The sequence below is a fragment of the Polypterus senegalus genome, chromosome 8 (assembly GCF_016835505.1).
Source record: "Polypterus senegalus isolate Bchr_013 chromosome 8, ASM1683550v1, whole genome shotgun sequence".
NCBI lineage: Eukaryota > Metazoa > Chordata > Cladistia > Polypteriformes > Polypteridae > Polypterus > Polypterus senegalus.
The window spans coordinates 119,024,663-119,168,841 of NC_053161.1; the positions used below are offsets into that span (position 1 = coordinate 119,024,663).

At 36.8% G+C, this 144,179-nt stretch overlaps 3 protein-coding genes across 3 annotated transcripts; 1 reads left to right on the forward strand and 2 right to left on the reverse strand.

Annotated features, from left to right (window-relative positions):
- Window positions 1–21,298: 21,298 nt before the first annotated feature.
- th2 (tyrosine hydroxylase 2) lies at window positions 21,299–36,173 on the reverse strand. The gene is made up of 12 exons (XM_039761714.1): window positions 35,775–36,173; window positions 34,931–35,105; window positions 34,603–34,691; window positions 34,270–34,337; window positions 33,638–33,688; window positions 33,388–33,533; window positions 33,018–33,153; window positions 32,738–32,807; window positions 30,832–30,888; window positions 29,114–29,209; window positions 27,724–27,857; window positions 21,299–22,088 (listed from the first exon to the last, which is right to left on the reverse strand). The coding sequence occupies exons 1-12, from the start codon at window positions 36,000–36,002 to the stop codon at window positions 21,929–21,931; spliced, it is 1,410 nt and encodes a 469-aa protein (XP_039617648.1). The 5' UTR covers window positions 36,003–36,173; the 3' UTR covers window positions 21,299–21,928.
- A 10,703-nt stretch (window positions 36,174–46,876) lies between these two features.
- Window positions 46,877–93,087, reverse strand: pah (phenylalanine hydroxylase). Its single transcript, XM_039761716.1, has 13 exons — window positions 92,925–93,087; window positions 91,686–91,793; window positions 71,683–71,866; window positions 69,022–69,110; window positions 62,690–62,757; window positions 61,078–61,274; window positions 54,992–55,127; window positions 53,986–54,055; window positions 53,587–53,643; window positions 53,380–53,475; window positions 52,380–52,513; window positions 51,546–51,661; window positions 46,877–47,476 (listed from the first exon to the last, which is right to left on the reverse strand). Exons 1-13 carry the CDS (start codon window positions 92,970–92,972, stop codon window positions 47,433–47,435), a joined length of 1,347 nt encoding a protein of 448 aa, XP_039617650.1. The 5' UTR covers window positions 92,973–93,087; the 3' UTR covers window positions 46,877–47,432.
- A 31,569-nt stretch (window positions 93,088–124,656) lies between these two features.
- Window positions 124,657–126,749, forward strand: ascl1a (achaete-scute family bHLH transcription factor 1a). The gene is made up of 2 exons (XM_039760544.1): window positions 124,657–125,636; window positions 125,779–126,749. The coding sequence occupies exon 1, from the start codon at window positions 124,997–124,999 to the stop codon at window positions 125,621–125,623; it is 627 nt and encodes a 208-aa protein (XP_039616478.1). The 5' UTR covers window positions 124,657–124,996; the 3' UTR covers window positions 125,624–125,636; window positions 125,779–126,749.
- Window positions 126,750–144,179: the final 17,430 nt, after the last annotated feature.

Here is a 144,179-nt window from a genome sequence, read left to right on the forward strand (position 1 = left end):
GAGAAAATTCTGCAAAGACAAAGGAAGTACATGCAGTTATCCGGGTCAGGATTCCAATCCCCGACTCAACAGAGGTGAGGCTACAGTGCTGACCACTACACTTCTTTGTCACCCAATGAATTTTTTTAGTTGGTTTTAGATCCATCAGTTCATTTTCTGGCCTTACTTTTTCCAGGGCAGGATTTCTTGGAGTAAAAATGAATGTGAAATGTTTACTATTACTTGCTTGGTGCCCTGATCCAATTCTTTGAGAAATACGATTGGTCACATTTTCAAGCGGAGCACATGCTATTAAAGTGACCTGCTCATTGTCAGTACCCAGATTTGAACCTACAACCTTAGGGCTTGAACTTCAGAGCCTTAAAAATTAGGCCACACTACTACTAAAGAGTAGAGAATGTCAGAATCAGCGTGGAATGTAGGATACTAGAGTGTCTGAACACAACCCACTTGGACACTAGCAAATGTGCCAAATTAACACAGACTGGACTGTGAAACACTGGGCAACAATAGCAACATTAATTCTAAATATCCACTCATTTTTTAAACCTGCCTCAATCCATCCGATGCAAAGTAGAAATCAAACCTGAATGTGATGCGAATCTATTCGTAGGACATATTCTTGCAAACACCCACACTCACTAATTCAGAGACAAATTAGGACGTTTGTCTTGAAACAGACATATGATATAAGTTTCTAAGTAGTGTGGTGGAGAGGAGGACTTTAGGGACCCTCACAACTAGACTTCATGTTTTTTACAGGAAATAAATAAATTTTACTTGTGAGCTTTGTTGGATTGAATGGTCTGTTCTTGCTTAGATTTTTCAAATGTTTTAATGTTCTAAAAACAAAGAAACCAATCAACTTAGCCTGAAGGTCTTTGAGATGTAGGAGGAAAGTCCAAGAGGAAAAAAACTCATGCAGGTATAGGGAAAATGTGCCAATGCTACTCAGATAGTGAATGAGCTGAAAATTTAAACCAAGGCTCTAGAGCTGTGAAAGAGCAACAGAAATCACTTTTTAACATACTCTCAAACTCATTTAAGAAAATTCTACATTGTGGGTTGCCAGAGCTTTTTTTTGGCAACACTGGGCACAGGATAAGAAATTACCACTATTAAGTCTACAAGTGATAACTGTTATTTTGAAGATACTGTGAACTAGGCCCCGGACACAGGCAGACGGACAACATAGTTCCACCACACACCGTTTATTATACAATATTTACAGTTTGTGCTCACGTGCACCCCCAGTGCCTCTTGCACCGTTCCCCCAAATGTCCAGGCCACACAAGTCCTATGCCTTTCTCCTGGCCGCCTCCCTCCAGTCAGCAGTGGATGTCGGGTTTTTTTATGGGAACCCGGATGGGCTCCAGCTGCTTCCCGGCAATCAGTCATAGCCACACCCCAGTGTGGCGGAAGTGCCGGCTGCGCACCCGGAAGCCGTCCGGGTGTCCCCTGTCATCTTCCCCCCAGCACTTCCTGGTGTGGCGGAAGTGCTGGGCTCCAGGGATATGCAGGCATTGGGGCACCGCCTGGTGGTGGCCACGGGTCCCTACAGGGCTGGGCTTCCAAGCCCTTTACCCGAGGCCCCCTACATAACCAGAACGGATGCCCCCTCACGGTCTGGAGGAGGCACAAGCTTCCACAATACATATATACAATGTAGGGCGGACAATGGCAGCGTACTAACCTTTCTCAGCAAGAATGAGGAGCCGCCACCATAATACCGCCCGGACGATCCAAAAGCCACAACACTTCCGGGTTCCTTTCTTCCCTCTGGTCCCCGTGTGATGACATCAACCACCCAGAACCATGATTTTCCCAGCATCTCACTGTTTAATTTCCGGTCCGACCCCATAAGTTGTCCGTCCTCCCATCCTTTTATGTCTTTTGAGTTTTGTAAAACAATTGACCTATTTTTGCTACAATATACAGGGCTAAAAACCCCAAACCTTCATGCTGTGTCTGTCTATCTTTACTACATATATATATATATATATAAATATTAAATAATAATTAAATTAAATTTAATGCTCTGGAAAATGTTCTGCTGGGAAATCTTGGGTTCTGCCATTAATGTGGATGTTACTTTAACACAAACCACCTATCTAAAGATTGATGCAGACCACATACTTCCCTTCATGGCAATAGTATTTCTTGAAGGCAGTGGTTTCTTTCAGCAAGATAAGTATACTGCCCAAGGAGAGTCAGAGTGTCAGATGACACACCTTTACCAGAGCTTTATTCTGCCATCATCTAGCCCAATGTGTAATGTCTATCCATCCATCCATCCATCCCCTTCCGCTTATCCAAGATCGGGTTGCGGTGGCAGCAGCTTGAGCAGAGATGCCCAGACTTCCCTCTCCTCGGCCACTTCTTCTAGCTCTTCCGGGGGAATCAATCAATCAATCAATCAACATTTATTTATATAGCACATATTCATACAAAAAAATGTAGCTCAAAGTGCTTTACAAAATGAATAGAGAAACAGAAGACACAATAAAAAATAAACATAAGTCAACATTAATTAACATAGAATAAGAGTAAGGTCCAATGGCCAGGGTGGACAGAAAAACAAAAAAAAAAACTCCAAAGGCTGGAGAAAAAATAAAATCTGTAGGGGTTCCAGACCAAGAGACCGCCCAGTCCCCTCTGGGCAATCTACCTAACATAAATCAAACAGTCCTCTTTGTATTTAGGGTTTTCATGGAAGGACCTGATGATGATGGTCACGTAGACTTCTGGCTTTCAGTCCATCAATGTTGGTGCATCATGATGCTTTGAGTAGGTGAAACCGGAAAAAGAAACAGAAGAGAGAGTTGGGGTCAGTATGGATTTTGGAGCCACTGTGAATAGTTAGTATGAAGAATTGAACATACAGAGTATCAGTATTAAGTTAAAGTGAAGTTATAAAAAGGCCATGTTAAAGTAATGTGTTTTCAGCAGTGTTTTAAAGTGCTCTACTGTATTTGCCTGGCGAATTCCTATTGGCAGGCTATTCCAGATTTTAGGTGCATAACAGCAGAAGGCCGCCTCACCACTTCTTTTAAGTTTAGCTTTTGGAATTATAAGGAGACACTCATTTGAAGATCTAAGGTTACGATTTGGAATATAACGTGTCAGACATTTCGATATATAAGATGGAGCGAATCCGAAGGCGTTCCCAGGCCAGCCAGGAGACATAGTCCCTTCAGCATGTCTTGGGTCTTCCCCGTGGCCTCCTCCTGGTTGGACGCGCCCAGAACACCTCACCAGGGAGGCATCCAGGACGCATCCTGATCAGATGCCTAAGCCACCTCATCTGACTCCTCTCGATGTGGAGGAGCAGCAGCTCTACTCTGAGCCCCTCCTGGATGACTGAGCTTCTTACCTTATCTTTAAGGGAAAGCCCAGACACCCTGCGGAGGAAAGTAATTTTAGCCGCTTGTATTCGCAATCTCGTTCTTTCGGTCACTACCCATAGCTCATGACCATAGGTGAGGGCAGGAACATAGATTGACTGGTAAATTGAGAACTTTGCCTTATGGCTCAGCTCCTTTTTCACCACGCATCACTGAGGACCGATCTGCCTGTCGATCTCATGCTCCATTCTTCCCTCACTCATGAACAAGACCCCGAGATCTTGAACTTCTCCACTTGGGGCAGGATCTCGCTCCCAACTCTGAGAGGGCACCCTTTTTCGGCTGAGGACCATGGTCTCGGATTTGGAGGTTCTGATTCCCATCCCAGCCACTTCACACTCGGCTGCAAACCGATCCAGAGAGAGCTGAAGATCATGGCCTGATGAAGCAAACAGGACAACATCATCTGCAAAAAGCAGTGACCCAATCCTGAGTCCACCAAACCGGACCCCCTCAACACCCTGGATGCGCCTAGAAATTCTGTCCATAATGTATTCTGTGTAATGTATTTTGAATTATTAAGTGCTGCATACTATAACCTAATCTCAAACTAGCATCTAGGTCAAATATTTTACATTTTGTGTATGTTTTTACATATTGAAAGACAGGCTTGATGCATGCAATAGGGGGCCATCTGCATCATCAGTTATGTTTATGGATTTACGACACCCTGAAGTGGCATCATTTTGACCATTTGGGTGGTTGTAAGTGTATAATCGTACTAGCTCCAAACAGAAAGTGTTTAACCTTGAATAACTTTTACATTTGACTTCTTACTCTGACACTATGTTTTGTTTTGGAACTTTGGTTTTGGTATGTCAAGATTTGAGTAAGACCTAGGACTACTAAAAACCAAAATGTTTAATAATACATTTAATAATATATAATAATAATGAAGAACCTCTCCAAACCACAGTAACGTTCTATGATTAAACCTACTGATTAATTTTCCTTCAAAATTTGAATCACGATGAAGCATTTCTTTTACTCTCCCTCATTGCCATCTGGCCTTGCAATGGATTATTTAGGTCTGCTCTTTACTATTTCTATGCAAAGTTATTTTTTCTGAGGTTAATTGATAATCAAATGCTTTATTTTTTCAGTGTGGTATTGTGGTTTATAGACCAAGGGCCTTAAACCTCAAGGCTGTTTATTCATTTTAACCTGATAGACATTAGCCAACATGAACACTGTATTGGCTCAGTATGTTTAGATAATCTGGCCATTTCTGATTTGGCTTGAGTCTCTCCAGACCCCACTGTAGACATTTCATGCCACCAGTACAATTTCAGCTGCAGGGTGATTAGGTAACAGCGGGTCTAAGAAGACAAAATGTAGTCCTTTAGTACACAGGCCACCAATTCCTACCCAGAACCATTGAGTCAAACTTCAAAGCATGGCTGTTGATGCTGACAATAAGAATAAATTAATAACTGTTGATTCTTTAGACAAGAATACAAGAATACCAAACTATCTACTGTAAATCCTGTAGTTACAGTAAAATGATCCCAGAGGCCAAAGTTTCTGATGAGACAAAACTGAACTCTATGGTTGACGATGAAGTATCCATTTTATTGCTATATGTCATAATAAAATCCATTTACGTCAATCTGAAGTATTAAAGAGGAACTTCATATTATTGTGCACCAAAGCCAAAAGAAACTGTACAAACCTAATTACAGTAATCCCTCCTCGATTGTGGGGGTTGCGTTCCAGAACCCCCTGTGATAGGTGAAAATCCGTGAAGTAGAAACCATATGTTTGTATGGTTATTTTTAGATATTTTAAGCCCTTATAAACTCTTCCACACTGTTAACATTATTAGAGCCCTCTAGACATGAAATAACACCCTTTAGTCAAAAGTTTAAACCGTGCTCCATGACAAGACAGAGATGACAGTTCTTTCTCACAATTAAAAGAATGCAAACATATCTTCCTCTTCAAATAATGTGTGTCAGGAGCAGAGAATGTCATAGAGAGAGAGAGAGAAAGAGAGAGCGAGAGAAAAGCAAACAATCAAAAAATCAATACGTGCTTTTGGGCTTTTAAGTATGCAGAAGCACCGTGATAAAGCTTAGAGTAGCGTCCTTATCCTCTAGGCAAACAACCTCTGTGCAAACAGCCCCTCTGCTCACACCCCCTCTGTCAGGCATAGACAGTGAGAGAGACAGAGAAAAGCAAGCAATCAAGCATCGCGCGGGAAGCATATCGTATATCATTGAGGAGTTTTATTTAATACGTAATACATGCTCTGACTAGGTAGCTTCTAAGCCATCTGCCAATAGCGTCCCTTGTATGAAATCAACTGGGCAAACAAACTGAGGAAGCATGTACCATAAATTAAAAGACCAATTGTCCGCATAAATCCACGAACCAGCGAAAAATCTGTGATATATATTTAGATATGCTTACATTTAAAATCCGCGAAAATGAAGTGCGATATAGCGAGGGATCACTGTACGTCTGAAATGAATGTTTTTAAATTCATTGGCTGATGAGGATGGCCTTCGAATGATTTTAGGCATTGAATGGCATTTAGATTCCGAAAATATATGTGAATTCACATCCTTTGAGATATTAAAACAGAATATAACACAATTAGATTATTATTTTATAGACCACCTGGGCTACATCATTTTTCTGGACTGAATTTATCTGACATAACTATAAGTTAAGAACATGTAGTGTTAATAAGTGCACACATTCTTCTGTATAAAAAAGACATGCTTTTATATTCATATAGCTGTGGAAATAGACACCTTTAACAAATGTACACACCTCCTGAACTCATTTTTTGACAAATTGTTAAATGTTCAACTCATTACCATAGTCTAGTCCTATTAGTTACTTAAAATGTTAAGGTGTGAGAATTATCATCACTAGAATAGAATGTATTCATCACTGTAATATAATTAAATGATCTCTGATCACTAAATGTGTTTAACTTGTTCCTACCTACACCAATTAAATCTCACCTTAAAGCAAGAACATTGTAACATTTACACTCTACATCACTTTTTTGTGGCCAATGTAAAATACTCATATATATACATATCTTTTTATATAATATGCTTCCTTGGCTGTCTGTTTGTCTGTCCAGAATTTGAAATCACTTGTAGCTCGCAAACCGTTTGAACGATTGACCTGAAATTTAGTACACATATACTACGTGACAGCTACTATTCGCTTTCGGTGAGATGATTGACCTCCAAAGTTATTCTTCTTTTTCTTTTTATTTTATTTTATTGTAGAATCAGCTCTCGGCAGCAGCCAGCAGGGCAGCCGTGTGGTGCATGCGTATGGGCGCCGTTCTCATTCCCTACCACTCTCGCCGTCACTTCCCCTACCTCTTCATATGTTTAATCATTCTTGAGGCAGATTGAAGACTTAAGTGCTTGCTTAAGTGAAAAATTCAGGAAAACATACTAAGTAATTACAACACAAACACTGACTTAATCAGTTTTAACTCGAAAAGATGCAGGCAAAGTAATGAAGAGGCAGGCTGCTAGGGTGGAGAAAAGAAGAGCTGCACTGGAAGCAGCAAGAGCATCAACCTCTGAGCAAATGAATGATAAACATACAGAGAAAGAGTATGAAAACTATGAACGATCAAATCACGTGTATTCATTCACATTATCGTGCAGTGTGCCATTACTGGTATGATATATATATATTTCCTACTACTTCATACTGTGTATATATATATATATATATATATATATATATATATATATATATATATATATATATATATATATACACAGTATGAAGTAGTAGGAAACCTTTTGTCCAGTGTCAGTGCCCTTACCCAGGTAATGTCAGTGGTGTCCACAAGAGACTGGGAATATCAAATAAACAAATGCAAGTGGCCAGTGTAAGATAGTAAACTGTGCAGTTTATGTTAATTTTGCTCTGCTTGTGCAATTATAATCTGTCTCTGAAGGAGACCTTAGACACAATAGCCTCTCAGTTGAAAAGTGATTACAGCAGAGAGATTCACCTCAGTTAAATAATGTACATGGAGAGCATCAGACTTTTTAATTGCGCAGAGAAACTTTTTTCACTGGCCTGTTCTCAAAGCCATTCTAGCATTAAAAAAGAATTAGCCCTCATGTAACTGTTTTATTTGACAAATTGTAAATCTGATCTGCCATAAAAAAAGCCTTACAAACATTGGTGGCATAGATTGTATGAATGTCTTTAATGGCAAAATTGCTAATATAAGATCCCAGATTTCAAAGTCATCTCACAAACCTACTAATGTGGTGTTAACCAATATCTCTCCTTGTGCATATTGACTTTATAATTTCAGCTTTATTACAAAAACAAAATTCAATATGTATATCTGCTACCATTATCTTTTAAAAAGCTCCACTGCTGTTCTGGCTGCACCCATTCTTAGTACTGTTATTAGATCTTTAATGACTAGCAGTTTCTAATGCACTAAAAGTGTGAGTTGTCAGAGCATTATTGAAAAATCATTATTGAGTTGTTTCAAATTTATCTTTTTTTTCAAAAGTACTTGAAAAAGTAGTCATCGCACAGCTTCTGTATCATCTTTTACATACTGTACATCAAACTGAATTTTGCAGTGGTTTAAGTAATGAAATGGAATTCATTTGTATTGTCAATGATATTTTTTGTAAATGTCCTTTGATGACAGAAACACTACAACTGTTCTTAGATTTAGGTCTAACACTTGACCCCAACAACCACTCTGCTCTGTTACTGTACATGGGTTTGAAAATTACACTTGTTTCAGTGGGGTTTATGTAATATAGTACTTCCCAAATTGATTTTAGTATATGCTGAAATGTGAAGATCATACTCGGTCACTTGGAAGGAGAATTTCCCAGTGTTGCAAGTGCCCAAAAAGAGACCACCAAAAGAAAATCCCTCTTTGAGATCCACATGTTGGATCCTTAAGTGAAATCAAATAAGGAGTAGTGTGGAGGGTCCCCCTGCCTGATGGGGAGGGGGGTGGGGGGCAGAGGTTTGGAGAAGTTTTTTGGTTCCCCTAGGCCGGTGCTTACTTGGACCATTCCCGGAGCTGTCCCTGCATTTGGACATTGGGAGATATTGCTATAAAATATAGAATCTGGTCTAACTTGTACTCTGATCAAGCTTAGTTATATATCTTTCTTCAGGCCAAAAAATGTTGCTGTTTATTAATGAATTTTATAAAGAATTTAAAAGACTGGGTGAGAGGTAAACTACGTATTATTAACTGGTGAAAATGATACAGACTGCAACCAGACTATCACGTTTTAATTTGGCAGGTATAAACATTAGTTCTACTGAGTCAGCACAAAAGTCTTCCACTACTCACATTACTACACTATCTACAACCTGCTTTTTCCAGCTAAAATATAGAAGAATTGAGATGTTTTCTAAGAAATTAATTGTAAAGAAATAAATGAATGGATGAATGATGAATGATAAAGAAAATTTAATTCATGCATTTATTTCTAGTAGTCCTGATCTCTGCTATCTCATCAAACAATTGTTTAAGTCTTTACACTGACTTCATACTCATTTTAGAGTTTTATTATCCATCTTCTTACTTGTACATTTTAAATGGTTTACTCCTTACCTATTTATCTGAGCCTATCAATACATCCATACTCAAGCATATGTTATCATCTCAAGACCCCAGGCTATTGAAGATGCCAAGGACTGAAAAAACTTAGTGGGCAGCCAAGCATTTAGTTGAAGGGCTCTAAATCTGCGGAATGATCTGACTGCTTGTATGTGAGATGTTTAATTTATTTTGGCATTTAAATACAGAGTGAAGGCTCATTACTATAGCTTAGCATACCCTGATTAGAACTGCTTATAAGGTTTTTTTTATATATACTGTATTTTAAATCTTTTTGTAATATAAAAAAATAACACTTGTGCTGAATGGATACTGTATTCTGTTCTCTTCTCTCTATGGTAGGACAAAGTGCTATTGCCTAATTTTTCTAGACTTTTAATGGCACACAATATGACAAAAATAACAGACCTGATAGAAATGCAGAAACCCAATTGCTCCTTTATAGCTTGATGATTAATTGAGTGGCTAAACATTTGTTCAGCTTTACTGTTAGCCGGCATTTGGTCATCTTGATTTCTGAACTTCATTCGGTGGTCATTCACCTTAAACTATTAACCATAAAATAAATTCTTGCATTCTCTAATGGACACTCATGTACCTACTGTATAAGCAGCCCTGTATCTACTGTATAACAAGAAGTGGACTCTGATCCAATCAGTAAAGACTGCACCTTCAAATAAAAACTATCTGCATGTATCGCTGAACCATGCTTTTTTAGCACTACCTTTGGGCCTGGGAGCTACTTTCCTCAGAATATTTAAAGGGTCTGGACATTATGGACTTCCTCTGAAATTTCTATGGTAAGTCACTAACTCTAAGGTCTGATCTTCTAAGCTTAAGATCTGTGCCAGCTACTGAACTTAATCTGGTGGATTACTTTAAGAAGGAAATCTTAGCACCTAAAGTGTTGCGCCAGAAAGAGTCACATTTTTTCCTATAAGGTTGCAGAGAACATGGCAAAGATTGTAACACTCAAAGTGAGCAGAGGAAGACAACACTACACCACAGACAAAGAAGACAAACAATGTAGCCAAAATGAGTGCACACCACGACAAGAAAAGTTCACCAGAGCCACAACACAGCACTCCATGCAGTATAGAGCATTGTCTTTAAAGAATAGTTTGATATTTTTCAAGTTCAAGTTATTTCTTCAGAATCATATATATATATATATATATTTGCCATTTAAAATTGTGTTCTAAAGTGAATCTTTTTTTTTATAAATTTTAAAAATGCCTTATCTGTGATGTACAAAGGTTACATGGGTTCAAAACGAAAAAAGGCATATTCTTGCCAAATATGTCCATTGTTTAAGGCAAGAATGTTATCAAATATTAATCTGCATTTTCAGATTGCACCAATATTGTAAAACTGTGTATCCATTTCGCCGATTGCCTGTCCTTTCATGCAGCCTTTTGCACAACTAGGGGTGCGGTTTCCTCTAGCTCATTTGGTGAATGAATGATTTATCTTAGAAATTTAGACAAATAAGCTATCATTTTAAATAGACAATATGTCTCAAATTCAAGACAAGGGTAAATTTTGAGCAATTACTGAACTGTATTTGTATGAGCCGGAATATACTGATTTGGAGGTCCAACAAATCAAAGAGAAAAGAACAAAGAAGAGAGCAGAACTGGAGAAGCAAATGGAGCAAAATATGAAAATGGAAGCGATGGCAATGTAAATGAACATGTGAAAACTGGTGAATAATCTGTGGAAAATGTGAAGTGATGGCTACTGAGGAAGAGTGCCTCTGTTTCAGGAAATAGGACATGCTGCTTCCACCACTGGAAATTGTAGACATTTTGGAAAAATGAACCTGCTTTACTATGTGAGGCTGCAGTATGTGTTACTCATGATGAAGAATATTCAGCTATCATCAGTCATGGAGTTCTACCAAAATTTTTCCGTTTTCCAAAAGTAAACTGGAGGAAACAACCAAAACCTAAAGGAGCAAATGGGAACCTTTCAACCGAGTAAGTTTGTTTATTGGTCTTATTTTTGGCACGTTTACTTAGCTTTGATGTGTGAGAGATCCATGTGACTGTATTGAGATTGGAGATTGTTATTAATATTTACAAATGAAACAGGCAGGCATTTAATAAAAAGATTTTGTGTTGATCACCTTCCTTATTTTCATTTAAACTCCACTCATGTTGACAGCTATAAGCAGACAGGAGAAGAGGATGTGTATTTCTATCTCAAGAAAAATATGTGATAAAATACTTATTTCTATCTTTATTTTAGTTACAAGAATGCCTTAAAAATGAAGAAGTCATGTTTTCTTAAATCAATACCTCTGCTAATTCAAAGTGGACATATTTGATAAGTTTTAAGGCTTTTTCTATCACCTATAGACTTGTGTATTGTTCAGACCAATTATAAGCCATAAGTTATAAAGAATGCTTCACTTTAGGACTCAGTTTTAAGTGGCAAATTAATATATACCATGACTGGGAAGAAGTAACTTTAACTTGAAAAATATTGAACTTAACCTTTAAAGAGCTGGCAATATTAAACTACTTTTCCTGTGCCAAGGTAAATTAGAAATCTAAGTACCTGGGGAACAGCCATTTAATAACTTGCTTCATCATCTTCAGTGGTAATTGTATAATGACTTCATGATTGAAGAGCTTCTATAAGCTTTTTACTGATTTGAAAATGAAAAGGTGTTAAACTGGTGCCTAATGTTTATCTATCTATTTCAATATGAAAGTCAGTGAAAATATCTCATGTGGTGCATAAACCAAACTACCTGCTGGTTCACCTTTCTAGTGTTTCAGTGCTGGTCAGGTGTCATTTTAGACTTTTCTGTTATCATATGTATAGGCAGTACAACACCCTAGTACAGTACTTTAGATTTGCCAAAGAAAGAAATATAGGGCAAAGGGTGCCATCTTCTGGACAAGATCAGCTACTTCAATTACATTTGAAAGGTTACCTGCCAGTGTAAAAATCCAAGGATGTCTTCGATGAAATTAATAAATGTGCAACAAAAAAGTCTGTAATTTACACAAAATATTTTTTATGCTCAAAATGTTATCTTAGCAGCATATACATGAATAGTTTTGGTCCATAACTTTAAAAAAACAATGATGACTGGCCTGATATTGGAGGAACTTTTCTCATTTAGAAAAACCACCAACAAGATCACAAGAACAAATGTACACAGAGCCAAATAAACCACATAGCCACCAGCAGGACATGGACATGCTTATTATAGGATGTGATACAACAGCAAAGAGAATATGTCCTTAGTGATTATTACCTTTTTCTTGGTGCTATGAACATGTTTGACTCCTGTCTGATTTCTTTAGTTTAATTTAGTATTTATTCAAGCACAGTATTTACAGTGAAACTAACAAGAATAAATATAAGCACACACAGAAAAAATATACTGTATTATCAATATATTAAAACAAGTTAACACAAAAGCAATTCAACAAGGAAAACTTGGAGCCAGGTTAAAAGCTTAGCTAAGAACCTTTCCAGATGGAAGCATTTATTGCAGCCCTTTGTGCCACATAAGACTCCATATATACTAAGTGTTAGACAGGCTATGAGGAACTGGAGAATTCCTGATTGATATTTTAGTGTGCTTGCAACCACCTCAGGTGCTCGGCCAGTTAATTTGAAGCAGGGAATGCAGACATCCCAAGGGAAGCTAAAGGAAACTCAGGTCAGACGATCCATGAAATTCAAACAACATTTCTGACCTCAAAACTAGCCCTAGACACTGTCTGAAACAACATCTCCATGCCATTACTTGTCTCTGGTCAACTGGACCCCGATGAACTGACACAATGGTTCAGCTGGATGAGAGGTAATGTGAAATACTGAAGTATAAGGGTCATACAAAAAGAGTAACAAATGGCTTAAAATGGTATGCATTAAAATATCTAAAAAAAAAAAAGAAAAGTTGGAATGAAGGCTCACTAGAAAGCTAGAGAAAAAGAAAGACAGAGGTCAGGTACATGAGAGGAAGGGAAATTAGAGTACTTGATGTCGAAATGTTTATGAAGTTCATCTCAGTCACTCTTCTCTGGCCTTCCCTTCCCCACTCCTGCCAGCTGAGTCCTTTTTCTAACTGCTATCTCCAACTCTAAGCTCACCAGTGTACTGTTTGTTGGAGCTTTTAAGCCTGGGGCCAGAAACACTTTCAGATAATCCTCCAGAAATCTTTTCTGGGGTAAATCAACAACCATTAAAGAGAATGTTGGTGCCCATAAGGTTCTCTCTCCTATTGGCATCAGGTTTCAATACAAGCTCCCCACACCACAGATCTGAAATGAGTTTTGATTACTCTTACTAACCTAAACCACACTACCACTTAGTGACTTGGAGGATATTTCCATTACTGCAAAATTAATAATCCCCTTATCACTTATTTTTTCATGTCACCAGTCTATGCTGATATACATATTAGTCAAGGTACCCAGCATTGTTTGAGTATAAATGGTTAAGGTAAGAAAGCAAGTATTTATGTGTTTTCTAAATGTTGATCCTTTTGTCTTTTTGAAATGGAACTGTCCTATCTGTAATCTACACTACATCTCGGATAACTCTCAATTTTTTGCTCTCATGAGTCAAGCATTTGTTTTTGTTGTGCATGATTGGATTCCATGATCACAGTAACTCTTTAATGGGTTGGAAACATGACTGCTACTTCTTGGTTTACTGTATTTTCACAAATAGATGTTTAATCTCACATTAATAAATTGGATGGCTTGTTGAATAATTGATATGATGTGCAAGGTGGGAAAGTTTCCATTTTTTGTGGTGTTCCCTCTATTGAATCCCATTTCATGATGAGACCTCTGAAAATAAACACTGTATGTTAAATTCAGTTAACTATAATATAAATGCAAGATTTTATGAACATCCACTCAGCTATTTGGAGTAATGCATGCTTTTCTAGTGTTGTCCCTCCCATTAAGACTCTCCAATCAATCGTTGAAACTCCTTGAAACCTATATTTTAAATAGCATGAACAATAATGTAAATGCAAAAATTCCATGAAAGTAGGCAGAGACATTTTTGAGTGATGCATGCTTTTTTGTGTTGGTCTCCCATAACACCACACCCATTCCTGTTGCTATTTCCATCGAATCAATAATGTGTAATGTACCCTGCAGCATAAGTACAGCCAATCGTAAACAATTTGCCAGACTGATTACCACCATTTGAACCATTTTAACAGTTTTGGTTTTGTGCCTCCTAAGCCATATTAAAACCCCATTTCGCAGTGAAATGTTTGAAAGGACGTAAAGTCTGATATGCAAGCAAAATTTCATTTTGACTCAATTTAGAGTAATGCATGTAATTACAACCAATAAAATGTAAATTAAATTTTTGAAATGCAGTATAGCCTAGATTTCAATTTTCATTATACATGCAAAATTTCATTAAGATCAACAGCCATTTAGAAATTAGCAGAGTTTTTGGGTCTCCCCATTAGAACTGCCCTCCCAGATGAAATCTGTGAAGCACCACATAGCTTATATTTTTAGTTCCACCAGCTGCAATCTACATGCACAATTTTGCGAGTATAAATTCAGCCGTTTTTATTTGACTGGCAAACAAACAAATAAACAAACAAACAAACAGAAAACACAGTTTGAGGGTTGAAATTAGTTCCTTGTGTGCAAAATATATAAATAAAATGAAGCAAAGCTGAAAATTTCAAAAGATACACAGACTTAATTGTGAATTGCGATATGAATGTGTATGTGTGTGTGTGTGTTTTCAAGGTATGTTTTGTCAGAGTTTAACTGAGATGCCAGGTCTAACTTTAGATTTCTTAGGTATTTTCAGTTTGCTTTTTTTTCATATGGTAATTTTCTTTTCTTCCTCTATTCTTAGTTTTAGTTTTCGTAATGGCTTCCCGTTCACTCCTGTGTTATCTGTTACCTGTTAGTGTTTTTTTTATTCCTTCGATTAGAGCAGGGGTACCCAAGACGTCAATCACGATCGACCGGTAGATCTCAAAGGTAGTGCAGGTAGATCGCGTTGCATTCAAAAAAATTTTTTTAAATGTTAGTCTATATATCCTCCCTATGGCATTTGCTTCTTGATTGACATACAGGACGGCCAGTCTGAGATCTCTTTTCTTCTAACACACTGGTCATCCCGCACACACGATCAAACACGCAAGCTACTGCAAAACTCCTGCTGTGATCTAGTTAGCCTTCCAATTTATATCAACTAAAGAAGGGATTTAAAAAAAATTGTTTGGGGAGGGTATGGACTGGATGTGGAATTGGAAGAGGATTTTTTTTCTCACAATGTCACAATCGAAGTGCGTTTGTCTGATCTGTCAATCTATCATTGCTATTTCAGAGAAGGAAAATGTGGAAAGCCACTTTTGAACTGTTAAAAAAACTACGAAACTGACTTTCTTCCGAAAAGCGATCTGAGAAAGAGAAAGGAGAGGGAACTAAAATCGCAGTTAATAAGAGAGCAGTCATTTTTCACTAGGCTGAATTCAAAAGCAAAGGCAGACACACCGAAGCGTCGTTCCGGGTGAGTCACTCGATCATTAAGCATAAGAAGTCCTTCCAAGAGCTACTGTACCTCCTTGACTGCATTACTCGGCTCTACTTATTTATGTGAGTCAGCCTTTTCCCACATGAAGATTATTAAATCCAAATACTGTAGTGACCATAAGTGTATTGAATTGTTAATGTGCCATAAAGGTTATTCAGTTATGCAAGGTACGACAACATACAGTGCATCCGGAAAGTATTCACAACGCATCACTTTTTCCACATTTTGTTATGTTACAGCCTTATTCCAAAATGGATTTAATTCATGTTTTCCTCAGAATTACACACACAAAACCCCATAAAGACAACATGAAAAAAGTTTACTTGAGGTTTTTGCAAATTTATTTAAAAAAAAAACCTGAGACAGCACATGTACATAAGTATTCACAGCCTTTGCCATGAAGCTCAAAATTGAACTCAGGTGCATCCTGTTTCCCCTGATCATCCTTGAGATGTTTCTGCAGCTTAATTGGAGTCCACCTGTGGTAAATTCAGTTAATTGGACATGATTTGAAAAGGCACACACCTGTCTATACAATGTCCCACAGTTGACAGTTCATGTCAGAGCACAAACCAAGCATGAAGTCAAAGGAATTGTCTGTAGACCTCCGAGACAGGATTGTCTCGAGGCACAAATCTGGGGAAGGTTACAGAAAACTTTCTGCTGCTTTGAAGGTCCCAATGAGCACAGTGGCCTCCACTCCATCATCCGTAAGTGAAAGAAGTTCAAAACCACCAGGACTCTTCCTAGAGCTGGCCGGCCATCTAAACTGAATGATCGGGGGAGAAGGGCCTTAGTCAGGGAGGTGACCAAGAACCCAATGGTCACTCTGTCAGAGCTCCAGAGGTCCTTTGTGGAGAGAGGAGAACCTTCCAGAAGGACAACCATCTCTGCAGCAATCCACCAATCAGGCCTGTATGGTAAAGTGGCCAGACGGAAGTCACTCCTTAGTAAAAGACACATGGCAGCCCACCTGGAGTTTGCCAAAAGGCACCTGAAGGACTCTCAGACCATGAGAAACAAAATTCTCTGGTCTGATGAGACAAAGATTGAACTCTTTGGTGTGAATGCCAGGCGTCACGTTTGAAGGAAGCCAGGCACCGCTCATCACCAGGCCAATACCATCCCTACCGTGAAGCACGGTGGAGGCAGCATCACGCTGTAGGGATGTTTTTCAGCGGCAGGAACTGGGAGACTAGTCAAGATAAAGGGAAAGATGACTGCAGCAACGTACAGAGACATCCTGGATGAAAACCTGCTCCAGAGCGCTCTTGACCTTAGATTGGGGTGATGGTTCATCTTTAAGCAGGACAACGACCCTAAGCACACAGCCAAGATATCAAAGGAGTGGCTTCAGGACAACTCTGTGAATGTCCTTGAGTGGCCCAGCCAGAGCCCAGACTTGAATCCGATTGAACATCTCTGGAGAGATCTTTAAATGGCTGTGCACCGATGCTTCCCATCCAACCTGATGGAGCTTGAGAGGTGCTGCAAAGAGGAATGGGCGAAACTGGCCAAGGATGGGTGTGCCAAGCTTGTGGCATCATATTCAAAAAGACTTGAGGCTGTAATTGCTGCCAAAGGTGCATCGACAAAGTATTGAGCAAAGGCTGTGAATACTTATGTACATGTGATTTCTCAGTTTTTTTATTTTTAATATATTTGCAAAAACATCAAGTAAACTTTTTTTCATGTTGTCATTATGGGGTGTTGTGTGTAGAATTCTGAGGAAAAAAATGAATTTAATCCATTTTGGAATAAGGCTGCAACATAACAAAATGTGGAAAAAGTGATGCGCTGTGAATACTTTCTGGATGCACTGTATATTTTATGTAGTATATATATATACTGTGGTCGGACGCCAGGAGGACCAGAGGAGGGCTTGTGCCTCCTCCAGATCGCGAGGGGGCGTCCATCCTGGTTATGTTGGGGGCCTCGGGTACAGGGCTTGGAAGCCCAGCCCTGTAGGGACCCGTGGCCACCGCCAGGCGGCGCCCAGGTGTCTGAGGAACCATGAAGCCCAGCACTTCTGCCACACCAAGAAGTGCTGGGGGGAAGAGAACAGGAGACACCCGGACGGCTTCCGGGTGCACAGCCGGCACTTCCGCCACACAGGGTGCCGGGAAGCAGCTGGAGCCCATCCAGGTTCCCATTTAAGGGGTCGCCTCCCTCCAGTCATTTGTGGATTTTGGGTGGAAGAGGACAGAGCTGGAGAGAGGACGGGAGGCGGCCAAGAGAAAGGCACAGTGACGGAGAGGCCTGGACTTTGGAGAATCGGTGCAAGAGGCACTGGGGTTCGTGCATTGTAAAATATTGTAAAAATAAATGTGTGTTGGGTGAACTATGTTGTCTCTGCCTTGCGCCCTATGCTGGCTGGGATTGGCTCCAGCAGACCCCCGTGACCCTGTGTTAGGATATAGCGGGTTGGATAATGGATGGATAGTTCTGGATCTCTGACTTTATTATATTTTAGACCGTTCCTTTTGGATCATGTTTCCAATATTGGATATTAGGATTTATTATTTTTTAATATGTACTTATTAGTTTATATGTGATAATTTTTGGCAAGATTATTCAGTTTATTTTTTGTTTGTATTTTCTTCATTCAAGATGTTGTAATTTTATGATGTTACCCTTTCCTTATTAATTCTTGGTATTAAATTTGATTTTGCAAAATACTGTCCTAATTCAACCCTAACAGTGTTATATTTCAATTATTTTTTCAGTCCCCTCATCATTTTTATCTTTAGCAAATTTTGTTAATTAATACTATATAATTAACCTCCTTGATGTTAACCCTGAGCCTCTGTCAGGCTTGGAATTCCATATACTGTAAAATCAGTTAATTCTGAGTGTCACTCATGTTAAGCTGTTGTGATGCAATGTATAGTGGTAAGCCCAAATAACTCTTGTGACAGTATTCTTCCACAATATAGTGGAAAAAATAAAAACAGGCTATAAATGAATGAATATTTCTTTGTGTTTTGTCACTCTGTGGTCTGGAGATTTCAACTGAAACACACAATGGTATGTAAACGAGAAGCTGTAAAGCCAATTTTAGAACAAACTGAACATGAACCACTAGTTCCAATCAAGAGATAGTGATAAGAATATGAATTGGTTAACAGGTGTTGATGTAGATAGTGAAACTGATGCATACAGCACTGTACAGCTGAACCACCATGATATACCTGCTGTCTCCAGTGGCATAAAGCTGTATCTACAGTCGTGGCCAAAGGTTTTGAGAATGACACAAGTATTGGTGTTCACAAAGTTTGCTGCTCCAGTGTTTTTAGATCTTTTTGTCAGATGTTTCTATGGTATACTGAAGTATAATTACAAGCATTTCATAAGTTTCAAATGCATTTATTGACAATTACATTATGTTTATGCAAATAGTCATTATTTGCAGTGTTGTCCCTTCTTTTTCAAGATATTTGCAATTCACCCTGGCATGCTGTCAATCAATTGTGGCATCAGACTGTGCATTAGTGACTGTTTCAAAACATATCACACAAAGGACGTGTACTAAATCTGCATCAGTTCAGCAGTGAACACTATAGACATACCTCTCCTACTGTATTTATGTTGACATTTTGGTATTTACATGTTTATGTAATACATAAAAACATTTTTATATTGAAAAAACTCTAAGTTTTTAGGTCAACACAACACTGAGGAGGCTATATAATTGGTGATGTTAGGCATTCCAAAACTTCTTTCAAGGTTAGTTCTTTCAACCTACTGAAATCACAGCAGCAACATATGCAGTATGTAGGAAAAAAATGTGATTGTTTGTTCTTGTGTTTTATTCTTAATTGTATGAGCAGCATTGAGAGCTGGACCTGTGCTAGCCATCTTGTTACCTCCATGGGCCTGACCAAATAGTAATATCTATCTTTGTTGGGTGGTTCACACTTTCTCTACCTACTCTGTTAGAGAGCATTGACAGTTCCTGCTTTCATTTCTTGTTTTCACTCTCTCTCTCTTTGAAAATAAGTCCAGGCATTTCTACCAACTAGTGGGTAGTAGTCTTTTCAGGCATTTAGGAAGAGCAGTGTATGTTCCACTCAGACCACCTCTCTTACCCTTCTGCTACTGTCAAGAGTAGCCTGATTCACTTAAAAGAGCAAATAGAGCAGCCTATATTCCTAAACTGGTACAGGTAATACAGCTCAAATTATCACAGTGTTTTAAATGTTCCCCTAATGTGAAATTGAACCATGCTAGGAACTCTGAAAAACAAAAAGCATAATAAATTATCTGATTGATTTGACTTTTCTGAAATATTTATAATTGAGAAGCTTGGATGTTGGGGGTTTGTGAACAAAGAATTTCTTAAAATTTAATTTAGTTTTTATTTCTCCACATATATATTTGACTCTTTCTTAAGAGCTTAAAATAAGAATGATTTTAAAAACATTTTAAGAGAAACGAACCTATATACAGTATTTACCAACAAACTATTCAGACGTTTATGTGTTTATCTTGGCTAGCTTCATTAGTAAGAATAAGCTGTCTTAAAATATACACTTTTATTAAACCTTCCATATTGTTATATTAATCACATAAGATGATTACTTTGATGCTCCACATGAGCTCTCATTCATCCTCTGTGTGTGGAGTGTGTTGGAGGCTCTGCACAAGAGAACACAATGGGGACGGGTTATTCTGAAACACTTGTACTAATCTCTCTCTCTCTCTCTTTCTCTCTCTTCCAGCCCAAGAATGAAGGAGAAGCCCATTTCTGGATCACCCTGGAAGTCTCTCCCCTTCTGGTCCAGTATCTATAAACACTGAGACAGTTGAATGCAGGTTTTCAATGTTGGATCCATGATTGTTGGAGCCATAGCAGCCTTTGTCTCAGGAAGAACCAGAAACTACATTCAATTCTGACCTTATTTTTGCTGTGTTTTACTGTATGTTGTTCAAATGTTATTAGCATTGCTTTCCTGAAGCCGGTATGAACCATACACCATCTTAAGCCAAGCAAGAGCTTATGCATGAATGAAATACTCTTTGCCAGTTTGTGTTTATGTGTGTGCTTGGAATTGTTACTACAATAACATTTAAACATTACAAAGTAGATTGGAAGGATGTCTATAGAATTGTGCCACACTTTCTATATTTCAGTGAAAACTAATAGGAAATATCTGCATCCTATATTGCAATTTGAAATGTCCTGCCAGCTACTGCATAAGCACAAAACAGTAGTTGTTTTCTAATGCATACACATGTGTCTTGCAGGAATATACATTTTAAATAACTGACTGTAACTGATTTTTGTTTTTAAAATATCAACTCTATAGCCACGATTTCCACCTTTTAGAAAAGGCTGTACACTTTTGCTGTTTCACAAGCACAATGCTGTTAAAGTTGACAGCAAACATGACCAATAGAGAAAGCAAATTTAGTTATCCTATGTAAAAGTTCAAACAAGTCTATAATAAAGTAGTAGCAATAAAAAAGATATATTTCAGAATTTTCTAAACAGACCTCTATGTTTATTGAAGAAACAGACATACAGTAAACTACTTACGACCCTTGAGATATGTCCTTGGAAATGATATAGAAAAACACAGGATATAATAACCATAATTAACATCCTAAGTAGAAATAATATATTTATTAAGTGACAATCAAAATCATTTAAAAATAAGTAATACAAACAACAATAAATATACTATATTTAAAGATAAATACACAAATATAAAATGAGCAAGACAGTAATAATAAAAAATGGACATATCAATTCATAAAGATAAAAACAGAACAGAGCGAAATAACTTAAATATAGCAGTGAAGTGATTGGAACGATGCCTATGTATCAATAATTTCATACAGACCAAAAAGGTGTATAAAGTTGTTTTCAAAGCAAATTATTTTCTAAAACCTGCATTTTAGTATTGCAAATAGGCTCATGTGCACAATGATGTCTCTTTAGCTAGGTAGGCTACAGGTTAGCATTTGCACTTGTTCAGGAGTTGAGATTGTGACAACAATGCAGACAGAGTGTGGCAGAGGTGCCATCCATCAGAAATGATCCCTTCCAAATTCGGTTGTGTGACCCGCTGACTAACATGAAAAGATTAGTGATTAATGGGTAGCTCATTGCCAGGTAATCCTTTACCAGGAAAAGTGAAGTTTAGCTAGGGAGAGCATCAAAGGCCTGATCTTAATGATTCTAGGGTACAGGACAGCGTTGTTTGTAATTCAGAGCAATATGGAATAACTCCTGACAACGATTGCAATATTTGGCAGTAGGAAAAAAAACACATCCACAATACACTGTATGTAACACTGCACATTCATATGAAAGTTAAAGACAATAATTGAATAAGACAATACTTAAAATACTTCACATCCTCGTAATGACTTAGCTCAGCTTTTCAAGAGCAAAACAAAGATTCTTCAGTTCCTCTCTGATTTGATAGAGTGTATTCTTTATTTTTTGGGGTTTATCAAGGACCTCAATGCTGCAGGTGAAAGGATCATAATAAATTGAGAATGGCTTCTTGATCTTTGAGCAGTAATACCTATATATAAAGGCAGAAACAGAATTAATATAGTGTACTGGATATACAGTAAGCTCTTCTGTACTTCACTTGAATATTAATATGTCATTTCTCTTTTCTGTGATCTATGACACTGAATAATCAGAACTGTACATACAGTATTAAGATTAGTCTAATGATAGGATTTGTCTGTGTGCCAAAAATATAAAAAAAAAAAACAAATTGTGAAAAATGTAATAAGCTTTGCAAACACTTAATAAACAGAAGGATTGTCTTAAATCAAAGTCCAACAAACCCAGTAGAAAGAGCCTATTTTAAATTAGTTGTGCTGGTACTGCTTCGTGTAAATTTCTTCCTTATGTTACTGAAGCATGTGGTGTGACTTCAGGTATGTTCTGTGAGCTATAGCAACCCAGGATACATTTCATTTTCATTTTTGGAATTTTTAGTTATATGTTTAAGAATCTTAATTTATTTGTTTTAATAAGGCAGTGAAGTCACCTTGAAACTATGACATGGAGACAAAAATGTATGTTAAAATATGGTGGTGCACAGCTTTTGGTGTCTTAATGTTGGAACGATTCTAAATAAAAACAAACTTATATAGTGTGAGTTTTGGGAAATTAAAGTTAGTATTCGGATTTCTGGCTGTTGATCTTCTTTGTTTTCACCATGATGTAGCCTTCTGTTTTGGTTACTCAGTTTCCTTGGCTCTTTCTGAAAATTGACCTCTTCACTTGCCCCTTACTGCATTTCTGCCTGCCCCATATGTGTATGTTTCCATTCACTGATACAGTTCCTAAAATTATAAGAGTAATTTTACATTTTTGTTTTGGTATGTAGAATCTCTTTGAGATTGTTACATATTCTTCCTAGTGTTTAGCATGTACTTTTGTCTTTTTTCCAGTACGTTTCCCAGTATCTTTGTGTGCTCCATTATAGTACATTTTGATAATTAGCTAGTGGACACTGTCTGACCATTGTCTTGATTAATAATCTTTCTAATACAACATTAAAAACTATTAATCTTCCTCTTTCAGGAAATCCTTGCATACTCAGGTGTAATATAGCTGAAACATTTTTTTATTGAAAATAAGTAGGTTGAATAAGCTTTTTTTTTTGCACATAGCATGTGTTAAGACCATCACAGTCTTTCTAACACTACTTAATTTTAACCCCGGCATTCAGTCATACTAGGCCAACATAGAACTGTCATTTAACGAAATATACAAAATTTTGGGACAATAGTGAAAAACTGGAGTCATCAGAAAAACCCACCAAGACAAAGTCAAAAAGTGCAAAAGAGCTGGAATAGGATTAACACCTTGTCTTCTATAAGGCAGAATAAATTAAAAAAGAATTAAGGTATTCATCATTTCATTTAGAAGTACATAAACAAATCAAAGAATATGCAAGAGACTTGCACATACACTTAGCGGTCAATTCCGTAGGTCCCCTTTTGTAACTGAATGCTCAATCATATTTGGAATTAAAGCTCTTTAAAGCCAGAAGGCTTCTGAGAATGGCTTGTGCAATTCTGGGGGAAAATGGGCAAACGACTTTGAATGGGGATTGTATGTAGTAGGCACCAGAAAGGCTAGCAATATTAGGAACAGCATCCATGCTGGGAGTTTAACTTGTGACAGTGTAATGCATGTATTAGGAGTAGACTGCAATCTAAAACATCCACACTTCTGTTTGCAAGCCTTAAAAACTCTCACCATTTTTACCTAACCTCTGTGTCAGATCTACTAAAAATGCAGCAAGCATTTTGTCTCTTTTCAATGTCACCCCATGTTTTTTTTTTCCCCTAAGGCTGCTTTAAGCTATGAAAAACAAGACTTTTATTTGCTTTCCAGTTTCTCCAATATAATGTACTGGTGTCCAACTATGAGCTTATTTGGAAGAATACCTCTGGTATATGGAGAATACCCCTGTAATGCTAAGTGGTATGTCAAGTAGGTGGTAGATGGGGTTGTGGGTGGTATTATTCAAAGAAGGAACGTTTAGACTAATAATGACCTAGCACTTGGGGTATAGCTTTGTCACCGTATCCCCCATGAGGGATGCAAGTATTTGGGCCAGTGGTCCTGAGGTAACATGGCCCTCATCATTGGGCCAATCATCTACTCAGAGTACAAAAGTCAAAATGTAAGCCTTGGAAATGGGTGGATTCAAGACAGACATACAGGTTTGAAAAAGGAATTATGATTTGTCACATGTCATATAAGAATTTTAAATATAAAGGTTAGAGGTGTGGAGGAAGTGATCAAACACAATATTGTGAGGAATTAGTGAAATTAAGAAGAAAAAGATGGGAGAACGAGAAAGGAATAAAGAATTCATTTTGAGGTATTCAGGAGTACCAATAAGAAGATGAGCAAAGGAACGACTGGCGTTACTGTAGCTACAGAAGCTGAATCTAAAATGACAATATGGGAAGTACTGAGCTACAGAAGCATAGTGGTAAATTTGGACTTAGAAAAGGACTAAACTATTGTGTAGATGTATACCTCACTGAGGATTCAGATAAACTACAAAAACAGACTTTAGGAAGATCTAGCAACAGTTGGTATCTCCCCTAAAAACAGAAATAGAAATATTATGATCATTGTAAACTTGAGTTGGGGAAGATGATGGAAAAAACTTGGATTTTTTATCCAGATTGTCTCTAGCATATGCAGTGTTTAATGTGAAAGTAATAAGATAACGCAATTTATCAGCTGATCATAAATTGTTAATCAAAGGTTTTTCAGAGGAACAAGAGAAAGAAAGAAAACACATCATAGAACAGAACAAGACAACTGTGAGATATGCTGAAGAGAAGTGAATATGAAGAGAAAGACTGACTACCAGAAATACTGGATGAGCTATTGAAGATCGGAAGAAAAGAAAGAAATGGAAGTAAATGGAATGTGGATAGGTAATAAAGAGTGTTTTGCTAATAATCCAGAAGAGATCTCTGGTTAAACAGAATAAGGAAAGAAAATAAAAAGAAAACAAAAAGTGAAAAAAGTATGTTAAGATCAGAAGAAAGGAACTTAGAATCTATTATGCAGAGGTAGACATTTTAAGATAAAAGTGAAAGACAAAGAAGACCATAGAGGAAGAATCTAGCAGAGATAGGTATACAGGAGAAATTCTAGAAAGTTGATTCTGTGAGCTACACCGTCTGTATGGTTTACCTTAAGATACATAAACAGGATGCACCATTAAGACCCATTGTCTGCATGATCAATTTGGTTACATATAAAATCTCAAAGTTCCTGGCCGCTGTCCTCAACCTGTTGGTAGGCAGGCCAAAACACCATATTCAGAACACTGGATTTTGTGGAGAAAGTGAGAGATGTCATTATGGAGGCAGATGACACTATGGTCTCGTATGATGTTACATCTCTATTCACTTGCATTTCAGTTACAGAAGCAGTGGAGGTGATCCGTAAGAGATTACAGGATGACCCCACACTCAGAAAAAGGACCACTCTCAGCACTGACCAAGTATGTCTGCTCTTGAAACTGTGTCTTCAATCCACAATTTTCATATACAAAGGCCAGTACTACAGGCAGAAACATGGGTGCGCCATGGGTTCCTCAGTTTCCCCTATTGTGCCCAATCTGTATATGGAAGAAGTGAAAAAGAGGGTGCTATTATCCTATCCTGGAACACCACCGAGCCATTGATTCAGGTATGTGGACGACACCTGGGTGAAAATCAAATCTCAGGAGGTACCACAATTCACAGATCACATCAACTCAGTGGACAAACACATCCAGTTCACCAGGGAGGACATGAAACATGACAGGCTAGCTTTCTTAGATTGTGAAATTTCCATCAGCAATGGTGGACATTTGAGAGTTGATGTGTACCGTAAACCAAAGCATACGGATCAGTATTTAAGGTTTGACTCTCACCATCCGCTAAAGTACAAAATAGATGTCATCAGGACTCTACAACACAGAGCAAACACCATACCCACAGACACAGTGGCCAGGGAAGCAGAAGAACATCATATGAAAAAGGCCCTGAGTAAATCTGGTTATCCCAGCTGGACTTTTGTCAAAACAGGGAAGACACCTAAAAAATGCTCTAAGCAATCCAGGGGAGAGGAAGGACAACTGCTGCCTAAGCGAAAACCTTTGGTGATCTCTTATGTGTCAGAAGTATCAGAACAGCTGAGACACATTTTTTTCAAAACACCAGGTCTCAGTGGCTTTCAAACCCCAAAACACGATACGGCAAAAATTGGTTCACCCCAAGGGTCGGGTGCCCCGGCAAAGACAGAGTAATATAGTTTACGCAGTTAAGTGCCAAGAGGATTCATGAATCATACATCGGGGAAACCAAACAACCACTAGTGAAGCGGATGGCACAACACAGAAGAGCTACCTTGTCAGGCCAGAAAACCGCAGTCTATTTATATCTACAGAACAGTGGTCACTCTTTCAGTGATGAAGATGTGCACATCCTGGACGGGGAGGAACGCTGATTTGAGCGAGGAGTCAAAGAGGCCATTTATGCGATAAAGGAACAACCATCTCTGAACCGAGGAGGGGGCCTAAGGGTACATCTTTCACCATCTTACAATGTGGTGATTGCAGCCATTCCCCAACTCTCTGTGAATGGTACTCATGGCCATTGATCAATGGACAATTTGCATATCATTGATCACACGGCCCATTGTTAGTCAATGGTGCTAGTTCGGTCATTAGGCCAAGGTACTGTTTATAAGGTTGAAGAAACTGGCAGTCAACTGAGACTGAGGAAGTCACTTGGATGAGTGATGAAATGTATCGGAATAAAACTATGTCCAGATGGACAGAATCAGCTTTCTAGAATTTCCTTACCAGGATTATTGAGCATGCATCAAGACATACAGGAGAAATAACAGTGCAAAAATATGAAGATGTTTTATTAAGAAGTTGATAGAAAAATTTGTTAAACAAGTGAAAAGTATAAAATGAAAGAAAGGATAGGGAGATGACAAAAAACATAACAAGGGTTAGGAATGAGGAGAGGAGAAGAAGGGGAGGAAGAGAGAAAGGAATGGAAGGAGGGGGTAAAAACAGAGGTAGACATTAGAAAAGAAGGGGTGGGAAAGATTATTAACTATATGAAGACTGAAAAGGCAGCCAGATATAATGAAATTACTCCTGAACTTCTTTATTTTATTTTAATACAAACCTTGGACACTAAAACCATGGTGTAAATCTGATAGTTTTATGATTTATTTTTTAAAGTTTATTAATTGACCAAGATTTTTAGTAGTTGTTTGTGTTTTTGCCCTTCAGTAATTCATCATTTTCACATTGACTTTGGCTAGTCTTTTGAATACATTTATGCATTCATCTCCTAGCCCTTCATATAAAGTACTATATGCAGTCACAGCCTTATAGGAGTACACCATCTGAGAGTTAAACCAGGGTTCAAGTGCAGTGAGGCAGGAATGATATTTTCAGCACAACTGTGAAATGGTATGTAGTTTCATATTATTTATCAAACTGAAAGTTGTGAGTAGCAGTTTTCATGGTGATGTTAATCAAATTGAAGTAATATTAAGATTGGTGTTTTAATTAGTTTTTCTAAGTGCGAGAAAAACATTTAAATTAAGCTTCTTGTACTCTTAAACAGAGCTCTACCCCAAGACAATGATCTTACCGTAATTTGGCTTTTGCATCTTCAAAGCTTTCAGATACAAAATAAACAGGCTGATAGGTCTGGTCCTGGTATGTTTGAATAGCTGTGACCTCAGGATCAAAGGGTTTGTATTCAGGTTCATTCGACAGCGCATGCTGTATAATCAGTAAAAATAACTGTTACATACAGTAAAACCACAAGCATTGATACAAATAGGATTGCTGAATGTTTTTGTTTCTCTGTTTGTAATGAACACTGTCTGGAACCCAAAGGGCCAGTGAAGCCTCATTTCTTGAATTTGTATATAAAAGTGGGACTACTACATCTTCAAAATATTATTGGATTACTGAATTTTTCATCTATAACAATTAATGATGACATTACATAATATCCGTTTGGACACACAAGTCATAGCCTCTGTGTAGTATTGCCTATAATACATAATTTATTGCTTTTTTTATCATTGTATTGATGTTTTAGCATCAGGAGATTTTTTTAATTATTTTTTAAAATGTATTTATTATCCTTCCATTAATCTGGTAACATCCTTGCCAAGTCGCACTTATGTAAAGGTATTATATATAATTAGCACGCTAGAAGTTCTTTTGCTTTTTAGTAATTCTTGTGTGTATATAATTAGGGTTTTTGTTGTTGTTTGTTAAAATATTTCTTAAAGTAAAGCACAATCAATCAATCAATCAATCAATCAATCTATCTATCTATCTATCTATCTATCTATCTATCTATCTATCTATCTATCTATCTATCAGAAAATGAATGTTACCTTCCTGCTTTCACTCAGCTGAAGCTTGGTTACAAAAACGTATTCTTTCACTTAAACTGTATTCTGGTAGTTATGCAGGCAATCTAAAATTCTAGGTCTGCAGTTTCTTATATCAGTTCTGCATGACTTTAAAAAGATTACATAGTATGACCACACTCATATTGCATAAATAGTTGTCTCTTTAAAATTGTGTTACACTAGCCATAATTCACATTTTAATAGGAGTCAAAATGGTAGCTCAAAATGCATGACTCATTTTAAACCTCCTTCATACAGATTAACATTTGAATGGTACAGAGGACTAAAGCGAACAACAATATTGTGCATACATTGTTCCCTAATTGATCAATTATTTCTTATTTGTCTAATTGAAGTCAATTTTTATGATGTGTATGGACACTAGATAAATCTTCAAATTTACCAAGCTAATTTTTCTGCTTATTGCTGAACACATAAAAACATTTTATCCATCTAACATTTTCCTGGTCAATGAAATTGGGCCTTAAATGTATTGGAATGAAAATATAAAAAGGAATACAGGTGTAAATGTTACATTAACATAGTAAAGTTTAGATTATAATAAAATAATGCAAAGAAAACAAAGTATAACTTATTTTCACTACTCACCACAAGTTCTCCATATGAAGAAAGAAGGCCTGCTCCATAAGCTTTAATTATTCCATTTTCTTTGCATAGTCCAAACTCAACTGTAAACCAATAAAGCTGGAAAAAAACAATAATAATGTTATTTATAACATGCTGGTGGCATGGTAGCACAGTGGTAGTGCAGCTGCCTTGCAGTAAGAACACCAGTGTACATGTTCAGGGTCCTGCCTGAGTGGAGTCTGCATTCTCTCTCTGTGTCTGCGTGGGTTTCTTTTGGGGGCTCTGGTTTCCTCCCACAGTCCAAAGACATGCAGGTTAGGTGGACTGGCGATGCTAGATTGGGTCTAGTGGGTCTGTGCTATGGGTGTGAGTGCATTCACACTGTGATAGGCAGACTTTTCTTAAACCCAAAACATTAATAAATATATTATAGTAATGAAAGAATATTAAATATGAAAAGATGTTCAGAATTCTGTATGTCTTTTTTTTTTTTACAAATTTTGTATATTGTATCAAAAATAATAGAAAAATATTATTATACTAAATTATCTTCTTGGTCAAACAACACACACAACATACACATAGATGTGCACCCTATGGCAGAATTGCTTGAAGAATAAATGTTTGATGGCTTCAGTTATGTCGTATGTACTTCTGATAGTCCGTTTGTGCTAGTAAATGTAAGCTTCAGTAGAGGGAACGATCCTTAAATTCATCAGAGTTCTCTGTCTTAGATTACCATGTAAGTTTATTACACAGACTTTTTGGAGATATTTTAGGAACAAAAGACAAAACAAGGCTGAACTGAAATTTTCATATTAGACAATGTCTGAAGGTTATATAATGGTGAATACAATGATCAATAGGAATTTAAACCTAGGCAGTTTATAAAACTCGGGTTGAACAATTGTCTTCTGTTGAAGCACTGCTGCCTTTTATATTGAAGTCAATGACAAAGAGCTGATGCTCAGCAGCAATGTCCTGTGACATAAGCACATCAGAAATACGCTTCCTGGGCAAATATCTAATATGTGCTGCAAAATTGCAATAAATGCCCCACACTTTTGTCCTTAAAACTGTAAAATTAATTATATAATTGTGGTTTTATCTAAAGAGTAGTACAGCACATTAAAATCAAAAGATGGCTTTGAAATCAAATATTCTTTTGTATTTTTCAGGTAAATCCATAGGGACTTTGGAAAACCAATATGAAGAACACATCGCTTTTTGCCAGGCTATCAACATATAAAATGTGTGTTAATTATTTATATTCGAATTTATTTTATGTATTTAGCTGGTCTGTAAGTTTTATCATATAAAGGGTTCACTGCACTACTTTCCCATTTTCACTACATTTCCATTTCTTCACACAACCATTTTATAAATCTATAATAATTGGGCAGTGAAGAGCTGCTGCCTCATGGTTCCATACTTCAAATTCCAGCTTAGTCACTGTTTGTATAGTCTGTACCATAATGATGTGTGAATATTACAGGATAATGTATTGTAGTATAACACTATACACTTGAGCATGGAGGTGAACTTTGCATATGTGACTGCTGCTCTCTGCACAATTGGCTTCTGCCTTAAAATTAAAGTTAATGGCATAGTTTGAATCCTCTCAATCCTTGAAAGGTTTAGTGGGTTTGAAAATGGATGGATGACTGGATTATCATTCCTTGTGAGAATTGTGATAAAAATAATACACATCATACAGAAAAGACAAAAATTGTACTTACAGTAGAAAGTTTTTCAATGTCCTCATCCGACGCTCCCAAAGATGCTAGTCCAATTTCCTATAAAGTAAAAATACAAAAACAAATGAAAAATGTAGAATATTAATAGTTATAACAATTGTATAAGATCATCATATTAATTTTGACTACAAAATTATTTTACCTAAACAGATTAAGTATCTGACATCTTTTAGAATTTCAGTATTGGTTTTAGCTTGCTGTTCATTTTTGCAAATTCTCAGATAAGCTGTAAGAGTATTTTACATTAGAAAGTTCACTTTCTACTTTTCTTTAAGAATTTCTGTATCTACCTCTTGAAATTATAAAATGTTTCTGATATATAACCTTATTATTTATATCATTCATATTTCAGTGCAACTGTGTGGAAATTGATTTCAATTAGATCAAGAGTTCCCAAACTTTTTTCGGCCGCAGACCCCTTTACTAAAAACTTTTAAAACCGTCGACCCCCTACTCATTTACTTTACTTACTCAAATTAATACATTTGTACAGTACTTGATATTAAATATTTCACTAGATATCACACTTTTCATTTTAATCACTTGTAATTAATGATTGAAAAAGATAAAAGGACTACGGAATATGGCATTATCTTGTGCAACATTTAATATCGAAATCTGCACTAACGAAAAAGAAAGCAAAAAAATACGAGCAGGGTTTTTTTTACATTTTTGACAATTATGAAATAAATATGTAAATTCAAAATAAGTACAAATAGTCCAAGCTGTACTGTCTGCATTTCTTTTTTGGTTCAGTCATATTATTATCTGAAGAAATAAAAACTTTTATTAAAAACAATTTCGACAGCCCCTGTGATTAAAAAAAAAAACAATAAAGTATGTATTTACTTGAAACAGAAGATTTTTGTTCAAACTCAAATAAATAAACGGTGTCTTCTGATTTTCTTTTTCGTAGTACTGTTCCTCAATAAATAATTATATTCAAAGTTCTAATCACAAATAAGTACATGTCACATCAAATGAAGCAATCTATAGTGTTTTATGAAAGCATGACCGTACAAGACTGATAGATTCTGCTAATATCGAATATCCATCGTCTCGTCCCACCGCGAGCAGGTGCGGACATGCAATGGTTTTTAATGTCCGCACTGGCTTTGATACGTTCCATAAGAAAATTCACAGACATGTTTGTGCTACATGTATTTTCATGCATTCTTACGTGTGACTCTTTTAATGACACATTAAAAACATTTTCGTTCGCAAGTTTGGTTTGCAATGTGTTTTTATCAAAAAGTGTTTTTTTTTTTTTATTATTTTACTTCTTAATTAGGTACCTATTGGAATCATAGATATTTTGAAGTAACAAATAAATAGCAGTAGTATGGGGGTCTATTTTTGCTGTCGTCAACCCCCAAGTTTTTTTATTGAAACCATCGACCCCTAGAAAGTTCAAATCGACCACAGGGGGTCGATATTGACCACTTTGGGAACTCTTGAATTAGATGAATAAGATTGCGGTGGGCTGGCCTCCTGCCCAGGGTTTGTTTCCTGCCTTGCGCCCTGTGTTGGCTGGGATTGGCTCCAGCAGACCCTCGTGACCCTGTAGTTAGGATATAGCGGGTTGGATGATGGATGAATAAGGAAGACGGAATAGCTCCTTGTCCAAAGCTGTTTCCTTCCTACTTTGCGCCACGTACGGCTGTAACCTCCGCCCTGGTCCCCCAGACCATTAACTGGATTCATTGCAATACAGAAGCTACAGATATATACTGTACGTAATTTTTAAGTAGTTCTGCTGTTTTATTAAATCAAATAAATGATTTATTTACGAGGTATGTTTGCGCGCGAGGGCATTTTAAATAAACAAAATCATAAAGGAAACAAGGTGTATTAAAAAAACGAAAAATGCTATTTGTATAAAAGTTACCTGTGAAAACTGGGCGAATTCTTTGTCTGCCAACATTGGAACGTGTCCCAAAAGTTCATGGCAGCAATCTCTAAACAGAAGAGGAGAATTCGGTCATAAATATTTCTGATGATTTTTAAAATGAATGAATAAGTTAAAAAAAACAAACGTTGTGCTTTTGCAGTGGAATAACAAAGTATTAATCCTTTAGAAAGTTACTGCCTTTCCAATAATTAAAACTCATACAGTACATTGTGTTTGCCATGCACTTCAAGCTCAAGCGTTCGCAGAATACTCTTACGGTTCCGGTGAATGCATCGGTGAAGACGGGTGTCGTATATACTGCGTGCACTGAAAGACGCGGAAAGCCAAACTCGCCAGAAAATCTCTCGCAGACACAAGTCCTGCAACTGGCCTGAGCTGAAATCCCGTTTTTTCTGAAAACAAACAAACAAAACAGATTTATAGGTTCTTACGTTTTGAAACACAGACTACCAAAAAAGATTTCAAAGAGCGAGTGCGTGGTTATTCCATGCACTGCGTATATGCCTCTCCGTTATCCAAAGTGTTTTTTTCATGGTGCATTGAACAAACGCAGACACACACACACACACACACAGACGACCAAACAAACACAATCAGTTTAATAAAACCAGCTCAATGTTTCCTACCTTTTAGAAATCTCGACACGTCGTGGAGCTGGGGAATATTATCTTCTCTGTAACTACAGTATCTCTCCAGCTGACGGAAAGTGTCCAAATACTGCTTACAGGCGTGTGTTGGGTAAATATCAGTGAGTTTACGGTACACTTCCCTCCTACAAAGCAACAAAAGCCAAACGACATTGAATATCACAAAACAAGAGCAAATTGTAGTATCATCTTCTCTTACAAAGGAGAGGAGAATGTATTTTTATCTTACCAGGTTGCAACTTCTTCGCAGGAGTATTCAACCTTCGGTAGCAGATCTCCACTAAAAGAACGTGATTGAAGTTACGATTACAAATAATCAGTGACCGACCGACTGTACGTGTAACGAGAACGGAATTAAACCTGCATACGTTTATGTAATTGTCAAATGTCTTCTTTATGGCTTTAAAAAATCTGAGGAGGAATGCTAAAGTGATTACAATTAAAACAAGAACAAATAATCGTTTTTATAATAAATAGGAACGTTTCAGTGTTTCCATATGCCTGGATGTAGTTGAAGAATATGTTATTACAATAAATATACTGAATATATATATATATATATATATATATATATATATATATATATATATATATATATATATATATATATATATATATATTTTTTTAAATAGTACTAGTATACCTTTAATTTTTCTTTCTCTACTTGCATTATTGTTACATTGTAATTCATATACTGTATATCTATATCTATCTATCTATTCCGCAAGATGAAATTTCACATTTTATTTCTACTATTTACATTACAAAATATCACAAATAACTTGGTTATATACATCATATACACCAAACTTATTGTTATTATTTATTTGACGTGTTACCAGCAGAAACAGCGTAACTTACTGCTTGTAGTTGAACGCTAGCTCAGTAATAACAGATCTCCTTTTCTTGTATTCCGCGTCAGTGTACCCCTTAATAAACAACAGAAATGGAAACTATTTAAAATAAATGAACATTTTTTTCTTGTGGAAACGCACCAACTTTAATTATTAATTACTAATATTTTAATGGCCAAAGAATCACTAATTGTACTTTTTAGCAATAATGATTTCAGAGCAATGTAACAATCACACACGAGTAATTATCTAAAATTACACGGATACAAAGATGATCCCTTATTATTACAAGTGCCAAACATTCTATGGAAGCAAACACTGATCGACTTTCCATACTTACAGGGTGTCCATCATCCATATCAGGATCAAATTTGGTGATTAAATGATGACACTTGTCCAAATCTCGTATCTTTTTTGGAAACCATGGAACTAAAAATAATATGATAAGCATTAGTGCAAATAACGGTAACATGGAATAAAGGCATAATACTAGAAATGGGAAGGTTTGAAAACAAAAACATGTCACACTCGTTTACCAATTTGATGCAACCGATTCATTAAATCTATTAAATTAAAGCACCATTTAGAAGTGTGTCATCCACTAACACCTTTTTAAATAACAATAAAAACAAACGAAAAGGTCTAACATTATACCCTGCCCGTTTTACCTTTCTCGTCTCTATTGATTCTGACATCGTCCGCCAATTTTTTAAGAGAATTTATTAAAATATTGACATCGGAGCCGTGGACTTCGCTTCTTACAAAAAATTCAAGATCCTCACTGCTGTTCTTGGAAATTCTGGCTGGGCGCGTTTCTATGTGGTGAATCCTTGCATCGCAGTTCTGAAGAAAGAAAGAAAGAAAGAAAGAAAGAAAGAAAGAAAGAAAGAAAGAAAGAGATTATTTGTTTGTATTATTTAAATGCGTGGCTCGTATGTCGTATCGACATCAATTAATATGCAATAATATGTCTGTTACGTTTCTCTATCTATCTATCTATCTATCTATCTATCTATCTATCTATCTATCTATCTAGTCTCTAGTGTTGCATCTAAGACAAGAACGAAACAGTTGTTGTTGTTGTTGAGTGAGATTAAACAGGAGAATGTGCAGTGAAACACTTTCAGTTTTTTTTACTAGTAAGTAGCTGCTAAATGTAATCATTTAAACAGTCAGCCCTAATCTGTTTCTTACATAAACAGATTTGCCGCCCCACACTTTCCTGTGGGATTGTTTTGCTTTGACTTTGTCTTACTTTAAAAGGCTGGAGGTCCATTTTGATTAATTATATTAATTATATTAAATGTGTCGATTTTGTAACATGCAAGTATGACTATACCACACAATGGATTCTTGCCTATACTCAATACTCTTTTGTGTTGCCTATTTTCCGATCCTTCCGTCCTTTTTATGGTCGCCTCTCGGCACAGTAAAGTGTAAGTAAGGAACCACGGAAGAGTCACCATTTGAGGAGTATTACTAATATTGTATTTTAAACATAACATATATTACCTCGAAGATTTTTCCAGTTCGCAATAATCCATCGTTTTTGGCATTCCTCAGAGTGAAAAATAAGTTTAATATAGTCTTTCCATCTTCTTCGTCAAATATGAAATTATCCGCATTACTCGAGGGACTGGTAGGCGAGGATCCCAAGTCTTTTTCTCTTTTCGCATCTTCGATCATATTTCGCCTTCCGTTGGGGAAAACAACAGCTCTTCGATTGATCTCGGTTTTCATTGTGATTTGTTAAAAAACGAAAACAGACCGATGTCGTGATATTTATGTTTAACGTTTTGATATTTCGATACTAATATGTAATTTAGAGTAGTAGATCTATTTTACAGCAGAGTAAATCAATCAAGTTTTGTCACAAATGAGTCATTAAGCGGTCCGACCAAACCAAGTTGTCGTTTGCTTGGAGTTTTATGTACGTGGCTATTGACTGGAAATCTGTTACGCAAATATCTGCGTGTGACATTCACGTCCCGCTTTCTCCTGAACTCTGCGTCACTTCTTCCGATTACAGTCTTTATTATTCACGTCAATTGTAGCAAGTGCAACAAATTACACATTTTTTCTTTTTACCTCTGCTTCAAAGCAGTGATGAGTGCACCCGCACGTGTTAATTTTAAATGAAAAATAAGTTGATACCTAAATATACCATCATATGTTATGCAGAATCATTTTCTAATTTTGAAAAAATGACGACTAATTTGACCATCATAAAGCGGGATCACGCCTCACAGCCATCAATTAAAAGCGCAGATACACAAAGGGAATAAAAAGGTTTGGTTGTGTGATGACCACACAAAAGAATGAAACAAGATTGCAAACCCTAACTCTAACCCAACCAAGCGTGAAAAAAATTCTTACGTTCTGTCATTTGGCTTTCGGTCGACTGTTTGATTTGCATGACCATCCATTATCTCATTCTATGACAAATTCATTCTATAAATCGATAAATCTTTCTTTTGTGGAAATGAAGCAATTTAAGGCATAAACGCGAATATTACTATCGAGAATTTTAAAACACGCACATCACAGAAGAAGGTAGGATAAGTTACGTATAAAATATATAAATTGAATATAATAGCACTGCTACTACTACTACTACTACTACTACTACTACTACTACTACTACTACTACTACTACTACTAATAATAATAATAATAATAATAATAATAATAATTAATCACTGCAGCTTTAGATTCCAGGTTAGCCAGAGGTTTGTTACCATTCTACACGAGTATTGTAAAGACGAAGAAAGCACAATGATGTCAGGTATGTTCAAAACTGGTCAAAACAGGAAATGAGGCGAGCCAAAATTATTGTTTGGTGAAGAAACCCATTTTTGAAATATCACGCATAACTTTGCCTTCTGAAGCATCTGTTCATTACAAATACTTAATATACTGTATGTTTGTTTTCTGGTCTTGTTTATGGGTTATATCTCATTATTTTTAGGACTTTTTTGCTGCGTTTATTGTATTGAATTCTTTTAAGGATTCTTGAATAAAACTTAGCTGAGTGCCAGCTCTACACTTTAAATGAAATAGACTATGTCTGTGTAGGTGTTGTAATAATTTGGGCATCTGAGACCCCTGCTGTGTGCCCTTCAGTTCTTATTTGTGTGTTAACATCCACTTTGTGCTAATTTTCAGTGTGGGTACAGCATTTGATTCCACCTTGGATCATTGGTGTTACTGTATTGAAATAGAGAAACAACTAAAGGACTTCTTCTGGTTGTGCAGATTTAATTTTCAGATATAGCTGTACATATGACAGTGTAGGTGTGTGTTGTTGATTCACTTGACACACACTATTTCTAAGGAACTCTGTAATTTTTCATATATACTTAATGTAATTTTTTGTCTGCAATATTTTTTAGTGTGTGAGTGTGGCCTTCCTGGGATAACCATAGATAGGGAGGTGGTGGTGGATATCTGGTGGTAACTCACCTTTCTATAGGTCATAGTCAATCTAGCACTAAAGCCATAGATTAATCTGCTCTTAGACAGCTAAAACTATCATTATGCTGTAACTGACAGCTATATCCACAGATGTCAGTCACTGGTTAATAACTGTGTAGAGAATGAAGAGGAGGCCGAAAGCCTGCTAGTGGAGGTTGGAGTCAGATGTTTTCTAGGCAAAGTAGTATGGAGGACACTGAAGATCTTTAGGCATTAGAGAGCAGGACAAGAAGAAGATATGTAGCATGGTGGGTCAAGAAACAGACAAAGCATCACTATGGGTTGTGGTTTAAGAGAGAGGAACAGTGGATTAGCTACATAGCTCAGACAGGGCTGGATCAACTTGGCTAGCACACCATATTGAAGATGTTGTGAGAGCACTGAAATATCTAATGAGAAGAGGAATCACCTGAGGAGGAGCCAGGTAACAGCTAAATAATCTAACTGTATGCAAATAAGTGTGAAATCTTCTTTGTGCCTAGTGCCACTAGCCTGTTTCTGGAGTGATTGGACAATCCAGTGTTCTTGGCACGCCTTTGCTTATGTGTGCCTACACACTGCATGCTGTAAAGAACACCATACAAAGTAAAGTAAATTAAATTCGGCTGAATTGAATTTGTGCACATGGGTAATCTAAACTTTTCAATTTTTGAATTTGAATGCTATAGCTCTTTAAAGCAACACATTCATTTATTTAATGTGATAGAATTTAAAATATGCTTCAACTTGCACATCTTCCTGCTATGGAGCTGTCATTATTATTTGTATGAAACACATCAGTCACTGCAATATGATTTAGCAGTTTGTCCATTGATCAAAATTTGGAAGTGTATCAATATTTATTTGTATTTCTTCTTTAGGTGTTTGGTATTTAATTTTGAGATATCTTTTAGAACAGTCATATGGTGCTTGTACTGTATGACAAAATAATATTGTAATACATCTTCATCTTGTGTGATTGTTCTCAGGTCCTTGTCCTCCATTACTTGAGCAGAACACCTGCCAGATTTGCCACCATAACCCTCATCTAGACCCTCATTTAAGTGAAATGCTCTGACATTATGTTTTGTCAATGTCCTGTCTACAACTTAGAATTACACAAACAGTGTCTAAAGAATATTTGCATGCAGTATAAGATATTTATCTCGGAGGTGGTCTTTCTTTCCTTTATTACAGGTTTTATTTATTTGTTACTGTAGGAACCTGGACCACTTGCTTTTTGAAGTGATGCATTGACAAAAATAGATAGATAGATAGATAGATAGATAGATAGATAGATAGATAGATAGATAGATAGATAGATAGATAGATAGATAGATAGATAGATAGATAGATAGATAGCAGTGACGTGCGGTGAGGTTCATGGCTGGTGAGGCACTGACTCTTTCAGAGTCATGCAGATTTACAAATATATATGAACCCAAAAGACTAGCTTATTCACTATTAAGTTGACAGCATGCACATTGAGTATTGGTTATATTTCATATCTCATCAGCATTCTTTAAACACACAGAGGTAAGGCACATGTTTGGCTAAAAGAACACGTTACAATTATAGCGGCAAGAGAGCAGATAGAACGCATTTGTTCTGCACCCTCCACGTGTTCTTAATTTGCCGTTGCAATTCCACAATTCACATTCATTCAATGCAAATAAAAGTACAGAGTAGCATACAAAAAACGGATTTCAATTTTGACATTAATTGAAATATTTAGTTGTTTTTAAAAGCTTGTAATTCTGATTCTTTAATCAATTTTAATAAAGACTGATCAAAAAAGGTTAACAAGAGAAAGGCCAAAATTTAGTTTTTAAATATTAGATAGTTTTTTTCTAAGTCTGTTCCCATTTTTATAAAATTGAAAACCTTTTTTGGTCTTTCCTTTATTTGTAAATGAAGTTCATGCACCTGTCCTTCTCCACGGAAATGTCCGTCACTTTCTTGTAAAAGTTCTCCTTATTTTCCTTTAGTTTTAAAAGTCTTAATCTTCCATTTTGGCAGTCAGTCGGAAAAATAAACGGACTGCTGCAGCGCACTTGACTCTCTGATATCACTAACTTATTGTCGCCTGGTGCCTCTGCGTAGAAAAATAGCAGCAACAAGCACCTGTTAGGCTGACATGCACCCCTTTCAGTGCGGCATGGAACTGTCTGCCTCACCTTGTGCCTTTTCACTGTGGTTTTATGTCTGATCAGCAAGACTAAATATGTCACACACATTCATTAAAGATATTAGCCAGACTGTCGAAAGTCAGGGTATATATTAAACGTGTCTGCAAACATTATATTGGCGACATACAGAGAGACAACAACATGCACACGCCAATTGCATGCATCAACCCAGTGTGTGAGGGACAGCGCAATCCCAGGTGTGGTGATGCTCATTGCTGCCGCACCACACGTTTCTCCCGTTTTTGAACATGAAATGCACTAATTCAGTGATTTTAATTATAAAAATGATCAAAATTATTGAAATCATAGAGAAAACAAATTTATAGTACAGACCTGTGAACAAATTTATTTTATACTATCATTATTAGTTTTTTTACTTTTCATGATGACTTACCACACGTCCCTGACAGATAGATAGATGTGAAAGGCACTATTTGATAGATAGATAGATAGATAGATAGATAGATAGATAGATAGATAGATAGATAGATAGATAGATAGATAGATATTGATATCAAGGGGAGACTGTAGTTTTTTTTTTCTAGGTATCTAGGCAACTGTTGGGTGGTGATACTGAAACATATTTGTTACTATGGTATCAAAAGGATTGATTTCATAAATGTGTCTCATTCCTTTTCCTTAGGAATTAGCAGCCTACCTGTCTTTCATCTTGCCTTGGGTATGTAATGATTACATTTTTTGATTCACCATCCTGATTCAGTGTTCTCTTCAGTTTTCTCACAATCTTTTGTGAAAAGTGTTTTCTGGTTTCAATCTTGAAAACACATCTACAGTAAGTTTTCTTCTAGGTTAACTAGACTGGGACATTCAAGTCTTTTAAGGACTGTTGAAGGTTTCTCTGCATTTGTGAATGCAAACTTTATGTTGATCAGCCACAACATTAAAGTCACCTGCCTAATACTGTATAGGTCTAACTTGTGCCACCAAAACAGCTCTTATCCATTGAGGCATAGACTCCAGAAGACCTCTGAAGGTGTCCTGTGGTATCTGGAACCAAGACATTAGCACCAGATCCTTTAAGTCCTGCAAACTGTGAGACATAGCCTCCATGGATTAGACTTGTTCTTCCAGCACATCCCACTGATGCTTGATTGGATTGAGATTTAGGGAATTTGGAGGCTAAGTCAACACCTAGAACTTTTTGTCATGTTCCTCAAATCATTCTTGAACAATCTGTGCAGTGTAGCACTACGCATTATCCTGCTAAAGGCGGTCTCTGCCATCAGGGAATATTGTTTTCTGGAATGGGTGTATGTGGTCTGCAACAATCTTTTGGTAGGTGGTACATGTGAAAGTAACATCCACATGAATGCCAGGAACAAAGGTTTCCCAGCAAAACGTTGTCCAGAGAATTAGGCTGCATCCGCTTGCATGCCCTTTTCTCAGAGTGCAACCTGCTGCCATCTCTTCCCCAGATGCACTCAACCATCCATGTGATCTAAAAATAATATGATTTGGCAAACCAGGCCACCTTCATCCGTTGCTCCATGGTCCAATTCTGATACTCACATGCCCATTGTAGGCACTTTTGGTGGTGGAAAGAGTTAAGCATGGTCATTCTGTCCAGTGTATGGCTACGCAGCCCCAAAGATAGAAAGCTGTGATTCACTGCATGTTCTGACACTGTTCTCTCATGGCCAGCAATACAGTTTTCAGAAATTTGTGCTACAGATAACTCTTTTGTGTGGTGGGCTGTTGCCCTGCCCCAGGTGTGTTTCCTGCTTTGCGCCCTGTGTTGGCTGGGATTGGATCCAGTAGACCCCCGGGACCATGTACTTAGGATATAGTGGGTTGGATAATGGATGGTTGGATAACTCTTTTGTGGGACAGGACCAGACAAGCTAGCCAACGCTTCTCACATAACCCATTTGCCAAACGGAAGTTGCAGTGCAAGCTATTTACTGCAGCTTGGAAACATTAATGAATTATGAAGCATTGCATCAAATGGAATATAAAACAATCCCAAGTAAAAAATATTAAATTACAGAAGGTATTAAAAAACACCAAAAAGAAAAAGCACAGGGGTGATTGCCTCCATATATACTCCAGTATGTGGGTAAGTAAGCCAATATCCATAATCTTTGTTAGATATGATCACTGATGCCTCCTTTAGAGTTCTTGATTGTATTAGTGACTGACCTGGAATTGGTCTGTGAACATCATTCTGTTAAATGGTGCTATCTGGTGGTCTCTGATGTTACTGGAATGTTGCCAACCTGTCTACTTTGGCCCATGCATGCAGCAAGTCAATCATTTTCAAGATTCAACCAGTCAGTACTGTTGCTGTATGCATGGCTATCTGGTTTGCTGGCCAACCTATCAAAGACCAGTTTATTACAAACATTAGATTCACAGTTTCTTTCTTTTCATTTAAAACATGCACTGTAAGCCCAATTTTCAATTCCTATCCTGCCAATACTTTTATGTATGGCTGTTAGGGATAAAATGTGTCGTACTCCATAAAAAAGAGTCTGTTAAAGTATTTACTATATTTGATTATTATAAAATTGAGATTTACTATAATTTTTCAATTTGCTATTTCAAACCAATCACTTGCTATCTCATCTATAATGTTGGTTGTTAAACACAATAGGAAGTACTAAAAATTATACACATACTTGGTAAACAATAGGGGAAGCAATCATGTTCATTACTATACAAAATCTGTGTCTTTTAAATCTGAAAGAATAGGAGACAGCATTAGCAAAATTTGGCCCACAACTCTTCCTACCCTACAGAAGCTTGACTGAAACTCCTATCTATAATTGGGAAAACTACATACTGTGCACACCCAATTAGAATATATCACACTAATTACTTAACCAAATCAGATTATAGATGAAAAGGTTAAAACAAAGAAGAGCTGTTGTAACATGTATTTAGTTGATCATGTGGTGTTCTCGTCTAGGCTTACTGTTGTAACACTGTCCTTTGTTGCTAAAGTGCTAATGTCCAGATTTAAAGTCAATTTCTCAGTCATCTGGAAAAAATAAGTAAAAATTGAGCTTGGAGGTGGATTCTTTGTGAACTGAAAAGTGATCTTGCTTGAGTGTTTCATGTATAAGAACCTAGAATATTGTTTAAAGTAGATGCTGCACAACATAAGAGGCACAAATTTGGCTAATATGAATAGGAAGCTTAACTAAGATTTAAGTCCAAAGGTCAGGATACAATAATTACTAAAGAAAGACATTGAAAAATATGCAAAGGCTTTGCAGCATTGATATTATATTAAATTTTCAATACTCATAGCTAAATATTAATTTCTTAGTTTTATGTTCACAGCCCAGCCACAGGGGATGCACAAACTAGTGTGTTTATTCATGCCAGTCCCAAGCCCTGATAAATGGGGAGAGTTACCTCAGGAAAGGCATCCGGTGTAAAATTTTGTCAAATCAACATATGAACAACAATGCAGATTTCCATACCGGATTGGTCGAGTCCCGGGCTAACAATGTCTGCCACCAGTACTGTTAGCCAACAGGGTGTTGGCGGAAATTAGGCTACTGTTGGCCAAAGAAGGAGAAGAAGAGGGTGGAGTCATGTCCAGAGGAAAGAGAAGAGGAGGAAAGTTAAGAGAGTGGAACTGAGGGTAGGAACTTTGAATGCTGGCAGTATGACTGGTAAGGGGAGAGAGTTAGCTGACATGAGGGAGAGAAGTAAGATAGATATACTGTGTGTTGAAGAGACTAAATGGAAGGGGAGTAAGGCCAGGTGGATCAGTGGTGGATTCAATTATTCTATCATTGTGTGGATGGGAGGAGAAATGGGGTAGGAGTATTCTGAAGGAACAAGAGTGTCAAGAGTGTTTTGGAAATGAAAAGAGTGTCAGACAGAGTAATGATTATGAAGATGGAAATTGGAGGTGTGATGATGAATGTTGTTAGTGCATATGCTCCACAAGCTGGGTGTGCGATGGATGAGAAAGAAGATTTCTGGAGTCAGTTGGATGAAATCATGTACAGTGTACCCAAGGGATAGAAAGTGGTGATTGGAGCAGATTTCAATGGATATGTTGGTGAAGGGAACGGAGGAGACGAGGAAGAGATGGGTAGGTGCCAAGGAGAAGAATGAAGAAGGTCAGATGATAGTGGAGTTTGCAAAATGGATGGGCATGGCTGTGGTGAATATGTATTTTAAGAAGAGAGAGGAAAATAGGGTGACCTACAAGAGTGGAGGAAGATGCACACAGGTAGATTATATCCAATGCAGACAAGTCAATCTGAAGAAGACTGAAGACTGCAAAGTGGTAGCATGGGAAAGTTTAGTTAGACAGTATAGGATGGTGGTCTGTAGGATGATGTTGGAGATCAAGAAGAGTAGAAGAGTGAGGGCAGAGCCAAGGATTAAATGGTGGAAGATGAAAAAGGAAGACTGCAAGGCTGAGTTTAGGGATGAAGTAAGACAGGCACTGGGTGGCAATGAAAAGTTATCAGACAGCTGGGCAACTACAGCAGTAGTAATAATGGTGACAGCAAGAAAAGTGCTTGGAGTGACATCTGGACAGAGGAAAGAGGAAAAGGAAACCTGGTGGTGGAATGGGGAAGTACAGGAGAGTGTACAGAGGAAGAGGATGGCGAAGAAGAAGTGGGATAGTCAGAGAGATGCAGAAAGTAGACAAGAGTACAAGGAGATAAGGCGCAAGGTGAAAAGAGATGTGGCGAAGGTTAAAGAAAAGGCGTATGGTGAGTTGTATGAGAGATTGGACACTAAGGAGGGAGAAAAGGACCTGTACCAATTGGCTAGACAGAGGGAATGAGCTGGGAAAGATGTGCAGCAGGTTAGGGTGATAAAGGATAAAGATGGAAACATACTCACAAGTGAGGAGAGTGTGTTGAGCAGATGGAAAGAGTACTTTGAGAGGCTGATGAATGAAGAGAATGAGAGAGACAGAAAGTTGGATGATGTTGAGATAGTGAATCAGGAAGCATAATGGATTAGCAAGGAGGAAGTAAGAACAGCTATAAAGAGGATGAAGAATGGTAAGGCCGTTGTTCCAGATGACATACCTGTGGAAGCATGGAGGTGTTTACGAGAGATTGCAGTGGAGTTTTTAAACAGATTATTTAATGTACTTTTGGAAAGTAGAGGACGCCTGAGAAGTGGAGAAGAAGTGTACTGGCGTAGATTTTTAAAAATAAGGGGGATGTGCAGAACTGTAGTAACTACAATGGAATAAAATTGATGAGCCACAGCATTAAGTTATGGGAAAGAGTAGTGGAAGCTAGGTTAAGAAGGGAGATGATGATTAGTAAGCAGCAGTATGGTTTCATGCGAAAAAGAGCACCACAGATGCAATGTTTGCTCTGAGGGTGTTGATGGAGAAGTATAGAGAAGGCCAGGAGTTGCATTGTGTCTTTGTAGACCTGGAGAAAGCATATGACAGGGTGCCTCAAGAGGAGTTGTACTATTGTATGAGGAAGTCGGGAGTGGCAGAGAAGTATGTAAGAGTTGTACAGGATATGTACGAGGAAAGTGTGACGGTGGTGAGGTCTGCAGTAGGAGTGATGGATGCATTCAATGTGGAGGTAGGATTACATTAGGGATTGGCTCTGAGCCCTTTCTTATTTGCAATGGTGATGGACAGGTTGACAGATGAGATTACACAGGAGTCCCCTTGGACTATAATGTTTGCTGATGACTTTGTGATCTGTAGCGAGAGTAGAGAGCAGGCTGAGAGAGGTGGAGATATGCTCTAGAGAGGAGAGGAATGTAGGTCAGTAGAAACAAGACAGAATACATGTGTGTGAACGTGAGGGAGGTCAGAGGAATGGTGAGGATGCAGGGAGTAGAGTTGGCGAAGGTGGACGAGTTTAAATACTTGGGATCAACAGTACAAAGTAATGGGGATTGTGGAAGAGAGGTGAAAAAAGAGAGTGCAGGCAGGGTGGAATGGGTGGAGAGGAGTGTCGTGAGTAATTTGAGACAGATGGTTATCAGCAAGAGTGAAAGGGAAGATCTACAGGATGGTAGTGAGACCAGCTTTGTTAAATGAGTTGGACCAGAAAGCAGGAGGCAGAGCTGGAGGTGACAGAGTTAAATATGATAAGATTTGCATTGGGTGTGATGTGGATGGACAGGATTAGAAATGAGTATATTAGAGGGTCGGCTCAGGTTGGGAGACAAAGTCAGAGAGGCGAGATTGCGTTGGTTTGGACATGTGCAGAGGGGAGATGCTGCGTATATTGGGAAAAAGATGTTAAAGATGGAGCTGCCAGGCAAGAGGAAAAGAGGAAGGCCTAAGAGAAGGTTTATGGATGTGGTGAGAGAGGACATGCAAGTGATGGGTGTGACAGAGCAATATGTAGAGGACAGAAAGATATGGAACAAGGTGATCCACTGTGGCAACCCCTAACGGGAGCAGCCAACAGAAGAAGAAGCAGAAGAAGTTTTATGTTCACGTTTTCTTCTGTCACCAGTATAATCATGCCATATGGGAAATTAAAAACCTTCATGAATATTGGCAAAAAATGGATTGTTAAGAGTTTACCTCAGCTGGCATCTTCTTATAGCTCTATTCTATTGATCGAAATATTACATTACTCTGCATGTAAAATTTCCCCCAAGATATGGGGTATGCCACTCAAAAGGAAAAACCTGAGAAAGTGGAGGCTTTTTCTATGTTACATATACAAAAAAACCTCAGATAAGCCACTAAACGCACAAGAAAAGCCATATATTATATGAAATAAGCAAGTGGACAAATGCTTGTAAAAACTGATTAATATTAATTTTTTCCTATATAAATACAATCATATAAGACACAATTGAATGAAAGCATCGCACTGATATATGCAGATAATATACTTCTGCTGAAAGGGGTCTCAGGTGGTATCATTAGACTGATGCTACTACCCTTTATACATGTGATAATAGATGCTGTTCTTTTAAACAATGATAGATTTGTGCATCAGTAAATATGAAAAATGACAGAAAAAGATACACATCATGGACAGGAGTATACAATTTATTCATACACTTTACATAGTAAATTTATCATTTTAAATCTTTTGTTATTTAAAATTGGAGATATATGTATTATAATGCTTGATATAAAATATTTAAAATTACATATACCTAAATTAGATTAAATCTAAAGAAATATGGGTAGAGATTTCAGGATGAAATTTGAAAAATAAAACCCATATACAATACTGACTGAAGAAATGATATAGAAGGTTTTCTAAAACTAAATGCAGTGATTAAAATATTGTTGTTGAGTGGACAAAACAATTACTTTTTTCCTAAACTAGTATGTGACCACTAAATACAACAGAAGTTCATTTGGTGTATCATTAATATTTATGATATAAATATACTTATATATAATTAAAGAGATTTTTGAGAAAAGAAAACAATTTTGAAATTTGAAATCACTGGCAATGCATTAATTATGCCTACAATAATAACTAGTTCATGCACTTTAACAGCAGTGTGGACGTAAGTAAAATTCCATGTGCACATAATATTTCACTGCCAAACAAAGGGCCATCACTCAGTTTCTTCCTTACACCATCTTCTTTAAAGCACTGCACAGAGTTGCAAGCTCTCCTGAAAATAAAATGAAGGCAAAGATTAAGCAAAATGTCAATATGATGTACAATTTTAAAAAGCCATTACTAAAGCATTCAATTATTTTCTGTTGCTCTTTTCAGGAAATATTCATTCAATGCTAAGGTTGTTAGTTAGGACTCATATCAGTAAAACATCCTACTTTCTAGCAATACATACAGTATATATAGTAGTAACCCCTACAACTGGTATCTGCTTTCTGTTTAATGGTAATGTGATTGGAGCTACTCCCTTTCAACCCTGAATACTGAATTTTGCTGGTTTGGGTAAGTTATCAGGTCTGGTCAGGTTTGGGAACATGCACTAGTACAGCATGTTGCCTCACCCATCCCACAATGAAACAGCTCAGGATCATGGTTGGCAACCCCTCAGGCAGACACGAGGTCCAGTCCCACTCTCCAGAAATAACCCTCTATCTGCCACAGCCAGGTGTTACATCGGTGTCCCCTTGGCCTGGTCCACCCACTCGGTCCTCAACAATAAGGATCTTGCAAGCTGGATCACCCTCTGGGAATTGCGCCACATGGCCATAGTGCCATAATTTCTCACAGTGCAGGTATGTGCTTCATTTGGGACTCCATGAGCAACCTCTCATTCAACACAAAGTGTCAAATAGATACCATACTGTACCACCGATAGAGCACATGAAAAGGATTCAACATGTAAAAAAAAACATGATTAATGGCATACACTAAATAATTCTGTGCATGAACTGAGTTGCTTCTTCTTTAATGCTGCATTTAATCAGTAGATAAATTCAACTTATGTTATTATGTCATTACCTGGGTGGTATTTATGATACCCTGCAACCAACCTGTTTCTGCTGTGTATAATTTTTTATAATACATTGTGACAGATTAGGGGCAGTATCTCTCCCTTGAACCCCTGTCCACGACTCCAGACACCAATTAAAAGTCCAATATATGACTTTATTTAATCGCCACAGTGTACAAAGCACCCTCTCCTTCACTATACTCATAAATAAGCCAATCACAATAACAATAAACAATCCTCCACTCCCAGACGCGTTGCCACCCTTCCACCCAGCTCAGCTCGCCGTCTGGGAGCTCCCACAGTCCTTTTATCCTCCCTGACCCGGAAGTGTTCCCAATCCCCAGTCCACGTGATTCTTTATCACTTCCGGGTCAGGTACAAGTCCTTCTTCTCACCCTGGAAGCACGTCACTCTTCCTATGACTCACTTCCGGGTTATAGGGCACGAATGAGTCTTCGGTCCTCCCTGCAGCTCCCTCTTGCAGCCCCTGTGGTATCCAGCAGGGTTGTGTATAAAAACTACATAGTCCCTGACTCCCTGCTGGTCTTCAGGGCACCTCCATACTGCAGGGAGGGCTCTATCTGGCGGCCTGGGGGTATTAGCCGGGATGACAAGCCGGCCAAAGACCACAACATCTAGATTTATTCTATATCAATTATAGGTGTGTGTTACTGGATTCTACTGGGGGGTCCTTTGTAGACTCTTCTTACAACCTCTACCGTCTGTTTCTCATTTCTATGTGCTTCTTTTTTAATCACTTATACAAAACCCTAATCTGAATGTGTGCGGGACCCTTAGGTTATGCACTGCGTAGACAACAGCTCAGTCAGATATCCACACAAAGGTAGTTTCCAGTGTAGATATTTTCTTCAAAAATACTCTTTGATATTGCTTTGTCTACATTGTCCATCCCAGAAAATATCTCCAAGATATGTTTTTTTTTTTATATGCAGAAGGCCCCACTTGCCAGGGGAATATTTATATTTTACACATATGTAGAGGGGGAAGGAGACATAAAAATGATCATGTGCTCAAATTGCATATTTTGCTCAATTAACTGCATTAAATAACTTGCTAGTACATTTTTCTTATTTTCTAGAGTCAGCAGACAGAGAAATAGGTGCCAGAAAATAAGTACTGTTCTCTTTGGTACCTGTTTGGCATATAGTATCAGCATTTAAAAACATGCATATTTTAGTTGTAAATAGATGAAAGACAAACACTGCCTACTCTGCCTGGCTATAACAACATTTTAATTACCAAAGCACATTTTCATTCCAAGGATGTAGAAGCCTGTAAAAAGCCAAATCCAAAGTTTAATATTCATAATGGTGTTGTCCCGTGAGCAATTACAACAGTGAAGATTATTGACTTTACTGACACATTTGAATTACTATAGAATATGTCTTACTGTCTTTCAAAGAATCAATAGACAATTGTTAGAGTTAAGATGAGCAGGCTTTTACAATTATACTGTACAGACACATGTGGGATCAAAAGGGTCAAGTCAAGTTGGGGAGCATGCACTGATACAGTGCATTACCGCACCCACTACACGTCGAAAGAGCTCAGGATCCCAGTTGGCAACCCCCCAGGCAGACACGCGGTCCAGTCCTACCCTCCGGAAATGGCCCAGTCAAAGGAGTTCAGTCTTCGTCTCAGGTCACTGGATAGCGTCCATGTCTCACAACCATATAGTAAGACAGGAAGCACCAGGACTTAAAGACTTGGACCTTCTTTTGCATAGATATCGGGAGTGCCACAAACCCCTTTCCAGCGACATCATGACCCCCCCTGCTCTCCCAAAGCTTCACAGGAAGAGTCACCAGAGATATGAATGTCACTGCCAAGGTAAGTAAACCTCTCAACAAGGTCAACACACGCAAACAGACACGCTGCTGATGGCTGTGCCCAAGAGGTCATTAAAGGCCTGGATCTTGGTTTTTATCCAGGACATTCACAAGCCCAGACACTCAGACTCCTCAATCAGTCTCTCGAGTGCCCCGATCAGAGCATCAATCGACTCTGCGAAGATCACAGCATCGTCAGCAAAGTCAAGATCCGTAAATCTTTCTTCACCAACAGATGCCCCACAGCCGCTGGACTCCACGACCATGCCCAACACCCAGTCCATACAAGCATTGAACAGAGTAGGAGTAAGAACACAAACCTGACGAACCTTAGAATCAATTGGGAAAAACGCAGAGGTCCTGCCTCCATTCTGCACAGCACTCACAGTACCAGTGTACAGGCCAGCCATGATATCCAGCAACCTCGAGGGGATCCCGCTTTCGAGTAAAACGCTTTGCGAAAATCAACAAAGGCTGCAAAGAAACTCTGCCGATATTCACGTTTGTGCTCTATGAGAACCCTCAGTGCCAGGATGTGGTCGATGGTAGACTTCTTAGGTGCAAAACCAGACTGTTCCAGTCGCTAGTAGGTGAGCAAGTGATCACGGATCCTATTGAGGACGACTCTAGCAAGGACCTTACCCGGCACCGAGAGCAGTGTTAGCCCCCAGTATTTGCTGCAATCCAGGTAATCACCCTTCCCTTTCCAGATAGGGATGACAAGTCCCGTTTTCCAGTCAGTAGGGATGATGCCAGTCTCCCAAATGGAAGCAAAGATTGCTTGCAATGCTAGGAGGACAGCCTTTACGATCAGTCTGGATCAAAAGGGTGATAGTTTTAATTTCTTTATAGATCTTTTAACCTTTTGAAAATTTTAAAATTGTGAAGAGAAGTAGGCATGTATTAACATTCTTTATTCCTAGCCAGTATAAAAAAGTCAATTATTTCACTGTAACTAACCAAATTTAAAGGGAAGTGACAAATATATGTATGTATTGTATAGTTTTAAAATATATTCTCACTCTGTTGGTTTAATATTACCCACACATTCTCAAGAAGACTGCACAGCTGCAACATTCCATCTTTTAATTTCTTTTCTTTTCAATGTAGGAATAACCTCTACTTTTTTTTCCTTTACAAATGCACGAAGATGTAGTCCATCACTGATATGAATTCTATACTTTTCATAGTATATACTGTATAATTATTATTAAGTAAATAATAATTGACAGTCTCCAGAGCCACTCAGATTGTTCAACTGTAAATGATAATTAACTACTGTAAATAGTTTATTCAACACACAGAGAATATTTCTTTGATGTTTGAAACAAACATACTAAGTACACAGGTGTTTATTTCCTGATGTAACTGCTGGTAAATTAGGTTCACAGAATTGCATTTCATTACATTTTAGTCAGTCTTACCATTAATGTTATCAGCTAGATTCTGCAGCTGCTGGACGTTGTCCAGAACCTCAACACTCCGAGTATAAGGATTGTACCGTAATGAGAAAGGTTTGGGAATGGTTGCAGCAAATTTCCTGTTGAAAAAAAAGATACACTTCTTTAGAAACAGTAAAAAGAGCCTAAACTTGTGGTAGAAGGGGAAGTTGTTTTGTCTTCATTGCATTAATTGAATTCATTTTTATATATGTAGATGTCTTACATTATGTTGTTGTTTTCAACCCTAACAGAAATGGCTGCCAATTATTTAGCAGTGAAGATTAAATCTACAATTCATAACTTTATACAAAATATTAGGTGACTGGAAGTTGTTGTGATCTCAAAGTGGATTAGGTGGTTAGTGCTGCTGGTTCGCAGTTCTAAAAACCAAGATTTAAATCCCAGCACAGGAACTGCCGGTGTAAAATGAAGATGTTCTGCCCATAAGTATGAGGGTTTTCTACCAGGAAATACTGCAGTTCTCCTCCCACATCACAAAGAAGTGTATTTCACATTAATTGACAACTGTAAATTTGTTCACTGTGAGTGTAGGTATGAACATGAGTATTTCCTGTGATAGACTAGCATCCTGTCAAGGTTAGGCTCCTGCCTTGGGTCTGGTACTTTTGGGATGGACACCAGCTCCCTGAAAACCTGATCTGGAGAAGCAGGAAATTGATTCATGGACAGATGTATCTTTCAACTCACCTGTCTAAATATCTCCTTTTTTTAAACTGACCAAATGACTATGTTAGAAACCATGTATTAATAAAAATTCAAAAAAGTCCTAAAAAGTAGAATGACAACACCACTTACCTGACTTTTTCTTTTGCATTATCAAAGCTTTCTGCCACAAAATACACAGGCTGAAACTCGGTAATAGGATATTTCTGAACAGCTGTCTTTTCTGGATCAAATGGATGAACTTCAGGTTTGTCTGTCAAACAGTACTAAACATAAAACATTCAAAAGTTGTGTAACATTAAAAAAATCACAACAGAACAATAACAAAAAAAAATCACACAATGACATTCCTCTATAAATGTACAGTTTTATTTTTGTTAATATTGTTGAAGATATTAATTTATTTAATGCAGTATAAGTTGTTCCTAAAATAAATTCAATTGAGTTGCTTAAGAGTCCATTTCAGGCAGGATAGGATTATCGTGCAAATATGTTAACTATATTATTTTAGGCTTTGGAATGGGCCTATGTAATGTGAAATGTGGTAGATGCGTGTGTGGGATGGTGTTAATATTAGCTTCTCCTACTTTTTTGGAACAATGAAGTCAATCATGACAGGTAAGCTGGAGCGAAGTCAGTCAGGGAAGAAGGAATGCATCTGAACAGATAATTTGAGGGCTTGCCATTTTCAATGTCATTACTGGTTAGTAGTTTAATAAAGACTGGAGAAACCATGAGACAGCACAGTTTGGTCTTTTCAAGTTTTTCTGAAGAAAGCTATTCCTTCTTCTCAATAACTGATACTGGGAAAGAGTGTTCTGAAAAAAATAGGTTAGTTGTGTTGAGAGGTATCCTGAGGCTTACACACATATAGGGAATATATAAGAATTATGCAGGATGTGAGAGGAGAAACAAGTAATTAGACTGTGTGGGTGAGTTAATATACAAAACAAAATTGGTAGAAACTTTATCTGGCTTGAGCCAGTGTAAGTAATTAATATTTTTTGTGTTTGTTTGCAACTCTCCTTGAATTTCCTTACCTGCCATTCATTTGATATTTAGTTCATTAGAGTATCAGAAGCACATTAGACACCTGCATTTGTTTTTGAAATTGTAAACAAATTTATGACACCTGAAGTTCTCCAAAAGATGACAGAAGTCCAGCTCCATAAGCCTTGATTTCAGAATCCTGTTTACATAGACCAAACTCCACAGTAAACCAGTACACCTGATAAAAAAGAAACAGGGATATTTGTTAAGGTTCTGAAAGGAACGCTCATTTTCATTAGATTATATAAAATGGTGAATAAACATTTATGAATGACATATTCATACATACTGTTGCAAGCTTCTCAATATATTCATCAGGGGCGCCTAGGGATGCCAAGCCAATTTCCTGCAAAATGTTAAAGCTTATTTATAAATACATTAGCGCTTTAAATATTACTTTCATTTTATTCATCAATATTCTAAAGTTATAAAGAAATGCTTGAGACAAACTGAAATGGCTACAAATTAAAGTACCTGTCTTTGACCTTCAAAGCCATAATGGCTCACTTCTTCATATCAAAGTAGATTAATTATTTTTAAATAAAATGCTCAAATAAATCCAGGTAACATTAATAACAATAATTTACTTTAATAGTCATGCATTGTATATAATTGAAAAGCTTGGAAAAATTGCCAGGAAATCTAATAAAAACTTCAGCAGGATTTATCAATAAGGTAATAAACTTACCTGTGAAAACTGGGCAAAACTTGGATCAGCAAACAAAGGAACATGGCCTAAAACCTCATGGCAAATATCACTACAAAAAGCAGATATTTAGTCAGGTGTTAAATATGGTAAATATCAGTAATTACATTTATACTCTATAGCCAAATTTGTTAATTACATAATTTACCGCACAATTAATTTTGCTCCAGCTGTTCTTTTCTTGTGGTACATTTGTTTTTTTGCCATTTGCTTTCTCTTGTTAATTGTGCCTACATTTGTTTCTATACATGAATACTTTTTATTTAGATTTGTTTATATTTTTGCTGTTACTTCAGTTATACCTTTACATGTCTGTTTTCTGGATATGTTTTCATATGGACACTGCCATTTTGTATGTTGGTTTCAATAACACTGTCATTCCAGAAGTTATGGTTTATATGATGCTATATGGTTACTAGGCACCACATAAACATGCCATACAGTATGTTTTGTGATGGCATTAAAAACATAATTATAAAATATGGCAGTGTACATCTCACAGCATCTGAAATTTGATTTAAATGATGAAAACATTCTTGCTAGAAACTATAGCTCAAATATGTCCATAAGAGAACTCCATCTGGTCATGACAAATTCAAGATTAAAAATGTGAAGTGTAAATAGTAAACAGATCAATGTTATTGATTCCTCTGTGAAAGATGTAGATTAGGTATCCACATAATCTATTCTGTAACATATCAGGAGTAGGACATGTTGTTTATCCAGGGGATTCATTTATCTACATTTTTCTGCAAAGGCTTCCAGAATGGCTATGTTTGGTGGACAAAACTATACGCTACACCACAGGTACAGATGTTACTGGCAAAATACAGAATCTCACCGTAATTCCCTTTGATTTATATGTAATACATTTTTACAATTTAACATTTTATTTTAAACAATTCTCAAAAAAAAGAGAAACTTAACCAATTAAACATCAAAAATAATTTATAATCTCTAAAGAACTTTCATTTTGTATTTCACTTACGGCTCAGGTGTATACATTGGTTTTGATGAATGGCGGATATACTGCGTTGAATGGAAGACCCGAAATGCCAGACCAGCCAGAAAATCACGAGAAGAGAGAAGTCCAGCTACAGGGCGAAGGCTGAAACCTGTACAGGCTGTTGGGATAATAAATAATTAAATTTTTTGTATTATTTAATACTGGTAAATTGCTCTCCTTTACCTCCTTTTAATATGACTTCCTGAGAAGCTTCAGTACAATACATTCAAATCATTTTTACTCAAGTTTTAAAATTTATAAGTGTGCTATGATTAAACAATAGTTATGTATTTTTAATATACCTTGACAGTGTGTAAAGCTATAACACCTGAAAACATGATAAAAATAAATAGTGAAAGTTTAACAGAAAATATATAAAGGAGAAATCTAAATCAAGCAAAGATGAAGGATAAACCTACTGAGTAGTATGATTTAACAGAACAGAAAAAATCTAGGTAGAATTTCAAAAGAGATAAAAAACAAATTTCTGCTTTATAATGGAATATCATTTTTTGCTTTTTCCTAAAAATTCATTACAAAACACATACTCTGCAGGCATATCATTTCTATGTGGTATGTGGTTCCTTTATGGCATGATTTTATGTAATTTCCCCAAAAAATCCATGTGCACAATTACTCTATATGCTGAACAAATTTGATGATTAACACTTATTTGATAAATCCTTCATTACATAACAAAAATATAAAATTTTCAAACCCTATTAATCTGATTCAAGGTCATATAGATGAATCATTCAGCTCCATTTAGTTTATTTGTATAAATCACACTTCCACTAATAAGCCATGTGCACTGCATACTAATTACAAATATAGTCTCTCAATTATAAAAAAAAAATCCTGGGAGAGAAAAACTAGGGAGACAAGACGTGATCTTCACGTGAAGATCGCAGAAGACACTTAAAAGACCCACAAGATGAAAGAGATTGGCCACGAAGCATCTTGCGGGGACCTTAAACATGAGACTTTGTGCCAACAGATTGACCCAGGACCGTCTCGCAGGGATGTAGAACATGAGATTCTTGCAAGACATGCCCTACTTACAACCAGTATCAAATAAGACCACGGGCAGCAAAACACTCAGTCGTGTGAGTTTAAGGCTTTGAGCACACACAGATCCAGGGCTGTCAGCGCATACAAGGACAATACATTATAGATGAAACGTCGACAACTAAGAGAAGAAGAAAGAGCAGCGTGAAGAAAGACGTTAGAGAGAAAAAAAATGCTAAAAAGAAAAAGAATAATCAAGGTGCAAAAAATAAGGAAAGTAATAATCTGCCTTGAACAAGTGGAATTGAAAAATAAGCACATCCAATTGGGCTCAGAATTAAATGACAAAGAGTAAAATACAAAGTAGAAATTAATAAAGGCGTTCAAAAATGTTAGCGTTATACACATGCAGAGCAGGTTAGAGATTATGAAAGCACTTGAATTCGAAAGGCCCAAAAACAGTTGGTGCGATACAAATGCAGAGAAAGTTAAAGAATATGAAAGCAGGAAAATCAGAAAGCATCAAAAAAAGAATGTAAAGATCGCAGTAGCGCAAACAAACTCGAAAAAAGTGAAAATAATCACCACGGACCAGGTGTCATTGAAAAAAATGCAGGACAAAGCAAGGTCAGAAATAAAAGACAAAGAGTAGAAAACAAAGTAAAATGTCATAAAGAGGTTAAAAAACAAGGGGGCCAAACACATGCAGAGCAGTTTAGAGATAATGAAAATAGTGGAATTCAAAAGACTCCTAAAAACATAGGTGCGATACATGAAAGCAGAAAAAAACAAAAGTGTCAAAAAAAAGAAAGTAAAGATCGCATTAGCGCAAACAAAGAGAAATTATTACTTGGAGAAATAACGAAAAGGCAAATAGAGATCGAATACAGTATATGGACATAGGTGATATGTCAGAAGTATGTAAATATTGTAAGGCTTTGAAGTTTAAGTCAGAAAATTTCAAAAACGGAGTTTACTTCACATGCATTTATTGGTTACTTTGCAAAAAAAATTATTAACTGCTGATGATGTAGATCATTTTGTCAGTGCTGAAATTCCAAACAGAGAAACCTATCCTGAATTATGGTACAAAGTCATTAAACACATGTTTCACTGAACTCATTTAAAAGATTCAGCATGTTGGGACTCGAAAGATTCCAAATATTGTTTTTTAATGAAGTTCTGAAATAAAAATGAAACTAATGAAATAGCAACAATTCAAAGAAAAAAAAATCTTAAAAGTGTGTGTCCGAAAAACCAAACACAGGGGTTGGCGAGCGAAGCGAGCCCCCTAGTGTATTCAAAATTACAAGGCAAATAAAATATAGAACACTAGCTGAAGCCCACCGTAGCATACGGCGGTGTAAGAATAGGAATGAAAAACGGTGAGAAAGGAATTCAGAAATCAAGAAGAAATAAATACTTCTTGAAAGATACAGTTGTGAATAGGTGTTTTGGTGATGACGACAGATAATGAGTCAAAAGATCTAACCCTAGAAAAAGCAACGTTCAACTGACCGTGGCTGAAGACTGGTTGTTAGAATTAGATAGATAGATAGATAGATAGATAGATAGATAGATAGATAGATAGATAGATAGATAGATAGATAGATACTTTATTAATCCCAAGGGGAAATTCACATAATCCAACAGCAGCATACTGATACAAAAAAAAGAGTCGCATAGTGTGGGGGAGGAACGATCTCCTCAGTCTGTCAGTGGAGCAGGACAGTGACAGCAGTCTGTCACTGACTGAAGCTGCTCCTCTGCCTGGAGATGACACTGTTCAGTGGATGCAGTGGGTTCTCCATGACTGACATGAGCCTGCTCAGCGCCCGTCGCTCTGCCAAAGATGTTAAACTGTCCAGCTTCATTCCTACAATAGAGCCTGCCTTCCTCACAAGTTTGTCCAGGTGTGAGGCGTCCTTCTTCTTTATGCTGGCTCCCCAGCACACCACCGCGTAGAAGAAGGCACTCGCCACAACCGTCTTGTAGAACATCTGCAGCATCTTATTGCAGATGTTGAAGGACGCCAACCTTCTAAGGAAGTAAAGTCGGCTCTGACCTTTCTTACACAGAGCATCAGTATTGGCAGTCCAGTCCAATTATTGTGTTAATTGAATTATTGTGAATAGTAAACAGCATGTGGGTATGAGGAAGGCCGCGCTTCTGAAATTCGATTACACAAATATAATAAATAACATCCACAAAAAGATGTTGTTGTAGAATGTCTTTAAGTAATTCATGCTGCTTAATCCAAAAGACTCGTACTACAATATCAGGTCTGTGCTCCGGTCTTTGGGTATCCGACAGTCATGTAGAATTTCTGGCCAAGCAGGATTACATGTGAAAATGATAAATAAATGAGGCTGTCCAAATTTACGTACTATGGCCATGGCATCCTGCTAGTTTTGTTGCATGTATCTTGGACTTCCTGGAAATGTGGACGGTTATATGATAATTTTGCCTACACGTACGTTGTTATTTTCAGAGTCTGCTTGCAGTGCATCTGACATTCCTTTGTATTGTTCCACGCGTAAATCTTGGTGATCTAATCTGAGATAGCTGAGACGTGCACCCTCTGTTTTAACATATGCATCTACGATGTACTGTTGGAACAGTTCGCCGCTGGAGTGCTAAATACTGAATGTATTCCTCATTGCTAATCTGTACGCGTAAAATTGGCATTGAGTAAGCCTTCTTCGCTTGGCGGTTCTTTTATCGGGAACATGTTGTAAATCCAGCCAATGTCTCTGTAAGGGAATAAAAGTGGGTAAACCATAGGATCATAATTCATATTGAGCGTGGAAATCTGTTTACAGGAGTTGCCTATGGGACAGATGCAAAAGATGTCGGGACATTGTATTGTCGTAAATCCTGCCTAGGGTTTTCCTCGAAAAGCATTCGTACAGATGCTGTTGGATTGGACTGAGCGATTTCATGCATGTGTTTGTATGATTTAGTGAATGGTTTGATTGTTCTGAGCATGGAATCTAGCTGGAGAAGTAAATTTTCGCTTTATTTTGTAATAGTACTGGATAAGCTTGGCGAGAAATGCCGTGTCAGGTGCGTGTGGGTGGGACCGGTTTTGAAGAGGAGCCGCTGACAGCATGGGGAGGGGTTTGGAAGAGGACAAATAGGAATCGAGAAATGCCGTGTTGGCTGTGTGTGGGCAGGACCGGATTTGAGGTGGAAGCAGGACGATGGTCCTAGCTTCCTAGCTCTGATGGTATATATCAGGGTTTTATAGACAAAGGTTTTCCCTGTTCCTAGAGGACCATCCAAGAAGAAGCATGTTTGTCGCGGATGGGAATCGCTGTATGCAGCGTGTAAACATGTGTTTGGTGAGGTGTTGGGGGTGGGCACATGAGCAGGCAGTGCGCATGCCTTGAGAGCGAGGGTGGGGGCGGGAGGAAGGTTAGACTTGGAGAACGGGGCTCTGTTGTGCGTACCCCATGGTTTGACGACTTGGTCAATTATATATATAGATAGTTGGAAAACACCAACAGAAAAATCATATGATATGTAAAATCATGTTTTAATTATGTGTACATTTTGCCCAGTTTTAAATTAATGTCATCAAAAACTATTTAAATGAGGGCAACATTCATCTTAAGTGTTTTTCTATCTGACAATCCGTCAAAAACAGAAGAAAACACTTGCATTAACATAGACCTGATTAATAATGCATTTGAAAAGTACTAAATGGTTGATATATTAGGTATTGACTTACCGATTTTAAAAATCACATTTATTTTCATACCTAGTCATTACACCTGAAATATCAAATGTTAAAACTAATAACTGTTTTAAACACTGCTATATGGATCAGTCCTCCTCAACAATGATAAATGTCTTCAAAAATATTATTAGTAGTTCCGGACTTCTTAAAAAAAAACCAAACATGCCTAAATACAATAGCATATCTATGGAGGTTTTTATACTTGTACTTAATACAATATACATTTTCTCCTATACACCAGAGCTATTTAAAATTTGGCTATTTCCTTGTTGATAATAACTTGCTATCCTCAGTTAAAACACTTGCATATGCTGTCAACTGGAGATTAAGGGTAATTTTTATAGTGAACTTGAAACTGAAATATCTCTTTATGTGGATTACATGAGGCTTTACATCACTCTTTTTGAACCCTGTACCCTCTTGAAAGCATATCCCCCACATTTTAAATGGTGGAGCACAATATAACAATGGCTTATCTCAAATACAAAGAATAAAGGCCAAGGATTCACTGCTTTGTGGACAGTGGAGGGATCACTGAGGGCAAAGGGAGGCCTACCTAACAAAAATCAACAGAAAACAAGTTTGTTCATATGCGTTATGGATTCAAACCCATCATACATGAATGTAGGATTAACTATCTCATCCTCTAACAAGTTGCAAAGCAAGGGAAACAACATGTTGTTTGGATGGAAACCTTTTATTTTATAAATGTGTATAGTGTATATAAACATGATTCTTTGGAGCTTAGTAAATGAGCTATTGAAGAACCACAAATGACATTAGATTAGATGGCGAGGTACTGATATAAACAATGACTTTTTTATAGTGGTTGTAAAACCCGTACTTTAGGTAATGGCTTTCCAAAAAGAATATAACGGTGCAGTTTTTCTTCAATGCAGACATTCATTAATGAACGCCTGTTCACCTTATGTTTAAAGGCTGAGATTTTAATGTAACAGCCATATTCTTCCTCCTACAGAAGGAGCTCAAGATGAAGAAACTTCATCTAATAATGAAAAATACCTGCCTTTTTAATCACCGTATTTTTCGCTCCATAAGATAAACCTGACCATAAGACGCACCTAGGTTTAGAGGAGGAAAACAAGGAAAAAAAAATATATATATATACTAGTGAGGACTGAACAATGATCAAACTGCAGTTATATATTCTAACTTATAATACATCCTGACTCCAAGGCAGTGCCAATAGTAAGGGTCAAGAAGGTTAAACAACTTTTTGAACTATTTCTACAATCTCTGCAAAAATAATCATTTATTTTAAAATAGTTATTGAAAATGTGTGCAAATAAAATCTTACATTGTAAAAATTTGGAGATATCTTCTAGCTGAGGAATGTTATCTTCCTTGTAGCCACAGTACTTCTCTAAGAGAGGGAAGACTTGGTTGTGCTCTTTACAAGCATGAGTCGGGTAGAGAGACTTAAGCTTCTGAAAAACTGTGCTCCACGTGTTTTTCTCTTCTTCAGTGTATTCCACTCTGGGAATGGGTTGACCACTAAAAAAATAAAATACAATTTATTGTGCATTTTTTATTCCTTATAACACAATTAAAATCTGCTGAAACTTTTATCATTTTGTAGCTTTTCCAAATGAGAGATAAAAATACTAAATGCAATTTATTGTTTTTCTCTGTTACCCTGTGATAAATCAGATCTCAGTTATGCAATTTTAACACTTCCTAAGAAAATTCTCATAGTATTAATATTCAGTGTACCATGCAATACTTTGGTAACATTAGTTAATATGAAAATTATAAATTAATACATTTTCAGTTTTAAAAAGGACTGCTTATTTCCGCAGGAAAAATATTTATTTCATTTTTTCTCTAGTGATGTTAGACTAGAAACTAGCCCAAATTTTATTTCAGGCAATTGGGAAGCATATTATTTAAAAACAAAAATGATAATATAGCTACTGTATTTAAGAAGAAAGACATGTGGTGAGAGCAATGGCTTAATCACAACCATGGCATGTTCAACGAACAAATAAGATGAGAAACTGTTTCATCTTAAACTACTCTTTACTATATTTAAGTGTAGTATTGTTTTCTGTCTCATATGTTTTTCGAAAACTGCATCATAAAAAGTGAAAACAAACAAAAGCAGTACCATGAATGTGCCAGTCACAGTTGTCCGTGACTGAGTAAGGGCATCTTTGGAAAGGTTACTAAAGCTGTCTCATACATTTTCTTTTACATTTTCAGCATCTATGCTTATAAACAAAATAAAAGGGAAGCAAATAAGTGCTGATTTAACCAATCTGAAATGTATGGTCCTTTAAAACCCACATTGCCTGGTCAAGATATGAAGATGTTAGTTTTCTATTCAAATAATAGACATAACACAAATGAAATATTACATGTTTTCATTTCTTAATGTAGGAAGTACTTCCATTTTATTTTTTTATGAGAAAATATTCTCAAAATCTTATACATTATACTCTATGTATCAATGTGACAAATGAATTATACATTTCAAAAACAACCCACATGCACAACTCAGACAAAAATGATTACAAATTGTGTAAAATTCAAAGAAGGTGCATAGCTTACAAAACTGCCATGATTCATTATTCTATTAGCATATGCAGTATTCAATTTCATGCAAATGATTTCCACTTTATCCTCTCTGAGAAGGATACCAGAAGCAGTATTATGCAGTGTTCTTGTCTTTGTAGTAGTGTCAGATAATGCAACACAATTAGGACAACAAAGGTAGTGAACATAATTGAAAGCTTGCCTGCTGCAATTTGTTTCCTTTCGTTTATGCATAATTCACAATAAATAGGCTAAAAATAAGCAAATGTGGAAAAAGATATTTTACCATAATTTAGCTTAAATTCACTTCTAACCCTTCGTACATAAGAAAAAGAAAATTTACTTGGTATTGTAAATGTTGGGTGGATACTTACTATTTATAGTTGTAAGCAATGTCAGCAAATTCCTTTCTACGGGCGCGATACACAGGATCTGTAAATCCCTTTAAGAGGTGAAATATAAATAAACAATTGAGCAATAAAAGATATATGCATAACAGCTGTCCTTGTATGGAACAGAAGTTAATGCAACTATGAAAAAGTATATTATATACAGGTGCATACATAACTCCTTGGCTTAGGTTTAAAGAAATAATGACATAAACTAATGACTGATAGATTGCTGTTGGTAAAACAGAATCTATTTTATTTTAATTAATGTTAGATAAAGAGTAATTATTTATAATTACAGAGCTTGATTGAAACTAATGACATCAATTTTCCTTCAGCATGTCTACATTAAGAGTCTTTTTACATGAAAATAGAATTTTTTTCATTTGGGCTTTAGTCTATACATGACTCATCAAAGATATTAGACAATGATGCATAACAGGATGTGAAAAAAAACACAATAAAATCCTGTTATCAACAATCTTTTTATATGGAAAGTGTCTTGTTTTAGAGTTTTTAGCAACAGTACATTCTTTTAATAATGAAGGTTGCTTATACCAATAAACTGATTAAAACTAAGCATGAGGTAAGTTGTATGAAGAAAGCAAATTCTTAAAAACTCTCCTGAGTTTGAAGTAAGAAAGAGAAACATTACAGTAAAATATTATATTGTGAAATCACTGTATCACTATTGTTCTATAATATTTAGACGATCATAGCATTTGTATTAAAGAAAATACAAATGCATTGACACTAATTAACACGTTTAAATAAAATATGCTTTAACTTTCCATTAAATAATTTAATCATAAATATCAGTAATATATATTTGCAAACATATTATACTTAGATTAATATACTGTATATATATATATATATATATATATATATATATATATATATATATATTTATACTATAGATTTACATATTTATTCTGAAATGCATTATGCTATATTACAAGGAACAGAAAAGGATCCACAAGAAAAGTTCACTTATTATTGGCATATGTATAGTCCTTCACATACTGTAGATACATAAAAAGAATATAGTTTAGCACTGTAATCAAAACATTTATATGTTTACTTGTATTATTCAAACACAATTTCTGTGCTTTATTTTTCACTTGAAATGTGTGATTACAGCATTCAAGAACTCAAAATAATGTTTAAAAGGAATATATACTGTATATCTTACACTTTAGTCATACATTTTATATTATGCATTACTGAGGATTTCACAGTATCTGCTCTAGTAATTTCCATTGCCTATCTGGGGGATCGCTGTCACTACAGGGTTTTTCTTCTTTTAATCTACCCTTAGAAAAGAGCAGTAGTGTGAGATTTAAATTAAAGTTAATTTTTGAAATATTTATATTTTCCCATCATTTTAAGTTCTTAATTCCTGTTTGCAATTTTTCGATTAATTAAACTTTTTTCTGTGGCACTCACTCTTTTAATTGTAACATAAAATGGGAATTTACAATGATTGAAATAGAAGGCAAAGTAACTGATCATTTAAAACTTCCAGCTAAATAGCTGTGGAGGAGCAAGCGAGGCAGGTGAATGAAAAATAGATATTGGTAATGTAATCAGTTTAAATTACAGAATACAGAAGACAGCAATGGCAAACTTAAAGGAAAACAAAAAATGTTATTATGCTTCCAGACAATAAAATCTTAAGTAAATATACATCTTAGTACATAAGAAGTGTATATATTATGCTAAGTTTCAGTATAGTTATTATTCAGTATAGTTATTATTTTTTATAAAATTATGATAATACTTTAAAAATATACTAAAGTTTTGCAGAAGTTACAAAGCCCCTTTTATCAAGGAATATATTAATAGGGGACAGTTTTATCTATCTCTATCTATACATATAAAAGGCAAAGCCCTCACTGACTCAGCACTAATTCTCCTACTTTCCATATAGGTGGGAAGGTGAAATTTTGCATGCTCATTACTTGCAGTATACTTACAAAAGTTAGGTATGTTTCTTGTCCTATTGCAATACCGAAGGGGGGGAAATGGGTGTACCCCCTAAACTGTATATATAGATAGGGGAAACCCCTCCTCACTATTTCTGCAACTTCCAGTATACGTAGGAAGCCCAAATTTCCCATGCTCATCCTTTACACTGTACTTACAAACGTTAAGTATGTTTCATTTTGCACCGTGCCCCATAATGAACTTTCGAAAATAATGTCTTCCTTTTGGCAGTTCTCACCAATTATGCCATAAGGAACTTTTGGAACTGACCTCTCCTTTTGCCGGTTTCAATCCTTATTTCCGTTAATAGAGGATTGATTTTACAGCAGAGATGCCCCCGGTCCCCCTTCCTTTTTCCACACGACCACCGTTCACACGCCTACCACGTGGTTGGCTCCCAGCCAATATACGTACATTAACGACATCCTGCACTCATGTGCCTCCTCACTTGCTTCCTTACTTTCCTCAGCTGTTGGTCGTGCTCACTGCTCCCTTCTTCTTTACTCCACTGCTTCAAACCTGTTATTGTTGGCCTTGCTTCACGCCTTCCTGCTGGTGACTCCTGCCTTTTTGTTTACTCCACCACTTTACTACGAAACTTACAACCACCAAAACTTTATAACGGCACCAGGCTTCAGATCAGATCTCTGCAAAAGAACCTCATTGAGGCAACTGTCTTCACTGGAAATGGCTCAGGGAGACTATTTATTCCTCACATCCCTCTCATACCCTCTGACCTCCCATTCCAATTCAAACACCTCCAGATTCCAGTAAGGGTCTGCTTCGCTATGACAATAAATAAGTCACAGGGTCAGACTCTAAAAAAGATTGGCATTGTCTTAACACAAGATTGCTTCTCACATGGCCAACTATACATTGCATGCTCAAGAGTAAGCTCAGCAGACAGCTTGGTCATGTTACAGCCCGAGGGCAGAACTGCAAACGTTGTTTACAAAGAGATCCATACATCCTAAAAATGTGCATTTCTCATACACAACATTTACAATCATAAATTAAATTCTTTACAATCATCAAATTCACTGTCAATACTAAAATAAGCTTACAACAATTACATTGACAATCATGTTACTTTATTTTTAAAATGTTTCCTTTTCTTTCTCATAACTTCTTTAACACACTACTTCTCTGCTGTGAAGAGCAGGTATTTTGCTAGTTTAATATAAATAATTTAAGTAAGGAGACCAGGGTTGACGTCTCGGGCCATCCCTGTGTGGACTTTGCACATTCTCCCCTTGAATGTGTGGGTTTGATCCAGATGCTCCAGTTTGCTCCCACAGTCCAAAGAGAGGTATGGTGAACTAGCAATGCTTAATTGCCAAAGGTATGCCTGTGTGTGCGCGTGTTTGTTCACTCTGCAATTGGCTGGCACCCTGTCCATGCTTGCTGGGATGGGCTCGAGCGCCCCTATGACCCTGTTCAGGATTAAATGTGTTTAGAAAATAGATGGATGAATACATAAATTTAGTATAATATTGTTGGAAGTATATGTAACTCCAAACACTTTGCTAATTCTTTGTATTCTATATTAATTGCATGGGCAGAAAAACAAAATAATTACTTTTGACTTTTGATACCACTTATGTAGTGTTTATAATTATTCTTTTACATATATTTTTGTATCTGAAACATTAATAAGATCAACATAAACAAGAATACAGACAGGGCTCAAACCATAATGTTGCTGACTTGCAGTTGGACATGCTATTAGATTCAAAATGTCATTGTGCTTTGTCCATTTTGTCACTGATTAAATTAACTTTTCAGTGAAGTTGGATTTTTCTGAGGCAATTACACAAGTCCATTAGAAAGAATTATTTTCCTTAATTTGTCTGCAAATAGCCAAACATTTCTTGTCAGTCAGTCAGTATGTCAGTTGGGGCAGTAAATAAAGCATATTTAAAAAGCAAAAACCTGCTTCATTGCCACAGAGCCCCAAGTTTAAACTGAGCCAATGTATTGTTTGTGTACTGTTGGCAAATTCTTCCTTTGTTTGTACAGGTTCTTCCAGGGTACTCTGGCCTCCTTTCGATTCCCAAAAAATGTTTAGGTTAGACTGACAGCCGGCTCTAAATTGGCTCAGTGTGTAAGCAAGTGTTTCATGCAAAGGGCTGCAGTCTGTCCAGGGTTTGTTGCATCCTTAAGCTGAATGCTGCTAAGACAGGCTCAACATCTGTGATTTTATATTGGAATGAATGAATTTGGAAAATTAGAAACGAATGAATAAATAAAAACCTAATTACACTATCCATTCATTTAGTGAAACTATCAGCTTTAGAGTCACAGAGAGGGAGCCAGAGCCAATACTGGCACCTTGGGAATAAAAGCTAGAACCAACTCAGTATACTGTTTGTTGTAAGTCTGTTGCACAATGAAAATATGTACGCACCCACTTTTCAGTTAAGACTTGCCACTAAACTTAACACCAATATCTTTGAGAAACCCTATGCAAATAGATGGAGAACATACAAATTCCGTACAGATATCAGCCTGGGGGCTGACCTCAGTCTTCTGGAGTTGTGAGGGTATAGCCCTAAACACTATGTCACCATGATGCCATGTAAACATGGACAGTGTTTGGGGGTAGGATTCAAATACACCACACTGTATCCATGAGGTGGGATCACTACCAACTGTGCCACTATGCTTCCCAGCAAATGACTAAATTAGTTATTCTCAAATATTCTTAAGCCAAATTAGGGTGGCAAGGATTTCCGTTAAGTTCATTCATAACAAGACATGTCTTCATGAATTGCTGCAAGTGTCATTAAGCAACAAAAGGATTCTGACAACAAATAATTTGCTGGCCCATTTGAGCTTCTGAATAACAGACAATATGTGTGTCATACTCTAAGCATACTTATTGTGTTTAATAGAAAGACACCCATGTTGTTAGACACAAGTGCATTAATTCCATGTCCCAAGTAAGACATTTCAGATTCTACCATTTTAAAAACAAATAGCCCAAGATCCCACACATTTGAAGAATATTTTCTGCCTTTCTTGTTTTAAATGAGAAATTTAGATATAATCATAATACTGTATGCATACTGAAAAAATTCCAAACACAAGTGATGACTGGGTAAAATTAAAACTATGAACTACTGCTTAAAATTGACAGTAACATAGGTGTCAACACTAGTGCCTTGTAGCTTCGGGGTCCTTGGATCAAATTTTGGATTGGCAGCTGTTGGTGGAAAGATTTCCCATTCTCCCAGTATCCATATAGGTTTTCCTCTTTTGCTCGATTAATTCATGATTGTAAATTGTCCCAGTACCACTGAGAAATGGTCTATTGCCCTGGCCAGTGTTGGATCCTGCCTTATGCACAATGAAGTCAGGTTAGGCTTTTGGTCTCCATGGTCCTTAATTGTATAACTAACTTGAAAAAAAGTGTATGGGTATCGATCAATATATGAAAGAACAAGGAGTGCATGTCAGGTTCTTAGTGGTACAGTAGTAATGTATAAGTATGTATAAGAAAATGCTCACCCATCTAAAAACACTATTAAAATTCATATAACAAATGATCTCTATCATGTGTGAAGTTTATTTTCTTTGATGGGCTATACTTGTAATGTCTTAATATGAAAGATTAGACCTTAGGAAATGTGCTAAAAGTACAGTAAACAATATGTGCTACTTTTACAGTAAATTTAATTTATTACTAGGAACATTTTACTTAATTTCGCACACTCTTGCTCCAAACATTACAAGAACAACAGCGTGCCAACCATTTCAAGTACAGTACAACAATCAATTGCAAGGTCATTATTTAAAGAAGGATTTGAATCATGGAGCTTTAGAAAGGTTTTCCACTATCACCATAATGATGAAAAACTGAAAACTAGGAATGAAGGCATTGTGAATCATGTCTTTAAAGCATAAATTCTGGAAACCATATAAACATGAATCAGTGCATTTCCATATTTACAGTACCAAGTTCCAAAATTAAGAGATGGTTTATATTCAACTTCAATTTGTACTATTTACAGTAAATTACTAATGTTGCAGTATCTTACCACAGGCAATTAAGTGACTCTTCCATTAACCTTTATTTATTTTTATACAATACTTAGTATGAAGATAATAAAACACTCCAGGCGTTACAGTTGAAAATATATTTTTTCATGTCTATTTGGTCATTTTACAGGCATCTAGGTTTCACTATTGAATTTAACTGTATAAATTACGATTAATCCACATAATAAATGACAAATATGCTTGGTTATGCTTTTTAAACTTGGAAAAGGACAGATAAATTAATAGTTTGAGCAACATATAAATTAATAAGTCACATATTTTCTTACCGGATGATCTGCATCTAATTCTGATCCATAGCTTAAGATCTGGTTGGCAAATCTATCTAGGTCCTGAATATCCCTTGGAAACCAGGGAACTAAAATACAAATAAAGGGAAAGAAAAATAAATTTATAGTTAAGCAAACAATTTTATTTATAATACTACAAAACATTACAATTATTAAACCTATCAGGATTTAATTTTTTTGAAATTCTCACATACAGTATATATACTGTATATAGAAAGATTAAATTATGTTTGTTCTTGGTTTAAGAGATAATCTTGTAATCAATCTTAAAAATATTAAATACATTTTATATTCATGCGTACATTTTTTATCAAACATATTATAAATGTATTTCATATATACTATAACCAAGCATAGTTTATAATTGACAAAATAATTATGTTCATTTATACACTGCAAAACCATTGCTTAATTGAACTTACTTTAAAACCTAAGCTTGGATAAATAAAGTTTATTACTTTTAAAAATGGTATGCCGAAAGAGCAGCTGTGACAATATATGTAAAAAAACAATTAAGATGCAAAATTATTTGAAATGTTTTATCAACAGAGATGGTACTATTGGTTATATTATAATTTAATGAGGACAAAGATATGGGATATGTTATAAGAAACATGGGTAACATAAGTATGAATGACATTTTAAGAAGATAAGGATGAAGGGATTGTTTACAGAGGACATGGTTAGTTTAACCTCTGTAGGGATGAGGTCTGTTGTGTAATGGTAAACAATAACTGAGAATTCGTAATGGTTCTCTAAGAACTGCATACAATCTGAGCTGGGAGATAGGACCAGATGGCATAGGATACTAAAATCACATTGATAGTAAAGGGTAAAAATAGTTCCTGTGATCAATAGGTGAAAACAATGGAGCAAATGCCTTTTTAAACAGGGACTCTGACAAGTACAAATTAAATGGTTGACTTGTTTGTAAGCATAAATCAACGACAAGACACTGCCCAACTATGTCCAGCTGCATTGAACAGTATAATTGGTAAACAGTGGCAGGGTTTGTTCTACAAATTAAGGTGGGAGATAAATCAGTTTCCTGGAAGGATGCAGTCCAAATATTTTGCATTCCTTAAAGTGTTGGGGGTTACCCTGAAGAAACTCAAAAGATGGGCTCTGGAGCTGAATATGGAACATGCCTCTGGGCACCCATCTTACCTGAAACAAACAGCTCAAACTTTGGCAGTGTGGATGAAGCTCATGGGAACCTGGTCTTTCCCTAAACCTAACTTAATGGCATGCATGCTTGATTCCTTGGTTAGGCAGCAGGGGTGTAAGACCATCAGAAATGAGCAGTGGGCATTCTGATCATCTGACTCTATAGCTTTAGAGATCTGTCAATGAACAAACCAGCAATTTACCAATAAATGAAATTTGATGGGTGATAGCAGTCAATGTATCAGAGACTCTAGATGGTGGAGGTGGGTTTGAAGGAACAAGACTTACAGAAAGCAGAGGAAAGGGAAAGAGAGAGGTTAAAGGGTTTCATGTGTTATTCAGGATATGTGCAAAAATACAACAGCTGTTACGGCTATAGTAGAAAATACAGTCTACTTCAATCTAGTAGACAATACAGAAAGCACAGAAGAATTTAACAGTGAGATAAATAAATTGTAAAAGGTCAACCACTTTAATAGCCAAGGGTAATGTGCCACCTAAGCCACAGGCTAAAGTATGAGAAATGAAGACACCTTCACAGGAAAAAATCAAAGTATTACTCTGAGTAAGACATAGGTTTGTTAAATACTTATTGCAAGCTTAAGCAATAAAGTAAAGCTTTAGCCTGTTTAACTGGAGTAAATTGAACATTTTTCTTAAGTTTATGACAGTTTGAAGTACTAGTTTATAAGTTTGTATTCAGAATGAACAAGTAGTGTCAACCTAGAAGCATAATGAACACAGAATTCCCAATCTCTGATCTATGGCCCATTTCAGTAGCCAATAAATATCTTGGAATATTACTTTTCTCATTACAACTCTCATTGAAAATGAATAACTTATCTTATCCTGTACCATAAAGAGGTTTACTGCTTCAATGAGAATATCCAGAAACAGCCAAGGAAACAATTTCTGTATTTTTCTAAGAAACATACTGAACCATGAACTAGTCTTTTAATATTATGTATTAAAAAGAATTAAAATTACTGCACATTTACTTCTTGAGATAGACTGACATCATAATTTTCTATAATTAAATTAAGATTAATAATTAGTGGCATTTTAACAATAGATGGGTATCATAACATCTCAATCACTAAAGAGAGAAATCTTTTAAATTATTCATATTTTACATTATGCGATGTGTAACTAAATTATAGAAATGATTACAGTTTTTTTTGTTACAGATGCATTAAAATCTCTAATATCACAGTAATATTTATGCACAGACGACTTACATATACAGTAACTGAGTGAATCTTTTGTTTTATTTTGTTTTATTTTATTCTTTTATTATTCTATTTAATTTTTTATTTAAGAGGATTATTTTAACATATTGTAAGACAAATATAGTTAAACTTTCAATTATTCATTATTTTAATATTATGAACATTTTGTATAACTACTACAGAAGTAGATATAGTACTGTAGTTAAGGAATCAGTTTCACAAATGGTTATTATGGAAGCTTCACCTGTATCTTTTATCTTGTTGCGAGATAATTCAATAATATGTCCACTGATCTGAGCTCTTAGATGGTCGATTACTTCTTCCAGACTTTTTGAGCAGGTGGCATCTACATTAACAAAGAACTCATACTCTCCCTTATTAAGGCGAGATGGCCGGGACTCAATATGTGTAAGATTGATGCCATTTCCCTGCAAATAAAAAAACAATAAATTAACTAAAGGCATTTATATGTAAACAGAAAGGATCCTATAATAAATAAATATCAACATGCCTTTATTTCAAGAAGCTTCTGGACATGTGAAGTATCATAAGGATGTTCCATCAATTGGAAAGCACCTGAACCTTGATCAAGGTATTACAGTCAACATTCAACTCACCTTTCTGTACAGCTTACTGACAAATGCCCAGCAAGGTATAGATTCTAAAAGTCAGGTCTGTGAATTTGTTATTTAAGTAATTCAGTTTTAAATTTGGTCACTGGTACACTAGTTATTGCCTGCTAAGGATAGAAAATCATTCAGGACACATAATTCCTGTTACCACTACTTTTCTGAGACCCATACTGTTTCTAAAAGGCCTTGTATACATAACTTTCTGCCACGTATAATCGAATCCGAGTATCTCTTTACTGGAGCACCTAGTGGTTTGAGCAAATAAAACTTTTGCCAAACAATTACAAAACACTTTTTAACATTTATGTGAAATAAGTATCACCTATTAGATTGTATCAATGAGAGGGTATAAACTCAATTTTGAAACTAAAAAAGAAAACATAAGCAACAAATTGACAGATCATATTAATACATTACATTTCACATGTTAAGTTACCTATGGTATGGTTCACATACTTAACTAGTTAATACTGTAATTAAGAGAAACATATCTTACATATGTATTTAGTGCACAAGTTAACTAAAGATGGTCTTATTTAACACATTCCTCATTGTACTCTAGAATGAAATCTTATACAGAGTGATGTAAAGATAACTGATCAATCTCAAAAATGTAATTTTTCTTTCAATAAGGTCCTTGTCAGTATCTTCCAGTGGCTCTTATCTCCATTGTTTCAATTTTAACCTCATGGCACATACATGACAACTGGAGAAACAATCCCAATATCTACTGTATATTTTAAAAGGTTCTTCTTGTTTATGCAATTAATACAGCAAAGTTGTTCTTTCCCAGACTTTGTCTCACAGTGCAGTACATTCAAACTTAATCATAACACAGTCACTGACCGCATTGTTGGACCTTTTCACATCTTAGCTAATTCATTTGTTTAGCTTCTTTTAGCTTTTTTCACTTTCTATTACTCCTTTATTAGGACACACTTACTGCACATGAACAATATAAGTTCTGAAACAGGATGAGTTGGTTATAATTCATGGATTTGTCATTTTACTTAAGTCTGGATTATTTTGCTATGTATGTGACATATGCATAATTTTTATTTTTTTAATTTTATTTTGTGACATTGTTTTGATGCCATTTTGTAAGTTTCACCACCAACCTTTGAAGCTGTCCTCATGGTCATAGCAATATTGTTTTATGGTAACCATGTTAATTGCCTGTCACATGTTTTGTGTTTCCGCACAGCATCATAATGTATACCTTTAAAAGTTGGGAATAACAAGCCTTTTCATACATTTACAAACATCTTAAAAGTATAAAAAACTCATTCAACCCCAAAAATGTTCATTAAAACATAAGGTACCATGTAATGTACATACACAAATATACATTGTGGTCACTTTATTAGCTATACAGTACATAGTCTTCTCTCATTATTAACTGCTTAAGCAGAGATGTAATTAAATGTGTAGTCATTACTTTTTAATTCAGGAAGACAAGTGCATGTGAGAATTTTAGAGAAGTAGGAAGATAAATGATATAAGTAACTATTAATTGTCTAGGCTCCAATTTTTCTAGATATACTGTAGTGCATAGAATTACAAACAAGAAGGGGTTTCATTCATAAGTACGTAATGGGCGTATCAAGAGTGAAACACCACAACATTTTAAGTCAGCAGTAAACTACTGATAAAAAAAGCAAAACTTTTGCAGCACAAAAGTTCAGCAAGTGTTACTTGACTAAGACCTAAGTAAAAATATTATTCCTGAAAGAGGCATTTTAGATCCCACAGTTTGTCTCAACTAGTCATAGATTTAGTATAGTATTATAGTATACTGAAAAACTTAAGATACTTAATGGTCTGGTAAATTCAGATTCTTGACCAGGATATGACTCCAAGAGGCCATGGACCTAATAATGAAGGCTGGTGAGGTTGTGAGGTATGTCTTTATTACCCCTTCTTATCACCCTAATGCATTTCTAATTAGCAACAAAATAGTAAATACCTATTTGCAAATCATATTTTTGAGCAGGATAATTTTGCATGACACAGTATCTCATTATTTGTTTTATGACCTGCATCTACAAGTCCCTTGTCTTCATTAATAATTAATTAACAAAGAAAATCTTAAAGGTTTGTCATCAGTTAAACAGTGAGTAGTGGCTTGTTACCTACCCCCATCAATCCATGCTTTTATGAATAGCACACTAAATGGCCCATGGATGCTGACAAAGACAGTCTAGTAGACCCTACACACTTTTGAGCCACTGATCTAGATTAAGTGCAATGAATTGTTGAATGATAAATGCCATCTTCAGAGTGTTCATTAATAGTTTAAATTACAGGCACTTTAGAGTGACTTCATGTCTGATACAACTATGCAGGAAAAACAGATAATCTCCATAACTACAGTAATTTAAACATATAGGATTACTACAAAATGAAATCCAATAATGCAGACTGCCTGGAATTCTATAGCCTTCCTGACCTGTGGTCAGCCTAACAGGTGGGCTAACATAACAAGACTTTTTCAAGTGCTCAAACATTTAAGGTATGATTCGGATTAATCAGTTAATAGCGCCAAGATAGCATTGCAATGCCTGAAGATTATATTCATTGATGTTGATGAAATCATGGTCTTATTTGATGTTGTGTCGCTATACACCATGATACCAATTCAACTGGCTACAAACTAAATAATGAACCTACTCTAATGGCACAAACAAAGCTGATAACCAATGCTTTTAACACCACTTTTCCAGAAAACTCACTTCCATTTTAATGGGAAGTATTATTGACAGAAAGAAGGCATGCCAATGGGATCTCCGTTATCAGGTCTCCTACCCAGTTATGCAGCGATTTGAAAGTTTGCCATTAACTCAGTTCAGACTGAAATTTTGGATATGCTACATCGACGATACATTTGTTATATTAATAACTGACGAGCTAAATGAATTCCAGAGTCACATCAACTCAGTATTCCCCATAATTCTTTTCACCATGGAAAGAGAAAGGAATAGATGCATAAATGTCCTGGACATCTGCACTGATAGAGGTAATGACTCCACTTAGATTGCAAGTGTGTATTGCAAAGAATGTTATTCAGACAAAATATTACACTTTGGTAGCAATAACACCTTATTGCATAAACGACATTGTGTTAAAACATTATTCAAGGATATATACAAACTGTAATAGAAAAGAAACTAAAAATAATGAAAGACTTCATCAGCTCCATCTGTTTGAATCAAACCACTACTCCAAAACATTTATGAAATACTGCTTACACAGGAGACCTACCAAACTTTGGCAAACAATTGGCTCCAACCCGCTCTCCCATTCTACCTGGTTCAGTCTTCATTATTACCGTGGAGATCAGAAACCAGAGCTTGCATCTTCACCAGGTCAGGCATTAAAGTAGCGCATAAACCGGGAAACACTTTGTTTACAGTTCTTTTTAATGCCAAGGGAAAGGAATCCGCAGCAGAGACACGAAACATATTATATAGTATACCATACAGTGCATACCCAGCTGTTTACGAGGGTCACAAACATACAAAACACTTGCAACACGTTTGCAAGAACATTGCTATGCTATCAGAAGGAAGCACTCATGGTCTCGAATATATGCACATACCAAGTCAACCAGGCACATGTTTAACTGGGGCACAGTGCATGTGAGATTTGAGGTAAATACTATGAGTGCCAGAGAACTGGCTGAATAGTGGCTATCAAATTAAAAGGCAATTAACAAACATTTGGGCATGATATCTATCTATCTATCTATCTATCTATCTAAATACATAATTAATAACAACAACATTTATTTATATAGCACATTTTCATAGTAATAAAGTAGCTCAAAGTGCTTTACATGATGAAGAAAGAGATAAGAGACCAAGTAAGAGTTAAAATCAGAGAACATTAATTAACATAGATTAAAAGTAAGGTCCGATGGCCAGGGAGGACAGAAAAAACAAAAAAAACTCCAGACGACTGGAAAAAAAAATAAAATCTGCAGGGGTTCCAGGCCATGAAACCGCCCAGCCCCCTTTAGGAATTCTACTTAACATAAATGATCAATTCTCATTGTATTCAGGGTTCTCATGGAAGTAACAAGATTGATCTGCATTTGTTAAAAAAAAGTAGTAGCAGTAGTACTTTTATTACTTTATTGTGCATAGCCACCACCTGCACAAGTATGTTCGGGTCTAGCCAGTAATTGCATGGGAAACCATCAAGGAAAAACTTAGGTTGTTGCTGGCAGAGGTGTTGGTGAGGCCAACAAGGGGTACTTACATTGTGCTCTGAGTGTGAATCCCAGGACAGTGACTGGGACACTGTACTGTAAACATGGCATTGCACTTTGGGTGAGATGTTAAACTGAGGTTTTGACTTTCTGTGGTCATAAAGGATCCTTGGGCATACTTTGTAAAAAGTCGGGTTTTCACATTTAGAATACATCACTGGATAAAATGATATAAATAATATAGAAAAAATACTTTCTACATATGCACTATAAATTTAATTATCTGTCAATTATAATAATAGAAAACAATAACTTGCTTCCTAAAATAGGTATTTATATATTTTTTAATAAATATTGCAAGAAACATTATACATGATGCTTTAAAACCACCAGAATGCAGAGTTGCTGATTTTTCATATAAAATACTACTGAAGCATCAAAATGAAGGCCCACCTTTCAACGCAAAATATGTGAATGTAGCACCATCATGTGGACAGAATGATAAAACACACAGTTAAACAGCTACAAGATAAGATTTCCTAATGAAAGGTTTTAGTACTACGGAAGCGTATTAGGGCCACGATGGAAAAAAAAAATACGGACACAGTGAAGAAAAAAAAATCTAAATGTCGAGATTAAAGTCGACATGTTGAGTTTATTCTCAACATTTCCACTTTATTCTCGACATTTATGTCGAGATTAAAGTCGACAATTTATACTTTATTCTAATAGTTTATTTTGTCAGTAGAATGTCACAAACTAAACTTCATCTTAAAATGAATGTTTAATTTACTAGAGTTTATCAAACCTCGTCATTAATTAATGCAGCACATTAAATGCTAAAGCATGTATTAAACATGGGTGGCGGGGGGCACGGTGGCGTGGCTATAGAGCTGCTCCCTTGCATTAAGGGGTCCCCAGTTGTATGTTCAGTGTAGTGCAAAGTCCCAAAAACTGGATATATGAATGGGTATCGATCGCACAGGTTTAACTTAAATATTGTGAAAATACTGGGCTCGTGATGTGGTGGTCGGAGACACGAACACAGGATTAAATGGATGTTCTTCTGAGCGGGCTTTCTTTATTGCATGCGTGCTGCCTCTATCTGACATACTAAACCTCCAGTTTCTATCCTTGCTTTTTCTTTCGGCACATAACCAATCACCACAAGATAAACGTCTTTGTGAAATTAAAACAAGTTATAAAGTTAGACCTCGGAGTTTTCAGAACTTTGAATTATTAAAGCATGTGGGGGCACGGTGCTTGCTGGGATGGAGTTTTCAGAAATGTAAAAAAAATCTTCATTATACATGTTTAATTATGCCATCCATTCAGGGTTGCGCCCAACCCAGCAAGCATCTTGTGCGAGGCGGGAGTAAATCCTGAATGAGACGCCAACGCATCGCAGGGTGAATACGTGCAACATATAAAGTAGCAGGGTCAATAATACATAACAAAACCCCACATCCTACATGTCTTTGAAAGGAAACTGAAACACGCCGAGTAGACCCACCAGAAAAACATGAAAACTCAAGGCATGGAACACCCGGGACCCCCTTGCTGCGAAGAAGCAGTGCAACCACCACGCCACCGTGCCCACATATGCTTTAATACATTTTAAGTTCTGTACATTTATAAGTTTTGATAACTCAGGTCTAGGTTTATAACTTGTTTTAATTTCACAAAGACGTTTATCGTGTGGTGATTGGTTATGTGCAGAAAGAAAAAGCAAGGATAGGAACTGGAGGTTTAGTACGTCAGACAGAGACAGCGCGCATGTTATGAATATCCACTGTGTCTAATAACCACATGCCTTATGGACCAGTATGTGATTATATCATTACTTTTTAAAAGTAGTAAGAATCTGTCTAAGCCTACATTAAATATGTAGAATAATTTAGTCAGTTAAAAAATGCACCAGTGGAAGGATGACTAGCTATGGACAGATGGCTTCTTAACTACATAACTAGTTGGTGACAAGTATTACGGGAAATTTAATTTCTTTACCTTTATAAAGTATAGTTTCAGGATTGTATACAGTCAATATTTCCTCTTTTGTTTTTGACTTTTAAGAGAAATATAACTGTAAATGGGGATTTTTAAACACAAAATGTGTGCTTTAAATTACTGTTAAATACTATTAACAAAAACTACTGAGCACAGATAAAAAGGCTCATATAAAAATGTCATATCACATGAACAAAATGCAATTCACATGGAACAAACTCTACTTCAAGGCTAAAAGCATTTACTTGTATAAGAAGCCTGTATTCTTTTCTATCCAAATACAGTATAATCATTATGATACAATCTTCCCAGAAATTATTTGTCCTGAAGTATTATAATATGATTATATAAAATGTAATTCCTGCTCTCTTTAAATTATATAGTATTTTTCCAAAGAAATCATTTTATGTATAGCTATTTATGAACATGTCAAGGAACTTCCAAAGAAAAATATCATCATACTGGTTTTGTGTTTCTTTGGCACAGCAAACACAGTACTTGTGGAATGTGCAAATAAAATTTTTATATAAGTTGTTAAGTAGTCCAGTATCCTATAACAGATTGATTGACAATTCCAAATTGACCCCATTTGGGAGAGTCTGTAGGTGTTGGCGACTGGTGTCCATTCCTTATGATATTGTCCATTCCTTTAAGGGCTCTTTGTAAAAAATGCCTTGTAATTATAGGAGAAATAGTAGTAGTGTTGTTTTTTAATCTGCCACCTTGTGCTTGTGAGAGATATTAGAGCTTTCTTGTTTGAATCAGGATTTCTTTTTTAATATTAGATTATTTTGGCTGACCATCTTATATGTATTAATATCCTTACATTAGATATACTGTAATACAAATTTAGCACTTATTTTATTACAATAAACAAAAGTGCTCTGTCTGTAAACTAGAATCAAGCATTGCCTCAGTTGGACATGTTGCAAGTTAATCACACCTTCATTGTAGCAAAAAGTACTGAGGTTGTGTTGCCACATCACTGCATTTGAGCTACAATTATATTCTCCAAGGCAAACTTCTGTGTGGAGCTCACAATTTAAACCCATACATGTAAGTTTTTCTTAAGGACTTCAATTACCTTCTACAGTACGAAGATCCATTACTACACCAAACAATCTCTTGTCTGTTTGGATGTACAGGTCTTGATAAGATATTGGTCTGTCATGTACTGGTTCTTGTCTTCAGGCTTAGTGTTGCTGACTCACGTAATGGCATATTAAATTACTGATGTTGACTAAGTGCTTTAGAAATTAGCAGAACAGCATAGAGCCTAAGCTATTGGACCTTAAGGGCCTTTTAGGGATTGCTGGTTCGTCTCTCTCTGGTCATTTTCCCTGAGCAAGCCACTTAAACTGTCTGAGCTACAGCAGTAGCATGTTTTGTCAGCCAAAAGTATATATTAATTATAAAAAAAATAAAATTGGACAAAAACTTAAGCTGGAAAAAACATCACAGCGGTGCTAGCTACAAACAAGTAGGGGTTCTGGTAATAGTGTCACTCTAAATAAAAGCAGACATTCAGGATGGGGGTGGAGAAGTGGGTAGAAACAAAGATTACACTCTGATAGGTTCCTTTTAGCTTTTCATGTCTCTCAGTATCTTTTTGAAGGCGCGTGACTGTGCTCACATGTGGTAACAATTACCTGTACATATGGAAAACCTTGGGGCAGAGCAAACTAAGAACATAACATTTGTAAAATGTTCTGAGAAATCAATCTGAACAAGATACATAAATGCAATTGTTTATTTCTTAGCTGTAAGCACAGGTTAATGTACATGAAATATAGTAAATAAATGTTTAAAATACAATACAACAACAAAATGTGAATGGCAACATGGAAGGACCAGCGTCCCAAATGAGTTGGAGAGTGGCACCTTACCCAGCTCAGAGGCCATAATGGATGGACAGTATAATGGAAGAACCAACCCAGCCGGGATGGCTAATGATTCCTATTCCAGTCGAGGCAGCTGGGACAGTTTATTTCTCAACACAGGACGTGGCAGTGCTTCTCTGGTCGACTCCCAGTTTGGACACCTGGATGGTATCTGTGATATCCCATGTAGTGGGAAAGTGTCCCCAACCTACACTCTGGACGCTTAGTAGTTCATGAGCCAAACAGGATCAACGGAGGTCCTGTACATGAGCACATCCTCCATTCTACCTATGCCTTAGGTAAATGTGCTTAAGGTTTAAGTCTGCTTGACTCATTTTGATTATTAAAATGTACTACTAAGAAACTACTACTTCTCCCACCCTCTTTCATTCACATTTCAGAATTGACTATATACTCTTATTCCAGTCTCTTTCCCCATGTGCTATGCATAACAGCACACTCTGTAATGCTTTGAAGGATAACAAGTGCGTTTTCTCAAAAGTACGTTTTCCACTGCTCCACTATCATGCTGTACGCCGCTGTGTAAATGCTTCAATACATCAAAATATCGAAAAAATTGCCATACATCTGAAAGAATGTATTTTTATTTATCAAGGTTAGTAAATAACCTTGCATACATATAGCTAGCTGTGGAAGATAGCTATTTGCAATTTTACTTTTGTATGTTATACAAGCAACTTGGTATGTTCAAGACAGCAACAGATTAAAAAACCAGACGTGTGTTTCTCCTCTCCACTGTACTTATGTTAATCCTCTAAGTGTAAACACTGTTCACTGTTCTGACCATGTTTCTCTGCTTATGTTGGAGCAAGAGAATACTTTACTTTATTGACTTCAAGCACCAGAAATCATCCCTTGATAATTTAATTCTCATTGATCTTTTACCTATGGAGATTAACAAGTCTTCCAGTGTTAATATTAGGAAATGTGGTTGATTTGGTATACAGCTGGCTTTTTCAAAACAAGTGATAGAAAGAATGTAAGTTCATCAAGACCTGTCTGTTTTAATTGTCAGGGTGGGGGTGCAGGAACAGGTGCTTTTGCATTTGGGTTTTTTTTTCTTCGTTTTACTGTTGTTTAAAATGAATCATGTATGCTTATATTGGTCCAGTTGTGTCTATGAATTTCTTCTAATAATAATAATTTGATCCAATTATGAAGCAAAACATCTAACTATTTTCGATCAGCTTGCCATCAGTAACAATAACATAGCTAATAACATTCTGAAGTTACTGAATGGTTTTCAAACTAAGCATGTAATCAGAATACACTTTGGCTTCAAAGCGCACAAAGTTCAAATATATAAAAGTAACCCTGACATTCTTCACAGTCAGTTCTAAGATGGCAGAAAATTAGAAAAGCACTTCTGTTGTCCATTTCTTTATTTACCCAGGATAGTGTAAACTGTAGCCTAAAATACATTCAGCATGCAGAAGAAGAAAACAAAAAACACATTCTGGATTGAAACCACCATGAGTTTAGAAGCTCTTCCTAAACAAATTACAGTTGCCTGTATTTATGGAGCTATTTGGAAACCTTTTTAAAGTGGCTTTATCGCACAGCTGAAAAGATAGCATATGGAGATCCTGGTCAACTCACCAAAATTTTTATGCTTGTCTTCTGGTGGCCATTTAAACTTGATATGCCTTAGCTGAAAAAATGATTGCCTAGTACAGCCAGTGATTGATGATTACATAAATCTAGTCTTACAAATATGTCTAATTATAACTCAGTTAACAATGAAAAATTTTATACCACAGATCATAACTAAAATGTCCTAGATATATTTTCTTTTTAATCTTTAGACTATAAAAACATAATATTTTCAAAATTGCTTTAGCTATTTCAGGGTCACTGAGACCTAGGGCCTAACCCAATGTACCCTAACCGCAAATGCAACAACATTCACTCAGATTCAATAAAGAATTAGCAATTAACCAAAAGAAAAAAAGCCCACATGGACATGAACAGAAAGTACAAGCTCCACACTTGGCTTTGGATTGAATCTGAAGTTAAGAGAAAACATGACTTTACTCAGTAGACTATTGTAATGTGAAACAGGTTACTTGAAAATGAACTTAAAAGAGCATCCTGGTGAATGAAATCTCGACATTTTTGTGCACATTAGATACATGAAAAATGATCTGTGCTTGGATACATAGCCAGTCCTATTAGAATGTGTTCTGAAGAAAGAGAAGGTAACATACTAGCAGTTAAATTTTTAGACTCGTGGGCTTGGCGCAAACTTTTGTGGAGAAAATGATGAGTAAAAATGTTAAAAAGTATGGTCATAAACCACTCCTAACAAACTTTAACATTTACTGTGCCATAGACATTTATTTGTTTGTAAAGAATTTTTAAATTACTTTTTATATTGCATGAATTTAAGTGATCTTTATCTTTTGTGTATTAATTAATGACCAGATGTTTAATAGCACAATTAAATAACTGTTGGGATGTGAATCATGGAAAACATGACAAACTTGTCATTTTGCTAATATAAATAAATCATACAGTGGGTGTTTAGAGGAGCCATGAATGTGTAGAGGATTAGAGTGACTGGGTTAAGAGTAAAAAGGTTGAAAGGGGAGGAAACCAGAGGTACAATCTCATAGGTTCTTTTCAGCCTTTAATGTCTTTCTGCTGTTTGATGGTTCAGAATGTTTTAACATGTGGTATTGATCCACGTCTAGATGACCTTGTTGCACTATCAGTTGATTTAACAATTCTATTAAAGACATGACAAAACACCACCTGTCTGAGATTGTATACAGAATTTCATACTTTTAACTTAAAAATGTAAAAAATATGTTAAGAAGAATTAATCTGAACAGATCACCTAATAATGATCAAGCAGCTGACCATTTACATATTTACTTTTCATTACTGGTTTTATTTGAGATAAAAAAAATTGTGAGGTGTACTTTTGATATAACTCTTAGTTGAGATACTATGTTTAGTATTTATGAATCACTCAGATTTAACATTGTTAAAATATTTCAGCATGTAAAGACATAATGTATATATATATTTTAATATAGACCCACAAAAACAAAGGTTAAGGACAAGTTTTAACGTGCAACATAGCATGTAACATCCATCCATTATTCAACCTGCTATATCCTAACTACAGGGTCATGTGGGTCTGCTGGAGCAAATCCCAGCCAGCACAGGGCGCAAGGCAGGAAACAAACCCTGGGCAGGGCGCCAGCCCACCACAGGTCACACACAAGGGATAATTTAGAATCGCCAATGCACCTAACCTGCATGTCTTTGGACTGTGGGAGGAAACCAGAGTACCCAGAGAAAACCTCACAGACACGGGGAGAACATGCAAGCTCCACACAGGGAGGACCCGGGAAGCGAACCTAGGTCTCTTAACTGCATGGCAGCAGCGCTACCCACTATGCCACCATGCCACCCAGCATGTAATGTAGCATTCTTAAACCCATCTAATCCAATACAGACATCTAGGGGTCCAGAGACTATCTTGCAGACATCTGACAAAAGACAGGAACAAACTTTGGACCCAATGTCAGGCCACTGCAGGGCCCTCTCAGACACACATGCATACTCGTATATAACCACATTAGAATTTCCACTTTAACATAACACATACCTCTTTGGGATATAGGAGTAAAACTCTATAGAATGTGTAAAGTAGGCATGAGATTTGAACCCAAGAAGGATGCATGATAACATAGCTAATCACTGCAGTACTGCCCTGGACCCCTAGTGTTAGCTAGAAAAAGTGACTAAAGGAATACATAAACCATTAGTAATTTTAAGAACTTGTCACATTTAAATTGCATTTATTTTCACATTATTTCTAAAATCTATACTTACTGAAATCAACTGTTATTTTAAAATACATTTTTAAACAGTTTATTCATGCAAATAATCGACGACCTGTTAAATCTGAACTTTTACACCTCTTAAAAATGTTATAAAACAATTAATTAATATATATAGTACATCATAATATACCAAAAGTGACACTATCAATTAAAGGATTAAAATGTATTTAGCTTGGCTACACAGAAACTTTCCTGTAAACATCAATTAAAAATGAAAAATAATAACAGACAAAATAAAAGCTAAAGAGTAGTAATGTGATTCTAAAAGTGAAAAACTCCATTGTCTTTCTGCATGAACCAAAGTTCTCTTAACTCTTTGAGGGCTGAATATTTTTTACAAAAAACAGTTTCTGAAAAGCAGTGGTTTTACACAGAAATCTACGTAAAATGTCTGTTGCTGTGGCTGCCAGTTTGTCAAGAATGTGCGGCAGGCTTGCTGCCAGGCTGTCTTCACGTGGCTGGGAAAGCAGCAGCGGTCACGGTCACAGTGCATTACAATCTGGTTTCTATCTCTTATCATTGTTAAGTGGCAGTCCTCCCTGGCGAACATTGTCAGTACAACGATTAGCTGGGGACCAATCAGCTGAAGCTGGAACCTCATATTGGTTTTCGATCATCTGTATCAAAATCGAAGTCCGACAAGTCATAGTCCAGTTCAGAGATAATAGGCAAAATGTCGTCAATGGAGTATTTTGCCCTTACGCATTCGCTTTGATCTCTCGCAAGACGTCAGTCCCATTTTTGCTGTTGTTTGCGCCTTGCTACTCATGTCAGTGCAGGAAATCGCGATCAAATCAATGAATCTAACATTCCTTCAGTCAACGAGAGTCCAACTAAGACATAACACTTGGTTTTGTCACCGTTTACAGTTGATTACCATCATCAACTCCTCCTTTTGACAAAAGTCAACATCAGCCCTGAAAGAGTTTAATATCAAGTAACTTACTGTATACAGACCTTTGATTTTTTGGCTTAGATAAACAGAAGAAAAACAAGAGCATAAATGTATACTGTAAATAGGCATTACAATATTTAAATAGAACTAGCAGGAAACAGGAATTCTGCTGTAAATTGATATCCACCATGCAAATTTTATAGTGATAAAAAAATGCATGTACATTTTTATCTGCCTAGGTTTAGCTAAATGTATTCTGTCTACTTATTGTTTATTTCTGTGTTACAGCCAGAATATTAAAACATTCATGCAAAGAGCCACGCTGAAGTGGAATTCTACTGAAATATAACTTCTCTGTGTGATAAAACAAAATATTTTAACTAATTTAAGTAATACTAATACTAATACGGGATGTTTCCATTTGCTGCATAATTCTGTTTTAAGACCACACAATCTTTATAACAATACAATTATTCTTTAACAGCCTTTTCATGGAACAAATCATTGCACATAACGTGGACCACAGATTGCCTTAAAATAAATAGGTAAGATGTCTATAATAACTCATGTGTCAGTAACAAACTGACCATATATAGGCATGCACTAACATTCTACAACAGCAACATGCTTCCTTAAGCCCTATCAAAAGCCTAATAAAATTAATGAAATAATTTTGATGATGTTGACTCTATGTATAATGTTTGAAATAAATGTAATATCAGGTGTGCAAATTATAAAGAATAACAAAAAATTAACAGGAACATTTCCAATAATACTACTGAATGTTTAATATTCAAACCTTTTGCAAATAAATTACATCACTGCTACTGTTTATACAGCATTTAACCTTACCCCCAATAATCCCTCAAGAAAAAACAAAAAACAAAAAACTATAAACACAATGTCAAGGCCACTATTTAAAGGGTAGCTTTGGATTAAAGTATACTGGAGAAAACTCAAATAATGCCACAAACTGACATTTGAAGAAGATTAGACACTGTGCTTCCACTATGCTTGAGCTCTAACAAATAATGTATGTGGTTGAAATACTGGACAGACGTGAATAGTTACATAAAAAAATGAATACATAATTCAGAAAATGTAATGTTACAAGCTTTATTTTTTTTTTGTTAAAAAGTAAACCAATTGTTTTCAAAAAACATTGTAAATGTCTGATGACAGTACACGCTTATTCCTGTTTCGATACAGTATCTTTCTGGATTCCACAGTGGAACCAATTCTGTTTAATTTCTATATATCTCTATGTTACCATTACTACATGTCAATTAGAAACATTTATTTTTTAAATAGGTAGTGATTTTTGTTTTTTGATTCCTGAGGGGAAATTCATATGCCTCAGAAGTAACACAGAACATAAAGTGGTGCAGAATAAAAGAAACACTGTGCAAACCAGTACAGAAGTGAAAGACCCACAACTACACACATAACATACCTTGTGCACATGTCAAAGTGTCTGATGTAGATGTAGATATCTAGTATTTTTTTGTCAAGTTCAAGTTCAAGCACTTTATTGTCATTGTGTAACACAACAAAATTACTTTTTGTGACAGCCCCAAAGTACATTTAAAGAAATCAAATAATTCCAAATATGTCATATACAGTGTTAAGTAATCAAGTAGCCAGAGCAAATTATTATTGCTCAAAGTACAGCAGCATAAATTGTTATTGAAACCTGTTAATGAATAGTACATTACATATTCTATATTGTAATACATTAGTATATTGCACATCACAAATATAGCTTATTGCACATGTTCAATTAAAAATAATCTCAGACTGAGGAAATTCAGAGTTCAGGAAGTTTATGGTGGATGGGAAAAAGCTATTTTTTAGTCTGTTTGTGCGTATACGGATTAACCTAAAGTGTCTGCCACACGGGAGGAGCTCATACAAAGAATTTTCCAGGACGAGTTTTGTCCTTGAGAATGTTTTTGGCCCTTCTCACACAGTGAGTCTTATACAAGAGTTCGAGTGATGGCTGTTCAGTCCCAATAATGGCCTCTGCTGTTTTTACGACCCGCTGCAGGGCTTCTTTAGCAGCTTTGGTGCAATTGTTATACCAGGCCATCATGCAGTTTGATAAGATGCTCTCTACAGTGCATCTATAGAAATTAACCAGCAGCTTCTGGGGGAGGTCAGCCCTCCTTAGCTTCCTGAGAAAATAGAGGCGTTGTTGTGCTTTGCCCATTATAGCCATGTTGTTGTCAGCCCAGGACAGGTCCTCTGAGATGGTGACTCCTAGAAACTTAAAGCTGGAAACTCTCTCCACAGCATCTGCATTGATTGTTATCGAAATATGTTTTGTCTTTTTAGTGGTCCTAAAGTCCAGAATAACTTCTTTGGTCTTTTTGGTATTTAAGACCAGGTTGTTGGTGTTGCACCATGCTGTCAGATTCTGAACTTCTTCCCTATATGCAGCTTCATTGTTCTCTCTTACAAGCCCAATGACAGTTGGATCATCTGCAAATTTAACAATAATGTTTGATTGGTGGATGGGTTGACAGTCATGGGTGAAGAGTGCATAGAGAAGGGACTTAGTACACATCCTTGCGGCACACCAGTGCTCAGGGTAAGGGTGGAGGATGTGTGTTTGCCCATTCTGACAGACTGGAGGTGGTTGGTGACAAAATCCAGTGAGCAGTCGCATATGGACGGAGCAAGTCCTAGTGCATAGAGTTTTTGGAAGATTATCATAACATGAGGAGGTATGAAATAGATAATGGCTGCGGGTAGAAAGCAGCCTCTATCTGCACACTGTGGTGGAATAAGCCAGTGATTAAAGCTGCTTCAGGAAAGCATGTAATGGAGAGGATGGGCAGTATTAGTTATAATGGCCTTTAATTTGCCCATCATGCTCTTCTCGGGCAATGTCACTAGTGAGTCCAGGGATTGTTTGTATATATAGCTAGTCATAAAATCAAAGGACATGTCTAATACTGTATATCATTAATGAAAAGTAAGGTGAAACATAGAATTACTTAAAGTTAAGTCAAAGGGCTTGAACTTTACCTTTACTAAATCAAAGTAAAATATGTTATCTTAAACTACTAATATGTTAACTGTAAACATTTTAACAATACTAACTGACTTCTTTAGCGTTAAAATAATTGGAAATTAGGGCTGTTTCTGAAATTTCAGTTCCTACAAAGCCATTTCACTCATTTGCATTACTCAGATGAATTACTATGCTGGTTAGGCTTTTCAGATTGTTTTATTACTGTCTGACAATTGAAAACACTGTAGTAATGACTGCCAGTTTTTAATTCCAGACAACCAAACTATAGACTCATAAAACATGGTGGACTAAGAGATTACCTAATTACATAAAGCAGTCACCTTCAATTGAACTGTTCAAAATGAGATCGAAGGCACATATATATTCTCTAGCTTTCCGTGACCTTCAGTGATACTGATGGTTCCTTCCTCATATTCATTTCTTTATTTCAATTCACTTTTGATTCGTATTGTGTTTTTATTGTATTCATTTTATTTATGTTTATTATATATTTTATTGTAAAGCACTTAAGCTACAGCATTACTGGTGCTGTTTTAAATGTGCTCTATAAATAAATTGACAAATTGATATAGATGTTTCTGATCTTTGCTCTATGCAATATTTTCCTAACCAAAAATAAATTGATAAAAACAAAAGACTGAATTCTTCATGTACGATCTTAACTTAGACATCACTTTTAAAGGCAGCTGCTTATAGTATGTCTAACACTCCCACACCAAGTCAGCAATATAGCGAAATTGTGCAGCAAGTCCGTAAAGCAAACATGAGAAATAACAGTGTTAGCTATAAAGAAACTGGGGCAGTGTCAAAAGTTAATTGCATCCTCTCATTATTTACCACTATATAATTAATGTAATAATTCATACTTTGTTATTGATTATAACAAAAAAAGAGGAGCAGCCAAGTTGAATAATTCCACTACTCCTTCAATACCAGTTACAAAGAAAAAGAATCACAATTACCAAGCAGTATTATGCAGTATTATGACGAAAATAAATGGAAAATAACTTTTCAAATACTGGAACAACTTTTTCAGCATTTTAAAAATAAATGATATTCAGCAAAGTATCAATAACTGAAGAGCTGGGACAGCATCACAACCAAGTCAGAGAATGTACCGTGCTATATGCAGAGAGCATCCAGAAACCACATATTAAAATGGTTCTTTGTGTTCAGGCAAAACTAAATTTAGGATTCAAAAGGTAAGAAAACACAGTAACATGAGACTGTTTACTATACTATTCAGCCTGCAAGATGTAACAAATGCTGATGCAGCATTGAGTCAAATCACGAAATGTACAACTTGAAAGCAAAAATGTCCACTGATGCAGCAGGTAACTAATTGACAGGGCCTACTATTGCAGGCCAAACTGATGAGGTTTTTGACAGAGAAACTAATTTGCAGGGTCTATATTAGGTCTGAAAACAAAATATGAAAATACAATATTAATGCAGTGTTTCAGTCCATTTTTGATCAAATATTTTTTGCACATTGGAAAAGATAAGACACATAATCCTTTAAAAATCATCTATTTACTAAAATATTCTCTTCCAAAATACTGATTGTGTTTATATTGCGGTAAAAGAGTACTATGCACTCTATTAAGTACAACAAAACTTCACAAATAAACATTGCTGTATAAAAGTGCAGGGAACCCTCCGCTCCTTATGGCTACATGAAAGCGTGCCTTGGGTACCAGGTTTACAAATCTGGTAGCCCAGCAAACTACCATAGGCATTTACAATTTGTCCACTCCTGTACTAGAAAGGAAGGCCATAATAATCCAGTTATTATGTCTATACACTTATTTCCAGCTAATTTAGAATTAACTTTAAAATCCACATTTCAAAAGTTATGGATTGCTTTAACTCCCTTTACTTTAGAGGGGTTACTAATGCTGATAAACTAGACAGAACAATGCAAATATTTTGTGTATGGCTTCCAAATAATAATAATACTACTAACAGAATAAATAAAACTACTATAGGCTTGACAGCATTTGGCTACATGGGTCCCAACACTATGGAATGTTCTGTAAGTAAGAGTTACCTCATCAAATTTAGAATAACTAAAAGGCAAAGGTCCCTTACTCGAACATGGTGTACTTCCATTCAGCTGGTGTTTATATTGTGACCTGTTGTTACGAAATTGTTTCAATTCTTCTCCCCTTTAACCCTCTTCAATATTTTTGCAACAGATTCACTCTTTAACTGTTACACAATAAAATGTGTAAGGAAAAGAGTTCATAATTCAAGGGAAAAGAATCGTAAATAAGGATATGATGAAACTTAATCAATCTCTCAAAACATAGTGAAAAAGTTAATTCAGTAGAAATTTTGTTTTAATGGTTACACAGTAAAGGGTATAGGGTGAAATTATAGGGAAGTATACTCATGATGGGAAACTAGAAACACTTTTTCAAACAAAAACTTGAATATGGAATAAACAAACAAAAACATGTAATTGAATCAGAGACTCTGGTAACTTTCAAGAATTGGCTAGGTATGATAGGAACAATTTCATTGTCAGATAAGTAAATACATTTGAAATTCTGAATATGCTTCTCTAATGTGTAACATGTATTTACTCTAAATTTTATATTGTTCACACGTAGGTGATATGTTATTATTATATTATTACCCAAATTATAGGCTGTGCATTTTCTCCATGTGTCGTTGTCATTTGTCACCAACCTTAAACACCCAATTTGTGGTCGGCAAAAATGAATGAGTCCCTTTGACTAAAAACTAATTAAAACAATAGTCAACACATAAAGATCATATAAGGTCCCTACTTGATCTCAATACTTTCACTATCAGTTCCCGTATTGCTATAATGTAGTAAGATAAGGTACAGTAGCTTATGACAGCCACAGCTGCCTTGGAGATAGAAAAGAGACTGATAAATTGCGCCATTTCTATATTTCCTAGGAGCCCTGGCACAGTTTATTTTTGCTGAGCAACCTCTCCATTAGGTGCAGCCGCATAGCTTTTGAAAGAAGCAGCCTCACTTCAAGATGATAATCTCCCAGATGATAATCGTCAACTTTGGACGTCAGTTATGAAAACTAGACTAGACAAGTTTTGAGTGTACATTTTCTAACTGTTCAGTGTAAGACTTGGAAGCCAGATTGTGTTGTATACAGTATATATCCGAGTTTGTGTTTATTAGATGGCCATTGATCAAGAAAGTTAATTTTCACTGAAACATGCAATCCATTGGAGCAGTGTTTTTTTCTATAGTCTAATGCAACTTATCCTGTCACATATTTGATAATATACAAACTCTCCACTCTCTGCCATCAGAGTTTTTAATACAACCCAACAGAAGCTCACATATGTTTTAAAATAAACTCTTTCCTTACTTAGACTGCAGAGCAGAAAAAAAATCACCCTAATGAAATTTAGCTACAGTATACTGTATATGCATCGTTCTTGTATTTGTGAAAAAGAGAAATACAATTGTCAAATGTTATACTTATTTATACTAACTTAAATTATTTATTAAAAAATACTTTGAAGTAGCACATAACTTACAATAAACAAGAGTATGTGTTATTAATAATGATCCGATTTGTAGCTGGTTTTGTTATGCTGAATTAACTTACTTTTTTAAAACAACCTATCCACAAAGAGTAACAAGTGCATTAAAGATTCACAAAAGTAAAAAAAAGTAACAAAACAATAAATGACAGGTGCATAACTCACCTCAAACAAGCGAAGAGCTTTAGCCAGGGCACCAACTTCTTCTTTCAGAGAAAATATACAAGACAAAACACCACCTTTGTTAGGCTGCTCTTCAATATACATTGTCGCCTAGGTTGAGCAATAACAAAATGTTAACTAGAATGTAAACCTTGTTGAATTTAGTAACTTTCATACACACCATAAATTGAACATATGAGGAGTAATTATGGAGCTTCTCAAAACTGGATAAATAGCAGTTTGGATTTCTCAGACTGGATTCTATATTGTGGCTTCATGTGTTGATGCTTAACTTAGAAATTGTGTCAAAGTAATAGGCTAATACAATACTTTTATCCAGCCATTTTAATGAACCTACACAATTCATTTCAGAAACATATACTATAGCTATATTGTCTGTTTAAACCGCATGGAAAGACAGAAATAAACAAACCATGGATATGCTATCAGATCACTGCAAGGTAAACTTAACATTTACTCATGTTCGGTCAGTTTGCCAGGCAAGCCAATATACCCTTAGACAGCTGAATATATTATAACATTTACAAAGCATCCTTAAAAGTAAACTTTAAAATTATGCAAACGGATGCTTACACATGCACACACGCAGTCGTTTTGACAATACATCTTTATGGCTATGACATAAACAGTGAATCTTTGTCTAATTTTTATATAACACACAGCAGTTCATGGGGGTTGTGGACAGTACTAAGCATCCACTCAGCAAGTTCATTGTGCAGCCGCTTGTTTCTCTCGCACGGAAGCGATCGCATGACTAAAATTAAAGCAAAAGCCAGAAAGAAAATTAAAAGTTCGCATTTTTCATGGTTTTACGAGTTTAATGCCGGAAGCATGTCACCCTTCCTGCGTAAATTACGGAATAAGTTTTCCATCCAGTCCTTACCGAAAGTAAATTAATGCTTTTCTGAACCCCAACCTACATTCTCCACTTAGCTGCTCTTGATAGCTTAGAATACCGTTCTCTTTTTAAACATTTCATTCGTTGATTCACGGTGTCAAAGACATTTTATTACATGTAAGTTTCATTAATCACATTGGCGTAAAGGCAAACTAATTACAATTATTAACAAAATGTTCGGTAATAAATCATTTTAAAGGACAGACTGCTCTTATAGCGCCTGAAATACACCGAATTAATTTTTAAGTAAAATTAAATGTCAAATTATTTTAGCATATTCTCACAAAACTCATTTTCACTTTCAAAGTTATTGCCCCTCTCACCTGCCCGGCAGTCTCTTTTTTTGTTGTCTTGTGAAAAGCTGCATCCATTTTTAAGAATACTTTTATTATTTCTTTTCTTTCTTTCTGTTTTTCGTGAGCCTTTTAGACTTTCACCACTTGTGCTGTATTCACCGCACTGCCAGTATGAAGAGCTTCGCTGTGATATTGCGAAATTTATACATTTTGACCGTCAGACCACACCCACACTGTTATTTGGGGGCTCTGTTTGCCTGCCAGTGATGCCACGCGAAAGACAGGCTCCAGTCACGCGCCACCGTGTTCCCGCAGCGGACATTATTCCTTGACCATTCTGGGAGTTTTAAAGAAAGAGTATAGCGAGTTGTGCTAAATTACACTTTTTCCTAAATTAAACGTTTTATTATTTGTTTTTTTTTTTTCCAAGAGACGAACTCTAAAGCCATGTTATATTGTAACCCGCTTAAACCAGACCAAGGTCGCGGGTAGGACTGGAGCTTAATCCAGGCAGCATCGGGCGCAAGGCAGGAACAAACCCCGAACGCACGCGGGGGTTGGCTTCGTCAGTTCACCTAACCTCCAGCTCTTTGGACAGTGCAAGGAAACCCCGGTGGACACGGGAAGAATATGGAAATTCCACGTGGGAAGGACCCGTGACGCGAACCCTTCAGGCAACAGCGCTAGCGCTCTGCCACCGTAGCGCTCATGATCATGTTGGATTTAAGAAGAAAACGTTATCTATTGTTGAAAAAACTTTGTTAACTATAAATGTTTTCAGTTTCGTTATTAATTCATGAATGATAATCAACAGAAATAGACTGGTTGAACAGATGCACAGAAAGTCAGACACGATTGTAGCTAATGGTTAACTATTAGAGTTTATGTTGTCTTCGTTAACAATTTTTAGTTTAAAACTTTGTAACTTTTCAAAGTTAATTCATACATTAAGCTGGAGGCGTTTTGGGTTATTTGTCATCTTTTAGGACAGGTAAGTTTTAAAGCACGTAGCGCATTGCATTCCTTTTACAGATTAACGCAGGACATATCTATGGGGTAAACATAAACATGAATGTCAATCCATTAATCGTTTTTTTTTTTTTTTGCCTATTTACGAGTCAGTGGGAAATAAGTTGCCGTTCGCAGAGGACTGGGCACTAGGTAGGAATCATTTTGGACACAGCAGCAATCTATTGCTGTAAGCCAGAGAGATTCCGTTTTTAAATTTGAGCTGTGAGACATCACTGTTTTTAGTAATTTAAATGTACATTGGTTGGCTATGATAACCTAACATAAATATCTTGGTGACAGAAACAAAAAATTGCAATCCCTGAAGATAACAGGCAATGAAAATAACTCAATTAACCTCTGTATGACAATTTCTTCTCACCATTTCCTGACCAAGTTCACAACAGCCAGATTCGGATATGGTAACAATTCACACAAAAGTACAGCATACTACATATACAGTAGATTAATAATTTGGCAAAGAATGTCCTATGAATGATGATAATATTAATAATAAAAATGCCATGAAAGTTTTCAGTAATAGGCTTAAATAGAGTAAATGTGATCTGCAAAAATGTAATACAAAACAAATATTCCTGAAATTCAAATATATTAAATAAACTGACAACAAACTTCAAAATATACTTAGGTTTATTGAGACATCTAAATAGAATTACATTAAATATACAAAAATATTAAGTAAATACAGAACAGACAGATAAATATCTCAGTAGGTTAAGTGCAGAAGACCTCCAGAGTAAGTTATCATTGCTATTTGGTTTAATTTAAAGGATTTAAATTAGTATTGTTTTTTTAGAAGATATACATATGTGGTCATTTTTCAGTCTGATGTTTGTTCTGTTTTAATAAATTTATTTTAAATTTTCAAGCACTGTACAGCACAACATAAACATCTGTGCCCATATTTGGAAATGCTCTACCAGTCCATTGTAGTCAGTGTAACTTGAGATGGTTTACTGCCTTTGCCACTACTGTCTATAACAACAAATCAAACATCCTTATATTTAATTGACTTTGCCACCATTGCCTATGCAAATAAGCCAACCACATACTGTATCTCAAGTAACTTGAGATTGCTCATTGACTTTGCCACCACTGTCTGTAATGAGTAATCAGCATTACATGTCAATTAACCTGAGGTGACTAATTGGTTTTGTGACCACTGTTTATAATAATGAACCAACCATCCATCTCAAGTAACTCAATATTACTCACTGTTTTTGCCATCACTGCCTATAATAACGAACCAACCATCCATCTCAAGTAACTTGAGATTGGTCACTGCATTTACCACCACTATGTCTAACAATGAACCAATAATCTATCTCATGTTTGAAACCACTGCCTATAAACTACAAGAAATATCCATCTCAAGTAATTTGATATTGCTCATGGTCGTTCCCATCTCTGTTTTCAACATGGAAGCATTTGTCAATCTCACTACTGTCTATAACAATGAACCAGCCATCCGTATAACTCAATGTCTTTGCTATCATTGCCTGTAAAAATGAGCCAACCATCCATCTCAAGTAACTTGAGATGACTCATTGCCTTTTTCACTACCATATATAACAATGAACAAACCATGTATCTCAAGTAACATGTGAAAAGTAATTTGCCTTTGCCACCACTGTCTATAACAAGTATCAACCATTATATCAATTAACTTGAGATAACTAATTGGCTATGAGACCAATGTCTATAAACATATACCATCCATCCATCTTTTGAAAATGAAGAAGTCACATTGTCTTTTTCACCTATAAGAATGTCTATAAGACATATAGACAATGTCTATAAGAATTAAACTATTTTCCCTCTCAAGTAACTTGATATTACTCACTGCTTTTACCACAGCTGTCTATAACACTGAATCAGCCATCCATCTGAAGTAACTGAGACTACTCATTGACTTTTCCACCACTGTCTGTAATACTGAACCAACCACCCATCTCAAGTAACTTGAAATTACTAATTGACTTTGCCAGTACTGTCTATGACAACGAACCAACCATCCATCTCAAGTAACCTGAGATTGCTTAATGCCTTTGCCACCACTTTCTCTAACAAAAACCAACAATCCATCTCATGTTTGCAGCCACTGCCTATAAAACACACCAAATATTTATGTGAGGTTGCTCATTGCATGTGCTACCTCTGTCTACAACAATGAAGCAATTGTTTGACACGTTTCACTGTATTTGCCACTACTGACTATAATGATTAACCAGCCATAGTTATAACTCACTGTCTTTTCATCCACTGCATATAAAAATAAGTAAACCATGCATCAAAAAAACCTTGAGATGGTTCATTGACTTTTCTAAAACTGTACATAACAATGAACAAACCATGTATCTCAGGTAAAATGCAAGTAATTGCCTTTGCCACTACTGTCTGTAACAAGTAAGTTGACATTGTTCATGTCAACTAACTTGACCACTGTCTATAAAAGTGTACCATCCAGCCATCTCTTGGAAATAAAGAAGTCACATTGCCTTTTTCACCACTGTCTATAAGAATTAACCAATCATCCAAATCAAGTAACTTGAGATTACTCATTGACTTTGCCACCACTGTCTATGACAATGAACCAACCATCTGTCTCAAGCAACCTGAAATTGCATACTGCCTTTGCCACCACTGTCTCTAACAAAAACCAACAATCCATCTCCTGTTTGCAATCACTGCCTATAAAACACACCAAATATTCATTTCAGGTTACTTATTGCCTTTGCTACCTCTGACTACAAAAATGAAGCAATTGTTTGAGATGGTTCACTGCCTTTGCCAGTACTGACTATAACGATGAACCAGTCTTCCTTATAACTCGCTGTCTTTTCCACCACTGCATATAAAAATGAGCCAACCATGCACCACAAATACCTTGAGATGATTCATTGCCCTTTCCAAAACCGTACATAGCAATGACCAAACCATTTATCTCAAGTAACATGTGATAAGTAATTGCCTTTGCCACCACTGACTGTAACAAGTAATCAACTGTTCATGTCAACTAACTTGACCACTGTCTACAAAAGTGTACCATCTATACATCTCTTCGAAATAAAGAAGTCACATTGCCTTTTTCACCACTTGTCTATAAGAATTAACCTATCATCCATCTCAAGTAAGTTGATATTACTCACTGCTTTTACCATGGCTGTCTATAACACTGAATCAGCCATCCATTTCAAGTAACCTGAGATTACTCATTGGCTTTGCCACCACTGTCTATAATACTGAACCAACCATCCATCTTAAGTAATTTGAGATTCCTCATTGACTTTGCCACCACTCTCTATGAGACTGAATCAACTATCCCTCGTAAGTAACCTGAGATTGCTTACTGCCTTTGCCACCACTGTCTCTAACAAAAACCAAGAATCCATCTCATGTTTGCAACCACTGCGTATAAAATACACCAAATATTCATTTGAGGGTACTCATTGCCTTTGCTACCTCTGTCTACAACAATAAAGCAAATGTTTGAGATGTTTCACTGCCTTCGCTCCCACTGTTTATAACAATGAACCATATGTAATTGAAGTGTAGACTTTCAGCTTTAATTTAAGGGATTTACCACAAATATTGTATGAGCTGTTTAGGAATGACAAACATGTTTCTCTATAACCCACAATTCCAGGGATTGAAAAGTATTTGTCATTTGACCGAGAAGCTGTCCCATAGCCAGGATGGAACAGTACCCTCACTTTTTAATTAATTATTAACACGGTAAAAAGTCGGGAATTTATTCCAGGTGTGGAATTTGCATTTGGAAGCTGTCATTGTGAACTCTCAATATGAGGTCCCCTTGAGCTGTCCATGCAAGTAAAAACAGTGCATCATTAGGCTGAGAAAACAAAACAAACCCTTTAGAGAGATAGAAGAAACATGAGGTTTGGTCATATCAACCACTTGGTACAGTCATTAAAGGAAGGAACACTCTAGTGAACTCAGCAATACCAGACGGTCCAGAAAACCACAGAAGACTACTGTGCTGGATGATTGTAGAATTCTGCCCTTGGTGAAGAAGAACCCCTTCACAACATTTAGTCAAACCAATAACATTCTCTGGAATGTAGACCTATCATCAAGTTTACAATCAAGAGAAGATTTCATGAAAGTAAAGACAGAGGGTTTACCACAAGGTGCAGATTAAACTTTGCCAGAAAACATTTTTTAAAGTCTGTCTAGTTCTGGAACATTTTTTTTTGGACACAGAAAGCTAAGATCAATATGTACCAGAATTTTAGAAAGAAAAGAGTATGGAAAAAAGAGGAAGTGACTCATGGTCCAATGAATACCACATCATCTATGAAAAGTGGTGGAGGCAGTTGTATAGCAAGATCACGCATGGCTGTGAATGAATGTCACTCACTGGTGTTTACTGATGATATGACTGTTGGCAGAAGTAGCAGGATGAATTCTGAAGTGCATAGAGCTATACTGTCTGCTTAGATTCAACCAAATGCTGCAAATTAATAGAACTATGCTTCACAGTAAAGATGAACAATGAGCCAAACATACTCTAAAAGCAAACTAAGTGCATTTCAATGCAAAGTAGTTGAGAGTCCTCCACAGGCCAAGTCAATCAACTGACCTCAACCTAATTGGGCATGCATTTCACTTAGTGAAGACAAAACTGAGAGCAGAAAATCCAATGAATAAGCAGCAACTGAAAACAGCACCAGTAAAGGCCTGGCAAAGTATCACTAGAATGGAAACCCAGCACTTGGAGATGGTCATGGGTTTAAGACTTCAGGCAGATATTAACTATATGGGATTTTCAACCAAATATTGAAAATGGTCATTATGTTTATGATTATGTTAGTTTGTCCAAATACTTCTGAGCCCTTTGAAATGGGAAGGCTATTCAGAAAAATGTCTGTCATTCCTAAACTGCTCATACAATATTTTTGGTAAACTCCTTAATTGAAAGCTGTAAGTCGACATGTCAATCACATAATGATTGATTTATTTCAAATCCATTGTGGTGGTGTACAGAGCCAAAAATATGAAAATTGTACAACTGTCCGAATACTTATGATCCTAACTGTATGTTGATTGTGTCAGCATTAAACCACAAATCATTTAATACTTTAGCCAGTGCATTTTCTGTACTATGATTTATTCTAAAATCAGACTGAAACTAATCAAGAATAGAATGTTAATTCAAGTAATGATATAAATGCTGTAAAACTGCTTTTTGTAAAATTCAGCTTATCAAAGACAAATTACAGATTTGTCTAAAATTGTGAAAGACAGAAGACTCTTAGATTAGATTTCTTAAGCAGAGGTTTAACTTCTGCAATATTAATTGTGAGAACATGGGGACACCCCAGTATCTAATGACAAGTTTACTACACTCACTGGCCACTTAATTAGGTACACCTTTTCAACTGCTTGTTAACACAAATATCAAATCTGCCAGTCACATGGCAGCATTTCAATGCATTAAGACATGTCGACTTAGTCAAGACAACCGGCTGAAGTTCAAACCAAGCATCAGAATGGGGAAGAAAGGTGATATCAATGACTTTGAATGTGGCATGGTTGTTGGTGCCAGATGGGCTGGTCTCAGCGTTGCAGAAACTGCTAATCTACTGGATTTATCATACACATCCATCACTAGGGTTTACACAGAATAGTCAGAAAAAGTGAAACATTTAATTTAGTGGCAGTTCTCCTGGCAAAAATGTCTTGTTGATGCCTAAAGGTCAGAGGAGAATGGCCAGACTGGTTCGAGGTGATAAAAAGGCAACAGTAACTCAGATAACCACTCATTACAACCAAGGTATGCAGAACCGTGAAGCAGATGGTCTACAGCAGTAGGAGACCACACCGGGTGCCATTCCTGTCAGCTAAGGACAGCAACTGAGGCTAATATTCACACAGGATCATCAAAATTGAACAATAGAAGATTGGAAAAAACATTGCCTGGTCTGATAAGTCTCAATTTCTGCTGCAACATTTGGATGGTAGGGTCAGAATTTGGCATCAACGACATGACAGCATGGATCCATCCTGCCTTGTATCTACGATTCAGGCAGTGGTGGTGTAATGATGTGGGGGATAGTTTCTTGGCACACTTTGAGCAACAACTGAGTATGTTTTAAGTGCCAAAGCCTACCTGAGTATTGTTGCTGGCCATGTCTATCCCTTTATGACTACAGTGTACCCATCCTTCTGATGGTTACTTCCAGCAGGATAACACGCCATGTCACAAAGCTCAAATCATCTCAATCTGGTTTCTTGAACATGACATTGAGCTCATTATACTCAAATGGCCTCCACAGTCACCAGATTTCAATCTAATGGAGCACCTTTGAGATGCGGTGGAATGGAAGATTTGCATCATGGATGTGCAGCTGACAAATCTGCAGCAACTGCATTATGCTACATTGTCAGTATGGACCAGAATTCTTGAGGAATGTTTCCAACACCTTGCTGAATCTATGCCACAAAGAATTATTGCAGTTCTGAAGGTAAAAATGGGTCCAACCCTATTCTAGCAAGGTGTACCTAATAAAGTGCCAGGTGAGTGAATGTCAACTACACAGTCAATTAACACATCATAAATTTCTTGAAAAAAGCCTGTTGGAACTAAGTGAAGAACAAAGAAACTTAGTTGAGTAATTATTCTATGAAGTTCAGGTAAACCTAGTTTAGTGAGGTATTTAATTTGCTGAACTGGACTTGCTGAAGTTTAATGGTGTTTACTTTGGAGGAATGCATTATATTGCTTCTAGTATTGTTTTATTTTGTATTTTAAAAATGTTGCAGAAGTGTCATGGATTTTGCTTTAAGTTTATGAGTATATGAGGAATTCCATCAACTGAGCTGGGCTTAGAAGACAATCAGTTAGTGAAAATACATTTTTGGATTTTCAGCATTATTATTTCTAATTTAAGAAAACTAGAACTGCTTCATTAGATGGGCATGCTTTGTTATTTCCAGTTATATGTGCCTTCAACGCTTTAAAATGGACTGTTAATGTATTTTTCCTCCATTTATGTCTTGGGCATTTATTTTCAGATCAGACACTCTATGAGTCTTCCAAGGTATTATGGGGCTGAAGGATTTTTCAATAACTTTTTTAGGGGCAACTATGTCAACTTGTAGTGGTGGAGCGGTTTGCTCCATGCTTTTGTTGCTCCCAGGAGCATATTCTACCCTACTACTAACACTGGGCGTGTCCAGGATTGTGTCATTTACTACCTTTTATTATGTCTTAAAAGAGACAGAGGAAAAGTTTTATGTTGAGGACTGGGAGAAAGAGAAATGGACAAAAGCTCAGGCCATGTCATTAACCCATAAAACTATCAAAAATTGAAGTTTAGAAACAGGGTTTATAGTAAAATAACAAGGAAAGAGCCAAATCAAAGTGACTCACATGTATGGTTTTTTTAATCCAATCTCAGATAATTCAGATCTGTACATACAGCCTGCGTACTCCCAGATGATCTTGGAAACATTCCGATAGCAATGGTGCACACCAAAGGTGAAAAATGGAACCGCATGCAAATAAACAAAGATGGCATAGCGTAATAATAGGAAAAGTAATCAATGTTTAAGTGGAGAAAAATGATAATTACATCAAAACATAATTTTCCATTGTAGAAAATCCCTAAATGGTGTGAAAATAATCAGCCTTGAAACACGGAAAGAGGTTTGGGGAGCCACCCATATACTTAATCCCCGGCTGCAAAAAGGGCAAATAAATGCAAAGTTGTGAACAGGCTTGAGTCCAAAACAGAACTGAATATAAGGGGAGGTTGCCTTGCTTTTAAAGTAGGTCAGCAGAAGTGACGTCATCTGGGGGCCGGAACTGGAAGTGACATTTTCAGGGCAAGAAATGGAAGTGACGTTTCCCGTATTTGATCTGCAGGAATATTAGAGGAAAGATTAGTGCACCCTGTTGCTGCCTGGCCTGGTGTGGAATTACCTTTGATTGGTCTCTCTAGCTGTCGTCCATGGGCATGTGTGTGACAATGGATATAAACATCAGACAAAAATATATCTGAAAATGAATAAATAATTAACAAAAACAGTCAATCATAACACATTTTGTCCAGCTGGGAATGGCACTTGACACTTATGCTTTGCCTAATGGGTGGCGGCTTTGGGTTGCACTTGAGTGAGCTACATGGGTAAAGCAGCCACTAGGTGCTGCTTCTAAACATCTGCCATGGGTAAGTCTTAAAAGGTGCACAAGTCCCTAAACAACAAACTCCAAGGGATCATTGAGGCATGAAAGTCCCTTCATTTAAGCAAAGATCTCAGTCCTAGAATAAGTACTCCATTTCAAGTGACTATTGTTATCATTCTCAGATCTTAATTCAGTTTTTATATAGCAGTTAATTTAAAATCAGGTACAATTTAAGACATTAATAAAGGCTTCTTCCCATCCTGAAACAGTTCTGTGACTTTATCTTTGACACTTTTCTATGATTGCTATGATAGCCTACGACTTTAAGACTGCCTTACGACTCTGCCCTTATTATGTAGCTTGGAAAGATGGGTGGATGGATAAATGAATGTGGTGCTGTTTTCTTCCATTCCCATTGATTAGCTGCTTTCTTGTCTTTTTGTGTATTTCTATTAATGTTTTGGTATATATTGCAAATTGCAATGTATTTCTGGATTTTCTATTCATTTTAATTCTGATGTTTTAGAGTTTTATGTTATTATTTTTCGTGAAAATGTACAATTTAACAATTCATAAGGTGTCAATAATTAGGGGATATCAGTTTTTTGAGCCACGGTATTTGTGTTTTTTGACTTTCCTTGTGCGTTGTCCCTAGTAATTCTCTTGTAACTAGGTAATACTCAGGCCTGTAGCCCTTAAAGAAAGGTGGTTCATGCGTTTCTTATGAATCACAGCAGCCCAGATCACTCTGGCAAGGGAGTCGCCTTCTTTTTCATGCCTTAACAGTTTTTATGTCTGTCTTTTACATTCTGAGTGTATGAATTGCTCCGGCCAGAAGGGATCGCCACAGTTCTTATCCTGTCAGCCATGCCATGAGATGTACCAGAAGCTTAATGGAGGAGTTAGCCCATACTTTCAATTCTTTATTCAGGTATGTCTTTTTTTTTGGCACTCTGAGGGAAAATGATCAGTTGGCCTGTGCATTTTGCTTTCCTTTCTGCTGTTGCTGCCGATCTTTTCCTGTCAGTCATGACATGCAGCCACAGTGCCACTTGCCTTAAAAATCACCCAATTACATGACCAAGGTAGCCCACACCTCCAATTTCTAGGTTGTGTTATGCACATCTTGTTATAAACTCTAAATTAAGACCAAGATCAAGACTCAGTGGCTCATGAGTTTTTCCATGACAAATGGACAACTCTTAATGATAGATAGATAGATAGATAGATAGATAGATAGATAGATAGATAGATAGATAGATAGATAGATAGATAGATAGATAGATAGATAGATAGATAGATAGAGCAGTTGTACATTTTTTTGTCTAGGTTTGGATCCTACCAGGATAGAAAAAGGCTCCCCACATACATGAATTAGACAAGCAAGTAAGAAAATGAATGAATGACAAATACAGTTGATTGTCATCTACACATAAATATAAGTTAATATTAGGTTTTCTAAATCAGTCTCTTACTGAGCCCCAAGGACCATCACATATAAAATGCAAAAATTAAAATAAAGCACATCCAGAGCCTCACAATAGTGACCTACTTTATATAGAGAATAAACAGAGATTTTCATAATATTAATACACTGTTGTGTTGCAAACTAGATTACACACTGTTTTGGTTTTAACCCTGGAATTTATTCACAGATGACGGTGCCAAAGAAAGGTAATGTGTTGCATACTGATTAGTACATTCAAGGATGAATTTTACTGGACTGTGTACATATGACAATAATGACCCTATAAACAAGAACAGGAGTAGATTAAATGATGACCAGAAATTGTTTCATTTAGAGACATGGTAATTACATTATGAATATCAACACCAAAAGGAAGAATTTAATTTAATACATAAGTGTGGAATTATGTTCTGTTCAAGGATGCTGGGACAGGCTATGACTTTTAATGATCCTGAATTGAAATAAGTGTGTTTGATTTTATTTTTATTGTAAATGCGAAAGATAGCATGGTGACACAATGGTTCATTGTTTCTGTTTTTTGAGTATCATCGTTTGTTGGTGTTTGCATGTTCTTCCCATGGATGTTCGGATTTTCTTAAGCATACCTCAGTTTTCCTGTCATATTCTCAAGACATATATGTTAGGTTGATTGGATAATTATAAACTGACTAGCCAACCCTCGGCGTACCATACGCCGCATAATCAGGCCGGTTTTTTAATGATTTTTAAGCACAGGGAGAAAATTAACATTTGAAAAATCGGTAATGTAATAAATCAGCAAGAAATGCAACATTATAACAATGCACGGAACGAACCAACACACAATCGTCCGTGACTGAAAACTGGCGGACCAATCTTGTTGATGTGAGCGAAGGAAATGTAGACACGCGCCTTCTGTTCTGACAGATGCGTCGACGATGTATTGCTGGAAGAGTTTGCCACTGGAATGCAAGACACTAAATGGAGCTGTGTGACTCGCGTTCTTTTCGCGGTTCGCTTTTACTCAACATGGGTTAATTGTATGTGCCAGCCTGGATCTCCGAAAGGGAATAGCAGTGGAAAAACCATCACAGTTCATATTGAGAACAGAGATACGCTTGCAAGCATCTACCCTTGGATATATGTAAATGTCGCGTTGTGCAGGAAGTTCCCCGTCTTCACCTACAAAGCAGCAACATCAGTTTGACAGGACGCGGCGTTATACCTTTTCATATCCAGACCTGGGTTTTACATGAACACCATTCGTACAGCAGTAACAGAGTAACCGTGAGTGATAATGTCATGCATTTGCATGTAAGACTTTGAGAAGGGATTAACCTGGCGTATCATGTTGTCTAGTTGAAGCAACAAAATGTCACTGCAAGCGCTATTACATTCCTTTTGCAAACGTTGACTGGTAGCCTTAGCAGAATCGAAGATATATAGGTGACCGTATTGTGGTGACGTGTCAGGATTGTTATATAAAGGAGAGACCTGGTGATAAATTTGACCGTGGATTCTGAAAGCATACGGTCCTTGTCCAGATGGTTGAGCGATGTGTGCGCCCATTGACGAAAGCTAAAGCAGAGTTGTATTCCCTGATATGATCACAGTAATTTCGGGACAGCGGGTTCTTGCCAGTCAAGAGGTCTTCCAATAAAAGAGGGGGCTTCGATAGCGGTGGCAAAGACACCTTACCGGCATGACAACACTTAGGGCTAATTTATACTTCACGCACAGAATGCGTACGCGTCCGCATCATGGCTGCCACGCGTTCCCAGCGTTCATTTCACGCGTCCTCTGAGCAGGTCCTCAGAAATTAGCGGCGCGGCGCGAGTTGCAGTACCAGCAAAAAGTCGGGGGGCACAGTGTGCTAAAAGTCGGAACGTGACGTCAGAGTCTCTGTTTACTATCTACATGTGACAGAAAGCCTCTATGGAGATCCTTCGGGGATCGATGTGCGCGCTTTGCTGTTTGATGAATGGTTCAAAGTGTTGAAGCAAAATGCCGACATACAGATGCATTCGTGGTGCTTTTATATTCAAGCGTCGCATATTCCCGATCGTAATGACACGATACATTTTAGAAGTCTCACATACCATCTTTTGTGTCGTCTTTTAAAATTTTTTTATTTTTGCAACTTAACAACAGCAACATAATGTATAGCGTTATATTTGAACCACAGAGAAAAAAATAAAGGACATGGTGAAAACGTGTATTTTGTGATTAAAGTGGAAATTTCGGCTTTAATCTCGAATTGTCCACTTTAACCTCGTAGTTTACTTTATCATTAAAGCAGACCGTCGTAAACGTCATCCCAGTTTTTAATCGCTACGAGCTTCTTGGACCTGACAGCTGCGACAAGCAGCAAAAGATCACCACACAGAACAAATTAAATGTATGATATTCCAACTCTCTGCACATTTAGAATCTTTAGATTCATACTTGATATCACTTTCATGATGAAATGCATTAAAGTGTGTATGTTACATTTTACATATAATTTCATTTAAATAATGAATACTGTTAATAATTACACACATGGGGGTGACACGGTGGCGGAGCAATAGCACTGCTGTCTCGCAGGGAGTTACGTTGCTGGTATTTCCTGCTTGTATTCCAAACTGTGCTCTGGTTTCCTTCCAAAGATAAGCAGATTTGGGGATTTGGTGCCACTAAAATGACGCTAGTGTATGTGTGCTTGTATTCACCTTGCGATGAGCGGAGACCTCGTCCAGGGATTGTTTCTCAGTCGTGCCCAATGCTTGTTGGAATGGACACATCCCTGGATTGATGGATTTAATCAATAAACATCCTTTTCACAGATATTGCGGTAAGGTGTTATCGGAATTTAATAGGTGTTTTAGGCAATTCACAACACAGAGAAACCGAACATGTTCTCACCGTGATAATATCTCACACTGCCACCTGGTGGACTCCTCCAGATTTACGTAAAGTACGTGTGCAAGTATAAACACTTCAACGCTTGCGTAGCAGGAGCGTCCGCTGCAGCATGCGTCGCGTTGCGTGAAGTATAAATGAGCCCTTAGTGTAATGCCCGGATTTGTTCGTTACAAAATGTGCAATTGAAGGTGAGAGTGGAATGAGTTCATAAGTGTTTTTTGAGAGCGCAAGTTGTCTCGAAGCATTGTTGGCACTGTTCACATTGCATCATTCGGTTAGTGTGTTTTTTCAAATGTGCGTTCAGATATCTGTGCACTCTGAAGCTTTTGGAACAAAAGGTGCATTGAAAGTCCTGTGTGGAATGCATGTGTTCAGGGGAGGGTGTCTTTAAATATTTTTCAGGAAGAGGAGAGTGGGCAGGTGACGTCACATTAGTGTGGCGAGCAAGTGGGTGTGCACATACCGACAGAGTCAAAAGATGTCACCAGAAGGTTATCACGTGGGTATTTGAGAGGCATGAGAACCTCGTAATGCCCATGATCCAAAGGACAGCTAAAGAGCAGGGATATGAAGAGACGCTGGGCCGGATTATAAACTCGAGGAGAGGCATGAGGACGTTCTTGGAAGTAAATGCTGATAGTAGCTGGAAGGATTTGGGACATTGCCACAATTTCTGCCTCGCCACCATAGACTCCGGACATATTCATGTAATCAGCGTATTGTTGAGCAGACTGTATAATGCCTCTGAGACTAAGAACAACGGACACCACGTCACCGAATGTATCCCGATGTTGGCAAACAAAGGTAACAGCCATATTACGAAGTTTGAGAGCAACAGTTTCGTCAATGACATTTCTCCAAAAAAACCCAACTGACAGAAACAAACAGTTACCTGAAGCAGGAATTTCTATAACAATGAAAGAAGTGTTGTTTCCATGAAATACATTTGAAGCGGTAGCCATGGAGGGCAATAGAATAGTCAACATGGCTCACAGCTGGGTTTGGACCGCAGCACAGACCAAAGTGAGTGAGTATGTGTTTGATGAGTTGTTTGATTTGGCGGGCAGTGGTCTGAGGTGCGTTCCTGAGCACGTGGGAGGAGGGGTAGAGTTTCTGGGCGGGGCTTCGTTGTTCCTTTCGCATGGTTTTTCATGGTGGACGCGGTCGGGTGTCGAAACCGAAAAGAATAATGAAAAGTCAACGTGGCTTAGATGTGCATGTGGACTCCTAGCACAGACATAAGGGGCTAACTGGGTGGTCGGTGAGTTTTTGCATCCGGGCACATGGGCAGGCAGTGTGAATGCCTAGAGAGCGAGGGTAGAAGCGGGCTGGTGAAAAAGGAGTGTTGGGCAGAGAAACGTCTTCCGTATTTCTGCAGGAGCATCTAAGAAGACGCATGTTTGACGCGGATGCGAATTGCTGTATGTAGCATGTAAAACAGTTTGAAATGGTGCACGCGGTCGTGCGTCATAACTGAAAACTCAGTTTTTAAAGACTGCTTACTTCATTGTGTTTTAACCTCAGTTGTAAAGGATTGTTTTAAAGATTTCATGGGATACCCCTCGCAAACCGTTTTACACGCTGCATATGGCGATCTACCTCCGCGAGAAACATGCCTCTATGAACAGTCAATGAGCAGGTGCATGTAGCCTCTACGACAGACAAATATAAATGACGCTGTTTCTTCTGTGTCGTCGCGTCCGAGTTAGTGGGCGTGACTCTGCAAGTTATCGTCGTATCCAATGGTCTTGGTGTTGGTGGGCATGGCTCCTTCCTGCGTGCGCCATCGGTGTCTTACTTGTCGGAGGGTCAGTGAATCCACGCCCCTTCCAGCGTGCTTTCCATGGTTGTCTTGCCTTAGTGAGTTATATACTGTACTAGCAAAATACCCGCGCTTCGCAGCGGAGAAGTAGTGTGTTAAAGAAGTAATGAAAAAGAAAAGGAAACATTTTAATAATAACATAACATGATTGACAATGTAATTGTTTTGTCACTGTCATTAGTGTTGCTGGCATATATATATATATACACACACACACACACGCATATAAATATATATATACATATACACACACATATATATATGCATATATATACATATACATATATATATATACATATACACATATATACATATACACATACATATATAGCAAAATACCTGCGCTTCGCAGCGGAGAAGCAATGTGTAAAAGAAGTTATGAAAAAGAAAAGGAAAAATTTTAAAAATAACATAACATGATTGTTAATGTAATTGTTTTGTCATTGATATGAGTGTTGTTGTCATATCTATTCCTAACAAATGAAAAGAAAAAATATATATATATTTATATAGCATATCTCTGCAAAACAAAAAGAAAGAAATAGAGCGTCACATACACGTCTTCTTTCCTCTGCCTATTAAGTAATAAATTAAATCAATTATAAATTATTAACACAAAGTAAATGAAAAAAAAAAATATCGGGAAAGAAACAGAAACCAGAACTTACCCCCACAGCATCCACTGCGCTTCTAGCGTTAGAGCGTGGATATTATGAACATCTGTTCCAAGTTCTATTTAAATTTTAAATAGAAGGAATTTTTATTTAGTCGATAGAAATGTCTTTGGTAGGAATGTAAGTTAAATGTAGGCATCATTGCATAAAGTTTTGACCATCCAGCGCTTACATTATATATTCCGAAATATTCCAAGACTGTCTTTATATACTAAGGTTTTGGGAAGCGCTGATCAATGTAATCGGTGTACCAGGAAATCATGCATTGACACAAGTTCCCCAATGTAACCTTTTTTTAATGCGTTATGGAGCACATGCATCGAAGCTTCTCATCTGTGCGATTGTCAATGTAACCTTTTGTAAGTAGTGCCTGGAGGATTCAGTGTACAGTATATGTCACTCGCTCGCTTCTTATTGTTTCGCTTCCTTTTCAATTATATACTGCATGTTTTCTTCAGCGTGTTTTGGAGCTCTTCCTGGTTTTCTACGTAGTGCGTTGACAGTCAGTTCACGTGATTACGTGGGAGGCGTGATGATGCCACAAGAAACTCCGCCCCCCACGGCTTTCCAGCTGAACTCCATTACAGCGTATGCAGAAAAATACCTTCCAGTTATGACCATTACGCGTAGAATTTCGAAATGAAATCTGCCCAACTTTTGTAAGTAAGCTGTAAGGAATGAGCCTGCCAAATTTCAGCCTTCCACCCACACGGGAAGTTGGAGAATTAGTGATGAGTCAGTCAGTGAGTGAGTGAGTGAGTGAGTGAGTGAGTGAGTGAGTGAGGGCTTTGCCTTTTATTAGTATAGATATATATATATATATATATGTAGATTTTGTAGTGGGCAGCAAAATAATGAATAATTTGTATATCAATATGATTTTTATTGCGTATGCAAACATTTCTTTGCTCTATTCTCATATTTACACATTAGATTTATCTACCATTTAGCAACACAAATACAACAGTATTTTAGTTTCTGCTATCAATAATAGACATTACATGAGCTGTGAATCAAGGCCCATTTTGAAAGGTAAATATCCACAGATGAACTTCAATGAAGATAGAGCACTGTACAAAGGCACCTTAATCTTCAAGCACTTAATCTTTTTAGTCAGGAATTTGCCAAATTATTTCTGTTATATAGAAATAATTAAAAGGGGAGTATGTGAAGTTGTGTATAAATTGGACTGTTTCTTTTTAATAACATTTAAATAAGATTACACGAAAGCTTGTTCTTCTATCACAGAGATTTAACATTCTCTTGACAGAAGTCATCTAAGCCATTTAGTCTTTGGAGATTTTGTTTGAAAAATGCCACCTTAACACCACCAAGGAGCCAATACCTAAATCAGTTTTAGAGGTTTTGGGCCAGCATTGGGTGGAAAGATAGAGAAATCTATTTTCAGAAATGCAAAATGTAGTCTTAAATGTGCATGACTGGAATCTGGGACAAATTGGTGTCCTGTCCAAGGCTAGCTGGATGTTTTCAGGTTAGGCTTCAATCCCCTTTCCCTCAATTGTGATTGTTGGGTTTAAGAATGTTATACCATTTTTGTTTAAAGGTTTTTCAGTAGAATAAAATCCTTGCACAGCTTTACAAATAAAAGATATTAGATGTGTATTAAAACATAGTTTTGCATTGTAATAAAGATGATAAAGATTATAACAAAAAAGCATTTCTGAAGTATATAAACCTTAAGGTCATCTGGAACAAGGAAGTCAGTGTCTGGTTGATATTCATTAAGATGCCACCCCACACCACCTGATTATTCAACAGTATCAGTTTCTACAGTATAATCAAATGATGCTTTGATCCTGTGACTGTCACTATTGATACCAAAACTTCTCAAATCTGTTGACATACAGTATACTTTCATAGGCCTGGGGAGAAACCTCATCATTGTGACAGTGACACCATACAGAGAATAAACTGTTCACTGTTACCATTAACAAGACAAATATTTCCTAATTAAGTCAATATGTTGACTATATGGAAATATAGAATTGATAGATAGATAGATACTTTAATTGTAATGTACCTTATTACTCTAGATGACAATGCTGTCCCACAGAATTTAGGCTCTGAGATTGTATGGATCTATATGGAGTTCTCCCAATGTTCACACAAGTATGTTTTGTTGATTCAAGTATCCACTCAAATTATAAAGTTTTGCTATTAGACAAATTTGAGACTGTTCATATGAGGCTATGGCTGAGTTTAATATCCAATTTAATGACATCCTGTTGTAGAACATGTTGTTCCCTTTTGTCTGCAGATACTGCAGGGGGTCCTGAATTAGATAAGTAGAAGAAGATGTGATTGAGTTATTGTACAAACGTGTAGACTTTAGTACAATATGATCTCATGTTGTCAGCTTTGACTTACTGCTTTTAAGAGCTGTCTGCTTCCCTCTAGAGGCCAACTTAATAATAACAGAGCTGATAAAAATGGAAAAAAATGTTTCTTCCTGCATTGTTGCAATATGACTACAGTATATGGTGTGTAGTTACCAAACCTTCTGCTCAATGTAATATGACTGTTTATTTTTCACATATTGTCAGCTTTAAAGACAAATATATTTAAAAAGGTTAATCAATATTTTCATGTAACTAAAAATATATCATGTTTAGAATCACGTTTTAGCCTAAGGTTGAATAATTAATGAATCTATTACATCTGCTCATAGTTTATTTAATTTAAGATGTTAAAAATTAGCAGAGTATAAACCTGCTAATTCACAGTTCACAGTTTCACAGTTCTAATTTTGTAATCCAAATTTTGTGAACTACTGACCATTTTATTTGTTGAAATTGGTTTTAAAAACACAAACCTGTAAACGCTCAATGTCAAAAAGTAGGAATTCACCCCATACCTTATCAGCTCTTCAAACTAATGAGTACAAATTTACAACTGACACATAAACAAACAAACACAATGAACCACAAATACACTTTCCAAAACTGCTCAAAACACATTCCAGGAATATCCGAACCTGCTATTATGTTGAGTACCTCAAGTCAATTTCCAAAAAAAACAATATTTCCTCCATATCAAAAGGCAGCAAAGACAGCTTTTATAAGTTACCATGAATTGTTTGATATCCGGAATTGAGATTCCAACCCTCTACCCAAAGGCAGTACAAGTTCTGAACTCTAATAGCTAACTAATTGTAATTGTGAAATTGTTTGTTGTCTTACTTATTTTTGCATTTATGTAAATATTTGAGGAGTAATCAAAAACATTTCAGTCTGTACCTAAAAGGTGTACTAAGGTGCCGATTTTATTCTTAAGTGTCCAATGATTAACTTTATTTTTACTTTAGCTGTATTTAAATATATGAATTACAAGTGTCTTGCTTTTGTGGTTTGCTAGTGGTTATGGTGTATACTTCTACTTTTAGTGCTAAGTCCAAATGGATACTTTGGAAAAACATACACTTTGCTGTTATTGAATTTCTAACAGTAGAGAAAAATATGCTGCCAAGCATACAGGTGTGCAGAGTGTCTCACAGGCTATGGTCAGGGGAAACAAAGATTGAGAATACAAACAGTGACACTAGCATTAACTACTGTTCTGTTTTGATTAGATTAGTTTAAATTAGATTAGACATCTTTATTGTTACATACACTGTGAGTGCAAAGTGAAATACTTCTGCCGCAGTTATGGGGGGGTGGAGGGGCAGGAAAATATGCACATACAATAAGACAATACGATCATTTATAAATAAATGAATACAGTAAATAAATAATAACAGCAAGTATGAAAGAGAACTGTTCAGACATATAGACACTGTTAAATGGTAGGAAAAAAGCACAGTACAATTACATATAAATCAGCTAGGTACAATGCAGAGCATGTAGGATTAGGTTATGAAGAGTTCAGTGTCCTTATGGCTTTAGCTTTCAAAGTTAGATCTCAGCTCAGGAGTGATTGTGCTGTTTTCTTTTTTTCCATTAAAACATGATATTAAACTACGCATTCTATTGTTCCCCAACTCTTTATGATTTATCTTTCTTGTTATTTCTTACAATGCCTTCAGAAATTCACTCACACTTGGTTTATGTGTACCAGGACCAGTCCCCTTCAGAAGCCTGGAGAATCCAGTCTTCTCAGAACATCTATAGAAGATGATCCAATGTCTGGCCAATCTTCTACATCAATGATGGAAGAAAATGTTGCCAGTGCAAAACAAATCACTTTGGGGAATCAAACAGTTCAAGTGTGCAGCATTCAGATACTACAGAGAGATTAGTTATGGATCAGTCAAATGCATTTTCCATGAACAGTAAGTGGATCAGTTAAATGCATTTTCCATGAACAGTAAGGCATGAGTAAAGTCTGTGTACTTTGGAAACCTAGAATGTTGAGTTATGAAAGCATCACCACATCCAACGTTCAAAGGAGAATCTCAAGGTAGTGAGCCCAGATTGGGAGAAATTTTAGAAATATTTCATAAATTAGGATGAAACTTGGATTATATCACCAAGACCCTGAGACGACACAACTGTTAAAGCAACGGAAGCACAGTGACTCTCCAATACAAAAGAAGTTCAAGATCCACACTAGTGCCCTTTTTATGATACTAAGGGTATAGTCCATTTGGATTACATATATCAAAAGGCTCTCACAGCCACTTACTATTACACTGATTTACCAGTCAGCCAAGGAAAGTGGAGAAGAAAACTATTCACCAAACCTCTTCTGCTTAGTTTCCCCACTACCACTGCATGGATTATAAAGGCTGCTCTACAAAACTGTGGTTCTGAAGAGATGCCACATCCATCCTGTTCTTCAGACTCTGCTCCAAGTGACTACCACCTGCATCTAATCTGAATTACCACCTTTTTAAAGGTCACAGAAAAGTTTTGTGAAAGATATAATAGATTTGTTAGTGTTGACAGGGATTATGTTGCTTAATGGTGATTCTCTTACCTTTCAAAGCTTTTTTAATCACTCCTATGTAAATGCTCCTTATGGGTTTTTTTCAAGTTGAAGTTAGCATGTTCTAAATTTACAGCATTTTTAAGAATATCAGATGTTTTTACTTTAAAATAAAATAAAATCCAAAGTCAGCATAATATGACCAAAAGAAAATGAAAGAACTTGCCTTGATCTTATTGTGCTTTGTACATTGAAACATTATAGAGCTCAAACCATACATCTTGAGAATTTGTACTTGCCCAAGGCAAAGCATAATAGATTTATGAAATAATAAAACTATGTAAGTGTTAGGATTCAAGGTCATGTGCACAAAAATTACAAAACAAAATCTTAAGTACTCTACATTTGCCTAGCTTTTTTTCTTTATATATAGCACTTACTATTATCTTACTTTACTCAATCACAATTTACTGGCAACTTTTTCCATCTTCTGCTCAATATTAGCATAATACATTCTGATGTGTCCAAGAGGAACTTTTTTATAAGGTCCAAGTTGATTTTTTTAAGGGTAATAATTCATTGATTTCTCTTAGATACTACAGCTACAATTCCACTGATTTCTTCAATTAAATTTCAAGTTTCACAGTGCAATAATCTGTGAATAAAGGAGGTAGACAGACCACTGGGCTTTAAAGAAATCCAAGATGCTTTAAATTCCCTACAAAGTGGGCAAGCCACAGGTCTAGCCAATTACCCAGTGGAAGTTTATGAAAATATACCTGTTAAATTAGCTCCATTAATGGCAGCGATCTTTAAGAAATCTACAGAGGATAATATTTTACCAAAAATACTATGCCATGCCTCAATCATTTTTTTCCGAAGAGAAATGGAGACCTCTTTGAATGTCCAACCTAGAGACCAATTTAACTTCTGAAAAGCAATGTGTAAAGCTGGTAATGGTCAGGGCACAAATTGTACCTTCTTCTGGATGGCACAAAACTTAATGACATATCCTGGCAATGGTGCCAGTTGTTGAAATAATGGAAAGATCCTTTGAAATAGCTACCCCATGGATTTTAAAATTAAAGGATGAATACTATGGAATGTTTAATTGCAATCTAAAATTCCTCTTACTTGATTGTCAGCAATGGCCCTCTGATCACAATTTGAATTATGAATTCTCTGTACAGTTGTCCAGCTCTTGTAAAATAGACTGGAATTCAGGACCAAAGAATCGTGACTCGTCTGACCACAGAACAGTCTTCCATTTTGCCACACTCCATTTTAAATGATCCCTGGCCCAGTGACAACGCCTGAGCTTGTGGATCTTGCTTAGAAATGGCTTCTTCTTTGCAATGTAGAGTTTCAGCTGGCAACGGCGGATGGCACGGTGGATTGTGTTCACTGACAATGGTTTCTGGAAGTATTCCTGAGCCCATTCTGTGATTTCCTTTTACAGTAGCATTCCTGTTTGTGGTGCAGTGTTGTTTAAGGGCCCGGAGATCACGGGCATCCAGTATGGTTTTACGGCCTTGACCCTTACGCACAGAGATTGTTCCAGATTCTCTGAATCTTCGGATGATGTTATTCACAGTTGATGATGATAGATGCAAAGTCTTTGCAATCTTTCGCTGGGTAACACCTTTCTGATATTGCTCCACTATCTTTCTTAACATTGTGGGAATTGGTGATCCTCTACCCATCTTGGCTTCTGAGAGACACTGCCACTCTGAGAAGCTCTTTTTATACCCAATCATGTTGCCAATTGACCTAATTAGTGTTTATTGGTCTTCCAGCTCTTCGTTATGCTCAAATTTACTTTTTCCAGCCTCTTATTGCTACTTGTCCCAACTTTTTTGGGATTTGTTGACACCGTGAAATTTTGAATCAACATATTTTTCCTTTAAAATGATACATTTACTCGGATTAAACGTTTGATCTGTCATCTACGTTCTATTACAAATAAAATATTGACATTTGCCATCTCCACATCATTGCATTCAGTTTTTATTCACAATTTGTTTAGTGTCCCAACTTTTTTGGAATCCGGTTTGTATATATATACAATATGGTAGCCTGCAGGGGGGTGCTTCATCACCCCAAACCCGATACAGACAGGTCTCTGCAATAAGGCTTTTATTTTGCTGTGGGAAACTCTTCCCAAATTGTTTCCCACCAGCCAACAAAGCACAGTATTATGACACCCTATGCAGTGGCAAGGTTGTCGCCAGACAGGGTGTTTTATAATTCAGGATCAGCTGGGATCAGATATGAGAGACACATTGAGACACAGACACAAAAAGATGGTAATTCCAAAAACAATAATGGGTTTTATTTAGAGGTGCAAAAAAAAACACAAAAAGCAATGTCTGGATCAGACATAGTAAGTAATATTTACAGTGTGTCTTGCCAGTCCCAGAATGAAAATAACCAAAGATGAAAAATGTGTATACACAAAACTGTAGTCTTCCAAAATCAAGAAAATACGATCAGTAAGGAAATACACAAAACAAAGTCCAATGAATCCCAAAAATATTTACAAGAAGAAAAACAGTGCACATACAAGAAAAACAAAAAGTGCACCAAAAACCCTTACCATATAAAAACCTCCACCAACAACATTGTAACTAGTTGTTATCTATATCTATTCTTATATACAAAAAGAAAATATACAGAAAAACAAGGCACAAGCCACTATGCTTGGTATACTGAAAAAATCACTACACTAAACTCACTCTCCTTACAACTGAATCACAAGAGATTATCCCCATAGTCCAAAAGGGCCTTTTATACCCTGGGATTGAAACCCTCTAGCTAATACTGTGTCAAACTGCTCTCTTTTGCCTATAGTTGCTGAAGCAGGTGCAATCCATGTATGAGCTATGATCCCACTCTGCAAGGCATATAATAAATAGCACTGTGGCTTCACATGTGCACAAGTGAGCACGAGCGTGAGCATGACAGCACCTACAACAAGCTTCTGCCAGACAAGCTGACACTCTCTACAGAAATTAAGTTACTTTTCTTTTGCCATATGAATTTTATTTGGGATCGCCTTCTCTAAACTAATGCATGTGTACTTTTACTCAATTAAACCAAATTAAATGCTCCACAATGCTTACTTTTTCATGGCAGGTGCCTTTTAGATGGGCAGACACCTGGCGCCTACTAAGCCTGAAATGGATAGGCATTGAACCCACATTCAGTGTTGCACCATGCAAACCTGCCGAAGACAAAGTTAAAACCCTCATGGAAGTGCACCCTCCCACTTTGACACTAAACAGGTAAGTGCTTTAAGTTCACTAAAAGTCAATTTTTTGTATACAATTCTTAAACCAATTTTTTTCAAGTCGTAGATTACCACACAGTATTGCAAAAATTAAGCACACAGCTCTTTCCCACTGTAAATTCCTTCTCTCTCTCTCTCTCTCTCTCTCTCACTTCCTCCTCTCTTTCTCTTCCAGCAAGTATCATTTTCTTCTTCCTGACTCTTGCTCCTGGAATGAAGACAGTGGGTTTCTTTTATGCTGCACCCAGCAGTACTTCCGATAGGCCTGTTAGCATGGTCTGGAAGCACTTCCGAGTGAAGTGGAAGCCTGACGAATTAGGGCTTGCCAATCCCCACAGCACCCCTTGGCAGCACCCAATGAACCCAACAGGGCTGTGCCAAACTCTAACTCCCATGAAGCGCTGCATGGAGATAATATCCTGTGCATATCCTTCCATTAAGGAGGTATCCCGGCAGAGTAAGGGTCTTGGCTATCCACCACTATATACAGTCATATGAAAAAGTTTGGGAATCCCTCTTAGACTGCATAATAATTTACTTTTAACAAAAAAGATAACAGTGGTATGTATATATTTCATTTCCTAAGAACATCAGAGAACTGGGGTATTTTCCAAACAAAGATTTTTAGTGAAGCAGTATTTATTGTATGAAATTAAATCAAATGTAAAAAAACTGGCTGTGAAAAAATTTGGATCCCCTTGTAATTTTGCTGATTTGAATGCATGTAACTGCTCAATACTGATTACTTGCAACACCAAATTGGTGGGATTAGCTCGTTAAGCCTTGAACTTCATAGACAGATGTGTCCAATAATGAGAAAAGGTATTTAAGGTGCTCAATTGCAAGTTGTGCTTCCCTTTGACTCTCTTCTGAAGAGTGACAGCATGGGATCCTCAAAGCAACTCTCAAAAGGTCTGAAAACAAAGATTGTTCAGTATTATGGTTTAGGGGAAGGCTACAAAAAGCTATCTGAGGTTTAAACTGTCCATTTCAACTGTAAGGAATGTAATCAGGAAATGGAAGGCCACAGGCACAGTTGCTGTTAAACCCAGGTCTAGCAGGCCAAGAAAAATACAGGAGCCACATATGCACAGGATTGTGAGAATGGTTACAGACAACCCACAGATCACCTCCAAAGACCTGCAGGAACATCTTGCTGCAGATGGTGTATCTGTACATCATTCTACAATTTGCACAAAGAACATCTGTATGGCAGGTTGATGAGAAAGAAGCCCTTTCTGCACTCACGTCACAAACAGAGTCGCTTGTTGTACGCAAATGTTCATTTAGACAAGCCAGATTCATTTTGGAACAAAGTGCTTTGGACTGAAAATTGAGTTATTTGGTCATAACAAAAAGCACTTTGCATGGCGGAAGAAGAACACCACATTTCAAGAAAAACACCTGCTACTGACTGTCAAATTTGGTGGAGGTTCCATCAGGCTGTGGGGCTGTGTGGCTAGTTCAGGTACTGGGGCCCTTGTTAAAGTCGAGGGTCGGATAAATTCAAACCAGTATCAACAAATTCTTCAGGATAATGTTCAAGCATCAGTCACAAAGTTGAAGTTACGCAGTGGTTGGATATTCCAACAAGACAATAACCAAAACACAGTTCAAAATCTACAAAGGCATTCATGCAGAGGGAGAAGTACAATGTTCTGCAATGGCCGTCCCATTCACCTGACTTGAATATCTTCGAAAATCTATGGGATGATTTGAAGCAGGCTGTCCATGCTCGGCAGCCATCAAATTTAACTGAACTGGAGAGATTTTGTATGGAAGAATGATCAAAAATACCTCCATCCAGAATCCGGACACTCATTAAAGGCTATAGGAGGCATCTAGAGCTTGTTATATTTACAAAAGGAGGCACAACTAAGATGTCATATCTCTGTTAGGGTGCCCAAATATATGCACATGTCTAATTTTGTTATGATGCATATTGCATATTTTCTGTTAATCCAATAAGCTTAATGTCATTGCTGAAATACTACTGTTTCCATAAGACATGTCATATATTAAAAAGGAGTTGCTACTTTGAAAGCTCAGCCAATGATAAACAAAAATCCAAAGAATTAAGAGGGGTTCCCAAACTTTTTCATATGACTGTATATTATGAAACCTGAGGCACATACAGCCCCCCTAACCCTGACACAGACAGGCTGGACACAAGTTTGCCACACAGCTCACAGTTTATTTACACGTTTGAACACTTCCTTTGCTCCCCACAGCACAGCACCAAATGGTACACAATGCTCAGTCCCATTTCTTACTCGACTCCACTCTACTCTACTCTACACTGTAAAAAATGTCAGTAAATTTAATGGTACAAATACTGTAAATGGTGACAGTAAAAGACCTTTTCTGAAAAAAGGGAAAGTTACCTTATGCTCTACTGAAAATTACCTGTATATCATAAACAATAAATTTTATTATAATTTACAGCCAAGTTCTGTAAAATCAATATTTTTCTACCTTCAAAATATGCTAAATACCATTTATTGATGCATTACAGTTATACTGAAAAAAAAACTGTTAATTTTACAGTGTTAAACTGTTAAATAAAGAAGGTAAACAACCGTAAAATGTAAAACGGTAAATCACTGTTTTAGTAAATCCGGTTACGATATTTGCATAAGGGCATGCCCCTTTTACAATATTGTTCCTGGTGAACCACATACCTTTGAATAGTAGGGAAAAAAACTTAACCTAAGTTAGCAGACTTATTTTCCCCACATGCTGAAGGTTTTTTGAGGTTATGAAAGCTGATTTATGGTGGCTTGTATTCGATAAGTAGGACACCATACACCACAAAAGTAAACTTTACTTCCCCACCACACAACGTGCCATAACTTCCTTAAATATTGAATTGTTTTCAATGTGTATAATTAAATGACACATGGTTGCTAGTGGCTGTTGTTACTTAACTGATGCAAACTGTGTACTGGGATTTGACCTTGCCAATACATATTGTTTATTGATTGTCATATTTATTACACAACATGAATTTCTTCCCTTCTGTTGGAATTTGTTGCAAAGACCAAATAGTTTTTACTACAAAATTATACTGTAGACCTAAAAATATTGTCACCTTATTTATTACAATAAATAATACACCGAGGCCTGTACCCTGGAGCGGGATCGATTTGGATCGATGGCTAGGGCCATTCCCCCCAGAAATGTCCAGGAACTTGCAGGTGCCTTGGTGGAAGAGTGGGGTAACATCTCACAGCAAGAACTGACAAATCTGGCCCAGTCCATGAGGAGGAGATGCACTGCAGTACTTCAAGCAGCTGGTGGCCACACCAGATACTGACTGGTACTTTTGATTTTGAGCCTCCCTTCATTCAGGGACACATTGTGAAACATTTTTAGTTTATGTCTTATGGTGTTGACTCTTTTAGTGTTCATACAAATATTTACACATTAAGTTTACTGAAAGTAAAAACAGTTGAAAGTCAGAGGACGTTTCTTTTTTTAATGAGTATATATAGTTAGGTCCATCAGTATTTTGGACAGTGACACTTTTCACTCTGGGCTCCACCCCAATGGATTTGAAATAAAGAAATCATTATGTGAATGAAGTGTAGACTTTGAACTTTAATTTAAGGGGTTTACCAAAAATATCATATGAGGCGTTTAGGAAAGATAGCCTTTTTATACATAATCCACATATTTTCAGGTGCTTTAAAGTATTTACACTTAACAATTTTCCAACTGTGTCCCAGTGTTCTTGTTGAAGAATGTATTTGAAGGTAACATCAGGAATGCACTGATTTCCTTTACAATCTCTTCATTCATGACATCAATTCTGTTATTTAATGCCCTTCAGTTACTAGTAAAAATGTGCATTTGATTTTAAAGCAGCTTTCGAAATGACAAGCATGCGAATATATTTCACGAGTCGCTGAACTATTTATTCCCAAGCATTGCCATTGCAGAAGAAACTGAAAAACGACGTTAGGCGGCGCTGCTACCCCACCTTAAAACAGGACATTGCGCTCAACAAGCAGTTTAATCTGCTGCACAGTACCAATTCAGGAGACGTAATTTAATAAATCGTTTCAAGGTTGTTTGCTATAGAAAATACCAGCCCTTTGCACCTGGAGAAACACCTGCCGCTTCCCTCTAATGGTTAACAAAGTAAATAAAAGAATGACCTTTTTTTAAGATTTGCAAGACGTTATCGCCCTTTCTTTGGGTATTTGGTCAACACAAATTATTCTTACTTTTATCAGTTGTTAATCACCTTCTCTAAACGGAACCAAAAGCGATTGGGTTAAATATATGTATTTTTGTATAGACGTGGTGTGCTGACGCTATGAAGTTTTCCTTTTGGAAGTTGGTTCATGCTGGATATGGGATTCAAATATTAAAGTCATTCAATATAAAAAGATGTAGAATTTAAAGAGAAATTTTACTCTGTCAGTCTGTCTATATTATATATTAAACAAATATTTTGTCAGCTTACATATCTGGTTTATTGAGAGGTCTTCTTCAAATCCTGAAGCTGTAATTATAATCTCCGCTCATGGATTTAGATGGAAATATTCTCTTTCTTTTAGCATTTCCGAGGAAACGTCCAAGTGGTTGAATCCTCCTCCAATGTTTGCTTGACGTGCCTTGTTTGACAGACAGGAGACGCGTGGCTGCACAATAGAGACGCACGACTGACCTTATCCTAGTCTGAAAACGCCTGTTTTTTATGTCATTAAAATAGGAATTAATCGATACGTCGTCCAGCATAAAGCATACAACATCGCAATTGAAATTATTGGTTCGGCAGTGAATGTGGCTGATGCTTAGATGTTTCGAGCAACTAATACGTAACTTCAAGGTATTGATTGTAAACATGTAAAATTATTTCTTGTTAAACTCTCGCTAGAATTTTCATTCAATAATGTTTGAACATAATTACAGTATAGGGTCAGTTTTGCAGGATTTCGGAGTTGGGACTGAACCATACCCCGTTTTAAAATTACGATGCAGGATAAATACGCATCGATAAAAAAAACCGAAGCAACATTTAGCATTCTCCAATGTCTGTTTTTCAAAAGTAAGTATGATTAAAGTGACTAAAGCAATATCTTCATAGAGAAGTTTTCTAGTTATAAAGAAAATATATACTGAATGTTCACATTTGTGTTATAAAATATAAACCAATAGAATCAAAGGTGCACCTCTTACAAGTGTAAACCAAAACAGATAGATAGATAGATAGATAGATAGATAGATAGATAGATAGATAGATAGATAGATAGATAGATAGATAGATAGATGCGTTCTGGAAGCACGTTTGCTCATTATTATTGCGCTGCACGTAAAATATATCTCTATTATGAACATATCTAAAAGGATCAACGACAGTTTTGCTTCAATGCCTTCATACATCCGAATACCATATATAAGTGATCTCAGATAACATCTCGCTATGCGACTTAAAATAGTATGAAATAACTGAAACTCGTGGCATTGATCGAGTACGCTTTCTTAACAGTGATCCTCTCATTGAAAATCCCCCACCCTGCCCAACGTCAGTTCACCCCATTGAATGGGGTGTTTACTGCAAACCAAGGCTTGCAGTTGTCATATTAATTATTATACCCGTTAATGAATGAAATGGTCAAAATAGTTAGAGGCTAAAGGGAGCGTTCTGTCCCTCGCAGATCTCGCAGAAAAGCCCTTTCAAAGCACTAATTGGGGCCCAAAACTGCTCTGACAAGGCATGGCAGATAGGTTTCATAAAGCCCAGAGATTGTGAAGGGGGTGGGGGGTGGTGGGGGCAAGGAAAATCTTTGAATAGACCCCACGCTTCTTTTCTAAACTCCCTTGCTGAGCAAAAAATGGGCTACTTCTTGAAAGCCGGATTGATCCTGAATGCTATACCCTACAGAGAAAAACTGCACAATTTATTGTAAAGTTTTTTTTTCAGCTATTCATCGGTGCTATGAGGAGAATCAGCTGGTTTTGTTTACCATGAAAGCCCTTTACTTTTACTTTTTTTCTTTTCGTCCTTTCTATAAAAAAGCTGGCACGCACACATGTGCCCAAATCCACGCCGGTCGACTACTGTCGCAAAAAAAAAAAAAGTGTATCGAATGCTAGAAAAAAGTTTAGACCACATTGAACCTTTCAAGATATATATAGATTAACTACCTTTGTTATGCTGGTTTAGGTGATGGCAATTAAGCATTGAGTAAACGGAGATTTAACTTTACTCTGAGCAAAACCGATTAAAAAAAACCTGCACACCACGGAATCTGAAATATACTATAAATAATCATTAACCTGCTAGCGCGACCACAAAGACCAAGTTAAACTTCTTAATGAATATATCTTTATCTGTTATATCATCTTACTTTCTAAAATCGCTTTTCCTGGTGAGGATTGCTGTGTAAATATGTTTTATATTAAATTCAAATATAGTGGCAGCTAAATCCATTTCAACTGAAGGTAACACTTGTACAAAGTACTTATTGACAAAAAATGATTTCTGCTCAAATTGCTGAACTTACTTTTTCGAGGTCATACAGGAACACCACAACAGAAGGTATGTGGCATCCATTTAGGGATTTTATACTGAGGAGAAATCAAACAATAAACCAGCCGAATCGAGCAGCAAGGGAATGTGAACTTCTTAGTTTCCAAAGTAATAATTTCACACATATACTCGGGCGAACTTGTGAACTTGTCTCAGTTTTGATAATTAACCCTGCGGTCTATCTAGGGGAAACTGACACTTCTTAAAAATCGAGGAAAGTGGTGGCCAGGTATCCCGTCCAGGTCTCTTTCTAGCCTTGTACCCGTTACTGCTGTTATGTATTCATATTCCACACAAAAGCATTTTTATAAGTGAGAATTTATAAAACGGACGAGTGGATGCTTTGTACGTAATGGAGTGTCATCCGCTCTGCTGGTACATGTTATGACCAAACATTGGATTTGGCTTTCAATATGTATATAAAAGTATATATACTTTTGTGAAGAATGATTGTGTTTTGACTGGTATTTTGACTTGTATTCGGTATTTTAAAGTTTAGGGATAAAGTGAATTTCAAATGAATGCATCGCATTTATTTGACAACTAGTGTTTGCATTATGCCAATGAAAAGTTTCAAATTAAAGATAGAAAGAAAGAAAACGGAAATCGTGTAACAATGACAACGGACAAATTTATGCACCTTTATTTGATAGCAAGTGCTTGCATGCTACCATTAAAAAAGTTTCTGATTAGGCGACTGTACTCGAAAGAAAGAAAGAAAGATCAGTCTGCAGTCGTGTGTAACAAAGACGGAGGTGCACCTGTTGCAAATAAACAAGATTGTAAAGCAGGTACAGGTGGTGTTAAAAAAAGAATTGGAAAGTCTTGAATACGCCAGAGTGAGCAATGCAAAAAGTGGCCGAGCCTGCTTAGCGTATCTCATCGGCATCCCTTGGAAAGAGCGAGGTGCTTTGGGCTCGTCCAGGTCCCACTCTGATGGGTGTTGTTTATTCAGCGGTTGGAGTGGCACGCGTCCGGCGTACGCGTTGGAACAACAATTGAAGCTGAAGGTGAATGCGAGTTGTAAGTGGAGGCGTGGTCAGGACAGCGTGTGGGGGAAGTGTGTGTGCACGTCTCTGTGTGTGTATTGAAAAACCCACAACTGGCGACACAGAACACTCATTCCAGATTGGGGAGTGTGCAAGGCAAGAGTCGGTGCGATTGCCCTTAGAAAAACAACCCAAGTGCACACATTAAGGAACACGCGAGCGCCACGAGCTTGACGCACTGTCTTCACGCGCTCTGGGAAAAAAGAAAGGGGGACTACGAGATTCTCTCTCTCCCTCCCTCTCCCTGTCTCTCTCTCTCTCTCCCTTACACGCACTAGCATTTCGATTTCTACCCATAGCTACTGCCAATGGATGTCACTGCCAAGATGGAAATCAACGCCAGCCAGCCGCAGTTCATGCCGCCAGCTTGCTTTTTCGCCGCTGCTGCCCAGAATGTGCAGTTGAGTCCTACTGACAGCCAGTGTAGCAGTAACAGTAGCAACAGCAGCAACGGTGGGGACAAGTCCGCCTCCAAGCAAATCAAGAGACAGCGCTCATCTTCTCCGGAGCTTCTGCGTTGTAAAAGGCGGCTCAACTTTGCTGGCTTCGGGTACAGCCTTCCACAACAACAGCCGGCTGCGGTGGCAAGACGCAACGAGAGGGAAAGAAACCGAGTGAAGTTGGTTAACATGGGTTTCGCCACACTCCGGGAGCACGTTCCCAACGGCGCTGCAAACAAGAAGATGAGCAAAGTGGAGACGTTGCGATCGGCCGTGGAGTACATCAGGGCTCTGCAACAGCTTCTGGACGAGCACGATGCAGTCAGTGCGGCTTTTCAGTCTGGAGTCCTCTCTCCAACGATCTCTCAGAGCTACTCGAACGATATGAACTCTATGGCAGGCTCACCTGTCTCCTCCTATTCATCAGACGAAGGGTCTTATGATCCTTTGAGTCCGGAAGAGCAGGAGCTGCTAGACTTCACCAACTGGTTTTGAAACTGTGCAGCAGGTGTGTACGCAGTTCGGTAGCTTGAGCGAATGTGGCGCACTTTACAGGGTGGAAGAGCATCACCGTAAAACAAGTGCGATGCAGAAGTGGGTAAAAGGAGCGAACTGTACAGAACTAACCTGCTTTTTGTTTGTGGTTGCAGGAGCATAAAACACTAGCCCCCTGGGAAGATTTACCCCCGGTCAACCTGGAAAACAAAACAAACAGAAAAAGAGGGGCATCGCTGTACTCAGAACTTTGAAGCAATGTATTTGCACTCCAGTTGTCCACTGGAAGAAAGGGACTTACAAGGGCCAGCTTTCGTGCCCAAAAAATGTGCCAAGGGTCGTCCTGCAGAGCAGAAACAGTTTGCCTTTTATCGAGGACTTTCGGCAGAGACTGGGCGCATCTTCTTTTATGAAAGCACTCGCCTTAAAGAGAAGTCTTCTACTCTTAATCTTTGGCAAAGACAGAAGAAGAAAGAAACATTTGAAATATTTTTGTCCAAACTATGCTAAACCCAATCAAAGAACGTTACGCCATCTTTCGTAAACTTGTCATGTTTTCTAATTCTAAAACGCTTCCAATCTTTCATAAGTTTTATTATAAGAAATTCTATTTGTATGCTAATCTTGTTTTTGGAATATATTAAGCTATTTTTGTATATAAGAGAAACAGAGAAATTTATAGACATTTTGTATAAATGCTTTTAATCTGTGTATATCCTGATGATACTTTAAAATGTGTACTGCTTATTACCTCCTTGTATTTAGACATGTAGTCTACTTTACTTTCGCAAATGGCATTTAAAAAAATGCTTCTATATGTTATGTAGGAAAGTGAACTCCTACAGTTGTACTTTAGCACCAATGTGTCTTATTTTATAAGAAACCTATACTATTGTATTAGTGGATAAGGCGCTATAAACTGGTCTTGGTTACCAAAGGCGCTATATACATCAAAGTATGTTGTTCACAATGAACAAGATTTATGCAGCTATTGTCCAAACGCAGATCAATGGCAACCAGTTGTTTTTACACTGCCTTTTATACTACTGATACCATTGCCTTTTGCTACTGGGGTTATTACAAAATTACAGATAACCCATATAACCATGTTTCCTATATTATAGTTTCGTAATAAAACAGTAAAAAAAAAATGTCCAGTGTCTTCATAGTAGTTATTTAGCATTCGATTTTTTCACACAGGTAATTGGGCAGAAAAATGAGTACTATGTGTCATTTGCAAATTAGTGGTTCATTCAGACGACCACGGATGAATTGTTACATGCAGCAGCCCCTCACTGCTTGAGACGTGAATTCTTAAAGGGCGGACTTTCGCCACAGAGTCTCAGCTGAAGGGACATTACGAAACGCAGGATTATGCCACTGGAATGTTTGGAACAATGAGCTTTTTAAAATATTATGACATGCAGGAAGACAGGATTTTCACAAGCGTACATGTAGCACACGAATGGTGCTGAGGTTGAACTTTTTGTTTTACGAGTGTGGTCTGTGCGTATCTTGTTGAACGGGAGGGGTGGAGTGGTGGTGGTGGGGGTTTTTGGGAATGGTCGTCTAGTGTTTCGGGCTTGATTTAAACACATCTAGCGGGCTCCAAAGTTAGTTTGTTCGTTCGTTGCCAAGCAAGCATGGACGTGACTTGAATACCCTCGCATAGTGCTCATATGAAGGATCACTGGCCCTTAACGACGGATCAGACATTCCCAACATCTTGAGAAGTTTTCTTTTACAACTAAACATATCTACTGCTCATGTAGGGCATCGCTTTCTGTCAGAGACCCTTTGCCATCGGTGAAAGTCAGTCTGCACCATTCACAATCGGCGGATGGATTATCCATTCTTAAAAAGAATCCGCTGCCGGATACATTTCTGTCCATAACATAGGTCTACTATTTTCTGTGACATCATTTAAAAGTGTACTCCGTTCCAACAGAAATTGTGTGCGTGTTCGGCTATTTAGTGGAGAATTGAATGCAGTCGGAAAATACCGTAAATAAATAAATAAATCTGGTGATAAGAAAGGGCAAAGCTAGATTGGCCTAAATCTCATTACATCTGCTCTAATCGCTTAGCAACACAAAGCCCTTTCTTGAATTAAAAAGGGAAGCCCTTTCACTGCAACCTTACAAGAAGCATTCAGTCAGCATTAGTCCAAGTCCATAAATCAGAAACCAGCGCTTGCATCGTTGTGCAAATCTTACAGACTTTCGGTGCACGGAGTTTGGAAGGCTGCTTTTTAGACTGGAGTCGCCTGTCTGTTGTAATTCAGTTACTCAAATTCCAATGAGTATCGTCGAGACAGAAAATAATTATATCAGCTCGTTCGTTTTTCTTGATGTAACTCTTTCAAAAATGTCCACTCCAAATTAAAAAAAAACAGGATGTAATACCTGTAGTCACATAATTTCATTTATCTGGTTTGGAGGTCCAGCCAAATTTGACCAATGTTCAGTAGTAGTTGTTTAAGATGCTTATTTTATCGTGAAACTTTACAGTGTATGTTATTGATTTCATTCTTCTTTGATTTTAGGTTTTCTGAACTAAGAGGTAAATCATAATTTTTCTGTAATACATTTAAAATGAGTAAACTAATAAAGAGCTTAATATTAAATGTCATGTTGTGTTAAAATATTGCGATTTACATTCTATAAATCCTTGCTTTACAAAAGGATTCTGCGCTTTATTAGTAGGCTTTGTGTGTGAAAACTGGATGGTGCGCTCGTGCCTTGTGTTGTGAAGGGCTAGAGTGGGAGGCTTGGGGGAGGTGGCCAAGCGGCGCACCAGTCACATCAGAGCGCTGATTGGCTGTTGGCATGTGCCTTCTGTCAGCAGCGCGCGACTTCCGACATCTCCGTGCATCTGCCAAATTGTTTGAAAGGGAGGTGCTCTATCTCAAACTTTCAACTCAAACCGTTTACTTTACACTCCGGTTGCTGGAGCTCTTGTTGTCATTTCTAATGGTAATAAGCCGAAAAGTTATTGTGGTAGCAACGCTGCTAACACGGCTGCTTAGATGTGTCTGAGCAGATAAGAGGGTGCGTAGAGAAGAAACTACTGGATACATAGTTGATTTGAGTAAGTGAAAAATTCTCTAACATCTGCCCTGTTCATGTTTTTTAAATCCACATTCCGGCGGTTCCTTCTTATCCATATCAAAGGGGGAATTATTACAAAGTTAAATACAGTACTGAATAACCCACGAAATATACAAGTTTATTCAGCCAGTTAGCCAACCAGAGAAGGAGCCGCGCTCTGAGACTTTCATTTTCAATCGTTTTTGTGCACTTCCACGCCAAGCATTTAATGGTGTTTCAGATATTAAACCTGGATTAAATTTAGCAAAATCAGGGGTCTTGTCTAGGAAACGCCTCCATTTTAAACCAAGAGCTCTACATTGTTTTGTAGCTCGCCTTTGCTAGAATTTGAAAGAGCCAATAGAAAAACTGAGAAGCCCTAACAATTACGGTCCGTCCGCCTGTCAAAAACCATTATCGCGTTCTTCTGCGACCTTGTCAAGCGTGAGCACAAAAAGAAACGCCATATCAAATTGCATTTTTTTCCAGACAGGTCAGAAAAAGCGTAGGATTGCGACAGATACGCTTCGCCAAAATTGTCCAGTGGCTTTATCATGAAACGTAGTATTTAAGAAAAATACAAAAGCAATAGATAGATAGATAGATAGATAGATAGATAGATAGATAGATAGATAGATAGATAGATAGATAGATAGATATTATCAAATGTGCTATATAATAAGCAGTTAGTATGTAAGTATAAAAGATAATTGAGCCAAATATAAACTTTGCGTTATTGCAGCAAATATGAAGACCGTTTCTTAGAATTTTAAGACAATATAAAAAAATGTATGTATAACTAAACACATTTTACCATATTTTGTATACATTAGCTACCCAGAAATTACAAAGTTTGGGTACTGAATTGTATGAAACGTTATACTCTAGAGAATCCGATATCTTTTGCATATTCATTTTTTATTGAAAAATAAAGTCTTTATCCAATGCTGCAGTTCCCTTTACAGTTTAAAGTACTCAGTGTTCAAAAATAATTTACACTGCTCGTGCTTTGTGAAGTGACTTGTGATGATACAATTTGTAATCTCTGGAAAGTATTGTAATAAATACAGTTGAATTAAATTAAATATTAACTATGATACATTTATGAGTATCTGAAAAATACTTAATCATAACAAAGCAAAAAGGAAATGCACAGTATTACAGTGCGATTCAGCAAAATTTTATATGCTCAGTTTGCTTTATCTTTTTATTTGAGCACAAAATCCTGCAACTGTTTTTCATAAATACAACAATGTGTGTGCTTGTGTGTGATGTTTCATAGATAGATAACAGTAAATTCTGTATATATTTTATATTGCTATACATATAATTGTGTGTGTGTGTATATATATATATATATATATATTTATATATACATATATATATATATATTTTTTTCAGCAAATGGTCACATATGCAAAAGCTCACTTTAATATATGTAACTTTCTTTGTGCATATATAAGTGAAAGAGGGTTTGGGTGGGCCCTGAAGATTGATTTTCAAGTCATTTCTTCCTTTTACTTTTTTTTCGCTTCAGTGGTTTTAGGCAGTTTCTTTCATTGCAAAAGAAAAAAAGATGTCTGTGGAAGGGCCCGCATTGAAATCTACTTGGGTTCAAATGCACAAATGACGTGGAACTGCCTTAAAAAGACTGGTTTTGGGGGTCACAGGCTGTATAGGTCTCTGGTAGGGTATGTATTGTGCTAGACCCAGCACCAAATGAATTAAATAACAGGCTTAAGGACTATTCAGTGTAGCTGAATGCAAATCAAAGATAAGTAGAAGTTTTCTATTTAGAAAGGGGCCTTTTTCATCCCTCCTATCTTTATAGGCAAGGTTTGAATGTTAAACATGATTTACCAGACATTATTTCTCCTGCGCTCTATTCAGTTCATCAGGATTTTTTTCTCTCGGTGATTGCCTTTCCTGGTCTATGATTAATGAGCAGCCGTGCAATTTGGTGACCATAATGACAATCAACACCAGACTATAAACTCACATTCCTTTTGCAGATTTTCCAGGCTGTTACCAAGGGGCCCACCAATAAGGAGGATTGTTAAGAGATAGCTAAGCATTTCTGCAAACTCCATTCTGTTCTTATCTTGCTGAGAAGTGCAACTGGCAGCAGGCTCATTTGCAAACTGCAAAGCCCAGATTTCTCTGCTTCTTTTATATCTATCCCAAAAATGAATAAAAAAAAATCTTGTGAAAATAATAAGCCCCTACTTCTATGGTCTCTTAGCTATTATCCTGACAAAATACTTTCTTTGTTTTCAGAGTTCTGAATCTGATTAATTTGGATCCAGTGCTATTAATGCAAAGTGACAGGCACAGATAATCTTTATCAACCAACAGCATAAGTAAAAAAAAAAAGTCTGACGTCTACTTGCACAGCTATCCACTCCCTCTATTATGTGTGTCACCGTACCAAGTATTATATCTTAGAAGGAATATAAAATATCTTCAAAGACACTACAGTGACCAGATTTCAGTCTTTTTACAAGCCTTCAAACACAAGTCCACAAAGAGCTATGCTATCATTGCTTTGAAAACAAACACAATTATATGTTTTCTTTTTGATGATGTCTTTAAAATGTTTACTTTCCAGCATGCTCTCAAGTTGGAAACCAGGGGAATAATTGATTTTTGTTTAAAATGTAGTTTTGCAGTCTTGTACAAAAATATACAGTAAAATATTTTTTTTGTAAATTTGGTGGATTTTAGGAGGCCTAGGCCCCTCATGGACCCTGTGATCATCAGAGGTGACTGTGTGCAGAGGGTGCAGACCTTTAAATATCTGGGAGTGCAGCTGGATGACAAATTGGACTACACTGCCAATACTGATGCTCTATGTAAGAAAGGTCAGAGCAGACTATACTTTCTGAGAAGGTTGGCATTCTTCAACATCTGCAGTAAGATGCTGCAGATGTTCTACCAGACGGTTGGGGCGAGTGCCCTCTTCTATGCGATGGTGTGCTGGGGTGGCAGCATAAAGATGAAAGACGCCTCACGCCTGGACAAACTTGTTAAGAAGGCAGGCTCTATTGTAGGATTAAAGTTGGACAGTTTAACATCTGTGGCAGAGCGACGGGCACTAAGCAAACTCCTGTCAATCATGAATAATCCACTGCATCCACTAAACAGTGTCATCTCCAGACAGAGGAGTAGCTTCAGTGACAGACTTTTGTCACTGTCCTGCTCCACTGACAGACTGAGGAGATCGTTCCTCCCCCACACTATGCGACTCTTCAATTCCACCCGGGGGAGTAAATGCTAACATTAATTTTATTTTAATTTTTTTCATTTTTTTCATTTTTATTACTATTTAATTTAATATTGTTTCTTTGTATCAGTATACTGCTGCTGGATTATGTGAATTTTGTGTGGATTTTGGTTTGTTTTGGAGACTGACTCTATTCACCATGGATATATGATTAAAGTAGAGTATGATGCATCAAAAAATTAAATCAAATAATAAAAAAGAGGTGCAGAAAGTTGATCCACAATTTTTTTCTTTTCTTTTTTTTTCTTCCACCTTACTCCCTCCACTGAGTGATGTCCGCTGCCTCCCAACTCTGACTCCACAATGTGAGGCAGCAGGCTCCTTTTAAGCCAGACCCAAGAATGCTTCCAGTACCACGTCATGTTTTCTAGGAAGCATTTATGGGCAATAAAGAAACTACTTAGGTCCTCTCCTGACAGAGCCCTCTGTCAGTACACCGACAGGGCTACATTTCTGGACTCTATCTCCTCAACAGCCCTGTGGGTGTCTCAACTGGGTTGCTATATGAGGGCCTCTGCCACTTGGCATATGGGGGAATGGAAGTGTTGCCGACTTTCGGGTCCCACTGGTCCATCTGTTATATCATACCGGCTGGGTTATTTCTCTACACTGGCCTCCCGTCCGGGTAATAAATTATCCTCCTTCCCAGTTAAGATGCCTGTTCACACACACACACACACACAAATATGGGCAAAAGTAGGTTTACAGTTATGAGAATGTGAAACACAGTTTATTCTTGTAATTTTATTTATAGTAATTACTAGGGGGCTTACCCCCTGCTCACTTCGCTTGCCAAACCCCCCTGCCTGTGCTACACACCAACCAATTTGCATCTCTGCTGCTCGTGTTGTGAAGAGGGGGGCTGAGCGCACCCCAAGGAGACATGACCGCTTCTCCGAAATCCCCTCTTAAATGGTGATACAATCGGAAACAAATGCAGTTTTTTTTACCTCCTCTTTGCTCGATCAGCTGCTGGCTTACTGCTGCTGCTGTGCTGCATGATCTGTATCTCGTGCTTGAAACATTTAAAGCCTGTACAGCAGCTGTCTTTGTCATCTACTCTTTGTCTTTTATTTCTGGCCCCGGACGTGGTTAAATCTGTTGGCACAAAGTCTCGTCTCTCGGGAGTTTGATCAATTCTGAAAAGAATGATACCAAACATACAGTGGGATGTAAAAGTTTGGGCAACCTTGTTAATAGTCATTATTTTCCGGTATAAATCATTGGTTGTTACGATAAAAAATGTCAGTTAAATATATCATATAGGAGACACACACAGTGATATTTGAGAAGTGAAATGAAAGTGTGCAATAATTGTTCAAACAAAATCAGGCAGGTGCATAAATTTGGGCACCACAAAAAAGAAATGAAATCAATATTTAGTAGATTCGCCTTTTGCAGAACTTACAGCCTCTAAACGCTTTCTGTAGGCTCCAATGAGAGTCTGGATTGTGGTTGAAGGTATTTTGGACCATTCCTCTTTACAAAACATCTCTAGTTCATTCAGGTTTGATGGCTTCCGAGCATGGACAGCTCTCTTTAACTCACACCACAGATTTTCAATTATATTCAGGTCTGGGGACTGAGATGGCCATTCAGAACGTTGTACTTGTTCCTCTGCATGAATGCCTTAGTGGATTTTGAGCAGTGTTTGGTCGTTGTCTTGTTGAAAGATCCAGCCCGCGCAGCTTCAGCTTTGTCACTGATTCCTGGACATTGGTCTCCAGAATCTGCTGATACTGAGTGGAATCCATGCGTCCCTCAACTTTGACAAGATTCCCAGTCCCTGCACTGGCCACACAGCCCCACAGCATGATGGAATCACCACCATATTTTACTGTAGGTAGCAGGTGTTTTTCTTGGAATGCTGTGTTCTTTTTCCTCCATGCATAACGCCCTTGTTATGCCCAAATAACTCAATTTTAGTTTCATCAGTCCACAGCACCTTATTCCAAAATGAAGCTGGCTTGTCCAAATGTGCTTGAGCATACCTCAATCGGCTCTGTTTGTGCTGTGGGCGGAGAAAAGGCTTCCTCTGCATCACTCTCGCATACAGCATCTCCTTGTGTAAAGTCGCGAATGGTTGAGCGATGCACAGTGACTCCATCTGCTGCAAGATGATGTTGTAGGTCTTTGGTGCTGGTCTGTGGGTTGACTCTGACTGTTCTCACCATTCGTCGCTTCTGTCTATCCAAAATCTTTCTTGGTCTGCCACTTCGAGCCTTAACTTGAACTGAGCCTGTGGTCTTCCATTTCCTCAATATGTTCCTAACTGTGGAAACAGACAGCTTAAATCTCTGGGACAGCTTTCTGTATCCTTCCCCTAAACCATGATGGTGAACAATCTTTGTCTTCAGGTCATTTGAGAGTTGTTTTGTGACCCCCATGTTGCTACTCTTCAGAGAAAATTAAAGGAGGAGGAAAACTTACAATTGACTCCCTTAAATACTCTTTCTCATTATAGGATTCACCTGTGTATGTAGGTCAGGGGTCACTGAGCTTACCAAGCCAATTTGAGTTCCAATAATTAGTTCTAAAAGTTTTGGAATCAATAAAATGACAACGGTGCCCAAATTTATGCACCTGCCTGATTTTGTTTGAACAATTATTGCACACTTTCTGTAAATCCAATAAACTTCATTTCACTTCTCAAATATCACTGTGTGTGTCTCCTATATGATATATTTAACTGACATTTTTTAGCTTAACAACCAACGATTTATACAGGAAAATAATGACTATTAACAAGGTTGCCCAAACTTTTGCATCCCACTGTACTGTATGTATGTAGGTTTTAAAATAAGCCAGATTTAAAGGGTGACAAAAAAGTGACATAAAAACATCACATAAAATTGTTGCACAAAATCGTTGCACTTTTAGGCTTAGGCTTAGCATTTTATACAGTATATAGAGAGTAGATATTAATTATCATATTATTTATTTGTATTTTTTGTCTTCTTATTTGTCTTCTTATCATTATTACATTGTTATTAGCAAGTAGACTACAAAAATGCGTAAATAATGAAGGCTGGCATCTTGAGCAGCAAAGTGAAGGTTTGTTATAGAGTTGCATATTTATATCTAGAGATCCACAAAGGGAGAAAATGACTTGCGTATCTTAAAATAGTTTTTATTCCTATGCTTTCGACAACCTGCCAGGTGTCATTATCAGAGGAAAATGATTAGACATATAGAAATCAAAGGCAATTTATAGCAAGTGAAGGGTGGTGGAGGAGGGGGAGGTTGTTAGGTGAGGTAGATTAATAAGGTGGGGTTCAGAAGTTGTTGGTCATAAAGTCTTTTTTATTCTTGGATGTTCATCCTTTTAAGCCTGCATATGGGTTCAAGTCCAAGTGTCTGTTAATAGCATTTTCATTAGGAAGCCAACATTCAGCCAACTCTCTGGCACTTTTAGTAATGGGCCTGAATTTTTCTTTCACGGTGTCCCAGTTAAATGTGTATTTGGTGGAATTTGTATATGCATAAATCAGAAACTGTGGGTTTTCTGATGGCATTGCCCAAAATGGGCAAACACTTTACAGATTGTCCTTTTCTATGCTAAAAGCAAAAAATCAACAACAGAGACAAGAAACACAGTTCATAGCATCCCATGCAATGCATGCCCAGCGGTATACATGGGACAAACATCTAAAACAAATAGATTGTTGAAAGGTTAGGAATAAAAAACTATTTTATTTTTCCCTTGTGGGTCTCTAGCTATTAATACAGGGGTGGCACATTGGCGCAGTGGTAGCGCTGTTGCCTAGCAGTAAGGAGACCTGGGTTCGCTTCCCGAGTCCTCCCTGCATGGAAGTTTGCATGTTCTGCCCATGTTTGCATGTGTTTCTTCCGGATGCTCTGGTTTCCTCCCACAGACATACAGTTTAGGTTCATTGGTGATTCTAAATTTCCCCTAGTGTGTGCTTGGTGTGTGTGTGTATCCTGCGATGGGCTGGCGCCCTGCCTGGGTTTGTTTCCTGGCTTATGTTGGCTGGGATTGTCTCCAGCAGACCCCCGAGACCCTGTAGTTAGGATATAGCGGGTTTGATAATGGATGGATGGTTACCAGAGGATCTTGTTTAGGTTATGTGCTAATTGTGTGTCTTAACAGCTTAAATCAGCATTAAAAGTCAAATTAAATGTTATTTTACTATAATATTCAAGTGTTTTGTAATTTGCTGTCTATTTCAAAGTGTATGTGATTGGGGGCAGCAATATGGTGTAAAATAACATATACTGTTTTTCAGATAATGTGTCCCCTATAAAATCTTGTATATATCATTTTATTTTATGTATTTGAATTTCTGAATTTTTGTAAATGACAGGAAATTCTACAAATATAGCTCTGCACAAAGACGATTAAACATGGTAATGTTAAACTTTTTAATACAAAATGTATTAAAAATCATTCATTTATATAAATATAGACACAATGTATACTTTTTGAAAATATATAAAGGAATTAAAATGTTTCATTGGTGCAATAGTAAGTAAAACCTTAAATAAAATAAAATAGTTCTGAGAGGCATAACACTGAATTCAAAATTATTCTTTATAAAAGTGTTATGCATCCAGTTTTTAGATGTCTGAAAAGGAACTTCTGACTGTTATTGTGTCTTCTATTTCAAAAAATGCAAAGGACAAAAACTGTAGTAGTGCCCTGTTGACAAGCAAGTTCCTTATATAAATAGTAAAAAAGCTCAGCATTGCTGTTGCTAAGGAATACCTGGCAACACTCAACAATAGCCCTTTTAAAGGGTCCATGGCAAACACTGACCATGGTAATGGTGCAGGCTTAGGGGAGGCTCTTATTTAAAAAAAATGCCTAGCCACTCTCATTTAGTTCTCAGAAATCATCTGTGTTCCGGAAATTCTGCTTACAATGCGAAGATTCAATGGCGGGCGTTACAATTTGTGTTGTTTAAGACAAGAGTGGCAGCGTCTCTGGCACAGGCGATTTTCAAAAAAAGCTAAGAGGTAAAAATGCTGGTGTTTTGTTAAGGGTCTGAAAAGATGGAAGAGAGAGCATAAGGAAGCAGCAGGAACGCCCACTGAATGTTAACAGAGATCAGCTAAAGCCAAATAACCAATTAGTCAATTAGGGTTGCTGGCTTGTAAATTAAGAGTTGTCTTTTTTTGTATACATACTGGAAATTACAAATAATCAGCTAATCAGATGCTGCACACTATATAAATATTTAGAGCATCCTGAATGTTATTACCCTGAAAAAGAAATATGAAAATATAGTAGACACAAATTAACACCATTACTGCCATGCCATCACTTAAGGGTGTAATTCATAGTTGTAGTGCTGAAGCTGTGAACAAATATCTTGTAATAAAAGGGAGCATTATCATTTTATTTAATTTAAAAGCTGCACTCACTCATCTTAGTGTATTTTATAACTTCATATATTTTTTGTGCATGATATTCTTTTTGTTAGTAAATCTACTAAAATATTTAGGAACTGTTACCTTTAGCTTCACCTTTGAATTTCAGTGTTAATATTTAGAAATCAGTATATTTCTTTAGCAACATGCACTGATTTGTTTTTTACATCCACAGTTGTAAGTCCTGGCAATGGTGAACACAGAGGCTTTTTGATAATGACCAGAGCTTGCCTTTTGCTGATGTTCTAGCTGTCGCTACTGTGTTTGGCTACTGTATCTTTCAGTACCATAGACAGCACACTATGGCTTTGTTTTCATGCAGTCCTCTGCTGATTTTAGTAAAATAATCACATACCATCCCGGAAAATGAAATATCTTTCTATAACTGCAATTTATTTGTTTTGTTTATGAAGCCATTCATTACATATAAGTTTTTAATTATAATTTTTATTTAGTATGCAGACATCTTCAATACCTCACAGAGTATAAATATTTGAAACATTCTTTTTAATGTAGGAACATGTATTACTTTGAGATTTAAAAGTATTCACACATAAGTATTCTTTACAGCATTTTAAGTTTCTCCATATTTAGTGTAGCTTGGAGATTAGTTACACTTAAATTCATTTCATTATATTAGCATTATGTAATATTCTGATTAAAGGTGGAAATTCATAGCTGCAATCTGTATCAATTACAGTTCATTTTTCATTCATCCTTCAGTTTCATGAATTCATTTACTTGGTGTGTGTTTGCAGGAAGCTGGAGTCTACAGCAAAGGATAATGAAATACCTGTATAACCCACAATTCAATGTGATGTGTAATTAATTCAAAGAATACTCACAAATCTATGACAGTTTAGTTTAGTTATATTTACATTAAAGGTGATGTCACATTATATAACTTCTAGTTGCAGGGTATGTCAGGTTTTCTGACTAAAGTTGCTGATCTCATGAATTTAAATGACAGAAACCTGTTGGACATGTCAAATTACGTGACTGTGTACTGTTTTTCCAACATAGTCATGCTTGGACCTTTTTGTGATAATAGGCTGCCCGACGGAGACATTGCTGTATGAAGGAGAAACAGGCATGACGAGTCCAGCCGCCAGCCACAAACTCATTCCTTTTTTCTTTTTTTAATTTTGTCGTGGTATGTAAAACATGAGACATCAGGCAGACAAGGTTCTCGTCTGTTTGTGAGTTCTAAAACACCAATGTTCCTTATTCGTCATCATTTTCAATTGTACTTCAAGATGAACATTTATTGGTTGTTAGCTCTCAAGCGCACAGAGCCAGCCTGCCCTTACAACTAAAGACAAAATCAAACCTGTCTGATTTTGTAGACTGGTGAGCTGTGGACAAGCTATAGTGAGTCAAAGAAAATATTACCTTAGGTGGTCAACTGCCTCTGAGTCACTAAGATTATGTAAATGAAGGCAACAACTGAAAATCATTTGAAAAGTGATCTAATTTGACATGGTATTAACATTGCAAACATCCCATTAGGGCCACTTTTCTTTGTAACTGAAAATGGAGTCATAAATTTAAAGAGTAATCTTATTAATCATGAAGAGGGCACTAGCATTGAAGGATTACAAAACAGCCAGAAGTCATTTATATTTCTGTTCTGCTTGGCAATAAAGCATGAATTTAGGAGGAAACCACATGTCATCGTGGATCCATTCATAAGAATAGTGGTATTGCTTATGGACAAATTTGAAAATTTACAGAAGGCAAGGAAGAATTGTTGGTCAAAGTAAGATCAACATAACAAAAGGAAAAAAAATGAGCAAAAATGGTTCATTTAAAATGGAGGTGGTCTTGAAATATATTTGGCAAGATCAGTGGCATAATGGCAGTCAAACAATTTGCTACAGAAAAAAACGTGTGCTAAAAATATCAAGAAATAAAGGGAAGACTTAAGAATGTAGGATAAGCAAGTGGATAACATGATCAGGTGATCAGGTCATTTCCATCTCCAGGAAACAAGAGCAAAAAGTATGGCTATAGAAAGCACAACTAAACGATTTTCCTATGGGTGAGGGATGGTGCTTTGCAAAGAAAATTGGTAAGAAACAGCGTAGGGTCTAACACAAGTTCAGGTAGAGTAAGGTAGCAGACATTTACTGTTAAACAAAAAAATATGAGATTCCTTGTGGAATGTGTGTGTAGATTGAAACTAAGGCTAGAAATAGAGAACTTTACTGAACAATGGATCAATAGAAAATAATAGTTTAAATATTGTAATTGTATAGCACTTGACATATTATGTAAGATCAGCTTATGCACTACACAACTCTGGTGCTTTTTACAGAGAATGCTGACAGCAGAATTGAATGTGACAAAGTATTGCCAAAGATATCTAAGGAGAATGTTTGAGAGTCCAACAGAATAGTCAAGGCTGTGATGAATTTTGTCCAAGCCTGCACTTAAAAACAAAAGCATATCAACTGCAATTGTTGTGATTCAAAATTCTAGTGTATTAGGATTATTAATAAATCAAGAATTAACATCATCTATTAAGCATGTTTTAGTTTCATGACTGTGAGAAATCCAAAGTGAACATTTTTTCAATAAGTTTCATTTTTCAAGGATGTGTTTTTTCTATGACTTGGAAGTAAAGATAATGAGAAAAAAGGCTTTTTTGAAACACGAACAGTGTTAAACAATAATAAATCTATTAAATGTGTGCTGTGAAAAAAGTGAAATTTTTGTCTGTAATCTGTAAAAAAAAAGCTTAGAACGACAAATTAATTATTTACATTTTCTTTTTTATCAGTGACTTAAAATTACTCAAGCATAATGTGTAAGGAATATCGTGTTCACTTCAGATGGTACTACATTTGGAAGATGACTGTGTAGTTGGCACTTTTAGTATATTATTCATTAGATCTGTAAAGTTGTCACTTCTAATGTAAAGTGTAATTTGTTAACAGTCACGTTTGTATTGTTTACATTTTCATTTCTTACTTTGTGGAAGTATTGTGGCCTGCATAAGAGACTTTCTTATACTGTTTAAGACTTCAGGCTTGTGTGGACTGGTAGAATTGCAATTTTGTTATTCTTCTTCTAATGTCATAATTTGCATCTTTCTCATTATACAGTATGTGTCATTACAATGTCAAAAATTCTTTTGTACTGTATCTTATATACTTATCATATGTATTCATCAAATTCTTTCATGTGAAGCCTGAAAACCATGAGGACTGATTGAGATCATTTATTTTAGGTAGAATGCCTAGAGGAGGCTGGGTGGTCTCATGGCCTCGGAACCCCTGCAGATTTTGTTTTTTTTTTCTCCAGCTGTCTGGAGTTTTTTTTTTTTTTTTTTCCTCCTTGGCCATCAGACCTTACTTTTATTTTTTGTTAATTAGTATTGCCTAATTTTATTTTTATATTTTGTCTTTTTTCTCTTTCTTCATCCTGTAAAGTACTTTGAGCTACATCATTTGTATGAAAATGTGCTATATAAATAAATATTGTTTTTGTTGTTATGGAATTTGGTGACTGTAAATCATCCCAAAATAAGCCATTTGTTTGTGTGAGAAGCAGGAGGCAGCTGAAGGATACCCATAAGTGTTAATGTGATGTACAGTAGCATATCATTATTAAAGTGTAAGGGTTAGAAAACTTTTGCTGAGTGTGTCCATTTCCACATCTCTGTTGAAAGGTAAATCAACCATCAAATGTTAATTCTCAAAAATGTATATATTTACAAAAAATTGTAAAGGCTAGCAAGAATAAAAATGAAAACATATTGATAGAACATTGGATGTTATTGAAGATAGCTGTTGTGGTGTATGGCCGGCCGTGTATCCCGACCAATACCCCCAAGCTGCCAGGTGGAGCCCTCCTTGCAGTATGTAAGTCCCCAGAAGACCAGCAGGGCATCATGGACATTGTAGTTTTTATACGCAGCCCTGCTAGATGCCATGGGGGCCACTAGGAGACGCTGCAGGGAGGAATAACGCGTATTTTCCCTACGCCCCAGAAGCACACGTGGACAAGGGGAATGACGTGCTTCTGGGGTGAAGAAAAGGACTTTTTACCTGACCCAGAAGTGATTGAGAGTCACATGGACTGGGGATTAGAACGCTTCCGGGTCAGGGTATTTAAAAAAATTGTGGGAGTTCCCAGATGGCGAGCTGAGCTGGGTGGAAGGGTGGCAACGTGTCTTGGAGTCGGAGGATTGGATTATTGTATTGTTGTATTTGTGATTTGTGTATGAGTATAGTGGAGGAGAGGGTGCTTTGTGCACTGTGGCATTTAAATAAAGACAACTTGTGGACTACCTGGTGTCTAGAGTCATGGACAGGGGTTCAAGGGAGCGAGAGCGCCCCCTATCTGTCACACTGTTTAATTTGCACTTCTTTAAAAGTGACACCAAAAATGTGCAGGTATAATCGCAGTGTTTTCAGCTGTGACCAAAACTCTTCATTCACTTTGCTTTTTTTTCTCATGGAAACCTTATCTTTAATTTTTATTATGCATTCAGTTGTACATTATGATTTAATTTTCATCAGTTCTATTGATTTAAGGTAAGCAAAGCACAATGGAAAAATTATATTTTCATGCACTTGAATGTTTTCTGCTTGGATGACTAGAATGGCTTATTCTGAAAGAATGGTTATTATATCAATACAGATAGTGCTATTTATTTATATAAAATGCCCACATATAATTTAAAACATTCAGTTTTAATAAAATAAATATTAGCCGGAAGTTAACTTATCTCGTGTTATTTAGTATTCCCATGGTTATGAATATACCATATGGCGTCTGTAACCATTTAATGCTGCGAGTTTCTAATCTTGCAAAAGCTTTTTAATAATATAATTTTAGTTGAGACTGAGATAACACACATGTTGTGGGCAGTATGGATCTCTAAATTACACAAAGGGTATAATTATAGTAAATTCTAGATAAGTCCTAGAGAAGTCCAATCAGACTGACTCCAGGACTTTGGGAAACAAAAGGAGTTGAAGTTTTGTTTGTTGGTAGTTAAAATGATTTCTTCAATAAGAGCACAAGGTTATAAGCTGGAAGCTGGTTAAGGGTTAACTTTGCACAAACAGCAGAAAATTCTTTCTCCACACAGAGAACCATAAACACATGGAACAGGTCAGGTAAGATAAAATGTGGATTAGTTGCACATTGTCATTTTTTTTTTTTTTTAAATGTGTTATAACAAAATGCATTTTTTGGTAACACTTTTAGTTTAGGTACTGCAAAGATACATCTATTACTCATTTAATATTATGTTAAAAGCTTCTTTTTGTGATAATACACTTACAAAACATCAATGAAGTGGTTATTCTTCTCTGCCATATGGCCTACTAAAATAACTTTGGAAAAGTCAAAGGTGGCTTAAGTGAGACACGTGTCTCTTGTTATTGCATACTTCATTATAAGACTTATATTATAATCCTTCATATTCATAAGTAATCTTACCAGCATATCAAATGTCACACTGCACAGAGATGAATAACCACTTTATTAATGCTTTATAAGCACAATTAAGAATAAAAAAAAACTCTTTGTCTTGTTGGATAAGAGTAAATGAGTAGTAGATGCATTTTTTTCAGTACCTAAACTAAAGTGTTACCCATTTTTTATTTTTGTTTATTTCACTTTTGTTTATTGATAACCTCACCAGGCATTCTTTGTTGTAATGCTGCGTTATTTGAAAGTACACCATTGGATGCTATGACAGCCATTTTGGGAACAAGCTTCACATCATGCACTCATCTGCACTCTTTGTAATATAAAGAAAAGACTTCCTTACAAAGAAATTAAAAGTTAAAAATAATATCCTACATTTTCACCTTTGAAATGTTTGGCAGTTATTAAATTTGTTTGACACCCACTTCAAGTCTCTCTGTTTCAGTCTTACTAGGAATCTGCCATTAAATAACACTCTTGCCTTCTCACTAAAAACTTTCAATAAAGATTGATTTATTATGGAAGGATCTAAATCTAAATCTTTAAACAAAACTGAATTTCTGTAGTGAAGATGGCATCAGGAATTCTATTATTGCCTCGTTGGTATTTTTTAATGTAATGTAATATATCATAAGCACGACGAGCAAGGAAAAGGCGTAATACAAATAATAATTTTTTTTTTTATTATTATTATTGATGATGTTGTTGCTTGAGAATAAATATAATGAATTAACTCAAAAATTGAAGTGTTCTTGGCAGCACCAATGTTGAATATTTTAACCTCAATGTTAGCTCAATTAACTCAGTGTTCTCCATACACATTTAGAACTTTACAGAAACAGTTTTATCCTCATTCATTATATCGTACAGATCCTTTACTTCCAAATCAATGCATTTCACAGCCATGCACATTTCTGTTCATTGAACACAAGAGCACCATGACATTCAGCTCATCACATTCCACCACCACATAAGTGTTCACCTGCTACAACACCCAGATCTGAGATTTCATTTCAGTGCACTTTGTATTTAAACTGTTATATTCATAATAACATTCTCAATAACTTTCTGCACCTTATAGCCACGTGCTGCTCACCTTAGCTCACACTGCAGCTGCAAGATATTCGGATTTGCTTGTTGGGACTTTGTAGATTTGCTGTGTACTACAGGCTTCACAACCAAATGACTTTTTACATACTGGATTACTCGGTTAAGTGCTGGTCATGTGTTTGCACAGTAAGATCCATGTTTGTCCATAAGGTAATTAGAATTTCCATATTTAGATATATCGATCTTACAGCTAAAGGACAGTTTCCAAGCAGGAAACATTCACTGCAAGCTGAGGAAT

What these genes read in the sequence shown, in the direction of transcription:
- th2 (XM_039761714.1), bottom strand. Translation starts at nt 36,002, where the DNA reads ATGAAAACCGAGATCAATCGAAGAGCTGTTGTTTTCCCCAACGGAAGG. An exon ending in GAACTGGAAAAATCTTCGAG is followed by an intron (nt 35,106 to 35,774) that starts GTAATATATGTT and finishes TTCTTTCTTCAG; the next exon opens with AACTGCGATGCAAGGATTCA. An exon ending in CGTGTCGAGATTTCTAAAAG is followed by an intron (nt 33,154 to 33,387) that starts GTAGGAAACATT and finishes GTTTGTTTTCAG; the next exon opens with AAAAAACGGGATTTCAGCTC.
- pah (XM_039761716.1), bottom strand. Translation starts at nt 92,972, where the DNA reads ATGGATGCAGCTTTTCACAAGACAACAAAAAAAGAGACTGCCGGGCAG. An exon ending in AATTAGATGCAGATCATCCG is followed by an intron (nt 62,758 to 69,021) that starts GTAAGAAAATAT and finishes CACCTCTTAAAG; the next exon opens with GGATTTACAGATCCTGTGTA. An exon ending in GTTTTGCCCAGTTTTCACAG is followed by an intron (nt 53,644 to 53,985) that starts GTAAGTTTATTA and finishes AACATTTTGCAG; the next exon opens with GAAATTGGCTTGGCATCCCT.
- ascl1a (XM_039760544.1), top strand. Translation starts at nt 124,997, where the DNA reads ATGGATGTCACTGCCAAGATGGAAATCAACGCCAGCCAGCCGCAGTTC.